Raw genomic sequence first — 121,896 nt, 5'->3', positions numbered from 1 at the left:
CATAAGCATCACACATTTGATATCTAATCAACAAACCAATATAAATTGTACGTACACACATTTAAAGTAATCATATTAAACCTGTCAAAAAAAAAGTAATCATATTAAAATAACCAGCTAATTAATCAACTTTTTATTAAGTCGACCTACTTTTCAACCTATATAATAAATTCTCCGCAGTTCTAATTATATCAAAAAATTAAAAATAAAAATCTTTTACGAAGTATATATCTACTTTATCTGCATTCTTCCACAATAATTTGTACATCTAAAATTCTTATTACCAAAGGCCTATTTTTTTCTTCAGAAAATACAGCAACATTAATGGGACATCCCAAAAATAACATGATAAGGGGGCAGTACTACTGTACTAGTAAATGGCAAAGTTGCACAACATTAACACCAACCATATTTTTGTGCTACCAAATTTATTGCCATCACTTAACTCAACTACCTCCCTCCCATTTTTCTCTTTGAATTTATGCATCTAATTTAATCTTGTTCACTCTCAATCTTCCATACTCCCCACTACTATTCTTATCTTAATTTTCTAAGGTCTATATTATTTCATTTTTCATCAAAATTATAACATTGTGATAATTTGTACATTATAAAAAAAAAAAAGGAAAAAATTGTTAAAATGGCGGTATACACGGAGAAGGTAGAGGAGGGGAGGGCAGCAACGGGGAATAGGCCATCGACCGGGGCGGTGTATCGTAACATTTATGCTGTGGATGCTCTCACTGGTGTGCCTGATGGAATTGAGTCTCCTTGGGATCTCTTTAGGTATATTTCATTTCTTCATCAACTTTACTATATGCTTATTTTCTCTTGGACGTAGTAGAATTGAAGTTACGTAGTAAATAGATCTAAGGAATGTCAATTAAATGTATGTATCGAGTTACTAATTTTTTTTATATGATGGAAAATTTATCACTCTAGATTATGTAGAGGCAGTGACTCGTGAAAGTCGTGATGTGACAATTAAATATGAAGGGAAATATTTATTGATGGGAATTGATATACCAATATGAATGAAAATTGTTTAGTATCGTAGTGGACTAGTGGTTGGTTTAGATATAATTTTAAAATTTGGGTTCGGTTCTTATTTTATCAATCAAATAGATTGAATTGTATTTTTTTCATTCTATTTGCCATAATTGAGGAGCATATATATAAATCTTTGTTGTAGTAAAATGACTCGAATAAGGGTTTATAAATTATAATATGAGTATTTGTAACCCTATGAAAATTTCATGATAAGCTAAAAAATTTCAAGAATAAAATATATTTCATCATAATTAAAAATAAAAAAAATTGGCCCATGCAGGGGTCGAACCTGCGACCTTGGCGTTATTAGCACCACGCTCTAACCAACTGAGCTAATGGGCCAGTTATTTGGAAAATTATTGTATTAATTACAATTAAATTGTAAAATTGACATTCAACAACAATCATTATTGTTCATAAAAAATGTTAATTTTTGGGTTTTAATGGTTTCAGCAAATCTGTGGAGAAATATCCCACCAATCATTTACTGGGTTCTCGCAAAATCGTTGATGGCAAGGTTAGTTTTTCTCTCTCTGGCTCTTTTAAAACTATAATCTGTAAATTGTAATTTTTAATTTTCATGTGTAATTAAATTGTACCTGTAATTTTAACAGGCGGGTCCATATGAATGGCTTACTTATAAAGAGGTGTATGATTCAGCTCTTCAAATTGGGTCTGCTATTAGGAAGTGTGGAGTTAATCCTGTAAGTTCAATTTTAGTTTCATTATGTATGAATATTGAGTTTGATTGATCAGTCCGAAATTAATAGTCACATTGATAGTGTAATTTGAACCGGCAATATGACAACTGAATTTGGATGGAGGGAGTACAATACAATTTTGTGGGATTAAAGCTGAAATGCTGAATTATGTGTCCTATTGGCTGTAAAGGTTATGTTACATACTGTATTAGTATGTCCTGCAATTGAACTGATAATGATAATTTTTCTGGCATAAATGTTTGATTTTAGGGTGGTCAATGTGGAATTTATGGGTCCAACTGTCCCAAATGGATCATCTCTATGCAGGTATGTTTCGCGACATTTGGATTGTTGGTACTTTAGTAGTTTTTGATGTTTGGCAATGTTGATCAATGTTGTACTTGTTGATACAATAGTAACTAGTTTTTTGATCAAATTTGACAAGTTATTAGGTTTAACTCTCTCAATGTCCGCGTTCATACTTCAACATATAAGAGGTTGTAATTATAATGAGTTTTAGGCTTACTCTTTTATAACATGATGATTCACATTTTACAAATAGGTAAATTTGTATAAGCTGTAAGTACCGAGTTTATACATATGGGATAGTGACTGAGAATTGATATGTTGATTTTTCAGGCTTGTAACGGTCAAGCCATATCCTATGTACCATTGTATGACACACTTGGTACGCTACCTTCACATTCTTAACATCTATCCTTTATAGCTAATAATATCTGTGTAAGGTTGGCATTTGCCACGAGCCTACAAGAACAAACATTCATGACTAACTGATAATGCTGTTATATGTTATGCAGGCCCCAATGCAGTGGAATTCATCATTAACCATGCTGAAGTCTCCTTAGTTTTTGTTCAAGAGAAAAAGATACCTGCTGTAAGTTGTTTGTTGTTGCACCAAATGTTCTAATCTTATAAAAGGTAGAGGTCTAATGTGAAAACTGTAAGTTTGATGTGCTGGTCTAACAAACTATATGGAAATATATCATAAGATATTTGTGTTTCATTGATTTATAACTAGCATAGATAAGTTGATTCTATGCCTCATACTTGATCAACCAATTCTATAATTATTTTTTGCATGAGTCAATGCTGGTGCACATTCGCTTGGATGATAAAGTTGTTCAATCTTTGATCCTGAATTAATGATGCTACTATTTTGATGCTTATGCAGATACTAGCATGCTTGTCAAAGTGTAACTACTTAAAAAGTAGGTTAACAGAGAGGATCTTTATAGTACATCTTTAAATTTTGGTTACTTAGTTTTCTTTTTATTTACTGAGTTACATTCAATTTTGACCCTCAGCCATTGTCAGCTTTGAGAACATCTCCAGCTCACAAAGAAAAGAAGCTGAGGATGCTGGAGTTTCTTGTTTCTCTTGGGATGAATTTTCTCAATTGGTAAGTGTCATAATTTATAGTCCAAGATCTTGCCTGCAGAATCATGGGAGTTATTTAAATTTACATAGCCTGCAGAACTCTTATCTCAGAATACTTATTCGAGAACACTGCTTGAGGGCTAATCTCTGAGGTTTTTCGTTGTTTTAGGGAACTATGGATTGTGAAATTCCTTTGAAACAAAAGACTGATGTCTGCACTGTAATGTACACAAGTGGCACAACGGGAGAGCCAAAGGGGGTGATTTTAAATAATGCAGCTTTTACAGCAGAGGTCTTTTCAGTAGACTACCTGTTCGAGAAGACAGATAAATCGGTAAAAGGCACTTCCTTGCTGTTTTTTCTACTTGATGCCATTAGTTTGATATAAATTGTATTAGGTTCACATTATTCGCTGTTCAGCAAATAAATATCAAGTTTCTCTGCTGAAATTATGTTAGTGGCATGAAAGTTGAGCTACTTTATACCCTTTCAATTTCAAAGTGATTATCCTAGTTCACTTTTCACATAAAACTGAGTATTGGATTTGTGACACAATTTTTCCAAAGAACAATCACTATGATATGCAAGACATTAGAAGTTACATGGCATTCTTGCAGTAGATTAACTTCCAGGTCTTTATTATTTCTCTATTCTCTGAATCACATCATTGTTGAACTAGTAAAATTAAACTGGAAAATTCTTTGTTACAGGCAAGTACAGAAGATGTATACTTCTCATTCCTTCCCTTGGCGCATATATTTGATCAGATAGTAGAAACATATTGCATTGCCAAAGGCACTTCAATTGGTTTCTGGCAGGGAGTAAGTTCATATGCTACAACTTAAAGTGCTCTTTACACTTTTTTCTGATCCTTCAGAACTTCAATCAACACCTTTATTCTGTATTTTGCTTACAGGATGTGAGATATCTGATCGAGGATCTCCATGAATTGAAGCCAACAATGTTCTGCGGGGTTCCCAGGGTTTTTGAACGTTTATACAATGGTATATATCTGATATTGATGCATTTATGTAACCCCCTAGCTGCCCCCCCCCCCCCCCCCTAATGATTTTCTTATTATGAGGAAATGACTCATTTATTTTCTGTCTGAAGGTATTGTGGATAAAGTTTCATCCAGTGGCGCTCTCAGGAAGAGCTTGTTTGACTATGCCTATAGCTAGTATGTTCAAGTTTTGGCCCTTGTGATTTTCTTTCAGTCTGTGAACTTGAATCTATTTGCTCGAACATTATATATAGCTGATCTGTAAGTGTCTAACAGTAAACTGCGGAATTTGGAGAAGGGATTGCGCCAAGATGAAGCCGCACCTCTTTTGGACAAGCTTGTTTTCAATAAAGTTGGTGGATTCTGTCCAAATAAACCTTCTGATTTTCCATTTCCTTGATTACCAATTATTTTTCCTTCGGTCCCTTTTGAGTTCCTGATAGTAAGGAGTAGTTTTGATTTGGTTCCATTACTCTGACCTGGACTAGATCAAACAAAGCTTTGGAGGAAGAGTCCGCATTATGATTTCTGGAGGAGCACCTTTGCCACGGCATGTTGAAGAATTTTTGAGGGTTACTTGTTGCTGTGTGGTGGTACAAGGATATGGTGAGTCATGAAGCTTTTCAAGTGATGTATTTTAGGTTAAGCTATCGTGGATGTTAATATGAAATCTCAACTGATCTTTGGACAATTGCATATATATATATATATATATATATATATATATATATATATATATATATATATATATATATATATATATATATATATTTTATTCAAATGTGGGGTAAAATAAATTATGATTCTCAGATTCAGACAATTATTTTCCCTTGTACATGTGAGAATGCTCATCCAACTTTGTTTGATCTGATTTTCTAACTGTTAACTCCACAACATAAGACATAGTTTATAGCTCTAAACTTTCAGCTCTGCAGTTTAGACAATATATTTCATTCCTGCTTTCAAGATTTGTTGTCCTAGTAGTTCCGGTGTTTTGTTTTCCTCTTTTGTCAATTTATAAAACATTTACTCCATTGATAGGTCTCACTGAAAGCTGTGGAGGATGCTTCACATCAATAGCCAATGTGTATTCAATGATAGGCACTGTGGGAATCCCCTCGCCTGCCATAGACGCAAGACTGGAGTCTGTTCCAGAGATGGAATATGATGCGCTTTCAACCACACCGCGTGGTGAAATATGTTTGAGGGGGAATATATTGTTTTCTGGTTATCACAAAAGGCAAGATTTAACTCAAGAAGTTCTTATAGATGGGTGGTTCCATACAGGTATATTCCTTGTGTAACAGCGGAATTTTGTTAGTGTGAATGGTATTGTTTCCACACTTTGAGGATCTGATTAGTACTTTTGTTCTCTGGAATGTATAATGCTATATATTTAAATTTTTTTAGGTGACATTGGCGAATGGCAGCCTGATGGATCCATGAAAGTCATTGATAGGAAGAAAAACATCTTTAAGTTGTCTCAAGGTGAATATGTAGCGGTGGAGAACCTTGAGAGCATATATTCGCGGTGTAACCTTATAACATCTGTAAGTTTTCCCGTAAATGGTGCATGTAGCTTTGATTATCACACCCAACGAAGTAAATGGTTGTTGATATGCTGTTGTCTTCTCAGATTTGGGTGTATGGCAATAGTTTCGAGTCATTTCTTGTGGCTGTTGTTGTTCCTGAGAGAAAGGCAATCGAGAACTGGGCAGCTAATAATAATGAGACTGGGGACTTCGAAACACTCTGCAAAAGTACCAAGGCTAGGAAATATTTCTTAGAAGAGCTCAACAGCACTGGTCAGAAACACAAAGTATGTGCTTGAACCTTATTGTTCTTTCTGCAGTTAACTAGCAGCACCTTGATTTTGCTTACTCAATTATTGTAATTTTGATCAGCTTCGAGGTTTTGAGATGCTAAAAGCAGTTTTCCTCGAGCCCATTCCTTTTGATATAGAGAGGGATTTGATGACTCCAACCTTCAAATTGAAAAGGCCCCAGCTGCTTAAATACTACAAGGTATGTTTTGCACACCTTATTAATGTAATGTCATGACTTGATGATCCCTGGAAAAGGCGGAAAAGTACTAAATTGCAAGGAAGTAGTTTTAGAAGATGATTTCTTCAAAAGACAGAACTTTTTGGTAGTCATGCTTTTGGTTGGGAATTTGAAGCAAACAGGAACCCTTTCAGTCAAATTTAGCTGCCATTGTACTATATTGAGTTACATTATCAACGTGACTATAAATTTTGGTTTGATCATATTACTACCTGTCACCAAGTTCAATTTGAGTATGGCATCGCCTTTCTGATGTATGGCTTTGTATGGAAATTGCAGGATACCATCAATGAGATGTACAATGAAGCAAAAGGGAAGAAGGCATGAGATGAGGAAACAACTTTGTTTAGAAATGAGGCATAAAATATGAAAGGAAAGTGATTTTTTAGCCTTCTAAAAGTTAATTTTGGCTCGACTATGATTTGTTCCTTCTTAGAGGGAGAAGTGCTAAAATCAAGCTTTGGATTGTTAAAAACAATTTCCAATACCAATATATGGGACTTCCTCAAACCCAAATATTATATATTTTGTATTTACTATATCAATATATCATATAGTCTTTATGTTAACGCGTTATAGCCGTTATTATCCTCTTGTACCTAGTTTATATATGCATCAGAAGAAGATCAAGTGTTCATCAATACAACAATACAAGATGTTTAGGTTACCATTTCCATAGAAAAATGTTTGGTCCTTGTTAATTAATTGTAGATTTGTAGGGTGGATTATCACTAAATAGCCCCCCCCCCCCCCCTTTTTTTTGGAAGAAAAATAGCCCTTAGTATACCACGAATCATGATGTAAAAGGGGTAAATTAATTTATTCAAGAACTTGACTCTGTATGATCATATTAACCACACTCATATTGTCTTAATGTGGTCATTGTAATGTTATTGTGGCACCAAAATTGATGATTAGAGCACATAGTTTTGTCAAAAGTTTTACATTATGAAAATATGCTCTTTTAATCCATTTTTGATACATTTATTTGGAATCCATGTACAAAATGATTTGGCCTCTTCATTTATACAATGCATACTCAATATATAAAATGGGAAATATTCTACAAAAATCAACAAGAAGATCAACACTAATGATACACCAAGGTTAGTGTTGAGCATCATTAGTTTGACGATTTGACCTAGGTCGAAAAAGTTAAAGGTTGGATAGTCCAAAAAGTACATTCATGAGCTTACACATTTTTTAAAAAGCATGGTTTTACTCAACACACCAATTACTATCTAATGATTTTAGCATGTACTTGTATGTTTTACAAAAATAAAAACCCTACTTTAACTAAATACTCCGTATAACACTACCCTCTCTCTCCTCCTTTCTCTCTCCAAAACCCTAGCCTCCATTGTTGAATTTTGAAGGGACTTCCATCGATTTTAATCGGTGGAAGGCCCCAATCCTTGTTTCTTTATTGTTTTTTTAGCTTTATAATAATGCTTCCTCCTTTTGAGAGGAACTTTTCTCCCTCGAAAGAAAGGGTTTCCGATCTCCTTCGAAAGAAAGGGTTTCCGATCTCCTTCGAAAGACAAGGGTTTTTCGACCTCATTCGAAAGACAAGGTTTATCTCCTCTTTTCGAGGGAGAAATTTCTTAGTTTTGAATCCATGGTAGCAGATCTAATGGATTGTCGTAAAATTATTTCGTTGGTGAAAAAGTTATTAAGTTTTCGAATACGAACAAATGAATCAGAAGGAACACATCCTCACGGCTACAAAGGATCGTTAGATTGTCTTTTCAACAAGGCTGTAATTTCAGCGATATAAGCGGGAGATGCTCCGCAATGCAAGATCTACTCGATGATCGTAGTTTTTATTAAGGAAAATTATATTTGATTCAATATCTTATGTATTTGTTAATGTCGAATCTTTATTGTAGATGTCGTATGACTTTTAATTAATGAAATACTTTTGCTATCAAAAAAAAAAAATGAAAGGCGCATTATGTTAAACCACAAACAAGATTATCAATCTTCCAAGTCCAAGGGCAATAAAATATGCCAATACAAAACGTTTAGTATCAAAGTATCTCCTCCTATCTCCCATGAGGCCATGAGTGATACTACAAATTATTTATGAGAGAATGAGTTGAATTGTATTGATGATCTTGGCTAATATATATTTATAGCCTACAAAAGATAACCTACACAATATAAACTCTATCATATAAATTTCCATAAATCTATCTTAGAATATCACTAAGATATATTATTATCTTAAATATAATATCATAAGATCTATATGAAAAATATATCACAATAATATATTTTCCTATATTCCTAATAGATACTCATCAACATTACAAACAAAAACATCAATTTTCTTATGTAAGTATTTCTAACTACTAACTACAAATATCTTAAATCTCAAAAATAAGTTGTACTTTATTACAAAGTACTACGTATATTCTATAGCATGCTAATTATTCTTGCAATGGAGTTTGTCACTTCATTTGTCCATGTCTTAGACTCTAAGCTATGTCAAGGAATGACCAACACCTAATGATATTTGATATGTGTCCAATATGTGAAATGCTACATAATTGGTGTGTCAATGCACGTGTGCATTTACTATAGTATATATGCCTCGTCTCTTTAAGTTGTGATAAATTGGTGAAATACTATATATATGAGCATTATTTAATATATGAGCTTTTTTTTTTTTCTCTCTCAAAATGGCATACTATATAATATTCTATCTCATAATTTAGAATTAGGGTCTGTTCTTTTACGTTGAAATTCAGTTCAGTACAGTTCAGCCCAGTTCAGTTCAGTTCAGTTTAGTTCAGCTCCGTTCAGTTCAGCTCATTTCATTTCAATTCAGCTGAGTTCAGTCAATGAGAACAGACCCTTAGATTGACAATGACTAAATTATGTTCAAATTGAAAAATAACTCCTTTATCATCATGATACATTGTTTGAAAAATATAATCAAGATTATATTTCAATCTTTCTCTAATAAACCATTCATTTTAGTTCAGCTCCAATTATTTCAGTTTAATTCAGTTATTTTCAGTAAATTGGACAAATCCTAATATTTTGATCGAAAGATCCACACACATCGAAAAAAGAAAATTCCACTAATAGAAATTTATTCACATGAGAATTGTGAAAATTAAGAAGATTACCTATACGTCACCAACTGCTATTTTTTTGGGTTCAAATAATTTCATTTTTTATAAATAAAGAAACGAAAAATCGTAAGCAAAAACGTGTAGCATTCATCCCAGCTTCAAGCAAACTCGTTAGGGTTTGCTCAATCTTCAACAAATTTTCTCTCTAATTTTTACCATCAATTGAATTCACAAAACACTTGATCGTATCAAATAATTGATTATCCCCATTTCAATTTGAAGATTTATTTCTGCATTTCCAACTTACTAAATCGATTAATTCTCAAGATTTTTTTCCCCATTTCTTGTTGATTTTATCAAGATGCCGAATTTCTTCTCAGTATTGAGAACAGTTGGGAAAAGCAGATTATTGCGACAAAACAACATTAAACCATTCATTCGACATCAGAATCGTACAATTGATGTTGGCGAGATTGGAAATTATGTTTCAGTTCGATGTTTGAGCAGCATTGCTGGAGTTGATCGATTTTGTTCTAGAGATTTGATTCATCGTTCGAATAAATTGTTAACTTCCAATTATAATTTGCAGAAAAGATGGTTTTTAGGGGTGGGAGATGGTGAAGAAGGAACTCTATCTAAGGTTCATGAGGAAAAACTTGTTCTTGGGTGAGCATTTCTTTACTTATTATTGCTTATAATTTTACTTAATTTAGATTAAATGATACATTAGGTTAATAATCGCAATGATACCATTATTTCCCAGGAATTAAGTTTATGTATTGAGTTAAGTTTAATTGTATTGCATTATGTAAAATATGTTGGATCTTTGTTGTGTTGCAATAGATTTGATGAATAATGGGGTTGAGTTGTACTGTTGTATATGATGATATTAGATGAGAAGAAGAAGAAATTTAAGTTGAGGAACAATCATGAAGTAAAATATAGAGTAGCGATGTTACTTGTACTTAGCAATAAATTTAGTATGTTTTGAGCAAACATGATAATTTAGTGTGTTGTGATGCAAACATGATATACATTGCTGATTGTTTTGTATGAAAAAATAATGCAATCAGAAGAAGGTTATTTGCTAAAGGCCTGTCTATAAGGGTAAAATGCTGACTGAAGATTAGTTGCAATTCTTGCAAATCACTGTATAATAAAGCCTTTCTCATCATAGTTAAGTTGCATCATTTCTTTGCATAGCTAATTATCTATGATGTTTTGTGGAATGAAGCATGAAATGAACAAAGATTATCTTTATAAACAGGTACTCCCCTGAGCAACTGTTTGCTGTCGTTGCAGCTGTAGATATGTATGAAGGTTTCTTACCTTGGTGCCAAAGATCAGAAATTATTCGACATCACCCTGATGGATCATTTGATGCTGAATTAGAAATTGGTTTCAAATTTTTAGTTGAGAGCTATGTTTCACATGTGGTTTTGGACAAGCCGAAATACATTAAGGTACATTTTTCATTACACCTAGTTCAAATTTTTCTACAGTAGCTGACTGAACATGGTCATCCTTTATGATATTCTTAGATTTTTGTTCTAGTATGATTTTGATACGATTGAGGATGTACGGTAGAAATGCAATTATACTGCACACAGAACACTCAATTTTAGACTTTTAGTTATGGATCTGTATTTGCGCTCCTATTCCTGCGTGCAATAGAATCCTAATTGATTTGAGTTTATTATTTATGATGAGACAATATGATGATGCATGACAAAAAGTTGAGTTTAAAGGCCACAAAGATTAGGTCCTTGGAACACTTCAATGCTTTAACTTGTATGAATTTTTGTCATGACTTTTCTCATAATTCAAAAGCAGTGTTTTAGTATCCTCGCTAGTGATAGCTGAGTCTGTAAGGATGCTGAATCCTTTTGAATTAAGGATCAGAATTTCAAATATGCAGAGGCATGAGTTAGTAAATATTGTGGATCTATAGGAGAGTATAGATGGGGAGAAGGGTTGTAGAGATATACTAATAATTAATTTCTTACGCAACTATTGTCTGAACCCCACCTCTTTCCCTTCCCCGAAGCTGTAAATCCACCTAATTAATTTTTGTTAGAAGAAGGGATCAACCGCATAATTTGGATAAAATTGCTTGTCAGACCTTCAAGAGCAATATTTATGGAGGGAGAAAATTTATTTGGCCCTTAATTATCAAGGGGGATTAGTACAGATAAATAGCCCTTGCTGAGTTATTTCTGTCATGGTAATAAAGCATTGTTCCTGCTTGAGTGATCATTTATCAATATATTCATTCATCTATAAATCTTTCTGTATCCCTTATGAGTGATCTATGCCTTTTTATGTTTAGAATCTTTTGGATTCAGATGGAAGTAATTGTAAAATGGTGTCTTTGAGTCTTTAACCCCCTTAATTTGATATGTGCTGATGTCGCTAATTTTGTTAATGGTAATGCCAGACCACTGCATCTGAAAGCAACCTTTTTGAACACTTAATCAACATATGGGAATTCAGGCCAGGTCCAACTCCAGGCACTTGTAATGTTTACTTCTTGGTCGATTTCAAGTTCCGTTCACCGCTTTACCGGCAGGTAATATTTAATTTTTTATTCTGCATGTATAACTAGTTTTGGACCCCTTTAGCTCCAACAAGAAGCTGAATTTTAAAATCCTTTCAATTTAGTTAGTATAGGAGACTACAATTTTGCTAAGTAATGATACACTTATATTTGATTGTGTTGGATACGTACTGCTTGCCTCGTAACAATGATGATGTCTTCTTCTGTATAGGTGGCATCAATGTTCTTTAGAGAGGTTGTCTCTCGATTGGTCAGTTCGTTTACTGACCGTTGCCGATTGATATACGGGCCAGGGGCAGCCATTGAGCAAAATGCGTAGGATTTTGGAGTTAACTCACCCTGATACATCAGCTCTAGGCCATCTCTAGAAATATAGTTGAATCAAGTGAAACATTTAGGAGGCTGTAACCTTGCATCTCATTCTTTAGATTTTTGTTAATCACAAAATTGTTTCTTGAAGTATTATTGAGATACTCTTGACAATTTGGGATCCCAAATCGAGCCTTGTTAGTTTTTCAATTCGTTTCTTTTGGCTGCTGGGACTTGCATGAAGACCCAATGGAGGCTTCTGATGTACATTCTTCCTAAAAGTAACGATTAAACAAAGCCACGAGGCCTGTGATCCTGTACAATAATACTTGGATATGTATAATGTTGAACATAATCAGGTTAGATTGTTTCGAAACAGGCCAAGCATGTAAACATAGCGACCATAATGAGTTGATAAAGCACCACAAAAATTGAGAACATTACAATTCACAGCTATTTACAAAATCACAAGAGAAGATGAAAAATGTGTTGAATTTTAGTGGATATTGTTAATATCAGTACATTTTTAATCTCCCTCTTGAACAGTTGTGATTTAATGATTTATGGTCTTGTTGACATTTACTATTTATTAAGATGTTGTTTTCATTACAAGACTTAATTTGTACTTCCTCCATTCCAAATGAATAGAATTTTAATCACGTTTGTTAATTCATTAATAAATTTATGGTAAAGAGATTTTGAAGAGCTTTTAGCCTATTGTGTCCTATTTGAGGTTTTTGGATGTTTCTTTTATACTCGTAGTTATTTTAGGTGTTTAGTAAATAACTTATTTTAAAGAGCTTTTTGGACTCAAAAACTCATTATAAGAGCTTTTTGAAACTAGTTTATTGAACATTAGTCTTTTGGCTATTAAATTCATTAAAATAGTTAACATTTAAAAATCAAATACCTAATACTTTTATTCAATCAGCTATCTATAACTAACTAGTCAAACCAATAACAAACATCTATAGCAATTGTATCAACTAAGTGCCTTAAATTAATAAAATGTCGATATTTTAAATTTACACATTAGGAGGATTCCAAAAATATGTCACAGGACTATTTAGCTCATCTCAACTCATTCAAAAAACCAAGATATAAGACTTAAAAAAAACCCAAACAAAACAACTTCATTCCGTACTTAGGGCCTGTTCTCATACACCGAAATTCAGTTCAATTCAGCTCAGCTCAGTTCAGCTCCTAATTTCCTTCTCTTATAAAATATTTATTTCAGTTCAGTTCAGTTCAGCTGAGTTAAGTCAATGAGAACAGGCCCTTAGGCTATGTTATTATCAGATTATTTTCAGTTCAATTCAGCTTTAATAAGCTCAGTTCAATTTAATTCAGCTCCTAATTTTCTTCTCTTATAAAATATTCAGTTCAGTCAATGACAAAAGATCCTTAAATCTATCAATTCCATTCAAAAGTTTATGATACAAACAAACATAAACATAACCTCTTAACAAAACTCTCTCTCCTCCATAACTTAAGCTTAAGCTTAACCTTAAATCCTTAATCCTCACTCATACACTCACACCACAACCCAACCAAACATCATGTAAAACACACATCTCCTCAAGGGGTTGGGTGAGATGAGGTGGACCCCACCACCTCAACTCACAAACTCAACACCCACCCCCACCTCTCCTTCCTCCGTCCTTGGCGGGCGTTTTTAACCCGCCCCACCCTCATCCGGATCCTCCCCCTTATAATCAACCCTACCCACAACCCACCCCCCTCTTTCTCTCTCCACCTCTACACTTTCTCTCTCCTCCATGGCTTCCTCCTCTCCGCCGCACCAACCACCTCCTTTCTCCGACTACCTCGACCCTCCTCTCGGCATCCCTCTCCTCCTCCCCGCACCACCAGCCCCACCTCCTTCCCGCCGCCTCCCTCCGCCGTGCTGGACCCCAGATGAAACCTCCGCTCTCATCGACGCTTACCGTGATAAATGGTACTCCCTCCGCCGTGGTAACCTCCGTGCTGCTCATTGGCAAGATGTTGCCGACACTATTCACCGTCTTTGCCCCCATGTTTCTCCCCCCAAAACCTCTGTTCAATGTCGCCATAAAATGGAGAAGCTCAGGAAACGTTATCGTTCTGAGCTTCAAAGGGCTAAGTCTATTCCTCATCATCGGTTCTCTTCTTCTTGGATTTACTTCTCTAAAATGGATTCCATGGAAAAGGGTATTTCTGGTTCTGGGAATGGTGGAGTCAATGGTGTTGGTGATGAAGAAGATGATGAAGATGGTGGTAATGGTGATGATGATGTAAATGATGAGGATTATAGGGTTGGTGGGTCTTTTGGGAAGGGGGTGAAGAATTATGGGAGAAATGGGTTGAAGATTCGAATTGCTGGGAATTCCAATTTCAATTCCAGGAAGAATTATGCAGGATTTCAGGAAAATTCTAACCCTAACCCTAACCCTAGGTTTGGATTTAATTCGTCAATTCAGTCTAGGTGTAATGAATTTGGGTCGCCTCCTAATCAATTTGATGTTAGAGCGAGGTATTTGGGTGGGTCTTCATCTGGGAATGGATTGGGGGTGATGAAGATGATCAAGAAGAAGAGGAGTGCGTTGGGGAAGAAAGAGAGGAGACGAGAGGCAGGGGATAATGTGGCGATGGCGATGGTGGAGGCGATACGAATGTTGGGAGAAGGGTATGTTAGGACTGAGATGACCAAGATGGAGATGATGAGAGACTCCGAGAAGGCGAGGATGGAGATTGAGATGAATCGAACTCGGATGATGCTTGAGTATCACCAAAGCATTGTTGACACTTTTGTTAGAGGAATGTCTGATCACATTGTTGACAATGATGATGATTACGACGATGATGACAGGAACAACGATGGAGGCGCCTCGCCTCCTAGATGCTAATTCTCATTAGATTTTAATCTAGTCTCTGGTGAGAAATGGGGAGCGTTTTTTTGGTGCTTGAATTGCATAGTATAGTATCAAGAAGAATTGAGAGTTAGAGTTGTATGTTTGGGGATTACATTTTGTACTAAAATGCTATCAAATGGTAGTTGTGAAGTTGTCGATTTAGTTAGGTTTTTGATTTGGAATTGCTATGTGTAGATTTGTATGGTTTAGTGTAGTAACTAAATTCTAATCTGTAACCAAAATTGTGAAATCAACTTTAGTTCTAATGTTCGTTGTTTCTTCAGCTTGGATTTCCTGCTAGTTTGTCTTTTGGAGAAACTGTGTGTAGCTTTGCATCATGTTTGATGTATGAAAAACAGCTTTCTTTTGATAGCATACAATTCTGAAAGAGCTTTCGATTAGTTGACAGGAAATTATAAATGAGCTTGAAAAGATCTGGTTTACAGTTTATGTTACTGATTGCTCCAGTGTTGTTTCTGCTCCTGTATTGGATGATTTGGATCTAGAGTGGCTTGTGCTAGCAATTTGAGCTCCAGTCGTCTAGTCTCATTGTGTGAGTTGAATGAAGCCTTGTAGATTGAGGAAGGCTGATGAGGCAATGAAGTCCGTGTTTAAACCTTTGAACAAGAAAAATGTAAGGCAAGAGTAGAGAGTCCAGTACTCCAGTATTTTTAACATCTATATTCAAAAATCACACAAATGACAAACAGTGCTGTTGCTAAAGCGTGGCTAAAGCTAATGACTCACTGTGGCTAAAGCTAATGACTCGCTGTGGCTAAGTACAATGTTATTGCGTTAAAGGCTTAAAGCTAACGACTGAAATTAGGCCTATCAAGTCTTCGAAGCTATCTTAGTAATGTATTGTAGTAGACCTATCAAATCTTCGAAGCTATCTTAGTAATGTCTTGTAGTAGACCTGTCAAGTCTTCGAAGCTGTCTTTGCCTGTGTGCAGTAGTTAATATAACTTTGTCATGAGCAGCTTGCCTGAGAAGTTGACTGCTTTTTACCATTGCACACCTCAACATCTGAATAATTCTGATGTACATAACCTTGTACAGTAGTTGATATACCTTTGTTCGATCATACCATGCTGTTGTTTTAGTAGTTGATATACCTTTGTTCGATCATACCATGCATAGCAAAAAAAAAATGGCCCATGCAGGGATCGAACCTGCGACCTTGGCGTTATTAGCACCACGCTCTAACCAGCTGAGCTAACGGGCCATGATGTTAATTAAAAAGATATATTATGAGTAATTACATACTATGTTTCCTCAAAACAAAAAATAAAAATAGAAAACTTAAAATGTGGCCCATGCAGGGGTCGAACCTGCGACCTTGGCGTTATTAGCACCACGCTCTAACCAACTGAGCTAATGGGCCAGTTAATTAGAAAAATAATGCATTGATTATACTTAAATTATGAAATTGACATTCAACAATACTGTTTTTTTTTTTTTTTTTTTTTTTTTTTTTTTTTAACCATACTGTATTCAAATTGTTGTATAATTCATGGTGTTTAACAAAAAATGTCGTAAAATTTTATATGATAATGTTCTAATTTAAATTTTGATACTTCCTCTATTTTTGTGTATACACAAAATGAATTATACGACAATCATAAAATTAATGGTGTATATAATATATACTAGTTTTGTGCCCCGTGCGATGTTCGGGTTGTTTATCGAAGTTTAAATAATTTTTTTTTTTTATCTAAAATACATTTGCTATTTGAATTTTTGTACTCATAGATTAATAATCACTTGTCCGTTTATGGTTATCAATGATGTACAAACAAAAAGAACGGTCATCTAAAGGCTAAAGTTGTGATCTCTTTTCATTTTCTCCAAATATCTAAGAAAAGGTCGGTTGCATGTTAAGACTTAATAGAATGATTATATGTAGAATATTGGTATTTTGTTGAAAATAAAATTCTATATCAAAAGTTTTATTGAAAATAAAACTCTAAAATAACTTTTTTATCCTACTAATCTATCCAAATTTTATTGAAAATAAAACTCTAAAAATAACTTGTTTATTCTACGGAATCTATCCAACTTTTTTTTTTAATCCTATTCTATAAACAATATATTCTAATAAATCCTACGCGTAATTTTAATACTCCCTCCATTTTTAAATACTTGCTCCATTTCTCCATGCGCGGAGTTTTAGGTGAAATTGGAAAAGTAATAAAATATGGAGATAGTGGGGTTGGTGGAAGAATAAAAAATTATAAAAAACCAAAAGTAGTGAAGAGATTTGAAGGAGAGAGAATATGAAATTAATATTGTTGGGTCCACTAGGTGAGAGGAATTAATTTAATATTGTCAAAGCTTTCCAAATAGGGAAATGGAGCAAGTATATAAAAACGGCCTCTAAGGGAAAGTGGAACAAGTATTTAAAAACGGAGTGAGTATTTAATTGTCGCCTACGTGGCGTGACACTTGGCGAAAAATTGAGACGCCAAGTGTCGATGTCTCGTATCCTGACTAAAAGTTTAGCTTTATATATTAGTTATATGATATATATTCTTGTATGAATTTTCTAAAGTTGAGTCTAAATTGATTCAAGAGATAACCTATCTCATATATTAGGAAACAATCCTAACACCTCATAAGTTCATTAAGATGATACCAAATATCCTAAAGATCACAAATAGTTGTATGCCACAATAATAATAATAATAATAATAATAATAATAATAATAATAATAATTTAAAATATCACAACTTTTCTCTCTCCTCTTTTCTTAGCTTCTTCTTTAAGCCAAACCACACATCACCAATAACCCTATCTACTCCACCCATTTTCTCTCTCCTCTTTTCTTAGCTTCTTCTTCAAGCCAAACCACATATCACCAACAACCATATCTCTATTCCACCATTTTTTTTCTCCTCTTTGCCAAATTACTGCAATTAAAGCCGAAATTGTAGAAATTGGGTGTCAAATTGTTGTGAAAAATTGTAATTAATTATCCTTAAGATCATCAACAACATTTGAAGTAGTTACTTGTAGGTTATTATTGGTTACTTGTATGAATTACTTATTCAATGGTTACTTGTATGAATTACTTATTCAATGGTTACTTGTTTTATTCTTGGAATCTTAGATCGAATATTCTACGTCAAAAATTTGAGCTCATTTTTCACGAGAACCAAAGAAATTGTAAGTAATACGTCAAATGGAAGATTCTAAGTCAAAAATTGTAAGTAATTCAAACGAGAACCAAAGAAATTTGAGCTCGTTTTCTTCTTGGAATCTTAGATCGAAGATTCTACGTCAAAAATTGTAGGGTGTTACTAGTTTGGTTAGGGGTTACTTTGTAAGGTGTTGGTGGTTTGGTCATGGGTTACATGTAGGGTGTTACTGGTTTGGTCAGGGGTTACTTATAGGGTGTTACTGTTTTAGTCAGGGGTTACTTCTAGGTTATTACTGGTTTGGTCAGGGGTTACTTGTAGGGTGTTACTAGTTTTGGTCAAGGGTTACTTGTAGGTTATTATTGGTTTGGTATGGGGCCTACAAGCAACCCTTGAATAAGTAACAAGTAACCATTGAATAAGTAATTCATACAAGTAACCTTTGAAGTAACTCATACAAGTAGCCGTTGAACAAGTAACTTATACAAGTAACCCTTTAATTAATCCATACAAGTAATCTCTGGAAAAAAAAAATACAAGTAACCCCTGAAAAAAAAAAACAAGTAACTCCTGAAAAAAAAAATACAAGTAACCTTTGAATAAGTAATTCATACAAGTAACACCTGGAAAAAAAAATACAAGTAACCCATGAAAAATACAAGTAACCCTGACAAAACCAGTAACCCCATTATGCGCGTGAATAGTAGAGCTGTCAATTCGGGTAAATGGGTCGGGTTTGGGTCGGGTAAGAGTGAGTTGGGTCAACTCGGGTCGGGTCAATTCAGATTAATTCCATAACCTACGCGGGTCGGGTTTGGGGTGGGTCATGCTTGAGTCGGGTCACGCCAGGTCATACTTCTTATCGGGTTTGGGTCGGGTTAATAAAAGGTCAGGTTACATTCGGGTCGTGTGAACAATAGGTCGGGTTTAATTCGGGTTTTCACGGGTTAAAACGGATTAGGGTAATTCTCGGGTTTGAGTCGGGTTCGGTTCAAGTCAATAATTTGCGGATTATTATCATATCGGGTAATTTTTAAGTCGGGTCATTCTTGGGTTCAAGTCGGGTTCGGTTCAAGTCAATAATTTGAGGGTTATAATCAGGTTGGGTCATTTCCAAGTCGGGTCATTCTCGGATTCAAGTCGGGTTATGTTCTAGTCAATAATTTGCAGGTTACAATTAGGTCGGGTCATTTCCAAGTCAAGTCATATTCGGGTTCAACTAACTATAAATAGATAATTATCATTTTTATCAAGCTAATTATTTCCTTTGACTATAATATATATGGCAATATACTAGGGAACTATAGTCTATAATTTAAGAAGATAATTATCTCCTTTGACCATACAACAAATATATACTACGTACTCCCTCCGTTTTTAAATACTTGCTCCATATCTCTTGGGCACGAATGCCGATGTTAATCTTTGATTAATAATATATTTAATTATCAATAAGTATAAATTTTAACAATTGAAATTTAATAATCTATTCATTGAGATGATTCCAACAAGTACCCACAAGACTATATTTTTTCTTATGTATAAATCACAAACATTAGTCAAAGTAGAACGAATGAATAGTGTAAAAAATAGAAATGGAGCAAGTATTTAAAAACGGATGGAGTATATTTAACTATTAAATTTGAGGATAATACTTCTTTCTTTTGCTGCCTGGACCGACTTGGTCTCCCAAGACAAAATGCTTTGATCAACAATAATAAGGTGGTCTAAATTGCATTTAAGGTGATTTGAAATCGGGTCAGGAACAATTTGGGTTGAATTTAAGTCGGGTCAATAACAAGTCGTATTAATTTCGAGTCGGGTTAGTTACAGATCGGGTTGAATTTTGAGTTGAGTAAGTAATAGGTATAGTAAATTCGAGTCGGGTCAATAACAAGTCGGGTTGAATTTGGGTTTGGTCAATAACAAGTCGGGTTGATTTCGGGTCGGGTTTGTAAGAGGTTGGGTTAAATTCGGGTCGGGTTAAGAACGGGTCGGGTTGAATTCAGGTCAGGTTAGTAACAAGTCGGGTTAAATTTGGGTTTTGACAGGTTAAAACGGGTTTGGGTCAATTTTGGTTCAAGTCAGGTTCGGTGCAAGTTGATTAAATTGACCGTTGTAAATCAGTAAATCGGTGCAAGTTGTAAACTGGTAAATTGGCCATTTAAAAGCAAATTAAATGGTTCCACACACTCAATTGGAATCTTGGAGGATATTAGGGACCATGGTAAACATTTCGGCAATTTTTATTTGCGGGCGAAAAAAGTAAAAAAAATTCCTAAATTGAAGGCTAATATCCATGCTTTTTGATAAATTTTGGAGGTTTCGGGGCCCGGTGTCGAAAAGTCTTGAAATTCTAGGGAATACATCTCCGGGTCATTTAATGCCGTTTGGAACCATATATGACCATTATTTGTTGTCATAAATGGTCGTGCAAGCTTAAATTAATGAAATCGGTGCAAGTTGTAAACCGGTAAATTGTTCTTTGAAAGGAAAATTTGTATGGTTCAACCAAACTAATTCGACTCCCGGAGGGTATTAGGGACCATGGGAAACATTACGGCAATTTTTATTTTCGGGCGTTAAAAAATCAAAAAATTTCAAAATTAAAGGCTAATATCCACGCTTTTTGAGAAATTTTGGAGGTTTCTGGACTCGGTGTAGAAAAGTGTTAATATTTAAACAGACACATCTCGGGGTCATATAATGCCGTTCGGAACCATATATGATCATTATATGATGTCATAAATGTTCGTAATAGGCTTGAGTTAATGAAGTCCGTGCAAGTTGTAAACCGGTAATTAAATTGGCCGTTTAAAGACAAATTGGATGGTTCCACCAACCCAATTGTACTCCAGGAGGGTATTAGGGATCATGGTAAACATTTTGGAAACTTTTATTTTCAGGCGAAAAAAAGTTCCAAAATTGAAGACTATCCACGCTTTTTGAGAAATTTTGGAGGTTTCGGGGCCTGATGTTGAAAAGTTTTGAAATTTTAGAGGATATCTCGGGGTCATATAATGCTGTTTGGAACCATATATGATCATTATTTATTTTTCATAAATGTTCGTGGTAGGCTTAAGTTAATGAAATCGGTTCAAGTTGTAAACCGGTAAATTGATCGTTTGAAGGAAATTTGGATAGTTCCATCCAGCCAATATGACTCCTGGACGGTATTAGGGACCATGGTAAACATTACGGAAATTTACATTCCCGGCCGAAAGAAAAAGTCAAAAATTTCAAAATTGAATGCTAATAATCCACGTTTATTGAGAAATTTTGGAGGATTCGGAGCCCGGTGTCAAAAAGTCTTGAAATTCTAAGGATTACATTTCGAGGTCATTTAATGCCATTTGGAACCATATATGACCATTATTGGTTGTCATAAATGGCCGTGCATGCTTAAACTGGTAAATTGGTTTTTGAAAGGCAAATTGGATGGTTCCACCAATCCAATTGGACTCCCACAGGGTATTAGGGCCCATGGTAAACATTTCGGAAATTTTTATTTCCGGGAGTTAAAAAATAAAAAAATTTAAAATTGAAGGCTAATATCCACGCTTTTTGAGAAATTTTGGAGGTTTCGAGGCTCGTTGTAAAAAAGTATTAATATTTTAACAGATACATCTCGAGGGTCATATAATGCCGTTTGGAATTATATATGATCATTATATGATGTCATAAATGTTCGTAGTAGACTTGAGTTAATGAAATCCGTGCAAGTTGTAAACCGGTAATTAAATTGGTCGTTTAAAGGCAAATTGGATGGTTCCACCAAACCAATTGTACTCCCAGAGGGTATTAGGGACCATGGTAAAAATTTTGACAATTTTTATTTGCGGACGAAGAAAAGTAAAAAAAAATTCCAAAATTGAAGGCCCGATGTAAAAAAAAATTCCAAAAATATCCACGTTTTTTGAGAAATTTTGGAGATTTCGGGGCCCGATGTCGAAAAGCCTTTAGATTTTAGGGGATACATCTCGGGGTCATATAATGTCGTTTGTAACCATAAATGATCATTATATGTTGTCATAAATGTTCATAGTAGGCTTGATTTAATGAAATCGGTGTAAGTTGTAAACCGGTAAATTGGCCGTTTAAAGGCAAATAAGATGTTTCCACCCACCAAATTGGACTCTTGGTGGGTATTAGGAACCATAGTTAACATTTCTGCAATTTTTATTTCCGGGCGTAAAAAAGTCAAAAAAATTCCAAAATTGAAGGCTAATATCCACGCTTTTTGAGAAATTTTAGAGGTTTCGGGGCCCAGTGTCGAAAAGCCTTGAGATTTTAGAGGACTGAACTCGAGCTCATATAATGCCGTTTGGAACCATATATGATCATCATATGTTGTCATAAATGTTCGTGATAGGCTTGAATTTATGATATCGGTGCAAGGTGTAAATCGGTAAATTGGCCGTTTAAAGGCAAATTGGATGGTTCCACCTAACCAATTGGACTCCCAGAGGATATTAGGGACCATGGTAAACATTTCGGAAATTTTTATTTTTGGATTAAAAAAAGTAAAAAATTCAAAAATTGAAGACTAATATCAACACTTTTTGCGAAATTTTAGTGGTTTCGGAGCCCGGTGTCGAAAAGTCTTGGAATTCTAGGGGATATATCTCGGGGTCATATAATGCCGTTTGGAACAATAAATGACCAGTATATGTTGTCATAAATGTTTGTGGTAGGCTTGAATTTGTGAAATCGATGTAAGTTGTAAACCGGTAAATTGGACGTTTAAAGGCAAATAAGATGTTTCCACCCACCCAATTGGACTCTTGGTGGTTATTAGGAACCATAGTAAACATTTTGGAAATTTTTATTTCCGGGCGTAGTAAAGTAAAAAAATTCCAAAATTGAAGGCTAATATCCACGCTTTTTGAGAAATTTTAGAGGTTTCGGGGCCCAGTGTCGAAAAGCCTTGAGATTTTAGAGGACTAAACTCGAGCTCATATAATGCCGTTTGGAACCATATATGATCATCATATGTTGTCATAAATGTTCGTGATAGGCTTGAATTTATGATATCGGTGCAAGGTGTAAATCGGTAAATTGGCCGTTTAAAGGCAAATTGGATGGTTCCACCTAACCAATTGGACTCCCAGAGGATATTAGGGACCATGGTAAACATTTCGGCAATTTTTATTTTTGGGTTAAAAAAAGTAAAAATATTCAAAAATTGAAGGCTAATATCAACACTTTTTGCGAAATTTTAGTGGTTTTGGAGCCCGGTGTCGAAAAGTCTTGGAATTCTAGGGGATATATCTCGGGGTCATATAATGCCGTTTGGAACAATAAATGATCAGTATCTGTTGTCATAAATGTTTGTGGTAGGCTTGAATTTGTGAAATCGATGTAAGTTGTAAACCGGCAAATTGGTCGTTTAAAGGCAAATAAGATGTTTCCACCCACCCAATTGGACTCTTGGTGGGTATTAGGAACCATAGTAAACATTTTGGCAATTTTTATTTCCGGGTGTAATAAAGCCAAAAAATTCCAAAATTGAAGGCTAATATCCACGCTTTTTGAGAAATTTTGGAGGTTTCGGGGCCCGGTGTCGTAAAGCCTTGAGATTTTAGGGGATAGATCTCGGGCTCATATAATGGCGTTTGGAACCATATATGATCATTATATGTTGTCATAAATGTTCGTGGTAGGCTTGAATTAATGATATCAGTGCAAGGTGTAAATCGGTAAATTGGTCGTTTATAGGCAAATTGGATGGTTCCACCTAACCAATTGGACTCCCAGAGGATATTAGGGATCATGGTAATCATTTCGGCAATTTTTATTTCCGGGCAAAAAAAAGTCAAAAAATTCCAAAATTGAAGGTTAATATCCACACTTTTTGAGAAATTTTAGAGGTTTCGGAGCCCGATGTCGAAAAGTTTTGAAATTCTAGGGGATATATCTCGGGATCATATAATGTCGTTTGGAACCATAAATGATCATTATTATATGCTTTCATAATTGTTCGTGGTAGGCTTGAGTTTATGAAATTGTTGGAAGTTGTAAACCAGTAAATTGGCCTTTTAACCGCAAATTGGTTGGTTCCACCACTAGTAGAAAATACGTAATGGGAAGCGGTTCAAATCCCCAAATGGGAAGCGGTTCTGAACCGCATGCCCTTAGGGGGCTTGCCAATTGGTCTTTATAATGGCAAGCGGTTCAGAACCGCTTGCCAATTGTATGGAAAGGGCAGCGGTTTTGGCGCCAAACCGCTGCCCACTAGGGGTATTAAAAATATTTTTTTATTTTTTTTTGGTTTTTTTTTCACTTAAATTGATACATAATCAAACCATATGTAAAAAATTAATATTTTATTAATTAATTGTTATAATATTACAATTTCTGATTTTCAATCACAAAAAAAATAAATTCACAAAAAAGTTGATAATAATTACAATTTCTGATAGCTCTTATGTCAAAAAAAAGATTACAATTTGATTTTCAACCACCAAACACCACCAGCCACCACCCTACACCACCAACCAACATCCACCAGCCACCATCCCACACCACCAGCACCAAGACCCCCAGCCACTCACCCACAAAGACCCCCCACCCAAACCACGACCCCCACCCACGACCCTAACCTAAACCACGACCACCACCCACCAAAAAACCCTCACCGAAACCACGATCCCACCTAACAAAACCAGATCCCCACCCAAACCACGACCTCCACCCACGACCCCCACCCCAAACCACGACCCCCACCCACCACGTCCCCCACCAAAAATCATATTAAAATAAAAAATAAAACTAAAATCGAAATAAAAATAAAAAAATCATCGATCTAACCCACCACGACCATCTAACCCACTGATTTTGGCTTCAAATTATGGTTTTAAAGGTCAAATTCGACCATGAAAACTCTAGATCTAGAGTTTTCATGGTCGAATTTGACCTAAAAAACTTGAACACCCACACACATGCACAAATTTGTTCGAAATTTGCTCGAAATTGTTCGAAATTTGCTTGAAATTTAACTTGGGTTTTTTTTCGATTTTGCTCGAAATTACCCAGTTTTGGTTCGAATTTAAGGAGATGAGAAAGAACAAAGAAAAAGAGAAAGTGAAAGAGAAGAAAGGGGCGAATTAGGGAAGAGAAGAGGAGAGAGAAGAAAAACGGGAGTAAAAATGAAATAGGAGAGAGAGGGAAAACGGCGAAAGTGAAAGAGGAGAGAGAGAGAGCTGAGTGAAGAAAGAGGAGAGAGAGAAATAAAAGAAGGGGTAGGGCGTGCGGATTTAAGTTTTTTTTTAAATGGCAAGCGGTTTGGGGTTGAATCGCTTGCCAATATATCTAATGGCAAGCGGTTCAACCCCAAACTGCTTGCCATATGAAATTACAGGGGTTTTTTTTTAAAAAAAAAGGTAAATGGCAAGCAGATTTTTAAAACCTGTAACACCCTAGAAATTCCTTTATTTTAAAATACCTGTTTTGCCCTGTATGAAAACTTTAAATAGGAATATCTAAGACATTACCGCCACCGTGAAAACGGTTAAGGCAAATATCAAAGATACACAGCGGAAGACTTAAAAACCAAAACTATTTAAATAACACAATTTAAAAACCAAACCAACGAAAATAAAGTTGAACCTCAACGAAACCAAAGTCAAATAAAACCCACCACAACTTGGAACCATTTAAGGCCCTTATTCAAAACAGAAACAACCAAACTTTTGTGTTAGTCCACAAAGTAATATAATAAAATATTCAATGCATAAAACAAATCATATCCTAATGGAAGCTAGCATGATTCCCTCTTCACTCATGCCCCGTCATGAACATGCTTCAATACCTGAAAGTGTGTCTCTACTTGCCCCCACTACTCTCCATTAAAATGGATCATCGTAGGGCCAAGATAAAAACATGGCCAGATACAAACAACACACACGATCAGCAAACTGAGTACATAAGCGTAACTAAACACACTAACATGCATTCTCCTATCATCACACACACTTACCTCACTGTACCTGTTTACAAGCACACCCAACAATCAACAAGACACAATGACTAGACAATAATTAATTCATTTTTTGCATTGATTACGCATCGAACGGGTTTCCACCTATTAACCTCCCCCAAATAAAATTTGAGGTTAACTGGCACGGGAGCTAACCGTGCCAGCGACAAACCACACAAAGGTGGCGGAATTCCTGCGCATAATAAATAATAAAAAGGAATGTACAACGTCCTGTACTCCATTGGAGGTTATGGTTAAATATAAAACCCCATAACCCCCCCATTGTTCATACTCAAGGTATATACGTTCCAAGAGTTTTGGTGCGTAATCTCTTTCACTTTACGTTACTTACATATTATTAGACTTGGTGATGACTCTCAAAGCGTAATAAATCAATCAACAATAATTATTCAATCAAGCAAACATACCAATTTAATTCTTAAATAATTAGTGACCGCATATTATTTAATGTTGAACCCTTTTTAATTCTACCTCAGTGTCAAAGACACCTTAAACGCATAATGTGCCACAAATCCTATCCCTCGGTGTTAAACACACCTTAAGTGCACAAAGGCACCGACACACAATTTATTCCTTGTGTACATAGACACTTATATAGCTCCTTCCTCATGCTTAAAGCATCAATAAAAATTATATGAACCATAATAAAATTTCTTTTCAATATTCCAGACATAATTAAACAATTAGTTTAATTAAACATGCTCTCTATCATGCCATAAATAAATATGTAGTCCATATAATCATGCCAAAATATAATTTTTCAATCCATAAACCATCACAAATAATTCATGCTTCACAATTCAATCACCAACACCAATAATTCACGATTCAATACATAAACCTTAGCATGATACTACTTGTAACTGATTGAAATTAAACCTAGCATGATTCTACATCATCAAAATATGCTAAGTACGCGAACGTACCTTGAATACGATCTTAAAATCGTCACGACTAGTAAAAATTGCTCACTTCGAAGTCTCCTACGCATTAAAATTATAATAGAGCATTAAAACCCACTCTAAACAAATTTCCAGCAATATATACTATCCTAAAATCCCTCTTAAAATAATTAGAATAAGCTGAAATTATATTTAAAACACTCTAATTAAGTCCCACTTAATGGGTAATTTAAATTTCCTTCAAAACATAATATTTAGGGTTCTACATAAAATTCCAGCACTTTATTTCTAATTAAAACTTGCTGTAATTTGGTCTCAAAGCACTTAAATTGAAGATCTAAACATTCATACATCATATACTTTCATAATTTCATAAATCAAGAACCTAGGGTTTCAAAAATTGGGGCTTTTTAAATTAAAACCAAAGCTGAAAATTAATTAGCATAATTACAACATTCAAACATCAAAATTTAATCCCAAAACTCATAATTTATAATTATATCTAAGCATAGATTAAATTAGAATAAGAAAGATTAATTTTTTTTTCGAGGAACACCAAGCAGCAGCCACCACGGCACGGCTGGGCTGCTGCCGCCTGTGCCGCCGCGGCTGCTGGCCGTGTGCTGGTGGCGCGCGGTGATGCGCGGTGGTGGTCCGGCCACGTGTGTGGTGGTGGTGGTGGTCGGCCGTGACAAAGGGGAAGGGAAAGAGGAAGAAAAAAAAGAAAGAAAAGTAAGGAGAAAAGGGGAGAAGCTTACCTTGGGTTTTCTCCACTCTGGGCAAAGTTTGATTTGCCTCATAAGTGGGATATTTATACCCCTTCTCTACCAACCCTTTACCCTAAACTTTCCTCTTTTAGTTTTTCCTAATCCCTTTCCTAAAAAAAACTTGTTAAAATTAAAATTTCTTTAAAATAAAATCCCCAACTTTTAAATAAAATAATTAAATAAACTTTCCTTTTATAATAATATTAATTAAAATACTTTAATTAAAATAATTACAACTATTTAAATACTTTATAAAATACATACTTTAAATAAAATACGTATAAAATACGGGGTATTACAAAACCGCTTGCCATTTGGGGCTTCCCATCACTTATTTTATACTAGTGCACCCACCCAATTTTATTCCCTGAGGATATTAGGGACCATGGTAAACATTTCGGTATTTTTTTTTTCCGGGCGAAAAAAGTCAAAAAATTCCAAAAATTGAAATCCACGTTTTTATTGTGAAATTTGGGATGTTTTGAGGCCTGGTGTCGAAAAGTTTTGAGATTTAAGAGGATACATCTCGGGGTCATATAATGTCCGAATGTCGTTTGGAACCATATATGATCCTTATATGTTGTGATAAATGTTCGTAGTAGGCTTGAGTTAATTTAATCGGCACAATTTGTAAAACGGTAAATTGGTCGTTTAAAGGAAAATATGATGGTTCCATCCACCCAATTGGACTCCCGGAGAGTATTAGGGACCATGGTAAACATTTTGACAATTTTTATTTGCGGACGAAGAAAAGTAAAAAAATTCCAAAATTGAAGGCTAATGTCCACGCTTTTTGAGAAATTTTGGAGGTTTCGGGGCCCGATGTCGAAAAGCCTTTAGATTTTAGGGGATACATCTCGGGATCATATAATGCCATTTGAAACCATAAATGATCATTATATGTTGTCATAAATGTTCATGGTAGGCTTGATTTAATGAAATCAGTGTAAGTTGTAAACCGGTAAATTGATCGTTTAAAGGCAAATTGGATGGTTCCACCCACCCAATTGGACTCCCGGAGGGTAATAGAGACCATGGTAAAAATTTCGGCAATTTTTATTTCTGGGCGAAAAAAAGTCAAAAAAATTCCAAAATTGAAGTCTAATATCCGCGCTTTTTGAGAAATTTTGGAGGTTTCGGGGCCCAGTGTCGAAAAGCCTTGAGATTTTAGAGGATTGAACTTGGGCTCATATAATGCCGTTTGGAACCATATATGATCATTATATGTTGTCATAAATGTTCGTGGTAGGCTTGAATTTATGATATCGGTGCAGGGTGTAAATCGATAAATTGGTCGTTTATAGGCAAATTGGATGATTTCACCTAACCAATTGGAATCCCAGAGGATATTAGGGACCATGGTAAACATTTCGGCAATTTATATTTTTGGGCAAAAAAAAAGTAAAAAAAATTCCAAAATTAAAGACTAATATCAACACTTTTTGCGAAATTTTAGAGGTTTCGGAGCATGGTGTCGAAAACTCTTGGAATTCTAGGGGGTATATCTCGGGGTCATATAATGCCGTTTGGAACAATAAATGATCAGTATATGTTGTCATAAATGTTCGTGGTATGCTTTAATTTATGAAATCGGTGCAAGTTGTAAACCGGTAAATTGGTCGTTTAAAGGCGAATAAGATGTTTCCACCCACCAAATTGGACTCTTGGTGGGTATTAGGAACCATAGTTAACATTTCTGCAATTTTTATTTCCGGGCGTAAAAAAGTCAAAAAAAATTCCAAAATTGAAGGCTAATATCCACGCTTTTTGAGAAATTTTGGAGGTTTCGGGGCCCAGTGTCGAAAAGCCTTGAGATTTTAGAGACTGAACTCGAGCTCATATAATGCCGTTTGGAACCATATATGATCATCATATGTTGTCATAAATGTTCGTGATAGGCTTGAATTTATGATATCGATGCAAGGTGTAAATCGGTAAATTGGCCGTTTAAAGGAAAAATTGGATGGTTCCACCTAACCAATTGGACTCCCAGAGGATATTAGGCACCATGGTAAAGATTTCGACAATTTTTATTTTTGGGTTAAAAAAAGTAAAAAATTCAAAAATTGAAGGCTAATATCAACACTTTTTGCGAAATTTTAGTGGTTTCGGAGCCCGGTGTCGAAAAGTTTTGGAATTCTAGGGGATATATCTCGGGGTCATATAATGCCGTTTGGAACAATAAATGATCAGTATATGTTGTCATAAATGTTTGTGGTAGGCTTGAATTTGTGAAATCGATGTAAGTTGTAAACCGGTAAATTGGCCATTTAAAGGCAAATAAGATGTTTCCACCCACCCAATTGGACTCTTGGTGGGTATTAGGAACCATAGTAAACATTTTGGCAATTTTTATTTCTGGGCGTAATAAAGTCAAAAAATTCCAAAATTGAAGGCTAATATCCACGTTTTTTGAGAAATTTTGGAGGTTTCGGGGCCCGATGTCGAAATTTTTTGAGATTTTAGGGGATACATCTCGGGGTTATATAATGCCGTTTGAAACCATAAATGATCATTATATGTTGTCATGAATGTTCATGGTAGGCTTGATTTAATGAAATCGGTGTAAGTTGTAAATCGGTAAATAGACCGTTTAAAGGCAAATTGGTTGGTTCCACCCACCTAATTGGACTCCTGAAGGGTAATAGAGACAATGGTAAAAATTTCGGCAATTTTTATTTCCGGGCGAAAAAAAGTTAAAAAATTCAAAAATTGAAGGCTATTATCCACGCTTTTTGAGAATTTTGGAGTCTTTGGGGCCCGGTGTCGAAAAGTATTTAAATTCTAGGGAATACGTCTCGGGGTCATATATTGTCGTTTTTAACCATATATGATCATTATTTGTTGTCATAAATGTTCTTGGTAGGCTTGAATTAAGGAAATCGGTGTAAGTTGTAAACCGGTAAATTGGTCGTTTAAAGGCAAATTGGATGGTTTCACCCACCCAACTGGACTCCCGGAGGGTATTTGTGACTATAGTAAACATTTCGGAAATTTTCATATCCGGGCGAAAAAAAGTAAAAAAATTTCAAAATTGAAGGCTAATATCCACGCTTTTTTAGAAATTTTGAATGGTTCGGGGCCCGGTGTTGAAAAGCATTGAGATTTTAGGGGATATATCTCGGGTTCATATAATGCTGTTTGGATCCATATATGATCATTATGTGTTGTCATAAATGTGCGTGGTAAGTTAAAGTTAATGAAATCGGTGCAAGTTGTAAACCGATAAATTGGTCGTTTAAAGGCCAATTGGATGGTTCCACCCAGCCAATTGGACTCTTGGAGAATATTAGGGACCATGGTAAACATTTCGGCAAATTTTTTTTTCGGGTTTAAAAAAGTCAAAAAATTCCAAAATTGAAGGCTAATATCCACGCTTTTTGAGAAATTTTGGAGGTTTCGGGTAGAGCTGTCTATTCGGGTAAACGGGTTGGGTTTGGGTCGGTAAGAGTGGGTCGGTTCATCTCGGGTCGGGTTAATTCGGATTAAATCCATAACCTATGCGAGTTAGGTTTGGGTTGGGTCATGCTTAAGTCGGGTCATGTCGGGTCATATTTCTTATCGGGTTTTGGTCGGGTTAATAACAGGTTGGGTTACATTCGGGTCGTATGAACAATAGGTTAGGATTAATTCGGGTTTTCACGGATTAAAACGGGTTAAGGTAATTCTCGGGTTCGAGTTGGGTTCGGTTTAAGTCAATAATTTGCGGGTTAGAATCAGGTCAGGTCATTATCGGGTTTGAATCGGGTTCGTTTCAAGTCAATAATTTGTGTGTTATAATCAGGTCGGGTAATTTTCAAGTCGGGTCATTCTCGGGTTCAACTCGGGTTCGGTTCAAGTCAATAATTTGCGGGTTATAATCAGGTTGGGTCATTTCCAAGTCGGGTCATTCTCGGATTCAAGTCGGGTTATGTTTAAGTCAATAATTTGCAGGTTACAAGTAGGTCGGGTCATTTCCATGTCAGGTCATATTCGGGTTCAACTTACTATAAATAGATTATTACCATTTTTATCAAGCTAATTATTTCCTTTGACTATAATATATATGGCAATATACTAGGGAAGTATAGTCTATAATTTAAGAAGATAATTATCTCCTTTGACCATACAACAAATATATATACTATATCTAACTCTTAAATTTGAGGATGATGCTCCTTTCTTTTGCTGCCTGGACCGACTTGGTCTCCCTAGACAAGATGCTTTGATCAACAATAATAGGGTGGTCTAAATTGCATTTAAGGTGATTTGAAATCTGGTTAGGAACAATTTAGGTTGAATTTAGCTTGGGTCAATAACAAGTCGTGTTGATTTCGAGTCGGGTTAGTAACAGATTGGGTTGAATTATTGGGTCGGGTTAGTAATAGGTCTGTTAAAATTCGGGTCGGGTAAATAACAAGTCGGGTTGATTTTGGGTCGAGTTAGTAACAAGTTGGGTTAAATTCGGGTCGGGTTAGGAACGGGTAGGGTTGAATTCAGGTCAGGTTAGTAACAAGTCGGGTTAAATTCGGGTTTTGACGGTTAAAACGGGTTTGGGTCAATTTCGGTTCAAGTCAGGTTCGGTTCAGGTCAATAATTTACGAGTTACATTCGGATCGAGTCATCTCTAGGTCAGTTCATGTTCGGGTTCGAGTCTCATATACTCGGGTCAACTCGGGTCTAGGGTTAGTTTCAGGTCAGGTCAGGCCGAGTTTGAGTCACCATTTTTTCGGGTTCAGATGGGTCGATTAATAATCGGGTTTGAGTCGGTATTTCGGGTCGGGTCAACTTTTGACAGCTCTAGTGAATAGTAACCCCGTTATGCGCGCATCTGAATCCGTTATTTTTATTGACTTGGCAGCAGGTCACACGGTGTGGGCTGCTGCACCAAAAAAGCTTTACCTAAAGATATTATTCATCAAATCATATCTTAACATGATATTGTCATCACCAACAAAGTTCTTATTTGATTTTTCTTGATTTGTATTTTTTTTTTCAATTCTTCAATCTTAATTGTTACAGATGGATCTATACAGATATGATTAACTCCAATCTGAAGTTCTAAAAATAAAATGAATAAAAACATAGTCTAAATAGTTTTGTTTTACTGATAAATATTTGTTTAGGAATTTTGCTTGTCATTTTTAGTCAAACAATCAAAATCTGTTCACAATTATCTGCAATCGTTTCATGCTAGGTAGGTTGGTTGGTTTTTTGCTTGACAAAAGAAGAAAGCAATATATTGATGTGACAAAAGCTTAAGAATCCACATAAATTTTATTTGACTCTTAAAAATTAGGTACAAACAAATGAAATTAAAGCATGTTCAGCACAAAAATTTAAATGCAGTAACAAACAATGATAAGATACTAAGCCTTGCACATGAAAAAACAGCCAACAAATGTACAAGCCACAGAAGAATTCAAGCAGATTAGAGAATGTTGACTATCAGGAACCAAACTGGATAGACCAGCAAAAGGATTATGCCTACGGTGTTTGATACGCCGTTAGCCCTTGTGAAGGAGTTCCTAAACCCTCCTGATGCTCGAATGTGTTCTTGCAGCAAGTAACACCCAATCGCCAAACAAATTCCTGCGCCAATCCAACCACCACGGACATAGGATGCTAACAAACTCGGAGCTACCACTATGATGAGAATGACAGAACCTGGCAGCTCCAGCCAATCTGCAACAACAAAGATGTGAAGGTGTTTTAGCTAGGGATCATGTTGGATATCCACATAAGCAAAGTAGAACTCGCAGTTCATGCTTCAATCAGCTCAATTAAAAGCTAAATAACAAACAGGACACTGATGGTACAAGCAGCACTGCCAAACTATTTATTAACGAGGGAGTAAACATCTTCAGCCAGTAACCATCAAGTTCCTACATAACTACTTGGATTTAGCGGTTTTCCACTACTTGATTACATTGCATCCTGATCTATGTCCATTTTGCTTCCTAGAAGAGCGCTCTATTTCTCTTCAAAAACTACCAGTTCTGAAATGGCTCTAGCAAAAAAGGTGAAAGCAGATGCCAAACAAGTAGGAAAATAAAAATGCAGAATACAGCAACATAAACTTCAGATCCTATCTACATGTAGCCGAATGCAATGAGAAAAATATTCTCAAATCTAACACAAGTGAATGTCTACAAGGAGATGTGGAGGAAAGGCAAATTTTAGATACTAGTCATGTCCCCGAAACTAATTATTTATCCGAATAAGCAATGTAGACTCTCTGAGGCCACCAGGTATCAAGGAGGTAGTGTAAACATAAGAGTAAAATTCTTTCTAACAATGCTGAGACTTTCCAACAAACTTTAATAAAGGTCTAACGAGCATGGCTTGTAAGGACTTTGTTATGATTTGGTAGCTGTCTTTGAGGAACCTTTCCAAAGTTTTATTTGAGATTATCTACGGACTTTACGAAGGCCAAAAGTTTGCCGGCCATCCAAGAATTCGATAGTATAAATTCTTAGCTTGAAGGTACTCCTTAACAGTTATCTTTTTAATCAACAAAACAAATAGGAAAATCTGATGTCAAACTAACACAATCAAGTAGATGCATACCAGGGAAGCGTTGTGGAAAGAAAACACGCAATATGACAGTGACGAAAGCAATCCACATTCCAATCTCTCCCCTGCATTGTCAATCAAATTGGTGAAAAAGAGATCAAAAGATAGAGACAGCCTTTTAATACTAGGCTACTGTCCATAAAACTACCTCAGAAAGTTGAACAAAATCCCAGGGAGACTGAAGAAAATGTAAGGCACTAAGAGTCCGGTTAGGATCTCAGTCTTCCAGTTCGTGCGGTCCAAAACCAACAAATAACTGCAACAAGAAATAGAGGGAAAATATCAACTAATGGACACTAGAATGACAAAAACTGCATATAGGATAGTAAAACGAGTTGCAGACAGTAGTTTCAATTCGAGCATTAGTTTGATTGCAATTCACAAATACCAGACAAACAAGTATATGTAGAAAGACCAGCACTTGCTTGCAATAGAGTCACACGATTATAATAATCAATTCAATCCACAGGACTGATTAAAAAACCCAGAGAGCTATTAAAATCTATTGTGGAACGCATCAAGCGCATATTACTCTTGTGTTGTCATTGATCATGGATGATTATGCCATCTGAACTTAGCTTACTCTAACTTCACCTCATAATCTCATATACAAGCCTTAACCTCTTAAGAGCAATGATGTAATGATGTGCAATTCTAAATTGCCTCTCATTTTTCTTTCAAATACAACTATGCAAAAGCTGATAAATTGCTCAAATACTAGACAAACAAGTATATGCAGCTAATTTTTCCCTCAAATGCCAATATACTATTCTGATGGTATGGTAAAACATCAAATTACTGGTTATGAACTTGAAAGGAACTAAAAGGGAAAATATCAACAACTTGGCCATGATAAAATTTCACAGGCATGAAATTTGACGTTTTACCATCCATACAGATTTGGCTTCTCACTGTGCACCCAAAAAATGTGATCACGGGTTCAAATTTATGGAAGATTACCCAATATTAATTTACCCCAAAATTAAGAGTATAATTTTCACTAACATCAATCAACAATCCAATATACTTTTTTTTAAATAAAAAAATAAAAAAAAAAAAATTCAACAATTTGAAAAACAATAGATCAATTAGATGAGCAAAAATGACTACTTCAAATCATCAGATGAAAAAAACCCAGATGAAAATTCATCAGTTCAAACAAACCCATTAATTCAATACAACAGTTTTGCATCAAAAATTGCAACAATTCTAGAGAGAGAAAGAAAGAGTTATACATGGCAGAGAAGGAAGCAATCCATTGAAGAAAAGAGGTGCCAAAACCCAAACCACCAAGCTTGATAACATCAGAAGCAAGCTTTTTAGCAGCATTATGCACCTCCTTCAAATCTGAACTCAGTTGATTACTTGGAAATTCATCCTCTGTCTTCATCTTCAAATAATCCATTTGCTTCATTTTTCCTGAAATTCCAAAAAAATTGGGGGAAAAGAATAAAACAATTATTAGGGTAATTAAATTTTAAACTACTAAAATTTTGAGATTTTATACAAGAAAAAAAAGGGGGAATTTAAATTGTTGCCGACCTGATTGTAGTTGGAAAAAATATGTTGATGTTAAGTCAAAAGAGAAGAATGGGTAGATATAGACAGATGTAATTTTACCCAAAATAATTTTTATAGTAAGCTATTTATCTGCATGAAGACAAGGTTTACTGTAACTTTTTTCATTTTTTTTTTTATTACAGAAAATAATGGTTCTAATTGGACTGGGACACAATCATGAATGATCCAATTATCCAACTACCCTTGTAGTAAAAGATTTATTCTATTTTGTTGCATTCTGCTTGTATGATTGAACAATCCTATTTTCGGTAGTAATAAGAATAGCCTGCCGACCTGCTCGCTAGTAGGCATGTGATATGTCAAATAGATCGGTCGAGTTTGATTCGGGTTAGATAGATTGGGTTAGATTATTCGGTTCAGAAAGACAAAGTACTTCGGCCCTGTTTTCATCAGATTATTTTTAGTTCAGTTCACTTTAGCTCCCTATTTCTTTCCCTCATCAAATATTCAATTCAGCTCTAATAAGTTCAGTTCAGTTCAGTTCTGTTTAACTCACTTCAGTCAATGAGAACAGACCCTTCGTATATTTGTAACCTATTTATTTATTTTTTATTTATTATTTATTTTTTATTTTTTTAATTTTTTTTGCGGATTGTATTAATGTCTATTATGAGTAGTTTGAGATTTTGTATTGTTTGGACCTATTTTTCTTCGTGTGAGTAAAGACTCACAACTTCATTCAAAACTTACAAATCACAAACTAGCCCAAAAATTTACCATTACATGTCGTATTTCAATCAATAATTGGCGATGTTTGCACATTTGATGATTATCAAATACAAGGATTTTCCTATGCTTCAATAATTATAGTCGGTGATGACCATTAAAGTCAAAATTTACTCTTTAATGAGATGAGGACGAAATAAGAATTGAGACAACAGATAAATTCGTGAGTAAAACTGTTCAAAAAAGAGTTGAGACGAGCATGTGAGAATAATTTGCATAATTTTAGGATAAGTATTTGAAAATCTCAGAAAATCTTGTTCGATCGTTGGGTCTCACAAGAATTGGATGGATTTTTGGACAAATTGACTTACAAATTACAATATAATAGTATGATTGACATGGTAACGTGATCGAGTATCTTGTTTAATACGGTGACATTAAGCATTGATAACTAGGTTTGAATATTTGATGGCAAATAATTAATTAGACGAATAGATAAGAATTAAGAAAGGAATGATTATTAATTTATATACAATGACATAAGTGATAGTAATACCAAGCTAAGTGGTGTAATGACAGACAATAGAGTTGCTGGCAATGTGATCCTACACTCATTCATTTCTTTCTAGCACTTTCATTGTCTTTCTACCAATTTGATTGCGACACGTGTCCTCTGCCTTGTGGAATTGCGGGCACGTATCTAAAATTATGACTCAGCCACTCTTCAATGGATCTTTATCAATGTATCTTGAAGTTGATGTTGATATTTTATTTTGTTTATCACTTTAAGAAGAGTTTGTAGTGACGATGGAAGTGGGACGTGTTGGACCCCACGTATCTTGTGTTTGGAATTTGGATAGGCCACTGTGGCCGAGCCTACTCACTCGACCTGAAATATTTTCAGATTTAGATTTTAATTTGTATAGACATAATAATTAAACATGACTCAAGTTTCTCGATCTTATCAAATTTGATCCGGAAATCTGAATAGACACCCCTACGTGTCATGCTAATTGAAGTTTTTAAATGGGCGATCCAAATACAACCCAAATAGAGATTGCAATGGGGCGGGTCAAATGTGGAAGGTGGTACCTCTATATCCATCCCTGCCTAAAAATCTTTTACCCATCTTCGCCCAACCACCCATGGGTTGTGGTTTGTACAATACCCATATCCACACCCATCCCGTCAGGTACAAGCTAATATTCATCCCCGCCCACTCCACAACCCATTTAGATATCCATACCCACCTTAGACCGGCTCCAAACCCGCTACCATAATGCCATATTATATCGCAATAATATGAAGAATTATCTTTTCTAACAAACCCCTTTTTATATCTTCTTTGGCAAAATTCATATAGCGGTAATGTAATTAATTTAATATTTTATTTTTATTATATTATTTTAGTATCTAAATTTTAGACTCTTCCAAGTTTATTTCAACCTTTGCAAAAAGTATAAGGTGGGTTACTCTAATTTAATATGAGATAGGGGATGGGGCGGGTTACTCTAAAATTCATATCCACTCCATCATTCGTAACGGTTACACTTTTTATACCCATCCCTGTCCAATCACCAGACAAATCCATTTAACCTGACCCACTGTCATCCTTAGACCCAAGACAACATGCCTTTGTGTTGGGTTGTATTGCACTGTGATTGTGTGATCAAGCGAGAAGTAATGACTTGACAGTAAGAGTGTTTAGTATATAAATATCATTTGTCAAAATATATATGGTTCATTGTACCCAAAAAAAAAAAAAAAAAAAAATCAAATTACACGGTACAATTTATAATTTTTTTATGATGGACACACGGGACAATTTTCCTACTTCATCCGTTTTTATTTACTAAAATAAAGAGAACTCATATGATAGGAGAGAGATAAAAAATACCTTTTTTTTTCTGGAGGAAATAAAAAAAATACCTTATTAAAAGTGATGCATCTAATTAAAACTTTCATTTATAAAAAGGGATGCATCTAATTTCTTATGTTGACCTTTTCTCCTTCTTAAAAAAAAAAAAAAATAATAATAAAAAAAGTAGAACATAGGCAGCCCAGCCCAGTCAAAAATTGCTCTGGTTTGGGTTAGATTTTTTGGGCCTGACTTCGAGTGGTGCTGTATTATTTTGAAAAAAAAAAAAACAAAACTACATATTCTATTGTTGGGGTTTGTAGCCTTGATTCCATTCCCAAACACCTTTTTCAATAGGTCGAATGAAGCATCAACTATCTTCAGCAAGTTTATTTTTATTGTACGTATTATGTAGTTATGAGCTTATGAATACATTAGTTTTTCACTTCCTCTCTTAGCAAGTCTTATTCTTAAATTTAAACATGTTACATGTCGATCTACATTATTTATTGGCTTATGAGTTATGCCCTTATTTTGCATGACATGGTAATCTATGAATCACACATAACTTCACATTGACGATTATCAAACCATAAAATGTATCCATAATATGTTTAAGTAATACAATATCGACTCTCCCCAATATCAAGCGCTTGTCGTGGCTTTCTTCAAGGACAAAAATGTCACGGTGGTGTCCGACAACAAGGTGCCAATTTCAACTGAAAATGTGTCATATCGCAAGAAGAATTCCACTAAAAAAAACCTAGACAAGAGCTCCACCAAATTCTTACTAGGGCATTGCTTATTATCCATTGTCGGATCATCGATTCCCCTCCCATTCGACCATAACACATACTTCAACAATTTTTCTCCTTTCTCCCCGACAAATCTATTCCCTATAAATTTATCGGGGTTGTGAAATATCTTCGGATCTTTGGTAGCAAAGGGTTGATATCCAAAGATCATCTCCCCTTTCTTAATCTTGAACGAAGCGTCATGGCTATGAATCATCAAATCATCCTTAGCCAAACCATATTGGTACGGCACAGGAGGTTCAATCCTTAGAGCCTCATAGACCACTGACTTGGTCAAGGCCATCTTGTTGATGGCATTCAAAGTGACTCCACCCTCGCATCTTACAGCAGCTCTGATCTCCTTAGCCAGCTCGCGGTGTAGGGTCTCCCCTCCAGATGCAACCCATTTGATGAATAACGGAAACCACCTTAAAAACCCACCAAATGCATTAAATCCAGCTATGAAAACCAGGTTATGGCATGCTTCTTCTCTACTTATACCAAAACTTTCTGCTTTGTCCAAGAATGATGTCGCCGAGGAGTGAAATGCATCATACAACCTTTTGTAATCACCTTTCACCAAGAAAAATGGCAATCTAATAGAATGTAGTATGAAATCATCAATAGGGATTAACAACTTGGATAAGCCCAATGTTTTCAAGGGTGCTAATTGGCAAATTAACCACTTTTTGAACATGCTAGGTCCCTTGGACTCCAGCTTGGTATCCAAAGGGCTCTTGCCATCACAAAACAATCTAAAAACAAACTCAAGCGATACAACATCGTTTAGCGGCCCAAACTCTGCCCGGCCTTTGCCCCTCAATTGATCCTCTAGCTCATCGAACATGCCTTTTAGACAACTTTTAAAGAGAGGGACGATCTCCTCATGCTTTGAGGTGAGGAAAGAAAGTAACAAGGACTTAAGAGAGGCATGCGCTGGCTCACTTGGGTCCAAGTAGGCGCACACGCGATAACCTCCAGTGAAGGAGGTGGAAGGCATGTAGGTTCCTGTCAACACATCGCGTTTTTCAACCTTAGAGGTATCAAAGAGGACAGGGAAACTGTTGCCATCTAGAAGAACAATAACTCGCGAGTCATGAGAGACCCAAGGACCAGGAGGCATGTTAACTCTAAAGACCGTGGAGTTGTATTTTTCCATTCGAGACCTAAAGAATTGGTCTTCTCCTTGGACATAAAAGTAGTCCCACCGATCCTTAATGGCTCCAAAGAAGGGCAGACCATAACTTCCAGGGATTTCACGAAGAGGAAGGTCCGACAATAATGGTGGTGATGAGAGCTTGTCGTTGCTCTTATTTTTTAGATGTGATGAGGAAACACAAGGAGAAGACATTGTTGAGATGCTGAGGAGGGTGCTAGGTATGTTCAAATATAGTCATCTCCAGTATAATATAGAATACAACACATTTAAGCTAATTAGTTGCCAGTATACATAGTCTTAATGCATAATATCGTTCAAATCACATTGAAGGGACAATAAAACGATTACATTGCTTAAAGGAAGAACTATATGAAGTGTAAGGTGACAAGTGTTTCCGTAAGACATAAAATCAGAAACTTGCTACCTACCTTTAAAGAAAATTAAAAGTTTTCAACAAGTATCATTTATGTATGTAGAAAATGCAAGTGTTTAATTAAGTTGTATTATGTGACAGGTGCTTGTTGATCATGGTTTAGGCTCCATATATGAGTACATGACCCTCTTTAATTATTTCGACGGAGCATAATTTTGTTTCCTAATTCCTGTTTCCTAATTCCTGAAGAATTCGGTTTCTGATTGTGTAATTGCTCAAATGTTAAACCTATATTTACTTTTCAAATAATCCGAGCTGAATAATATAATTTGTGAATTTGGGTGAATCCAAGTGTATGATTTTGTTTATAAGAAAGTTATCAACTTAATAAATGGGTGCATCTAAGTCTAGATGTAGTCGGGTGTATGATAGAGGGTTTAATTAATTCTTCTTGAATTAAAAAAAAATAAAAAAAAAATTAAATAAATAAAAATGTTGAATGGAAAACTAAAAAGAGAATTACAATTGATTAGTATGTAATTGTGTATGAGCTACCCTCTTAATTCTCAAAGTTCAAGTTTATAAACGGTGTATAGCTAGTATAAAGATACATTAAGAAGACGTACCTAAAAACGAACCTCACATCATCATTAAATCAACCATCAACTTCAAACACCTATCAAAACGCGGGAAACGTTACATGATAAATCAAACAAAATCAACCACAACTCAAGCAGAACTGATATCCACCATTAGAGAGCATCCCTATCTACAAGGACAACTTGTGGATCAACTCACCTATAATTCATACCAAACCCTTGAAAAGTGGAGAGGAAGGACAAGGGAAGGACGAGTCTAGGACATAGACATAACTCCATATTAATAGAAAATAGTACCATTTCATTTCATTTCATAATTATTCAACCAAATCTGAATCACAAACAGAAAAATTATCAAACAGAAAAAGCACCCTTTATTATTTCATAATTATAAAATATTACTTTACTTCTTGTGCACACAAATTCATAGATTTTTATAGGCAAAATGTAGTAAACTATCCATACAACTTCACGTAAACAGAACATAATAAATAAATAAAATAAAATAAAATAAAATAAATTTGACAGAACAAAATAAACTACTCGTATAATAAGACATCTTAGTTTTTCTCGAATATCAAGTGCTGGTTGCTTTCTTCAAGGACAAGAAAGTCAGAGTGGTTTTAGAAGTATCAACGGAAAATGTATCATACTGCAAGAAAAATTCCACCAGGAAAACTTTGGACATAAGCTCCACCAGATTCTTACCAGGACACTGCTTATCATCTACCGTCGGATCATCAGTCCCTTTTCCATTTGACCATAACACGTACTTCAACAGTTTTTCTCCCTCCTCCCCTACGAATCTATTCGCTACAAACTTCTCAGGATCATCAAAGATCTTTGGATCTTTTGTAGCAAACGGCTGGAACCCAAAGATCATCTCCCCTTTCTTAACTTTAAATGAAGCGTCATGGCTTTGGATCACCAGATCATCCTTAGCCCGCCCGTACTGGTATGGTACAGGAGGTTCAATCCTTAGACCCTCGTAAACCACAGACTTGGTCAATGCCATCTTGTTGATGGCATTCAGAGTGACCCCACCCTCAGACTTCACAATGGTCCTGATCTCCTTAGCTAGCTGGCGATGTAGGCTCTCCCCAGCTGATGCAACCCATTTCATCATTGACGGAAACCATATTGTAAACCCCCCGAATGAATTAAAAACCAGCGACGAAAACTAAGTTATTACATGCCTCCTCTCTACTCAAACCAAAGCTTTCTGCTTTGTTTAAGAATGATATTGCTGAGGAGTAAAATGCATCATACAGCTTTCTATAATCACCTTTCACCAACAGAAAAGGTAGTCCAACAGAATGCATTATGAAATCATCGATTGGATCTAATAACTTGGGCAATCCCAATGAACCCACAGGTCCTATTTGGCCAAGTAGCCACTTCTTGAGCATAATAGGCCCATTGGACTCTAATTTGGTGTCTGAAGGACTTTTGCCATCACAAAACAGCTTGAAAACAAACTCAAGAGATAGTACATCATTGAGCTGCTCAAACTCGGCCCGGCCTGTGTCTCTCAGCTGATCCTCAAGACCAGAGAACAGGCCTTTCATACAGCTCTGAAAGAGAGGGATGAACTTATCATGTTTAGAGCCAAGGAAAGAGAATAGCAGGGCCTTAAGAGATCCATGATCAGGTTCACTTGGGTCCAAATAGGGGCATACACGATAACCCCCAGTGTAGGAGGTGGAAGGCATGTAAGTTCCAGTAAAAACATCCCGTTTTTCAACCTTGGAATTATCAAAGAGAACTAAGAAGCTTTTGGCATCCAGAAGAACAATAACACGTGGATCGGGGGATATCCAAGGACCAGGAGGCATGTTAGCTCGAAAAACTGTGGACTTGTAATTATCCATGCGAGACCTGAAAAATTGGTCTCGCCCTTGGAGGTAAAAAAAGTCCCACCGATCTTTAATGGCTCCAAAGAAGGGCGGACCGTAACTTCCAGGGATCTCACGTAGAGGAAGATCCGAGGATGGTGATGATGAGAGGACAGAAGGGGAAACAAAAGGAGATGACATTGTGACAGAAGGGACAAGTTGATACAATTGTAGCAATAGCACATCTATTATATAGCATACATTGGGGATGACCATAATATATGTTTACCATGCACATTGACAATCTTTCTAACCGCTTCAGTACTTTTCTAGGGGATGACCATAATATAAGTTTACCTAATTCACTGGATAGTAATTCCAAATTGGCCAACTACTTGTTGTAACCTTTACCACAATAAAGCACAGAAATTTTATCAAGTTGAAAAGTATTAAAGCCAAGAATGGGTGAGAATGAACCGAAAAGCTGCTAGCAAATGCAACGTAGCTTTCATAGTAGCAAACATGTTAACTACGCATACTTATCTAACACAGAAAATTCTAAATTTGTAGTTAAGGCCTTCTTCAAACCGTCGCATGTATCAAGACTCTAAGAGCTACTGTAGTTGATATTGACAGTATTTAAAACCTAAAATTAAATATTGAAAACGACATAGTTTGAAGAATTCAACAAACATTTATAAACTGTAATTTATATTTTTCCGATCTTTTTATTTTAGTTAAAGGACCTTATAGGAAGTTAATTGGGGAGCAAGAGTAGCAAAGTACGGCGTGGTCTAAGATGTTTAGAAATGGTCCCCAACTCCCCATATAATCATATGTACAATGATGCATAGATTAGTCACATGTACTAGAAGGCAATGTCCCAACAACGTTAAATGTCCAGTATTCACATAATGCCACAATCAATGCATGATCAGGATTTTGTAAGCAAATCTTAATAGAAACCTAAATAAACCAAATGAAATCAACTCCGCAACCCACAGTATATTAATGGAATAAGAAAAACAAAAATAAAATAAAATTATGCATACTATGTTACTTATCAAAAGCAATACATAATTAAACAGAAGCAGAACTGTAATTAAGGACTAATACTGTACCATACAATTCCAGTTCAACGGTGATTAAGGAAGAGTACCTAAAGAAACAAACTCAGCCGCAGAAGCTTCATATTTTGTGGTCAATTCAACTCCTTCACAGCTGGGATCTTCTGAGTTCTTTCATGTACTTGGATTTGTAAACTAATGAACATAGAGTTCAACATGTATTTGATGTCCTATATTTTCCAACTTCAATCAGCCTAGAACATCCACATATCTGCAGGTGGTCCATACACGCTCTTTCATGAAAATGGAGTGATCCATCCGCTATCTTCACCAGCTGAATACAACAAATAGAGAGTAACGTTTACAAAAACAATGAGCACGTGGTTCGATAAAACATAAGCTTTACCAGTCAAAAATAGCAAAAAGATCGGTTTTGAAACACTTGCAGCTAAATTTTTACCACATATGGAAACTAGCAATAATGAGTTACGAATATTAGTGGTTTATTTTAGAGAAATATAGCAAGTAGATATGTTTTAGGTTCTAATAGTCAAGGTGAACAATACATTGATATTAATGTCATGGTGCTAATAGAGAGTCAGAGGAGGAAGTATATATTACGAGGGCATTCACTTCATGTTGTTCAAACTTAATGAAAACCCAAGTCTATTATTTGGCATTTGATTTATTAAATTATCTTTCAGTTCTGTTTCTAACCAACCCCACTCTCCCCCAAATGCAAACCCTACTCCACGGTTAGAAGTCCTACTTGAGTAGTATGAAAATTCATGATTTTTAGGCCACAGACCATTGACACCAGCAAAACCCACTGCCATGTCACCAGGAGCATCACATAGGCAGCTCTACAGGTGCACTACCTCCAGTGCTGCCGGCCTATCACATCCATCATCATTGATATCCAAATATGTGCACTCATCTCACTATCATCACCATCGCCGTCCATGTAAACCTGGCAATTTCACCCTAACCCAACGGACATCCGATCCACCCGACCCGATTTAATGGACGAAAATCCGAAAAAACGCGGATGTTAAACGGGTGGCGGGTGGGTCGGGTGGTGGATCGGGTCGGATTCGGGTTGAGCTTCATCCAACCCACCACCCGACCCACCACCCGACCCATCCATCCATCCATCTAATATATATATATATGTTTTTTTTCCTTATATTTCTAAAAAATTAAGGTTATTTTTGTAATTTTAATTTATTAAACCCTAAGTAAACTACCCAAACCCAAGTACCCATTACCCAACTACTCATCTCAATTCCCAAATCTGAATTTGCAAAGCCCTCAAGGCCTCAACCCCTCATTTCTTCTCTCTCTCGCTGCTCACTGCCTTCACTGGAGGTCTGGAGTCACTGCCCTGCTGCGACGCCTGCTGCCCTGCACTGCCCTGCTGCGACGGACCTCCGCGACACCGGCGACCAGGCTGCTCCAGTGCTCCTCCGGCGACCAGCAGCGATTTCCTGAGGTATTTTTTTTTTTTTTTTTTGCTGTAAATCAGAAATTTTTGCGATTTCCTCTTGTTCTTTAGGATTGTTTGTTGAATATTGATATAAATTACTTGTTTTAGTAGATTAATTGTTCTTATGACTTGTAAATTTCTAATCTCATATTACTTAGGGTTTTAGGGTTTTTTATATGAACAATTAATAGCTTGTTTCAAAGTGATTATTTCACTTATTTGAATGAGTATGAGTTTATGACTGTAATATGTATAATTATTCTTGATTTACTGTTTTTTGTCATTGTAAATGAATTATTTGAATGAAAATTAATGTTTGTTGTTCTATGAGGTTTGATTCTCTGATTAATCTATAAAAAATAAGTTACTTGTTACTTTAATTTGATATTTTTAATCTAATTCATTAACAAATTAACAATATAGGGTTTATATCAAAATTGTTTATTTGTAGCATGAAACTGTTACAGTGTTAGTGTGTTACTTGTTACTTTATGTATTTTTTATTTTTATCAAAATTTATGTTAATGTGTTAATTACTTAAATTGTTTTAGAAATGGAATAATGGATGGAGCAAGTAGTGCCGGATCTAAGTCATGCTCTTTCTCACCATCTCCCATTACTCCTGAAAATTCAACTCCTAATGATCAAACCAATGCTAATGTCCATGAACATGAGGGAGATATGCCTCCACCTCCACCACATCCTCCACGATCTACTAGACGAATGAAGTCGGAAGTGTGGAATCACTTTGAAAAGTTGACTATTAATGGTGAGCAAAAGGCCAAGTGTCTACATTGTAGTCATCTTTTTTCTGGCAATAGCAAGAATGGGACCTCTCATTTGAAAGACCATTTGGAACTTAGGTGCACTAAGAAGAATGTCAAAATTGATGTTCGTCAACAATTGTTGTCTTTTAATCGCAAACAAGATTCAAGTACAAGGTTGGAGAATTATAACTTTAGTCAAGAGGTGTCTCGTAAAGAGCTATCAAACATGGTTATTCTTCATGAGTATCCATTGTCCATAGTTGAACATATTGGATTTCGGACATTTGTTAATAGTTTGAATCCAAACTTCAAGATTATGAGTCGCAACACTTTAAAGAGTGACATATTGAGAATGTTTGCGAGTGAGAAGGTGAATTTGAAGAAATTGTTTGATGATCATGTTGGAAGGGTAGCAATTACTACGGACATGTGGACGGCAACTCATCAAAAGAAGGGGTATATGGCTATCACATCACACTTCATTGATGAATATTGGGTTTTACGAAACAAAACCTTAAGGTAATATTTTTCTTAAACACTTTATTTGTGTTAGTAGCTAACTTCAATTGCTTGAATGTTTGTTTAATTTATTACATTTTGCATTCTTAATAGGTTTGTTTATGTTCCACATCCTCACACCGCAATAATGCTAGCTCAAGTACTTGTGGATACCATGAACATGTATAATATTGCGGAGAAAATTTCTTCAGTTGTTCTTGATAATTGTTCTACAAATGATGCCATGGTTGAAATTTTGCAAGATAAATTTGATTATGATGCATTGTTGTGTTCTGGTGAATTTTTTCATGTTCGTTGTTGTGCTCACATATTGAATTTAATAGTACAAGATGGTTTAGATGTGATTGGTCCCGGGATTGAGAGAATTCGGAATTGTATTGCATTTTGGTGTGGAAGTGCAAAAAGAATTGAAAAATTTGAGGATAAGGCTAGGGCATCTAAGGTTGATTGTTCTAAGAAGTTGTCTCTTGATTGTAAGACGAGATGGAATTCCACTTTTTTAATGTTACAAAGTGCTTTACCTTATAAGAATGTGTTTGCTAGTTTGAAAACTCAAAATCCAAAGTTCAAGTTTGTGCTTCCAAATCAACGTGATTGGGAATTAGCTGAAATGATATGTGAAAAGTTAGTGAAATTTCATGAGGCAACTGAATTATTTTCTGGTAGAAAGTACCCTACTGCTAACTTATTCTTTCGTCAAGTTTGTGAGATAAAATTGGCTTTGTTAGAGTGGGAGAAAGATGTGGAACAAGTTATTAGGGATATGGCAACAACAATGATGGAAAAAATTGACAAATATTGGTCAAATATTAATGGAATTCTAGCCGTTGCTGCAATATTGGATCCTAGGGATAAGTTGGAATGTGTGGAATTTTATTTTAGTGAAATATATGGTGAAAGATGTCATGTTGAGGTGGATAGGATAAAGGGATTGTTGTATGATTTGTTGAACGAATACCATGATAAATCTGGAAAAGATGGCTCAACCTTTGCTTCTACTTCTACTACTTCTACTTATATTGGTACTACTCTTGGGAAACGAACTTCTTCTTCTTCTTCTTCTACCGGTACTGATAAATGGAGTCAGATGAAAAAGACTAAGAAAAGAAAAGCAAATGTAAGGTGTGAGTTTGATCACTACCTTGAGGACGAGACACTTCCCGAGAGTAGTGAGTTTGATGTCCTTAACTTTTGGAAAACGGATTTAAAATATCCAACATTGAGAAAAATTGCAAAGGATATTTTAGCTATCCCTGCTTCAACGGTAGCTTCCGAGAGTGCTTTTAGCATAGGTGGTAGGGTTGTGAGTCCACAACGATCAAGCCTTCATGCCAACACAATTGAAGCACTTATGTGTATGCAAAATTGGATTCTTGGAGAATATTCAGGTAATAGTGTAATATATACTCTCATTAAATTTTTATTTGTAGTTCAATATTTATTTAAATATATGTTAATTAATGATTTATATTGTTTTCTATTTTTTAAAGAAAATTCTTTGAAAAACTCTCAAGCTTGTGCAACTATCCTAGAAGATGTTGACGTGGGAGATGAAGGGAATGGGACTACTTCTACAAGTGAAGTAATTGATGTTAATTCGGTAATCCCATACTAATATTTCTATGTTTCATATTATGTACTTTCATAAAATAATATATTAACTCTTACATTTTCATATATTGTAGGATGGAGAAGACATGGAGATATGATGTTCTCTACTTAATGGAGATGACTTGATGGATGTTGTATTGCTGTGTACTTTGTTATGTTTCATACTTGTATTTCATATTTGTACTTTGTTTGGAGTTTGAAGTTTGAACTATTGAGTTTTTTATGTATGAACTTTGAGTTTTTTACGTTTAAACTTTAATTTTGAGACAAGCTTTGAACTTGCTCAACATCATTATGTAATATTATGTAAACTTTTAGGCTTTCAAGTTGCCCTTTTTGGACTTTGGCCATTGGCCATTTCTTTCATTTAGTTTAGGCATGATTGGGCGACGGCTTGTACGAGTATTGAATGGCTTATAATAGTCACAAACAATATCGTTTTATCGTATGAATATTTGAGTTGTACAAAGTTGCTTTTCATGTGAAAATCCATACAAATTATGATGCAATCCGCTAAAAATCCGATCCATCCGCTTCACCCGCGGATGACGGATGGATCGGATCTGGATGACGGATTTGACGGATGACGGATGGGTCGGGTGATGGGTGGAGTGCTAATGGATGGAGGCGGATTGAGCTCCATCCGATCCATCTCCGATCCATTGCCAGGTCTACGTCCATGTGGGGTCAACCGGTCAAGCCAGCGATGAGGGAGAGAGAGAGGAGATATTGATAGCATTCCAACAAAACTTAAATCACAATTTTCTTGAATAGACAAGGGACTGTATGGTGTGCATGCCACTCCTAATAAAATTAGGAATTCAATATGCCACTACCCCTCTTGATAGATCTTAATGATATGCCTATCATTTTTGTACAAATTATCAGTCGAACTCTAAATTTACAAATAAGTAATTTGGCTGAAGAATTGGGAAACAAATAACTGGGAGGTCTGGGTGACTGGAACAGAACTTTGCTCTTGACATAATATCCGGTCATCATCAATGAACCTAGTACAAAGAATTCTATTCAAATTCTGAAAATAATAATTTGGCAGAAGAATTCAGGTGAGGATTAAAGTGAAACAAGACTTTAGTCTGACATTATATTCCAGCTTATGCTGGGAACCTGATACAAAGAGTTCCTTTCATATCCTCAACTGGAAGGGAGCAAACCTAAACAGAATAAATACAGCTTCCTACAAAAATATTTGAACCATCAAACTGACTTCCACTGCGCAACATGAACGGATGTTTCATTATTACCAACATGATAGCAAACTTTGCATATACCTTTAGTTGCATTGTTATGCAGTCAATTAAGTTCAGGAAAGAGAACGATTTTAGGGTTTGGGTAGTTGGCCAAAATAGGATAATATCTATGTCTAGAGATGAATGCTTGAGCTCCTCACTCCAAAGAAGATGATTACCTAAGAGGAACATTTGATTGGTGATTTGGCGCCAACAATTTGGAAAATCAGTCGCAGAGAAAATAAATTCTAGGAGTATGCAAATAGCATCTATGCAAAGCTAAAGATGAAAAAGGGGCAGAGTAGAAAGGATTGGATGTTCCGGAAGAACAAAAGCCATATGCTTCAATTATCAACTTATCAAGAAGTTAGTAGCTTGCCAGTCAAGCTTAATATGTTCGCTAACTACTCTGGTAATACACAGAAAGCACTTAACAAAGTATTACATAATAATGTGAATCGTCTTACCGTGGCAATCACTAGGGCGCAGCCCAATAATTTTTGCATGCAGCCTCAGTGAGATTACAGAAATCGCATATGTTATCTCCTTCAGAACAGTAACAGAGCTAGCAAGTCACCTTCAAACCTGACCAGATAAAAAGAGGCAACTTGTAGCTCATGGCACAGTAAGCAAAATATTTTAGTATCTTGTATAAAATAAAAGCACAAAATCTAGTTTATATTTGCAACATAAAAGTTTTTTGTGTGTAATACACAGTTTCAAAGGAAAACACACAGAATAAATATAAGCTATGGAGCAACATCGAATTACGAACTTCTGCAAACTACTATTCCCAAAACCTAGCCTTGCAATATAAATTCATAAAGTTCTTGCATAACCTTCACCTAAAGGCAAAAGGATTCACAAATGTACCTTTAAACAAGAAAATAGTGCAGCAAAGGAGAACTGGCATGATAATCTTCTTTTTCTTGATCATCATCAAAAGGAACCGAATTTTCCTCGACGACATTCCCCTCAGCAACTGTGCTAAAATACTGCCACCGCCCTTGAAAAGAAGTATACTCTTGCAGTCGTTTCCATCCAAGCTTTTCACAATCATAATCAGTTCCGCCTGCATTGGTGCTTGAGTGGTAATGTATAGGCATTCCACTGAAAAATTACCAAAATAAATCAAGTTACATGCTTCCCCTCGCTCCCGTATTCCACAACATTCATATCAAGGCAAAATGGCCAGCTGAACTATTCAGAATTATTCAGAGTAATTCAGGCACTAGCTCAAAAATTAAGCAGAGAAAGCTACATGGTTGTTAAAAGTTGTTTGGAACTTTGATTGTAATTCATGACAGCTGAGCCTATATCCTCTTACTTTGATTACAACTTTACAAGTTAAAAACCTAAAAAGAAAGGCTAAGATACAATGACATATCGAAATTTTTCCACCGCAAAAAGTCCAAGTTAGAAAGCACAATAACATGCTTCATTCCAGCAGCAACGGCAAAATCAGCCAAATTTTGGGCAACTTGAACCATCATCCCCAACCAAACTAATCCAATCCATGAATGCTGGAATATTACTGAAAGTAATTTGTTGGAGATAACTGAAATAAAGATTCTTGCTCACTCTCTACTAAAAGACTAATTGTCCTAATTAATCAAACTTACTGACTGTCCTCAAAAAGACTAATCGCCCTAATTAGATTACATGTTTGAACTTCTTAAGATTATCAAATTGAAGCTCAACCACTTCCCTAACAACACAAACACACTATAATAACATTCAAAATCAGGATATAGCATGTAAAAGATATATAATTTTACCTTAACAATTGGATATCTTTGTTAGACAAAAGACAATTTACTCGAAACTGAATCATACACTGCACAAGAATATCATCCTTAGATAATTCCGAATTCGATCAAGTATAACAAATTCGGATACTAACTCCTTATGAAGGGAAGAAAAGCAAGACGGGAAACGGCCCTACCCGTGATATAGTTCCGAATTTGATCAAGTATAACAAACAGTTCCGAACAAGCTAGTATATCATCAAATTGACATTCTAGTATCTATAACATTGATTACAACATTACCATAAAACTTCTAAAAAGGGCCTAATTTTTGCTAATTTGATGATTTAATATTAACAATTTAAACCCATTACCAACACAAAGAGGGATATTCGGATTATCCAAAAACCCGATTTTCTATGTACCAGTTGATGATATCAATAAATCTACTGCTAATTGTCCCGCATTTCCTATTGATAAAGCCGGGCAATACAATTCGACCCAGAAATTACCAAAAGAAACGAAATCAAAATAAGCATAATTGGTTAACCTAAAACTACGGAGTACTAATCAAAATGACCAAATAATCTAGAAATTAATGAAAATGTAGAGTAATTAAGTATAATTGAGCTTACCAGTATTAAAGTGGAGCAGTGAGAGTGAGATTTCTTGCTTTGTTCTACAACAAACTCCATTGTTTTTTTCAAGAAATTTGGGGAAGAAGAAGAGCAATACGCTGGGTGTATACTGTATACGAGAGAGAAAACAAGGCACCAACTTTATACGCAATAGCGCAAGTGCCTGTAGGAATGGCAATTCTAAATGGATATCCGCAAATCCGATCCACCCGAAATAAATGGACGAAAATCCGCATTAAATGGATGAAGGGCGGGTGACGGATCGGGTCGGTTTCGGGTGGGGCTCCGTTTCATCCGTCACCCGATCCGTCATCCGTTTATCACCCGATCCGCAATCCATCCATTATATATATAAAAAAAAATCTCAATTTTCTTATATACTAGTATACTACAATATGTATGTACTGTATATTTCTAAAAAAAAAAAAAAAAATTCTAAAATTTTTTTAATTTTATTTTAAAAAATATAAAACCTCCCTCAATTCCTAATTATGTAGTACCGAAATAAATTCATGATTCCGTTAAAAAAAAAAAAAGTAAGTTCATGATTATTTTTATTGCTATAGTTTGGAATAAAAATTTAATTAATGGTTTACTTTTTAAGTTTAAAATTGGCTAAAAGCTTTTTTTTTTTTATTCTAAAGTATTAGATTTTATAGTTAGAGTAGGATTATAATTATCACCCGTTAAGCATCCGATCCACCTGTTTCATCCGCGGATGAGGATGGATCGGATGCGGGTGATGGGTTTTGCGGGTGACGGGTGGATCGGGTGGAGCGGATGATTAATTCGGGTGGATGCGGGTGGAGCTCCATCCGACCCGAATCCGATCCGTTGCCATTCCTAAGTGCCTGAGGCCGTGACTAACCAAATTGTTACCTGAACATAGTGTTATAAAGTTATCATTGGCCATAGATTGATATAAAAGTTAGCCAGTTGCGATAGATTGATATAAAAGTTAACATGTGATTTTTTTTTTGGTATAAAAGTTGACAAGGTAGCGACGATCTTTAATCCTTTTTCTTGTTTGAATAATAAGAGTACATTGTACATACGATTATACTTATTCTTGTTGGAGAATTAAGAGTATTTAGTAGATTATTATTCATGTTATGTTAAGTTACAATCATTTGGTTAAAATGTCATGATTTAGACAACATATGATTATGGTAGTACTCTGTAGTATACAAGAAAGTGGCTTATTCGCTACTAATTACTACATAAGATTTCGGATTTGATCTCTTGTATTAGAATGACAGTTACTTTATGCATTATAAGTTTATAACTTCATGTATTAATTGATGACTAACTGCATTGTTCAATGCATGTCTTAATACATTGTTTGAGACATGTCTAAATAGGTGGGTAATTTATGACAATATTTCCTTATTTTAATTTTCTATTCCACATAAATTTGGTTTCCAATGGTGCAATTAATCCTAGTTCTAGGTGGTTGAGTTATACCAAGTGTATTATTTTTGCTCGATATATATTTTTGTTCTGGGTGGTTGAGTTATACCTCTCCTTATTACTCCGTAGAACATGATGACTTTTTACAACGCCGAAGCGAGGGGGGGTTTACAAAGTAAGAAACGCAATGAATCAACGAGGTGCAAGTCGATCATGCTCTAGGTCCTCCAAATTCAAGTTTATAATATTATCATTAAATCAACCATCAACTTCAAACATCGACTAAAACGTGGAAAATATTATACTATAAATTGAACAAAATCTGTCACAACTCAAGTAGCAGAATAGATCGATATTCACCATTAGACAACATCTACTGGTGCAAGGACCACCAGTGGATTAACTCAGCCAAAATTGCATATCAAAACCCTTGGAGGAGGAGAACGACAAGGGAAATCTGTCACATACTTCGTGTTACAGATTCTTATTTGAAAAGTGTACATATTTGAAAAAAGCACAATTACATTTCATGATTATTTACTTCTTGCTCTGCTAGCAAATTCATAGACTTTTTTATGCAAAATACAGTAAACTAATAATCCATGCATAACTTAAAAAAATAAAAAAAAAGAAAAATGATTGAAAAAGAAAAATGATTATAAGATATAGATATTATTGTTGTTTTTCTAAAACATCAAGTGCTGGTGGCTTTCTTCAAGGACAAGAAAGTCAGAGTGGTTTTAGAAGTATCAACAGAAAATGTATCATACTGCAAGAAGAATTCCACCAGGAAAACTTTGGACATAAGCTCCACCAGATTCTTACCAGGACACTGCTTATCATCTACCGTCGGATCATCAGTCCCTTTTCCATTTGACCATAACACGTACTTCAACAGTTTTTCTCCCTCCTCCCCTACGAATCTATTCGCTACAAACTTCTCAGGATCATCAAAGATCTTTGGATCTTTTGTAGCAAACGGCTGGAACCCAAAGATCATCTCCCCTTTCTTAACTTTAAATGAAGCGTCATGGCTTTGGATCACCAGATCATCCTTAGCCCGCCCGTACTGGTATGGTACAGGAGGTTCAATCCTTAGAGCTTCATAAACCACTGACTTGGTCAAGGCCATCTTGTTGATGGCATTCAGAGTGACTCCACCCTCAGACTTCACAATAGTCCTGATCTCCTTAGCTAGCTCGCGATGTAGGCTCTCCCCAGCGGATGCAACCCATTTCATCATTGACGGAAACACCTTTGTAAACCCCCCAAATGAATTGAATCCAGCAACGAAAACTAAGTTATGACATGCCTCCTCTTTACTTAAACCAAAACTTTCTGCTTTGTTTAAAAATGATATTGTTGCTGAGTAAAATGCATCATACACCTTTCTATAATCACCTTTCACCAAGAGAAAAGGTATTCCAACAGAATGCAGTATAAAATCTTCGATTGGATAAAATAACTTGGGCAATCCCAATGAGCTCACAGGTCCTATTTGGCCAAGTAACCACTTCTTGAGCATGGTCGGCCCACTGGACTTTAATTTGGTGTCTGAAGGGCTCTTGCCATCACAAAACAGCTTGAAAACAAACTCAAGAGATAATACATCATTGAGTTGTTCAAAATCGGCCTGGCCTTTGTCTCTCAGCTGATCCTCAAGACCAGAGAACAGGCCTTTCATACAGCTCTGAAAGAGAGGGATGAACTCCTCATGCTTAGAGGCAAGGAAAGAGAGCAGCAGGGCCTTAAGAGAGCCATGCTCAGGCTCACTTGGGTCCAAATAGGAGCATACACGATAACCCCCAGTGTAGGAGGTGGAAGGCATGTAAGTTCCAGTAAAAAGATTACGTTTTTCAACCTTGGAATTATCAAATAGAACTAAAAAGCTTTTGGCATCCAGAAGAACAATAACGCGTGGATCAGGGGATATCCAAGGACCAGGAGGCATGTTAGCTCGAAAAACTGTGGACTTGTAATTCTCCATGCGAGACCTGAAAAATTGATCTCGACCTTGGAGGTAAAAAAAGTCCCACCGATCTTTAATGGCTCCAAAGAAGGGCAGACCGTAACTTCCAGGGATCTTACGTCGAGGAAGATCCGAGGATGGTGACGAGGAGAGGACAGAAGAGACAAATGGAAATGACATTGTGAGGGAAGGGGCAATTTACTACAATGGTAGGATTAGCACATACATCTATTATATAGCATACATTGGTAATGAGTAATGACCATAATATATGTTTACCATGCATTATTGACAATCTTTCTAACCGCTTCAGTACTTTCCAACTACTTGTTGTCACCTTTTCCAAAATAAAGTACATAAATTTTATCTACGAATAAGGCAAGAAGGGGTGAGAATGTACGAATAAGGTGCTAGGAAATGCAAAGGTAGCTTTCATAGTAGCTTACATGTTAACTACGCATACTATCTAACACAGACAATTCTGAACTTGTAGTAAAGACCTTGTACGTTCAAATCGTCGCATGCACTAAGAGCAAGTTGATTGACAGTACTATACTATGTTTAGTGTCAAACCTAAACATAAATAATAATGAAAACGACATAGTTTGAAGAATTCGACAAACATCAATATACTATGGTTTTTACTTTAATTTAGTTAAAGGACCTTATTGTTATAGAAGTTAATTGAGGAGCAAGAGTAACAAAGCACTGCGTGGTCTAAGAGGTTTATAAATGGTCTCCATAAAATCATATATATACAACATTGCATTGATTAGTCACATGTACTAGAAGAAAATGCCCCAACAATGTTAAAGTCCAATTCACATAATGCCACAATCTATGCTATTTGCCTACTATGTTGATAATCAAAAGTGATACATGATAGAACAGTAATTAAGGACTAATACTGTACCATACAATTCCAATTCACATGGTGATTAAGGAAGAGTACCTTAAGAAACAACCTCAGTCCTCGGCCGCAGAAGCTCTGTATTTTGTTGTCAATTCAACTCCTTCACAGCTGGGATCTTCTGAGTTCTGAGTCATATATATACACACACTATAGTTTGCGTGTAGGTAATTGCCTTTGTTTGTGTACTTTCTTTTCCAAGACGCGAATTTTTTTTTCTTCTTTTTTTTCACTTTTGACTAGAGAATTCTCGCGGCTAAGAAACTGAAGCATAGACAAACTAAGGCAATTCCTAGCACATATATTGAATCGAAATTGCTGGGTTTTTTTTTTTTGCCAACTTTAACCTCAAATAAGATTATTAAGGCCCAAAATGACCCCCATATAACATTAATCAAGGAAAATTTGCAGCTCAAAAATATAACGCAAAATCAAGGCATTGCTTGCTCACAAATCAAGGTGTACATTGTCGTTTATCACCAATTTTTACTTCAAATTATATCCATAAAGGGCCAAAATGACCCTAAATTTTAACCGAGCAATTTCTGTGTTTTCAAAAAAAATTCTTTATATTTTAACTCTTAAGATTTAAATTTAGTATTAAAAAAAAGGACAATTAACACTCCAGTTTGCAAAGGTTAGTTTTCTTCTTTCTGTGATCAGCTTCTTTTTCTTTTTCAAACCACGTGTGCGTGCCTACCCATTTCGTCCACATGACTGTATGTGCTGATGCAATTAAAGGGTTCTTAATTTGTATGATTATGAAAATGGAAGAGGTGAAGACTAATTGTTTCTTCCATTAATAGAATAATATAGCAACACTTTTTTTTTTCATCTGTTTTATAAACAATTGTAACACTACTTTATTTAGTATAAGGACCCACTACCATTTTTTTCCATCTGTTTTATAACATTCACATTCTAGTATCTATTTCCTCCGTCCCAGAATATAGTTCCTGTTTTCCTATTCTAAATTGTTGTTCATGTTTCTATTTTTGGATAGTATGTAAAGACCGTTATACCCTCACTTTTTTAACTTTATTCATTATACTTCTTAATTTATTCTAGAATTTTGCACTTGCCTCGTACTATTTTCTATTTTCTCACGATTGTACTTTTCACTTTTATTATTTTATTCACTTTCTCCTCCTATTTCTTTAACCGTAAAATAAGACAAACAAGAAGTATATTATGGGATGAAGTATAACATAACCCTAAAACCTCTAAAAACGGCCCTGACCGTGACATAGATAGGGGTCAAATGTACGCAACCTTATCCTCAATGATTCAATATAGAAATCCATAAAAACTCATAAAACAAACAAACAATGTACAACCTTTGCATGAAAGAAAAAGTTAGGAATTAGGAAGAGAGAGAAAGCAAAGGACCTTCAAGGGGGAGAGCAGGATCTCCATGAGGAAGAGGGCCAAAAGCGACATTACCAACGCAAGGAAGGATATTCGGATCATCCAAATACCCGATTTTCTGAGTACCAGTTGATGATATCAACAAATCTACTGCTAATTGTAAATTGTCCCACATTTCCTATTGATAAAGCTGGCTAATACAATTCAACCCAGAAATTGCCAACAAACACAAATAATAAACGTAAGAAATTGGAATTGGGGAAAACCAACAAAAGCAAATTCAGCAAAATTGGTTAACCTAATACTAATTGCTAATTAAATAGACGAATTAATCAAGAAATTAATGTAAATTTAGGAGTAGGAAAGTTCAATTGAGCTTACCAGTATTAAAGTGGAGCATTCAGGGTGAGATTTCTTGTCATGTTCGAGTACAAACTCCATAGTTTTCTTGCCATGTTCGAGTAATAAGTTTGGGGGACAAAGAAGAGGAAAACGCTGGGCCTGAGTGCCTTAGTAATATGACTATCCAAATTGTTACCCTGATAATCAACAAAAACCACACCTGTTGCCTGTTGGGCTGTTGTACCAAACTCTTGACGGACCGAGTCATTAAAATTAAGGGTATTCAAAACCACCCCCAACCTTACCCGATTCGAAACCGACTCAAAAAATGTACGATACAGATTTCGACTCGCGTGGACATAATAATTAAATATGACTCGACTTTAAAAATTGATCCATCCAACCTTATTAGACCCGATCCGAACATCCGAATTGACACCTCTAATTCGGATTGCAACTGAATTTCAATTCGAATTATTAATTCGAATAAGTTTCTAATTTTAAAATTAGTGTGTAGCTCGAGCTTTGCACACTGGGTTGCTAATTTATAAACCTTGTGACGGTATGTATTTGATATTTTTGGTGTTTTTTTTTTTCCTTTTTTAATTAGACCTTCTGATTTGCAATTATGGTCCTTCTTATAAGAGGTTGAGGGTTCAAATAATATGAAGTTCATCATTTAGGGTTTTAAATTGTAATTGGAAAATTTCTTTAGTTATTAATTTACAAATTTGGGGCTAATTAGCACCAATTTCATGTATTATGTCTTTGACTAGTATAAAATTTGACACTATTGTTAAGTAATTATCACTAATTATTGTTATGAAGAAATAGGTTTATATGACATTTTGGGGTTTTCATAATTTCCATTATTTTTTTCTAAATTATGAGTTACTTCTATTATCATAAGTTGAGCATATATATTCAATATGAAGTTAATCAATGTAAAATTACACTTAAGTTAGAAACCTTAATTTCAAAAATTTCCCGAATATGGGATAAACCATCAGGAAAGAACAACAAATTATAATTGATACATAGTTTAATGACTTACCTTGATTATCTTTGTGTGAACTTAAATTATATTAAATCTACTACCAAATGTTTTTCCCTAGCCCAATTTCAATGCTTGTTTAAAAAAAAATGCAATTAAACATGAGGATCGAAGGAGAAGAAGGCACAATGACGTCATATAGAAGGGTTTGGGCAATTTGGTAGGAAAATTTAATGTTTTAAAAAATAATTGGTGGTAAAACAAAAACCATTATAAATGGTAATTCTAAAACGAAAACAATAGTAGATGGTTGTTGTCAAATTTACATATTTTTAAGCAACAAAGCCCCTCTAATGACTTAATGAGTCTAATCCCACTATATTTCCTCTTATCATTTTGAAAATATATATGTATGTAGTAAAAAACTCATTGAAAACCATGGAATTCAAAGCATAAAGAAATTTTTTTGGAGAGATAGAGAGAAGATATAGTTATACTTGTAACTTTGTAAGTACATTACTTTTTCACTTGTAACTTTGTAAGTATATTCAAACCATGGAATTCAAAGCATAAAGAAATTTTTTTGGAGAGATAGAATAGAGAGAAGATATAGTTATACTTGTAACTTTGTAAGTATATTCAAATTCAATCAGGCTATACATTTATTGCCTTATGCCCTTTATTTTTACATAAAATGGTAATTGGCAATCACACATAACTTTACATTAATCATCACACCATAAATCACATCCATAATATGTTTTAGTAAGGTTATCCGTTTATCACTATATCAAGGGCTTCTCTTGGCTTTCTTCAAGGACAAGAAGGACACGGTGGTATTCGACAACAAGGTGCCGATTTCAACTGAAAATGTATCATACCGTAAGAAGAATTCCGCCAAGAAAACTCTAGGCAAGAGCTCCACCAAGTTCTTACCAGGGCATTGCTTATTATGCATAGTTGGTTCATCGATTCCCCTTCCATTCGACCATAACACGTACTTCAACAATGTTTCTCCTTTCTCTCCGACAAATCTACTCCCTATAAACTTCTCAGGATCATTAAATATCTTTGGATCTTTTGTAGCATAGGGTTGATATCCAAATATCATCTCCCCTTTCTTGATCTTAAACATAGCATCATGAGTTTGAATCACCAAATCATCCTTAGCTCGCCCATATTGGTATGGTACAGGAGGCTCAATCCTTAGAGCCTCATAGACCACTGATTTGGTTAACGCCATCTTGTTGATGGCATTCAAGGTGACTCCACCCTCACACTTCACAGCAGCCCTGATTTCCTTAGCTAGCTCGCGATGTAGGGTCTCTCCTCCGGATGCAACCCATTTGATCAAAGATGGAAAACACTTAATAAACCCCCCAAATGCATTAAATCCAGCCATAAAAATTAAATTATGGCAGGCCTCTTCTCTACTCATACCAAAGCTTTCAGCTTTGTCTAGAAATGATGTTGCAGAGGAGTAAAACGCGTCATAAAACTTTTTATAATCACCTTTTACTAGAAAGAAAGGTAGCCTAATAGAATGCAATATGAAATCTTCAATCGGGGCTAACAACTTGGGTAAACCCAATGTGTTCAAGGGTGCTAATTGGAAAGTTATCCACTTTCTAAACATGCTAGGTCCCTTGGACTCCAACTTGGTATCCGAAGGGTTCTTACCCTCACAAAACAATCTAAAAACAAACTCAAGCGATAAAGCATCATTCAATGGCCCAAACTCTGCCCGGCCTTTGCCCCTCAATTGATCCTCTAGCTCTTCGAACATGCCTTTTAGATTACTTTGATAAAGGGGGACAATCTCCTCATGCTTTGAGGTGAGGAAAGAAAGTAATAAGGACTTAAGAGAGCCATGTGCAGGCTCACTTGGGTCCAAGTAGGAGCACACACGATAACCTCCGGTGAAGGAGGTGGAAGACATGTAGGTTCCTGTAAACACATCGCGTTTTTCAACCTTAGAAGTATCAAATAGGATAGGGAAACTCTTGCCATCCAGAAGAGCAATAACTCGCGAGTCATGGGATATCCAAGGACCGGGAGGCATGTTAACTCTAAACACCGTGGAGTTGTATTTTTCCATTCGAGACCTAAAGAATTGGTCTTCTCCTTGGACATAAAAGTAGTCCCACCGATCCTTAATAGCTCCAAAGAAGGGCACACCATAACTCCCAGGGATTTCACGAAGGGGAAGGTCCGGCAATGGTGACACTAAAAGCTCATCGCTCTCATTTTTAAGATGAGAAGAATACACATATGGAGATGACATTGTTGAGAACTTGAGGAGGGTGGTAGGAAAATTCAAAAATAGCTAATATATAGCACAAATATCATATGAAGAATAGAGCACATCAGAGCCAGCTAGTTGCTAATATAGTCTTAACAACTTACTGTATCATACAAATCCGTTGAAGGGACAATATAAAGATTACATTGCTTAAAGGAAGAACAACGAGAAGTGTAAAATCAGAAAATTTTACGCAGAAAAACTTACCACCTACCATCCAAGATATTACTGTTTTCAGCTAATATCATTATACGAAGTATGTATTAAGATTTGGGTGCACCTAGCTTTAGATGTAGTCAAGTGAATAATAGAGGTTCCAATAAATTTCGCGTGTTTTAATCCTCTTCCTGATGCACTTAATGTTAGAATCACCCAACTGTGTATCAAAGGTCCAGTCATTCCACGGTCGGCTAACCAACTGTTGTCCAGCCATAACCTCTCCCTACTCCGTACAATATGTGAGTTTATATAATGTTGAAGGGAAAGAGAGAAGGGGGGGGGGGGGGGGGGGTGGGGGAATGCAATGAATCAGACGTCCTCCAAATTCAAGTTTGTAACATTGTATACAGGCAATACAACTAGTAGGAAGACATCAAGAAGACGTACCTAAAAACCTCCCATCATTAAATAAAGGAAATTTTGTGAAAAACTACCTATTATAATCTAGAATTTGCGAGAAACTACCTATTAAAAAAAATGTTGTAATTGACTACCTAAATTTTTTAAAATGTTGTAATTTACTACCTTTACGCCGGATTATGAAGGAGTTTAACCAAAATTCTCCGACATTGACTTGGTCACGTGACACTTGTGAAAGAAAAGGGTCATTAAGTGTCACGTGATGGTCACGTGACCAAGTCAACACCGGAGAACTTTGGTCAAACTCCTTCATAATCCGGCGTAAGGTAGTAAATTACAACATTTTTCGAAAATTAGGTAGTCAATTACAACATTTTTTTTAATAGGTAGTTTCTCGCAAATTCTGGAGTATAATAGGTAGTTTTTCACAAAATTTCCTTAAATAAACCATCAACTTAAAACACCAACGGAAACTTGGAAAATGTTACGATAAATAGAACAAAATCTGTCAAAACTCAAGCAGAAGAACAGATATCCACCATTAGACAACATCTAATGGTGCAAGGACCACTTGCGGATTAACTCAACCAAAATTGCATACAAAACCCTTGGAGGTGGAGAGGAAGGACAAGGGAAAGCCACCACCTAGACGAGTCTAGCTTTGACATACTTTGTATTACAGATTCTTATTTGAAAAGTGTACACTGTATACTTGTATGATTAGAGAACCATTTCATTAAAAATTATTCATAAGCAAATCAAACTTACAAACTTACAAGATCTCGGAAACATGTAAGATAACCTATTTGGAAAAAAAAAAAAAGCGCACAATTGCATTTCATGATTATTTACTTGTTCTGCTAGCAAATTCATAGACATTTTTTATGCAAAATGTCGTGAACTAATCCATGCATAACTTCAAATAAAAAAAGAAAAGCAAAAACAAAAACAAAAACAAACAAAAAAATGATTATAAGATATCATTGTTGTTTTTCTCAAACATCAAGTGCTGGTGGCTTTCTTCAAGGACAAGAAAGTCAGAGTGGTTTTAGAAGCATCAACAGAAAATGTATCATACTGCAAGAAGAATTCCACCAGGAAAACTTTAGACAAAAGTTCCACAAGATTCTTACCTGCGCACTGCTTGTCATCTACCGTCGGATCATCAATCCCTCTTCCATTTGACCATATCACGTACTTCAGCAGCCTTACTCCTTCCTCCCCTACAAATCTATTCGCTACAAACTTCTCAGGATCATCAAAGATCTTTGGATCTTTTGTAGCAAACGGCTGGAACCCAAAGATCATTTCCCCTTTCTTGATCTTATATGAAGCATCATGGCTTTGAACCACCAAATCATCCTTAGCCCGCCCATACTGGTATGGGACAGGAGGTTCAATCCTTAGAGCCTCGTAAACCACTGACTTGGTCAAGGCCATCTTGCTGATGGCATTTAGAGTGACTCCACCCTCAGACTTCACAGTGGTCCTAATCTCATCAGCCAGCTCACGATGCAGGCTCTCCCCAGCGGATGCAACCCATTTCATCATTAACGGAAACCATATTGTAAATCCCCCAAATGAATTAAATCCAGCTATGAAAACTAAGTTATGGCATGCCTCCTCTCTACTTAAACCAAAACCCTCGGCTTTGTCCAAGAATGATTTTGCTGAGGAGTAAAATGCATCATACAGCTTTCTATAATCACCTTTCACCAACAGAAAAGGTAGTCTAACTGAATGCATTAAAAAATCTTCGATTGGAAATAATAACTTGGGTAATCCCAATGAAGCCACAGGTCCTATTTGGCCAATTAGCCACTTCTTGATCGTGATCGGCCCATTGGACTCTAATTTGGTGTCTGAAGGACTCTTGCCATCACAAAACAGCCTGAAAACAAACTCAAGAGATAGTACATCATTGAGCTGCTCGAACTTGACCCGGCCTGTATCTCTCAGCTGATCCTCAAGACCATTGAACAGACCTTTCATACAGCTCTGAAAGAGTGGGATAAACTCTTCATGCTTTGAGGCAAGGAAAGAGAACAACAGGGCCTTGAGGGATCCATGCTCAGGCTCACTTGGATCCAAATAGGGGCATACACGATAACCCCCAGTGTAGGAGGTGGAAGGCATGTAAGTTCCAGTAAAAACATCTCGTTTTTCAACCTTGGAATTATCAAAGAGAACTGAAAAGCTGTTGGCATCTAGAAGAACAATGACCCGTGGGTCAGGGGATATCCAAGGACCAGGAGGCATGTTAGCTCGAAAAATTGTGGAATTGTAACTCTCCATGCGAGACCTGAAAAATTGGTCTCGCCCTTGGAGGTAAAAAAAGTCCCACCGGTCTTTAATGGCTCCAAAGAAGGGCAGACCATAACTTCCAGGGATCTCACATAGAGGAAGATCCGAAGATGGTGATGATGAGAGGAGAGAAGAGGAGACTGATACAGATGACATTGTGAGAGAAGGGGCAAGTTAATACAATTGTAACATTAGCACACCTATTATATAGCATATGTTGGGGCTGACCATACACATATTAAGCCCTGTATAATTTCTTTAACACAGAACATTCTGAACTAGTGGTTAAGGCCTTGATTGAATCGTGGGTTGCATGTACTAACAAGTAAGAACAAATTGGTATTATTAACAGTAGAGTCAATATTAAAAAATGATAAGTCAATATTAAAAAAGAAAGTCCTCTTAAAAGCTTAAAATAAATATTGAAACATAGTTTGAAGAATTTAATTAACATTTATATATTGCTTTTGAACTTTTCCACTCTTTTTATTTAATTAGCATAATTCAAGGACCTTAAAGTCTTATACACAATGCTGCATTACCCCAACAATGTTATTTTATAATTCTCCACAACCATTGCTATTGTTTGTTAACATTAAGTCCAGTATTCACATAATGCTACAAAAAATGCATGATCAGGACTATAAGCAAAGCACAAAAGAAACCTGAATAAACCAAACGAAATCAACTCTACAACCCAGAAAGTATACTAATGGATTGAGAAGAAACAAAGAAATATGCCTACTATGTTAACAATCAAAACCGATACATAAAGAGCAGAGGCAGAGCTGTAAACTGTAATTAAGGACTAATACTGTACCATACAATTCCAATTCACATGGTGATTAAGGAAGAGTACCTAATGAAACAACCTCAGCCACAGAAGCTTTGTTGTAAATTCAACTCCTTCGCAGCTGGATCTTCTGACTCATGTTTTCTTGTACTTGGATTTGTAAACTAATAAACATAGGGTTCAACATGTATTAAATGTCCTACGCTTTCCAGCTTCAATCAGCCTAGAACATCTCCATATCTGGAGGTGGTCCATACACACTCTTCCATGAAAGTGGGGTGATCCACCCTCTATCTTCACCCGCTGTATACAACAAAAAGAGAAAAAGGTTTACAAATCAATAAGCACGTGGTTCGACAAAGATTCCAAGCCACATTGGGTAGCAACATTGGCCAGGCCAAAATGAATTATAATCTTAACTGGTCAGAAGTAGAGAAGAGATTGGTTTTGAACCACTTGCAGCAACATTTTACCACATAAGGATAGTACATAGTAGTAATAATGAGTAACTAATATTAGTGGTTTTTTTGTAAAGATAGAGCAAGTGAAAATGTTTCAAGTTCTAGTAGTCAAGGTGAATATTACATTGATGTAATGGCGTTAACATTTAATAGAGAATCAGAGAAGAACATAGATTTACATATTACAAGCCTATTATTTAACCCCCAGTCTATTATTTAACTTTTGATTGAATAAATTATCTTTCAGTTTTGTTACTAATAACCCAACCCCACTCTCTCCCAAATGCAGACCCTACTCCATGGGTTAAAATTCCTTGAGTAGTAACAAAATTCATAATTTCCAGGCCATAGACCATCGACATCAACAAAACCCACTGCTATGTCACCAGAAGCATCACACAGCCACATAGGCAGCTCTACCAGTGCTGCCACCCACTAGCCTGTCATACTCATCATCATTACAACCCAAGAATGTGCACTTATCTAACCATCATCACCATCGGCTGTCCATCAGCTAGTACCATTGAAAAAATTACAGTAAAGCGTGAATGGCAGAGAGAGCAGCGGCAGCACAGTAAATATTTCATCACTGTTCTGCCACAGTCAGCAAGAAAAAACAAAAAAGTGCCATGTTCAACACAACCATGGCCAGATTTAGCTACAGTTAAGTTGAACAGAGCCACCATGTGTAACTCAGAGAGAGAGAGAGAGAGAGAGAGAGAGAGAGAGAGAGAGAGGATGTGTGAAAAATAAAAAGTTTGTGTTAATTAGCGACGGCAATGTAAACCACACTTTTCTTCAATAGAAAAATATAACTTGTAGAATGAGGTGAGTTCCCCACAAAATATCAATACCTCAGATAGACAAGGGACTGTATAGCATTTACCACTCTTACTGACAGATCTTAATCATATGGCTATCATTTGTTTAAATTATCAGTCGAACTCTTGATTTGTAATTTGGCCAACGAATTAGAAAAAGAACTGGGAGGTCTGGGATAGAGCTTTATTCTGACATTATATCCCAGCATCATCAAGGAACCGAATACAAATAATTCTGTTCATATTCTGAGAATAGTAATTTGGCAGAAGAATTCAGGTGAGAAGTAAAGTTGAACAAGACTTTATTCTGACATTTTATAAAGCTTCAGCTAGAGACCTGATACAAAGAGTTCCATTCCTATCCTCAACCGGAACTCCAAAAGGGGGCAAACTTAGACAGAACAAATACAGCTTCCTACAAAAATATTTGCAACTTTAAACTGTCTTCCACTGTGCAACACAACACAAGTAGCGGATAGATATTTCATTACCAACACAATAGCAGACTTTGCGTATACCTTAGTCGAATTGTGCAATAATACAGCTAGTCAAATGCAATCTAAGCTCAGGAAAGAGAAGGACTATAGGGCTTGCCGGCTTTAGTAGTTGATCAAGATAGGATAATATCTACAACTAGATATGAATGCTTGAGCTCCTCAGTCCTCACTCCAAAGGAGATAATTCTCTAAACAGAACATTTGATTGGTGCTAACACTTGGAAATAGTCGCAGAGAAAAAAAATATCTACAAGTATGCAAAAAGTATCTATGCAAAACTAAGATGAAAAAGGGCAGAGTAGAAAGGATAAGGATGTACCGGAAGGACAAAAGCCATATGCTCCACCAACTTACCACTTGACATTAGTAGCTTACCATTCACACTAAACATGTTCACTAACTACTCTGGTAATTCACAGAAAGCAATTAAGAAATTACTACAAAGTAATGTGAAACATCTTACAGTGGCAATCACTAGGGCGCAGTCCTGAAATTTTGCATGCAGCCTCAGCAAGATTAAAGGAATCGCATATGTTATCTCCTTCAGAACAGTAACAGAGCAAGCAAGTCACTTTCAAACCTCTCGCCTGACCAGAAAAAAAAGAGGCAACTTGTAGATCAGTAATAATTGGGTTCCACGGCACAGTAAGAAAAATATTATAGTATCTCCTATAAAATAAAAATACAAATTCTAGTTTATATTTGCAAATTGCAACATCACAGATTTTGCATGTAATACACAGTTCCAAACGAAAACACACAATAGATATAAGCAATGAAGCAGCATTGAGTTGCGAACATCTACAAAAACTGTTCTCTGAAGCTAGCCTTGCTATATAAATGTCTTGCATAACCTTTACCTTAAAGCAAGAAAATAGTGCTGCGAAAGGCAAACTGGCATAATAATCTTCATCTTTTTCTAGATCATCATCAAAAGGAACAGAATTTTCCTCAACGATATTGCCTTCAGCAACTGTGCTAAGATACTGCCATCGCCCTTGAGAAGGAGTGTACTCTTGCAGTCGTTTCCATCCAAGCTTTTCACAATCATCATCACTTCCATCCGCATTGGTGCTTGAGAGGTAATGAATAGGCATTCCACTGAAGAATCAACAAAATAAATCAAGTTAAATGCTACTGTTCACTCCCGCATTCCACATAATTTATTTCAATAACAAAAGGAAAAATGGCCAGCTGAACTATTCAGAATGCTTCAGACACTTGTTAAAAAACTACGCAGAGAAAACTACATGGTTGATTAAAGTTGGTTGGAACTTTGATTGCAATTCATGATAGCTGAACCTATATCCTCTTTGAATGCAAGTTAAAGACCTAAGAACAAAGGCTAAGATACCTGGACATATCGACCTTTTTCCACCGCCCAAAGTCCAAGCTAGAAAGTACAATAACATGGTTCATTCCAGCAGCAACGGCAAAATCAGCCAAATTTTGGGCAAATTGAATTATCATCCCCTAAAAGACAAAATATATCAGAATAACAGAATTTTTCTATAAGAAAATAAGCTTACCAACCACCAAGGAATCCTACACAAAATTAGACACTTGCCAATCTAGGAGTCAAGGATGACTGTATTGGTAAAAACTATTTGATCTCATGACACCCAAAAGTAATTAGAAAGTAGAAAGCCAAAGAATATCTTGTAAAATTAACTACTTCGACATTACAAAACGACAGGTGATCCTAAGTTGGGCAACAATGAGTCAGGTTGGGAGCAAGAAAAGCCCCCACCCCCCCCCCCCCCCCCCCAATCCACGAATGCTGGAACATTATTGACAATAATTTATTGAACATAACAGGAACAAAGATTCTTGCATCAACTACTTCACTTGCGCACTATTCAGTATACTAGTAATCAAACTTACTGATTTTCGTTTAAAATACTAGTCAACCTAATCAATTAGATTACATGTTTAGACTTTTTAAGATCATCAAATTGAAGCATATAACATTCAGAATCATGGTATAGCATATACAAGATTTATAATTTTACCTTAACTACTGGAGATCTTTGTTGAACATAAGTCAATTTACTCGAAACTGAATCATACACTGCAAACAAGAATATCATCATTAGATAGTTCCGAATTCGATCGAGTATAACAAACTAGAATATGATCACATTGACACTCTAGCATCTACAACATGGATTTCAACATTACCCTTAATTTATAGAATCGGCCCTGCCCGTGATATAGTAACTGGTACTCCCTTCGTTCCACAATGATATTCTTGTTTGGAATATTTGACTTTTCTAAAAAAGATAGAATCTTCTATATTTCTCTTAATCTATAAGAACAAATATAGTCATGTGGGATCTAGTTTGATTCGTCAGTAGAGTATTAATATCCAACTTTTATAATTTTTGCTAGTATGAGATTAAATATATTTGTGGTCAAGGATGGGTAAAAATTTTCATCAATTTACGAAACAGGAACATCATTTTGAAACGGAGTGAGTATTAGTCTATTAGATGTGCGCAACCTTACCTCAACTAACTTAATGAGTCAATATTAGAAATCCATAACAATTAAAAACCCATAAACAAACAATGTACAATACTTTCATGAAAGAAAAGGTTAGGAATTAGAAAGAGAGAGACCTTCAAGGGGAAGAGCAAGGTCTCCATGAGGAAGAGGGCCAAAAGCGTCATTACCAACACAGGGAAGGATATTGGGATCATCCAAATACCCGATTTTCTGAGTACCAGTTGATGATATCAACAAATCCACTGCTAATTGTCCCACATTTCCTATTGATAAAGCTGGCTAATACAGTTCAACCCAGAATTACCAACAAAACAGAAAAATTAAACGTAAGAATTGGGGAAAATCAACAATTTCAATTTCAGCAAAATTGGTTAACCTAATACTAATTACTAATTAGAATGATGAATTAATCAAGAAATTAATGTGAATTGAGGAGTATTAAAGTTGAATTGAGCTTACCAGTATTAAAGTGGAGCAATCAGAGTGAGATTTCTTGCCTTCTTCTAGTACAAACTCCATAGTTTTCTCTCTCTACTTTCTCTCTCTTAGCAGAACTTTTCAGAAAGTTTGGGGAACAAGAAGAACAAGACTTTGGGCCTAACTTTCTTGGGTAATGGGTAAAGCTTTTTTTAGAGCTACAACTTTGGGCCTCTTAGAAGTGGGCCAATCCAATTTGTATAGAGTTCTTTGCACTTGTTGAGCTATGTCTTAGGCAAGGATGAAAATATAAGGATTAAGGAGACCAACATCAACATTCATTTCATCCTAGCTACCTACTTTCCCTTGCCTCATTGACGAGATAGTCTCACTACTCACCACATGTAAATATGTGGTAATCCAAATAAGTATTGTGTGATAATAGAGATAGTCTATTCATGTGCTAAATGAGCCGGCAATTGGAAAATTCTCTGTTTCACATATTGAGAAACGAAATTTGTTTCTCATGGGGGCATTTTCATGAATAAATCAACGACTTATTCATATTATGGGCTCCACAATAGAATAAAGTTGTTCGTTTATTTACGAAAAAGCCATGTGAGAAACAAATTTTGTTATTCAGTATGAGAAACTGGGGCATCCCTATGACAAGTCGATAAATGATAACATGGATAGTCTATTCATTTTACTCGTCTGCTAAATGAGCCCTTACTAAAAAGGGCCACCATCCAAGCCAACCTGAAATTTCGGATATAATATAGTAAGTGTTTAACATCATTACATGATATGTTGAACCTAACTATCTCAATCATTTTAATATTCAAAGGTTGGGAAAGGATTACAAAATTGTCATCTAGTACAACCGTTGTCTGTGGGGAAGAAAAATATTTTGTACACCTAAACTAAGATACATTTCGGACTTTTTCGAGTTATCCTTAATCGTTATCCCATGTGCAAGTCAAGCTCCAACATCGTATTGCTACATGCTCTCAAAGCCAATCGTACAATAAGTGAGCAAAAGAAGTATCAATTTAATGGTTCATATAGTTTGATCAAATCTCTAAAAGATGGTGTTTCACCTAATTTAGGTTGATTATGAATGTGCTGCATCTAAATAAAGAATAAATAAATACAACTTCAACATAGTTTTCTAATCAAGCAATATATATGTATACTTTTTTTTAGCATGCAATTTCAAGCTAAGAACAAGAAAATTCAGTACATCGAACTAACTAATACAGTTGCACATGCATATAGTATGACTTATACGGAGCTTATAACATTAAGAAGATATGATATGATCGTGACAATTACCAAGATTCGTTGACAATTTTGGATATTGTTGGCGGCATTAAATGCAAGATCGCTAAGTACACCACTATAACTGCTATGTTGATGTTTATTGATCCATGATAAAGCTTGTACGTCTAAAAGTCAAACTTGTAATCTTGACTTCTGGATGATCCTCTACGTATTACTCTCTCCGTTTCAATATACAGTGGTTACATCCTTTGAAGATTGTCAAATATAATATTTAAATATATTTATTTCCTGACGTATAAATCATAAATAATAATTGAATATAATTGACATTCGTGAATAGCTAGTTTCATAATTCAAAAATAAAATGTAGCCATTTAAGTTTATTGAAACGAAAGAAGTATAACGCAGGTTGGTCTCTTTGATGTAGATAGATATCTCAAGAATCACAAAAATATCTCATGATTCATGAAGTAATATGTAATAATTATCTAAAAAAAACATGGTGATGGTACGTGGTACGTATTCAAGATTGTGACTTAGGCAGCAGGCAACAGCTATAAAAGAAGACCAGACTATTAATGGCAAGTCTATGCATTTGAATTGATGATTACTATTTACTTAGTACAAAAAAATTGACAGATTTGTACAATTGTATGTAGAGTTATAAGCAACTTAGCTTGCTAGCCGGCTAGCCGCTTAGTATTTATTATGCATAAGTAATATCGATTGATGATAATTACATTATTAGGTTTAACTTTGCCTAGCTGATCGAGAACTATATATATGTAATTATGTATAGATCTATAGTACTACGTACCCTACTACCCTAGTTCCAAAAAAAAACTAATGATCGATCTTGATCTCCTATTTCTCCTATGAGAGTTAAGGTTTTTTTTTTTAGGATGATTGTATATAATGATTGTTAACTTTGAGATGGACTTTTTATTATCAAGAGTGATCACAAGTTCACAACTTAAGCAAATGACTAATGTGCAAGTGCGACATGAAAATGTTTATCTTTCTTTTTTAAATCCTCTTTAAAATGCTATTCAAATATTTTAAATTCTACTATGGAGGAGAATAACTATCCATTATTTCTATAAATAACATTATGTACGCTTTAATTTCTAAAATCGAGCTATCCAGTCCTTTTTTTGAGCTCAATATTAGATAAAAAAGTGAAAGTTTTATTTGAAGATGTCAAAAACACATCAAACATTAGAATATTATATCAGTTTAGTTTAAGACTTCAAATTGTACCCTTCATATCGATCAGATAATTAGCTATTTGATACATGGTTTAATTATGATCCAGTCAAACTTGTCGTATCTATTGTCAATAACTATAATATTCATCCAAAAAATGATCATTAACAATATTAATTCAGTTTGAAATACAAGTACATAGGATAATAAGGTACATTAATTTGAGTCCAATTTTTTAGGGCTAGACTAGTTTTACCATGAATAATATCTTGATCAGAATGAACACAAACCAAGCACTACAAAAAAAAAAAAAAAAAAAAAAAAAAAAAAAAAAAAAAAAAAACAAGTTTAATTTATTTCAATACAAAAATTAGTCCGTACTGCCTAAAGAGAAGCATGTATATATTCATATCTAAATCAATCTTTAGATGATCGCGACAACATTATTGACACTAGTTAGCATCGACAAAGTTACCCAAACCCGATATCCCAACAATACTAGGGCAACTTACCTTGCATGGACCATATCGACATATTGTGGTCTTGTGGGCGTAACCGAAGGATTGCTAGCTGGTATAGTTGGACACCACCCATTCACCCAATCAACGACTTGGGTCATCACTCATCAGTCATCTGAAAAACTAGTTAGTGATTCTCATAATAATTTGCAGATAGATATATAGCACTTACTGTGGTCTAACTATTGCCATATGTACGTATACTATAATTAGAAAAGTACTTCCATTTTTTTTAATCTATCTCTTTTTTCTATCCTCTAAAATCTTCCAGTAATTCACCATCTTATATTATTTGTGATATTTAAATCATCCAGCATGTATACTTATGCATGATGAGGAGACAATGTGCCAATTAGAGAGACCCACTTGGCATTTCATTTATATGATAATGTAACATGCATGCATGCGTGGAGTTGTCATGATAACCAACACAACGCTTTTTATCTGATTGATTGTGATTTTATATAATTGTATGTCATTTGTATGTATGTATGATTATGCAAGTATTAACAAAATCTTAAATTGATGGCTTTGAATTTCACATGTTCGAGCTTCATCATCTACATGTTTTTGAAGAGTCGGAATTTTCTTATAATTAGACTATGTTAATCAATAATGTAGCTAGAGAGGCCGACTCGTGAGATGTTGACTCATCGGCAGAGTACTTCTCTTTGATACCAGAAATTAAATGTATGTACGTGTATGTATATATATCATGTGTGGAACATGTTAGATTGTTAGACAAGTTAAACTACCAATTGATACGTTGGTGATGTGGTGAATGAGCTGAGATGCACTTGGTAGGGATATGATGACCGCGTATGTATTATTTGATCCCCGTAACAACAATTAGGAGGAGATTTGAATCTAATCACCTAAAATGAACTGAACCCTAAATATGAATTAGCCCAAAAGGTGAAATGGTTGGAAGACCCAAAAATAAAATTGTTAGACATACTATTTAATTTGAGGACAAAAATATCTATCAAATTAAGTGATAATGATTAAAACTATCAAATATCTAGGGCCATGTTTGCGCATATAAGCCATATATTAAATCTATCTTATCTTCATAGAATCATAGGTTTGATATGAGGTCCGATCCATCATTATTACAGCACTGTTTCTTGAACATTCATCTATGATGGATGATAGAATATAAATGACATAACCAATTATTAGGTTTAGCATGTACTTCATTCTATATGATTTGTACTACTAATATTAGGTTAAGTACTTAGCTTCATAGTTCTTTATGAACTGTACTTTTAGGCATATTATTACATCATTGTATATCAATATATCATTTATTGCATCAAATATAATTTACGATCAAAATAGAAAATAAATTATATACTATGATGTGGTAGTATTTTGGTGTAGAAATCATGTACGAAGTATCTAAGCTACGACTTGAAGTAATTTAATATATATAGTGTGTTTGGCTGAGAGAATTTGAGGAGAAGGGGAAAGGTTAAGAAGGCCAGGAGAGATAAATATTTATACGAAGTATATAAAAGGATTGAAAAGGAAAAATAGATTGAAATAGGAAAGATTCATTATTTATCCTATCCATTTTCGAGTATGTATTCACCTGATTTTCACTTATCTGATTTTATCTGAAATTAACTAAACTTAATTATATGAACTTATCGATTTGAACCTAACTAAACTTATATAGTTATATGAACTTATCGATTTGAACTTAACTGAACTTATTAAAACTTATTTTAACTGTAATTTGAACTTATTAACCCTTATCATAACTTATTTTACCTGAACTAAACTTATTAGACCTGAAATAAATAAAATAAATGTGAACAAATTATACCCTTAATACTCACTTACATAACAATCCTCTTAGCTTTTGGCATAATTGGAAAGAAAAATGCTACTAGAGCAAACGGAGCACATAATTTGCTTTAATTTCCTTGCACGTTTCGTAGGTATATTAATTTTAAGGTTCAACTTTGTTGTATGTAATCCCTCTGTTTTCATTAATCTTCCTATGATTGAAGGCGATTTTTCTCACAATCTAGGCGGATCATCTTCATAGGAAACAGCATACTCTCTAGCTCCATGTACTATATGCATACATGCGTACACAATTACGTAGTATATATATGCCATTATATGCATATGCTATGTATGGACATACCTATTAATTACTTTCATAGTTTCATCTATTTTTAGGGCATGTTCTCTTCATATTATTTTCAGTTCAATTCAGTTCAGCTCCAATAAGTTCAGTTCAGTTCAGTTCTTAATTTCCTTCTCTCATAAAATATTCAGTTTAGTTCAGTTCAGCTCCAATAAGTTCAGTTCAGTTCATTTCAACTCAATTCAGTCAATCAGAACAAACCCTTAATCGATCAAAGTTCTGATGTACAAAATATTTAAAAAAAAAAAAAAAAAAACCAAAAATGTGACCTTTTTATATATTGTCTAATTAACTTTTCAACACCATAAATATATTAATGAAATGATGGGAAGATAATCAACATCACGTACTCAACCATATTATATACTGTATAATTTTTATAAACAACATTAATAAATAAACATAGCTAGCTTCTATATTTGGTGAAGCTAGCCATTATTATTAGACGAGTTAAAGGGCTAATGTATGGTATTATTTGCATATCTAGTTGGACACTTTATGTACGAAAAAAAATATCTAAATCCACCAATATTAATATATCGTGCATTGGTGTTCATTTTTATACCAAGTAGAGAGAAGTGAAGTGAAGAGTTAAAGCAAGTAGAGTTAAAGCAAATAAGAGGCTATAAAAATTTGGTACACTGAATCTTAACATGAAAAAAAGGAATAAATAGAAAGGCAATAATCATGACGTCCAAAATTAAAAAATCAACTTTATTTGGAAAGTAATATGGTGCACAAAACTAGAATTGCATAACAACAAACAGAAAGTATCAAAAAACAAGTTTGTTTTAAAATTTGTGGTGTTTTTTTTAGTCATCACTATTTATTGATCACTCCATCTACGAACCCTGCAAAGTTTAAGTGGGTGGTGAGATAACAGAATTATGGGGTTATCTTTTTATGTTTGTTGACGTGAAAATGGGGTTGCTTGTCTATGAATTGAATAACATTGAGAATGATACTTATGTTTGTTTCTAGAATTTTCTTCATCATGCACTATGCAAGTGTTCTTAAGCCTTGCAATAGTGGGAGATAGTAGTTATTCCACTGTTCACACGGCAACTCGGCCACTAAACACTCTTATCGACTGGCCCTAATCTCTTCGAATCCCCTTCGAATCTTCTATCCCTTTAGCCCTCCAATTGTAGTTACAATGTTATTATCAGACGGATTTAAACACATGTATTTTGAATTTAATTAAACAGTCATGTAGATAACTACGTTTCATATCGTAGAACTGAGAAGTAGAAATATTATTTATAATTCGTGATGTGTTTTAGGTGAAGATACTCCACAAATTAAAGCAAGAATAATGTTCAACCATTCGTCTGAAAATATTGCATATCAAATTAATTATTGGGGGTACGGTACGTTACATTGTACATAGCTATACTCATATCAATGTATCCGCTAGAAGTAGTTTGTATAGCACAATGCATGAATGCGGCGCTTTCCGTTGAGAATTTGTGCTAGGCCGAGTGTACGGCATTGCTTGCTCGTGTAACTCTAGTATTTTGTTTTTGCTACATTTTTAAATTGTTACATGTTGTATATGATTCTTGATCAAGCTAATTTAAGGAAGAATCCAGAATATTTCTCTACTTTTAGTACTTAGAATAAGGATTATTACTTTTTCTATTTAATTGAACTTACAAATAATAATTGTCATCAATTGATAAGGCATGCACAACGTATACAAGGTGGTTTTAATTTTTCTCCTTATAAGGCCTAAGGGATGGGGTATATTTATTCATGCATATCGTGTTGTTATTATTTATACTATATAAATATGTTTCATGCATAGGAATATTATTTATCTTATTTTGAACATTAAATCATGTTTCCCATTTAGAGAAATAAAATATGTTGCTCAAAGGAGTAAAGTTGTAATGTAATACGCAAAACCACATACCACTTCAATTCACCCCCAATTTACTATTTACAATTTTGTCAGATGAGAAACTATGAATTTCTAGTCAAATCTCTAGTATATATATAAGTCTAACGCTTTAGAAGTTTATTTGGTGGCCACGACCTTAAAGACCTAAAAATGATCGTCAATTTTAAATATTTTGTATACTTTAAGAATGGCCGGTTATTGTACATTTGTACTTGTAACTATTTTCAAATATTAGTACACACCATTAGGAAATAACAAATGTTTTACTGCAAACATAAAATTTGGTCTACTGTGATTTAAATATAAATATAACTAAAAAAATACATTAATTATGAAATACAAAATCATTAAAATGTGGGTTTCTACAATGGTCGTTTGAAATATGACTATCTTATTATTTTAATGATAAACAATATGAGCGATCCATTTTTTCACACTATAAATTGGATACAATTAGTATTCTAATTTCTACAATGCACATATAATTTATGAAAATTTTAATCCAACATAAAATAAATAATTTTCAAGAAACTATAGAATAAGAGTAAAAATTACATAAATAAAACTAAAAATTTGATAATAAAAAAATGTTGATGATAATATTTTATAGCAAAAATAGAGTAATATATATAATTATTACTCGGATAAAAATACATTTATGAACTATATAATATTAAAATATTATGATAGTCGTATTTCAAACGACCATTATAGAATTTTTACATTAAAATATTATGCTAGTCATATTTCAAATGATGAGTATAAAATGTTCGCTTATTCCAATAAGAATAACTAATACAAGTATCTATTTTACCGAATTATTACGAAAACAACATAAGTAATAACCTATCCCACCTTGCACTATAAGTCTATGCTACTAAGCTAGCTAGCTAGCTAAATCCAACAATGCATGCACTATAAAATCCTTAATCAATTTTTTAATCTTCCTTAAAATCTTGGATAAAACCCCCCTTTAATTTAATCACATAACATAAATTCCAAAATCCAAATCCACGTTACAAAGTCTGATAAGGTTAGATCACTTCTCACTTCAACTCATAAGATTTTGTCAAATCAACTACTATATCACTTTGAAAATTAAATTATTATTAAAACCAAATTAATGTCTAAATCATAACCACATTAGCTGCAAAGTACACTTAATCTTGATTAATTTTTTTGTCTTCTTCTTATATTATCCAATTATATTTAATGGACTTTCCTGATTCGCAGCATCCTAAAAATCTTCATTAAACATAAAATATTATCATCCTATATTGCATGTTTGTGTCTAGGGGTACTGTTTGTAACCACGCTAACAGGAGATTACCTTAATACATTACTAACTATATAAAATTAATCTAATTATTGCCATCTGTATAGTTTTGTGATACTTTATTAAATTATCTACTTAGTTTAATTATGGACACCTGGCTTTTAGAATTATGTAGGTTTCAATCGCTCTCAATTTAAAGACCCTTTAATTTAATTGAAAACTTTTGAATTGATCGAAATTGCTCTTTGATATGATCTCGTCATGCAATTTATGAATTTTTAATCATTGGTTTAGCTATTCGTAATCGTAAAGGTTATATTTAAGCACTTACAGATTAAAACTAATATACAAGTATATACTAAAACAAACATTAAAAATGACATATGTTAGAGAGTTAGGGATAGCTCAAGTGGTTAGAGCTTTCCTGGCCTCTCGGCTCCAAGAGATCCGATCTTAGGATCGATTCTCATCATTTTCTATACATTACATGCATCATCAGTTGTAACTATAATTAATGTATCAGTTATTCAGTTTCACCTCTATTTCTATTCAAAAAAAAAAAAAAAAGTTTCACCTCTATTTCCAGTAATTAGTACTGCCAAAAATAGCCGCAGATATTCATTTTAATCGGACGCACTTTATATGTAGTTGGACTAAAATAGGTGTAGAGGGAAATGACAACATTGACAAGCTATAAATTTGAAGATAGATTATATTAAGACTAATTAAGTTGGTGAACCATAATTTTCAAGAAATGTTAATTAATTGAAGTAAAATGAATATGATGAGACACGTGTACGGTGATGGCGCACGTAGCACGTGATGTAGCATGTTGGCAAAATCATAAATATTAGACTCTTGCTGAATTAATACTGTGCTAAGTAGTTTATTATATCATAATACTATTTATGATAATGTTGCTAAAGTGATAAATTATGATGTATTATGTTGGATAACATATGTCAAGCCCCTATTATAACAAACAATAAAAGACAGCAGACAGTTGCTGGTCAATCAATATAATCAAGCTAATAATAAGGGATGTTCATGTTTAAGTGGAACTAGTATGATTAGTGTTTTTATTTTTTAGCAACTAACATAAGAACTTTGAGGTGTATTCTAGTTCTAGATTACAACTACACCACTTTTAATTATTGAGCTACCATTGATATTATTAGCTTGGCCAATATGACAAGATAGTTATTAATATCTTGATACCATCATATTTCGGATTAGAACAAGTACACTATTGACATGTGTATTACTCCGCAATATATGTCTTTTATTTTTATCTTTTAAAATTACGCTGATTTGGTTATTGAGCAACCATTAACATTAAGTGTTCTATATAATTATGAATTCATCATCAAATTCATTAGAGTTGGTCTAATGTTGGAATTTGACAAAAATGAAAAATAAGAAATTAAATAATTGTTAATTATCCCCAATAGTATGGCCTATGCTCCTATATAAATATTGGTATACGAGTATGATGCAGGCATGTGTCTGATATCAGCATTTGGTTAATTACTTTATTTACAACATTCTACTTTCATTTTAATGGTAACACTTGGCTTGTTTATCGAAATAAATTACTCTCACTTTCTTTGCTAACACCAACCAAATTTCTTATACGCAACTATAATTTGTTTAGTATCTCCAAAGTAGATTTTGTCAACCTAATTTTGAGGACTAATAACAACTTATCAAGCTTATATAGGCCAATTGACCAATTTGGTAAAAAAAAAAACACCTTATGCGACAAATTGGTAAAAAAAAAACATCAGGCGACAATTTGGTAAATAAAAAGCACCCCGACGACAATTAAGCCAATAATTTGATCGGAGTATCATTTAGTCAACGCGTGTTACACACACTACATACTTGAATTTATACTACTACCAATTTTCTTATATTCTTCTCGATTTTCCCTCTCATTAATGCTCTCAACTTTAACCCTCAACTTCCCAGTTCATCTTCCAAAATATTTAAAAAAAAAAAAAAAAAAAAAAAAAAACACTCACATTTCTTTAATGGTTGTCCCTTTCCCTTCCATCCCGTATACTACAGCTTGTTTTGATACCTTTCCATATGTCCTTTACCCATCTAAATTGAAGTGATGACAAGAAAAAGCAATTCAATTTCTTAAAGAAAGAGCACCAAGTCAACAAATTGAAGACCCATAAACTTTTACTTACAGTGAAGAAAGGTGAGTCCTTGTAATTGACATAAATTACTTGAGTAATTTAATTGATAGGTATAATTAATTAAATAATTAGAGAGTAATTTGCAATTTAGGTTGTGCAATTAGAAATATATGATATTTGACTTTGTTTTTAGGGCTTTTGTTAAATGTTAATTTTTTTGATGTTGCTAAGGTTAAGGCATCACATAAATATTTAACTAATAATATCTTAGATTCTCAAAAGCTAAAATATAAAAGAAGCCAAGAGAGGAGTGGTACAGGAAACCGAGTAGTTGGGGAATTAAGTAAAGGAAATTAATTAAGAGGGAAAAAAGAGAAAAAATATATGATAAGAAGGGTATGAGACGCTTAAAACAAGTGTGTATAACACGCGTTGACTAAATGATACTCCGATCAAACTATTGGCTTAATTGTCGTCGGGGTGCTTTTTATTTACCAAATTGTCGCCTGATGTTTTTTTTTACCAATTTGTCGCATAAGGTGTTTTTTTTTTTACCAAATTGGTCAAGTACATATCTTTTTACCTTTTTATTTATCTTAACTTGTAACCAAGCAATATGTTTTATGAATTAATTAATAGTGATTACAAGGATTTTAAAAAGAGAGGGTAATCTAGCTCGTACTATGCTAAAACTTATTAATTAGCTTATGAGTGTTTGTTTATACTCATATTGATGCTCTTTTAGTCATTTTTCCATCCATTTGGATAGTACAATACTTACATACTCAATGCGTTAATTAATTTGATAATTAATGGTCTTGTTTGGTAATTGGTAGTAAGTTTATTGGGGGTATGTATATTAGCTTATTTGACTAACTTTAGCTGATTGACTAGTCAAACAAGCTAATATAAGTGTTTGGTAGAAAGCTTATTGAAAGAGCTTATTCCACTAAATAAGCTCTTTTTGAAAAAGCTCATTTTAGGAGCTTTTTCAATTAACTTATTCATTAATTATTGTGAAATGACACTTATAACCTCATTTAATTTAAAATCCTATCTAAACTACCTACCCCACAATTAGCTTATTGGTCATTTCACATACTCAATCACCTTTAAGCTATCATCTATTTACCAAACACTTTTATATATATAACCAGTTAATACAATAAGTTAGTCAAATCAGTTAATAAAATCAGCTAGTCAAAATCAGCTAACTCAATCAGCTTCAGCTTTCAGCTTTCTACCAAACAGGGCCAATATCTATATTTATTAAAGTTATTATAAAAAAGTAGAGTACGTGATCTAACAATTGTGTTACATAGCAACATTTTCTGTAAATACTAATGAGAATACTTAGTTAAAGTTAAGTTAGCATAAAAATAAAATTGTTTTAAAAATGTACGGATTGATTAGTTATTTATGACTAAATTCAGATTATCCTTTTGTAATTTTAACCTAAATACTCCATATTAAACATGTACGTAATTGGCTAATAATAGAATTAATTACACCTGTAGCCATTTTTCATTTGGAGGAATAATGAAAATGATGAGCCAAATGTATGATAATGACACACTTATTATGAGATGATGTATGTTGCTCGTATCATAGAATCATGAATTAATAAGAGTGAGGGATAGCTCAAGTGCTTGAAGTTTATTTCCCGATTCCAGAAGATCCTGGAATCGATTCTCACCTCCGCCCTTGTGGCTCTCTAAAAAAACACACACACAAAAAAAAATAAAAAAAAATAAAATAAAATAAAATAATTAATGGCTAATAATGCGCGTAATTTATAAGTGATATTATCTAATTAGGATAGATATTGTTGTAATTTTGTATATACTTTGTCTCATTACATTTAAGAGGCCCCTAAAAATATAAACGTATTCGTATTAGACAATTGATTGACTCACGGGACCTATTGTTGTTCTAGCAATTTACGATAATATTCGGATGATCCAGTGCAACAATTGGTAGCAGTCTCACACCTGTACTCTGCTAAGTAATGATACAATTTTTATTTTATTTTTTATTAAAACGTTGCAATATCTAGATAATTTAGCAACCCCTAAATCGCAAATGATCATTTCTTGAAGAATTAGCAATAAATGATTTAGTTGTCACAGTTTTGCAATTAAAAAAAAAAAAGTGAGAATAAAGGTTAGGATCGAAACTGTTTTCACGATAAATCCTAAAAAGGGCAACCAATATAATGTGTTATAATTACAAAGTATCTTGTAACAAAAAATAAAAAAATTTCCCCTATATTTTTAGTTGACACCATAATTTGACTTTTACATTATTCATAAAAATTTGTTTGACTTATGTTGGAACCCAATGTGTATCACTTGTGAGTGTCCCACATTGGAGAAAGAGGAGAGGTGGTTCCACTTTATAAGGTAGAGGAGTAACTCCTACTATTGTCAATTGGTTTTAGTATGGAATCTCCAAAGCCTTGTTTGTGGCCCAAACTCTCCTCCTCCTTGTTCGGGTTGCCCAGACCATTTTATATTGTTTCGAAATTTAACATCAATTAGTATTATGTGCACCATGGTGCACCTAGAAATAGGTGCACCTGGCCCAATATGTGCCCAATAGAGGAAGCCTAGATAAAAGAAGCCCACAAAATTTAGTTTTTTTTTTAATTTTTTATTTATTTTTTTTTTTTTTTAGTTTCTCCTCTCTCCAACAATCATATCTATATAAGTTCAAAAAAAAAAAAAACTGTCATATCTATTTTTTTTTATTTCATTTTAAAAATTTTCTCTCTCTTCTCATAAATTAAAAACCTTCTTTAATTAATTTTTTTGTATTTTCTCTCTCCTCTCACCATTTTGCTCTCTTAAAAACCTGCAATCTAACATGACAAAAGACAAAAAACACACAAAAACACCTTCAAAAAGATAAACATCACGTAAACTTCTTTGATTTTCCTATATTTATGTTAAATTTGCTAATATAATTCAACAAATTGTAAAATTTAAACTATATTCTCCTACATAATTGTCTTTTTGACTTATTTTTATTTTTATTTGTAGAAAATCAAGATTATATGCTCCTATTGAAGAGGGTGAAGATGTGTAAGTAATTTATTGTTTAAATTTGCAATTTGATTTTTAATTTTTAGAATTGAATACTATCTTGAACCCTAAATTTTTTGAGCAGTACAATTAGTTAAATGTCCAGCGTCAGAACACCAAAAAAGAAAAGAAATTAGATATGTATTTAAGAAAAATCAATTGTTAAAAACTTCTGAACCCCAATTACAAACCACTGAACACCTTACAAAAACATTTGAACCCCTATAAAACTTTTGAACCCCAACCACAAAGCATTGAACACCCTTCAAAAACTTCTGAACCCTTACAAAAACCTCTAAACCCCAACCATAAACTACTGAACACCCTACAAAAACCTCTGAACCCTCTACAAAAAATTCTGAGCCACAACCACAAACCACTGATCACCCTACAAAAACCTCTGAACCCCCTACAAAAACTTTTGAACTACAACCACAAACCACTGAACACCCTACAAAAACCTTTGAACCCCCTGTAAAAACTTCTGAACCCCAACAACAAACCACTGAACACCCTTCAAAAACCTCTGAACTCCCCAAAACTTCTGAAGCCCAATCACAAACCACTGAACACCCTACAAAAACCTCTAAACCCCCTACAAAACTTCTGAAGTCCAATCACAAACCACTGAACACACTTCAAAAACTTTTGAACCCTTACAAAAACCTCTGAACCCCGATCATAAACCATTGAACACCCTACAAAAACCTCTAAACCCCTTACAAAAACTTCTGAACCCCAACCACAAACCACTGAACACCCTAAAAAACCTCTGAACCCCCTACAAAAAGTTCTGAACCCCAACCAAAAACCACTGAACACCCTTCAAAAACTTCTGCACTTGAAGACACTGCTCAGAATGCCAAATGTGCAGATTTATAAACTATGAAGTAGAGAATGCCAAATTTTTTAATAAAATTAAAAATACATAGATCTAAAACAAAAATAAGTTCTTTAGTAATGTATCACATGTTTAGAATTATAATAAAGATGTTCGTAATTCCAAAAATACATGTTATGTATTTACAAAAAACGCATCATACGTTCATATTTTTAACTTAAAATGTTCAAAAATACTAAAATATAATCAAATATAGAACTGTTCATAACAAAATACACAATTATCACTAAAAAAATCAAAAGAATATGAAAGCTACATATTCCGAAATTCAAACCTAGGCATGGTGATTTAGATAATGAAATCTCATCGGAAAATAATCACACCATTGCTTAACCACCTTCTCCTCGACGACGACGCCATTTTTAGCTTTACTACTTCATTGTAAAAACTCCATTAACAAAGCTTCAAATTGAAGGTTGAGAAAACAAAATTTGAATTTAATCTACTATAATGAAGGAATTCATTGCATGGAGATCAACAATATGAATGAATTCAATTAAAAGGATGATGAACGAATTCAAGAGAATGAAAAATAAAATAGAGAGATAAATAGAGGAGAGAGAAAATAGAGGGGAGAGAAAATAAAAGAGAAAAAAAATCAGAAATTAGGAAAGTAGAGGAGGAAAGAGAAGAGAGAGTATATTTTAATTGGGTGGTTCACATAGAATTATATGCACCATGGTGCATCTTATAATTTGCCATTTAACATGGTATCAGAGCCCAGGTTTGTTGGGCCGTTTATAACTGGACATTTGTCAAGCCACTGGTTAAGGGGCCTCTATTGGATGTTCATTCCCAAAGAGGATTTATATTGTACCTTCTGGTGTGCTCTAATTCTAAGGACACTCACAAGTGAGGGGGAGTGTTGGAACCCAATGTGTATCACTTGTGAGTGTCCCACATTGGAGAAAGAGGAGAGGTAGTTCCACTTTATAAGGTAGAGGAGTAACTCCTACTATTGCCAATTGGTGGCTCAAACTCTCCTCCTCCTTGTTCGGGTTGCCCAGACCATTTTATATTGTTTCGAAATTTAACAACTTATAACTATGATAAAACATAATCAAGTAGAATCTTGTTTGAATTGTCTCGATATATATTTTATTAATATCCACTTTTTATAATTTCGCAATGTCAAGAATTAGAGATATTAATCGTTAAAATAGTGTGTTATTATGAAGCGTGATAAGAGAATGTTGTTGTTTTGGAGAAAGAAAGTCTTAAGTGAACTAACACTAAACTTAATTAGATATATAGAGTATTAGTCATTAGAGGTGGAAAAAACAAAAAAAAAAATCCAGATTGATTAATTGACCCAATTGTATGCTTAGTTTCTAGATAGAGACCATAAAAATGACATGATGTATCAGCATTTTGTTTTTATGTTTAATATTAAATTAAACATTGGCTTTAAATTTTATGTTAACACTTGGCTCAAATAATGAAATAAATTAACCTCACTTTTTATGCTTACACCAACTAGATTTCATATACGCAAGCATAAAAATATGATAAAATCTCCAAAAACACGATTTTATCATAAATTATTCATCAAATCTTACATACGTGAACGTAGAAATTAATTTAGTAACACGTTCAATACATATTGATTTATTAATATTATTTTCTGTACAATCAGTGTATTATCTCAACGTATAGTATATTAGTATATGTATGCCTCAATTATAAGGTACAACGTATAGTTTTGTATTATTATATTTTAATTTATACAAACAAATATCTTATGTGTCACATAATTTTAAGACAAGCAGGTAGCCGATAATTTGAATTATGTGGACTTGATGGTATAAGTTAGTTGTATAGGATAAGTATATGTGGCAGTTGGTACCATATGACAAGTGTATACTTTAAAACTTTTCGTTATCATTCGAGTTCATTCCTTTATGTTACTCCTAATGCAGAAATATCTACGTAAACAAACTAAACGTACTCTATAGGGTATTCTTTATGTGTACTCAGCCGAGAAATATAATGATACGTGATACGTAATTGATAGAGTATAAAATATAGTCCTAGGTCTCAATCATCAATTTAATTTTTTGGTTGAGTTGGTCATATAATATTGTATCATATTCAACGTGACACAAATAAAAGTCAAAGGTTCATATGTCATCCACCCCTCATTTTCAATAATAAGTTCAGTAAAAGAAAAATAAGTTTTAACAAGCTAGGTTTATCCAAATTTAAATTACAACTGAATAGGTAAAATTTATAAAATTTAGATAAGTTATTGTTACTAAAGAAAAAAAAAAAATCAAATCAAATATTCAGATAAGTTAAGATAAGTACTCGTAGCACGGAATATTATATATATGTATGTTTCATAAACCATGCAAATTAAAGCCAAACGTGACCAGCACTTAACTTGAAATAAATGAACAAATTTGCATAAGGAGAGTATAAACTTATAGGCCTTGTTTGGCAAATGGTTGTTGGCGGTTGGCTGTTGGCTGTTTCACTTGGCTTGTACTATTTGACTAGCTGGAATGTTTGGTTGTTTATAATGCCTTTTGAAATTGGTTGTTTAAGCTGGCTGTTTATAAAAGTGTTTGGTAAATTAATTGTTAGTTATTGGCTGTTTATTAGATAATTTGTGGGTCAACAAGCCAAAAGCCAACAAAAAAGCTACTCAAAGCAGCTTTTTCATTTTGGCTTAAAAGCTAGCTTTTTCGCTGACTACAAAGCCAATTACCAAACACATTTTTTGGCTGTTTGTCCACCTAAAAAAGCCAAAAGCCAAAAGCTAACCAAAAAGTCATTCAAAAGCCAATTACCAAACATGGCCATACAGTTACACAGTGTATATCAAAGGAATAAAGTCATTAGAATTCACACATTGTTGTGAATATGAATATGGTAAAAATAGCAGCTCGCAAGTGTGGTTATTTTTGTTTTTTCTAGCCACCTTATTGCATGTAGTTCGGTAGTTCGTTACCGTCCATGAGATGTGTCACAAACTCACAACTCACATGTATAGTGTAATATTAGTATGTGTACTTCAATTTGTTTCTAAATTTTCTTCATTTATTACTAATTTTTACATTCTTTAATTTATTTTACTTAAATTTAATTGCTACGGAGTATTATTTCTATTTATGTATACCATAAATCTATCATATATTATTTGAACATTAATATCTTAATTATGTATACAGATTGTCACAGTCGTATAAATCTTAAATTAAAATATCAAATTTAGATAAATAATCACCAAATATAGTAGTACTCCATAGTACATAATAGAAATGCTTGAGCAATGGCATGCTAAATTTGGAAAATAGAATTGTGGATAGGTGCAAAAGGTGAGAATATCTAGTTGTTTTTGTCAAATAAAATGTTGTCAAAATAATAGAGCTTTACTATTATGGAGCAGTATTTTAGCTTGTCTTCCTTTTATGTGTGGTTGACCAAAAACAATTATTAAAGCACAACCAAATGGTACGAAAATCGTTTTTTGAAAAATAAAGGCTTGGTAAACTATTAAGGCATATTATGTTGTGAATTTGTGATGGCCTAAACAATAAATAAATAAATAAATTTACTTGTACTCAAAATCAATGCTAATATTACTATATACCAAGTATATTTTTTTCAAACCTTTTAAATTTCAATTTTTCTTTTATGATTAGTGAACCATTGGTATAGTAATTCATCAATTGGTCCGAGTATGAGATATGAGGCTCAAATTTTTATGGCTATAGATGCTTCAATTCACCGTTGTATCACTTGTATGTATAACCTAGCATATAATTAGGAGATGGTATTCATTCTGATTTCTAATTTATAGAATAATGTTGACATGTGTAACTAATCTAGATCTCTTTGTCAAAAATTACATTATTAAAATCACTTGTCAAAACAGAATTCAACTTTCACTTTCAATATACAAAGCATGTAAATTATCTAGAAAAATGGTCTATTCTCATTTACTGAACTGAACTGAAGTGAATTGAACTTATTGGAGCTGAACTACACTGAACTGAATATTTTATAAAATAATGAAATTAAGTACTGAACTAAACTGAAAATAATTCGAAAAGAACAGGCCCGAAAATTTATTTAAAACTATGTATATTAAAATAAATTAAGCACATATATATCTTAGGTGCTACTCCCTAACATTTGTTTTTGTATATCAAAAAAATTATAGTCACATATGGAGGTGTGTCAATAGTGAAAATAATGTCCAGAATAATAGGGAGTATATAATATAAATAGCGTGCTAAAGACTTTGGCGCGTAAGGCAAAATGAGAAAAGAAAAAGATCCTACGAAGGAGATTTAATAAAGTAGCAATTTTTCATTTTTAAATAGAGGTGAAATACGTGGCAGACCGGCCTCGCTATAAAGAGAAGAGCGAAGTCTTGGAATAGAAGAAACGATAACGTGGCGGCTGATGATAAATAAATAGGGTGATAGAAGGTTTTAAATACGTACGTAAATCCTATAACTAGAAGCCATGGACCGTTGACGTTTCACACCTTTATTTTTTAGTCAACATTTTCTTATATCTATAGTGTGAAACATATAATAGAGTTTGTCACTTCAATTTTCAAACATGATTGTTGCATTATGAAATATTGATGCTCCATTATTATTATGCTCATTTTTGTTAATTACATACATTTTAGGAAACCTTTCTCTTTTTAGTTAATTAAGAGAATAATTATTATCATTTGGTGTTAATCATATATTCATATTACATCATCTAAAATTATAGAATACTAACGGCTATATATATAATTAGTAACTCAACACAATTAGTTCGTTGCTTCATTAACCTCATCATAATTAGTTTACATTGAGTTTAATTAGTGTTTGACATTGTGTAACTTTAATTATCAATAACTTTAATTATCTAAAGGTAAAATTTGTTAAAATAAGACTTGTTAATTCTATAACGTCCATTCACCTTATTTCCACATATTTCTCGAACTATGTATATTCAGATAAGATAATTTCAGAAAAAAATATATTTTGATAAGAGTTACTCAAGAATAAGTTATACTTACAATAAACCTACTGCGTAATAATTAAGTTTTAATAAGTTCAATTAAGTTATGATGATTTAGATAGAATAAATTAAGTTCAAATAAATGAATATTAAGGGTCTGTTCTCATTGACTGAACTCAGCTGAATTGAACTGAACTGAATATTTTATAAGAGAAGGAAATTAGGAGTTGAACTAAACTGAGCTGAATTAAACTGAACTGAACTTCAACGTAAGAGAACAGACCCTAAGTGAATTACTCCGTAGTTTACACCATACATAACATCGATACCTTCATGCGAATTGAAGTTTATTTTAAGTGCATATATACATTAAGCATAGTATAATAATATATTTTGAAAATTAAACAGTTATATATTATTAGTTTATTGCCGTTGTTGTCATGGTCACTATACTAGAGTAACTTAGTGAGGCGTGACCTAAAAATTCTTGGTCTGAAAATGGTTTTATACTGCAACTATTTCACCAAGTTGTTAACCAACTTCTTATACGCAGTCTTTGTGCCCTGAACTTACAAATAACTTCAGCTTCAATTTTCTCATTGAATGGAAAAATTGCACCCTTAGCCTCCTTTATTTGGTAGTTCGTACTACATTTCAGTTTATACATTGAGTTATGTGATCCAAAATGTCAACCATTTTGCACATTTTTCTCACTAACTTATTTTTTGGAATATTTTTTAATATTGGCTACTTGCCTACTACTACTAATTTTAAACCTTATCTAATATAGTGAAATTCTAATCTTGTTTTTTATTAAAAAAAATACAAATATGTTAAGATAATAATTTTTATAGCACATGCCAATATTAGAAAATAAAATATACAAAGTATATACTACATTACTACGTACTATAAATAATTTATTTTTTTTAAAAAAAAAAAAAAAAGGTTTTGCTTTGGTCCAATTGTTTATTTGTATTTTTATTATTATATTTACAACTTATATCACGATTGGATAAGGGAGGATGACAGAGAAAAATTCTACACGAAGTTATTTGCCAAATTTGTCAAAAGTAAAACTGACGGAGTAAAAAAGTAGTAGCACCCTAAATGGTAAACGAAAAGATGGAAAACGCAAAAGAAATGGCAATAGTGCTAATATAATTTACCTTTAAGCTTCTAGTACTGTATTAGAAAACAATATTCACATGCAAAATTTTTTATTCAAAGAGTCAAAATTATGAATAATACTTGTGCTAATACTATTATACTACGTAATAAGCGTGACATCATTTAGAAGTTTTTAATGAGTCGAACTTATGAAAGGAAGTGTGGTCGTATTACACTATTAGCTGGCTTAATTAAATGCTTCCCAATTGAGTTGAAATCTTGAATTATATTCATGATAAATACAAATTCGGTCACTTGGGAAATTTTTGGCAACCGAATGAAATTAGACGAGTATTAATAATCACGTCACCATTAGGTATTTAGGTTTTTGGTCCATTTTTCTTGTAAATTATGTGTAATTAATTAAAACCTTTAATTCATTATTAATCCATATTTAGAAAATAATGTAATTCGAATATTTCTCTTACATTATCTAGTAGATAACATTTCTCTTTGGAGTTGCTATTAATTTATCCACTTTCTAAATTAAAAAAGCTAAGTTAAACTTACAGTATAATGTAATTTGTATATATATCCTAATCAATGACAATTTTAAGAAAAGAATTACTCGGTACATTGTGTGATGATGCATGCATGAAGATGCAAAAAACTCAACTTGCATATGATGGAACAAAAATTGATTGCGAAATTTGATAATGATCTCCTCTAATCAATTATATATGAGTATGAGACATTATTTGAACTTGAGAGATGACTTAGGAATACAAAGGTGACAAATTATATAATTGCTATTTTTTATTGCAATTGCAATAAAGATAAACTCTTGTTCGTTCGATCTAAATATACTATGATGGGTAAGCGTTGTATGTGGCTAGGTACATGGTGTGGCCATATTAGTTTATAAGAGTAATTTTCATTTATATGTATGGGTAACCTCAATTTTTCATAAGAGTGACCTTATATTGTCCATAAAAGTAACTCAAAATCATTATATGAGTGAATTCGGATACTTTAGAAATAAGTTACTCCATATGTTCATTCGATAGCCACATATAAGACTTTGTGTACTAGGATACGAGGTTGAAACTTCGTGACAATCAAATTAAAGCTAATATTTTGTAAACCAAAAACAACTCAATTAAGCTAGGTTAATTTCAAATATTAGTAAGTAAATTTTTTTTTTTTTTTTTTTTAGGGAAATTCTCAATGGTAGCCTCATATTTTTGCTTTTTCTCAATGGTAGCCAACATTTTTTTGGATTCTCAATGGTAGCCTCCAACTATTTAAAAGCTGCAACCGTAACCTTAATCATGGTTTTCCGTTAAATTTCTGTTAAAACTAACTTTATTATAAATATTTTTTTTATATTTATTTTTATTATAAATATAAACCAAGGTTAACTTTATTTTTATTATATAAAAAAAACGAAGGTTAACTTTTTTAAAAAAATATATAATAAAAAAACCACCCCGGCCTCCTCACACCACCGTCTCCCCCTCCCTTACCGTATGCTGGTGCCTGGCCAAACCTAGCCCGCTAGCGGCCGTCCAACCCTCACCGAAAATTCTGTCCCAACACCACAACAACCACCACCCCGAGACCCCACCCATCCCTTCCACGGTTCCACCCCTTTCCCCAAAACCTGAACTGTCTCTCCCATTTCTCCCAAACTTGATCAAAAACTAGGGAGAGAGCCTCAGATTCGAGAAATTGAACGTCTTAATTTGAATTTACAATCCTTTTTCAATTTCGAAATTAGTATTAAGATTTCCAAATTAATGAGTGCGCGACTTGTGGTGGGTGAAGGGGGAAGGGGGTCGGGCCGTCGAGGCTCATAGTTTGGGGAAATGAAGGGTGGCAGGTTGGCAGCCATGAAGGGAAGGAGAGAGCGAGAAACGGGTTTATTGATCTTGAAGTTGCCGGAGATTTTGTGGCGAGGTAGCGACGGTGTATAGCTAACCTTAGAAATGGGGTTGCAGATCTCGAAGTTGAAGGGATGGAAATGGGTCTGTTGGTGAGTTTCCAATGGTAGAAAGGGGTTTGGAGGAAGAGAATTGTGTGGGTGTGGCATGTGGCTGCCATGACCATCTCCTCAAAGGAGATACAGTGAGAAGGAGGGGGAGAGGGTGGCTGGGATGGTGGGTATTTGGGGGAAAGATCGTGACAGCCATGAAGTGAAGGAGAGAGAAAAAAATTGAACATAGTTAAATGATTTTTTTTTTAATTTTTGTTTTTTTTTAAAGAAAACATGGTTAAATGCTCTAACTCTAGTTACATTTAACAGTTACTTAACCTTTTTAAGTTAATAAGGTTACGGTTGCAACTTTTAAAAAGTTGAGGGCTACCATTGAGAACCAAAAAAAAAGTTGGCTACCATTGAGAAAAAGCAAAAACATGAGGCTACCATTGAGAATTTCCCTTTTTTTTATTAACATAATAACTTTCTAAAAGTTTTAAAGTGAACACAAAATGACTAGCACAAGTAAAAGTCATAATTCCAACCTTCTAAAAAAAGAAGGAAAATAAATAAATAAAAAAAAGTCTCAGAAAATATAAAATAAAGTGATAAACTAATAATATAACCGCCAGGTCATATAGGCAAGATTTTCGAAAATACTCCTTATAATAAAAATCATTTAAAAAACAATCACGATTGATAAATATCCCACGTGTCCCCTTATCCCCACCCACCTTGAATCTACCTCTACCCCCACTACCCCTTTCCCTATTTAAACACCATTCTCCTCTTCCTTTACCCCAATTTAATTCTCTCCATTTTTCATTCTTCTCTTTTTAGCTCATCAACGACAACAATCACAAACATTCTCTCTCACAAATTAACAAACCTTTCTCTATTTCTTTGTACCTTCAAAAAAAAATAATAAACTCAAATAGATTGTACTATTGGTGCAACAATAATAATGTCTCCACTAATCGAAACGAGATTAGTTGATCATTATAACAATCGTAGTAGCAGCAACTCCCCTCGCCGAAGAGTGAACTTCAGGCAATTGTTACAACACTCTTCCGAGGAGGAGACGGAGGATAGCCGCCACTCGTATTCGAGCAGCGCAAGGCAAAGTAATGCTTCTGCTGAGACATTCTCAAGCAGTAGCAATAGTCCGAGATTGAGTAGTTTTAACTACACGGATGAGAATTTTTCATCAACGACTACAAATTCATCATCACCGTATAATAACATCATCATGTCATCTCCTTCGCCGTTGATTCATCAATCATCTCCTTATTTGAAATCGCCTTGGATAAAACTATCCCCTCTTCAGATAAACCCTGCAACCCCCAGTCATTCGTCGACCGATGAAACGTATTTTTCTCGAGGGAGGAAGTGTTTGATTGGTTCACTTCTTCGCGAGGAAGGACACGTGTACTCATTAGCGGTCAAGGATGGGATGCTGTACACAGGGTCCGAATCAAAGAATATTCGAGTTTGGAAGAATTTCCATGACGCGGGCGGGTTCAAGTCGGGTAGCGGGCTGGTGAAGGCGATCGTCATTTCGAAAGACGAGCAGGTTTTTACGGGTCATCAAGATGGGAAGATCCGGATATGGAACCCGAAAGGAAAACGGGTGGGTACGCTTCCGAAGATGGGGGATTTTATCAAAAGCTCAATGAACCCTAAGAATTACGTGGAAGTAAGGAGGAATCATAAGGTGCCGAAGATTAAACATTATGACGCGGTTTCGTGCATGAGTTTGAACGAAGAGTTTGGACTTTTGTACTCGGGGTCGTGGGATAAGACCATCAAGGTGTGGAGAATATCCGACGGAAAATGCTTAGAGTCATTCGAGGCGCATGATGATGCAATCAACTCGATCGTAGTGGGATACGATGGACTAGTCTTTTCGGGTTCCGCGGACGGGACCGTCAAGGTGTGGAGGCGAGAGTTGGATGGGAATACTGTTAGACACATCCATGTGAGGACGTTGTTAAAACAAGAGAATGCTGTTACCGCGTTAGCGGTAGCAGCAGACGAGGAGAGTGGCGGGTGGGTGTTATACGCCGGGTCATCCGACGGGCTGGTGAATTTTTGGGAGAGGGATGAGGAGGAAGGGGTGGTGTTTGGAGGGGTGTTGAGAGGGCATAAGTTGGCCGTGTTGTGTTTGGGTACGGCTGGGAGTTTGGTGTTCAGTGGGTCCGCGGATAAGACTATTTGTGTTTGGAAGAGGGAAGGTGATGGGGACCACTCTTGCTTAGCTGTCTTGTCGGGCCATAGCGGGCCCGTCAAGTGTCTAGCCGTTGAGCAAGACAAAGACGACGACGACGACAACGGTGGTGGTGGTGATGATCAACGACGGGAGTGGATTGTGTATAGTGGTAGCTTGGATAAGTCAGTCAAAATATGGCGCGTGTCCGAAGACGCGTTCGAGGATAAAACTACGTACTAATGTTATGTTCAAGTTGAACCGTAATTTAATTGATTGCGTGTTTAAAACTTTTTTCACACTGTGTATATGTATGTGGTGGTACGTGTTAGAAGTGTGAATTGAACCTTGTGGCTAAGTAAGTAGTCTAGCCTAGACTAGCCGCCGTAGCTGCCACCGGGTATGGTTGTACATAAATTAATGATCCATTGATTGATGACACGTGAAAAAAGTGGAATTCACGCGCGGCTGCCGCCGAGGGGAATGGGTGATGACAGTGTTGTTGGTACATGAAAATAGAAAGTGACCGGCTAGCGACCGACCCCTTTGGAAAATAGAAGTGCGGAGCACGCTGGGAATCCTGGAGAGCCAAAGGAAAAATATATGGTTATTGGTCCCCTGTAGCAACGTTACAAAACTTTGTATTTAATTTTTGATAGAGATTTGGAAAGTTGCAACATTAAATGTATAGTAATAAAAACACACCGTATTAAGGATTTCCTGCCGAATCTTTCGATGTTAAGAATCGCTTTCTGAGTGTTACTCTTGCCATAAACGAGAAGAAAAGGCATGTATATGGTGTGTCATTTAACTTGTATTTTTGAATTCTAGTATCATCAGTCTATTCTATTGTTAGTTTGTAACCAAATATTCTTTTCTTTGTTAATCAAGATGAATGACTCGACTAAGCCTGATCTGTCGACCATTCATTTGTTGGTTCACGAATTGTATAGGTGCAATTTCTTTCTTTCTTTCATAACTTTGTTAGTCATTACTATTATGATGTACTGTATGTAACATGCATATATGAAAGTGTAAAGCAAATTTGGCAAATTTTAAAATTTAGTATGAACTGTATTTAAGGTTTGATTCTTGGCTATGGTTGAAAGTTAAGATTGCTTAATAGTAAATGACTGTAAAGCGGATTTGGTCAAAAAGGCAGCACCTAATTGTGCAATATCAGGGAGTATTTTATAAGGATATGGTAATAATATAAGTGTTGGAAAATTAACAATGTCACCTTTTTGCCTGCCTCCTTTTGGTTTAGGAGTCGGCGGTTTGTGTTCGCTATAGCAGAGACCAAAACATGCGAATACATGAAAAACTATATACTAATATTAATTTTTCAACGGATATAAGCACACAATATTTGGTCCGTTTATACTCCATAACAAGTGAATTCAAGTTAAGTTTCATTAAAGCTTATTGCTTTATATTGTTTTGAATTTGACTCGAAAATTATTTGAGTCAGGTTGAAATTTTCAATTGAGCTATACAAGTTCAATTCAAACTTGATTAAAGTTGTTAATTTAAGGGCAAGATATAACATATTTTCTCTCCAACTTTTAATTAATTTCAATCAAATTGTCATTAGAATTAGTTGATAAGTTTCAAAATGGCATAACTTAAGTTCATTTGGATATAATGTATTAATTAAGTTTGAGCTCTTGCTCTAATATGCAACTATGCTGAATGGTTAGGAGAAAGCAAATCCAATATCGGAACATCCATCTCTAAGCTAAGACCATTGATATCAATCAATCAACCTTGAGATCGCTCCATATTTATTGTAAGTAATAGAAAATGTAGGAACAAATGTATTTTAATTAGAGAAAAGTGGAATAATGGAAAGAGTTAAAGGAGACTTAAAGGTATGTTCTCTTTAGCTTAATTTCAGTTCAGTTCCTAATTTTCTTATCTCATAAACAATTCAGTTTAGCTCAGTTCAGTTCAGCTCCAATCAGTTCAGTTCAGTAAATCAGAACAGACCCTTAGCTTGGTTTATATTAGCCCAAAACTATATTTACAAAAGCTAGACTAAATAGCGGTTTAACAATTTCAAGCGTTATAAGACTTATAACCTTGTTCATCGATGGATTATTCTTACTTTTTTGTATGTTACCTTGGAGATTCGTATTAGTTTTTTGGTATAGTATAGACAGAGGCGAATAGCTAGATAGATGACGAGATTTGATCCATCCCTTATTTTGCGTGCCACGTTCTATAAGGGGGTTGGGGGGGGGGGGGGGGGGAGGAGCTAGTAGGAGCATAACTGCCCTACAAACATGCATGATGGAAGCGGTCTCAAACATTCAAATTACAATAATTCAAGAGTGTCAAATTACTCACAATGCCAATGGTTGTAATCAATTTGTAAGTTATTCTACAATTCCAATGGCAATAACTAACTCACAAGTCACAAGCACAACTTGATCCTAAAACTAATCTACAAGTTTTGCATTAGTAAGTCCAAATCAATTGCACTTAAATCATCAAAACTGAGCTACATTAAAACTTTATTAGATTAGACTAATATAATACAATAGCCTCCCAAAATCTTTAAAGTTAAGATGCATATGATACAATAGTAAAGAACATATTGATATAATTACTTTTTAGTCGTTGACATAATTATCATCAACAACCTAATAAGCATGTTCTATCAAATAAAATAATACAAACAAAATAAATATAGCGGAAAACTCACATGCATGATGCATAAATAGATAGATAATTTGATGATGATGCGTGTTGTTTTATAAGGTACGTTAATGGTGCGCCCATAAATTAATATATGGTCCCATATTATACAGTATGACTTTTGTAATTTAACAACAACAAATACAATGATTATGACCGTTAGCGGCTAATGAAGTTCTTGCCATTCAATTCGTTTTATGTTGAGACTTTACAACCACTCAAACACAAAAACAAAAAAAGTTAACCTATTTTGTAAATAATTTGATGTTATTTGTTGTTTTGTACACGAATATAAATTGTATTAACTCTATTTACTTTCGGTACGTTCCTTGGAAACTTAGCCTCTACATCAAGATTTGATTTGTTCATTTTTAAGTCCGTAAAGCGCCTTTTCGGATTTGTAAAACTCGTAACTTGATTAAGAAAATTTCATTGGAGTGTATGAAGGATGTTTTTTAATCTAAAAATGTGTCTTCTTTTTGCCTACCTTTGAGGTTTAATGTTGGCCGTGAATGTAGATCTATGATAGGAGTAATATAGCATGAAAGTATGAATGAGTTTCAAGCTCAAAAAGGGTTTAAGCTATGTTTTGCTTTCTAGCCTTTTTTTACCTTTCTTTAGTTTGTAACATTATTGGTGTGAGATTTAATTTGGCTTGATTTGCTGACTTCAAGTATCCTAACAACTTAATGGTCCTAAGTGAGGTATAGTAGACCTCAAGTTCAATGTTCATCACCCCTATCGACGCAGGCTATTTTATAGTCTTTGTAGCCTACAAATCACTCCGACTCGTTCTTGACCTAATACTCAACTGACAAATGTATTTTTAAGCCTGTATATTATATGAAAAATAATTAATGTACCATAATGTTTAAAATTAAAAAAGTAAATGTACAAGGTTAAGAAACATACACGCGAATAAATCATAATGCATTAATATTTTATACTAACATGATTAGATACGGATAATATAATGTCATGTGAAACCAAGGAAGCTAGTGTAGTATATCATTGACTTTTAGTACCTTGTCTATCAAATAAAAAAGGTTTAGTGGTTCTAAATTGCTACTTTGGTAATTTTTGCATCTGGTTTGTATAGCCTATTCATGTGATTTACCAAACACATTGTAGTATAACAATAAATATCAAATTAAACCTTAGCTTTTTTGTAAAAAGTTGTACATTTTTTTTTTCCTTCTTCTGAGAAGTAAACTCTAATCAACTATGGACTTCTTTTGTAGGACGGTGAAAGTATATTACATGCAGTTCTTTCTAATGTAAGCTAATTTTAGGATTTGAGTATTTGTACATACTTTGCTTCTTGTAAGGTGAACATCTAAATAAGAGGAAAATACTTGATCGATGTATACTTGTATAGTCATCATATAGAGTCTAGCATGAACTTGCTTCGAATAATTTACTGTGTGTTTTGTTTTAAAAGTAGAGGACGGGTAAGACACAAAGGAGAAGTTGGATAATTGATTAAATGTTTCACACTTTGAACGATAGTCTTAAGCCTAAGTGATCATTGAGTCATGATTTGAGTTGGAAATAAATCTGCCTAAATCTAATGTACAAAGTGAATGGCCATATTAGCCAATTACGAAAATGATCTAACTGGGCTTAATGTGACATTGACCTGACAATAGATAAGTTAGACTGGACCCATATATGTGGGCTGGGCTTTAAGGCTGTGATGGTTCATTCTAAGTTAAAATTAATAAAAAAAAAAATAAATAAATAATGGGCTAGGTACCCATTGCCCACCTAACCACCTTAACCTCTATTTGATTCTTAATGTTGGAGTGTACTTTCAAAAAAAAAAAAAAAATGTTTTGAGTGTACAATGGTAAAAGGGATGGAGAATATGTTACTTCCTCCGTTCTTTTTTACTTGGCCCGCTTTAACTTTTACATTATTCAATACTCTTCTTTTGACCATTTTTTTTGTGAATAATATGTATGGAAAAACATATTCACGTGGGATTAGTTTGAATTCGTCTCAATAAATACTATCATAATATATCATTTTTATAATTTTTACTTATGGAGAATTAAAGTTGTTAATCGTTAAAATTTTGCATTGGAAGTCGTGATAAAAGAAACAGGTCAAGTGAAAAAAGAACAAAGGAAATACAAAAGAATATGATTCACAATATGCTTTCGATTAATACTCCATATTGTTTTTACTTTGTATTATGCCTATACTTTCTCAGTTTTAGTTCATTACTCCCTCCACCCATTAATTAGATTCATACTTCTCTCAAGTATGTGAGGAATAAATACTAGAAGTAGGAATCTAATTAAGGGACAAAGGGAGTATTATACATTTTTACGTTTAGGTTCCTTAATCTTGTATAGTTCTTCGTACATTTTTTTTTTTTTTTGAATTAAAATGAGAAATATTATGTTATTGGGTGTAGGATCTCATTTATCAATCTCATTGCATGAATCTCATTGCATGAATCATATGAGAAAAGTATTTAACTTTTAGTCAAACGTGATGTAGTGTACTCAAAGGTTTTTCAAAATAAAATATTATCGGAAATGAAAGTAGACTTTGTTTATTTGATAAAAGCTAAGTGAGGAGAGTTGCAACAAGCTATTTTGACAAATTTAGGCAAAATCTTTGTCAAAAAAAAAAAAAAAAAGAAAAAAAAAAAAAGAAAAAGAAAGCTAAATAGTTAAAAATGTGACCATGTCCAATATAGTGCTAAAAAGAAAAGTATACGTCAATAGTCAATACAGTCTCAAAATCAAAATATTCAATACAGTGACAAATTTTAGCCTTTTATTGAGAAAATTCTATATAAGATAACATTCTCTTGTTTTTAATCTATATATTTGTTACTCTACTATAGTAAGATTAGTAACGTTCTAACATACTACTAATGGTGTGAAATTGTGACATGATTAAAGTTATTCTTATTCTCTCCCTTTACTCTCGAGTGTGATGTGTATAGCTGACCTACCTGGCCTATGAGAGATATTGTTTTTGTTAGTGGACCAACTCAACTAAAAGCTTAAGCTGATGGTTGAGACCTAAGAATATATTTTTATACTCTATCAGTTTTAGTAAAATCCTATATGAATGTGTGTTAAAAAAAGAAGGAAAAAAAAAATATTATAGTTCAAACTGCTAATCAGGCATCGTCCTATCAAATGTACTCGATTTGTACGTAACTGTAATTTTAGCAAAGATTAAAATTAACGATGTAGGAGTATGAATCTTATATCAGTTATATGCAAGATGCAACAATGGTTATTCCGTACTTGTCAAGTACGTCTGTTGGGAAATGCTTCCAAACAAAAGAAAAGCCAAAGACAAATTCAATTATAAATTAAAGCTTCATAATTTCTACGTAGAATGAGTCAAAATTCATACAATCTTGCTTGCATAATTCAATCACTTGTCAAATTGAAGGTTGAAAGCTTTTTAATTCTTGACGTGTTCTAAATGGTCATCTTTTCACTCTAATTGACCATATCAACGTTACTATTCACACACAAGATTTCAAGGTATACACTAATAACACAACTACACAAGATAAACCTCTTTGTATTGGACTCAAATTTGTCATGGAAAATAGTGAACATAATGTAGTCTAAGTTATGGCAAGATAAGTCTAGTCCCAGTCTAAGTTATGGCAAGATAAGTCTAGTCCAAAAAAAAAAAAAAAACCCTTAAAGATTTGCTGTCATTAACTTAATAAAATAGTTTTTGGAAATAATAGCAAAACTAAGCTAACTTTCACAAAAATTCAGTAGGAATAAAATGACTTGGACAAATAAGTTAAAACTATTTTTAAAAATATGTTCATTTTTTTTAAATATGATAAATTTATTATTATTATTTTTTTTTACAAGAAGAAAAGGATTTCATTAATGAAAGATAGTCAAACAGCACTTACAAACAATTCCGATGAAATCTAAAGTTCCAACACAAATACAATTCACCTTAAAACTAATTACATCGCAGATTCGAGCAACGATCGCCTTTATAAAATTATTCATCCGAAGCAATACAATTTGTGAGTTAGCACTAATTCGGCTTGAGATCCACAGATGAATAGTTGTTCGGGTGAAAAAAATCATATGACATTCTAGATACTTTTAGAGATTGTGAAACCCTAAATCTTCAATCTTTGGCTGACGAACAAAAAAAAAAGGGTTTTTCTACATGGTACCCCTGAGTTATTGGGTTTTTTACATTGTACCCTTCTAAATCCTAAGTTCTACAAGGTGCCCTTGAGTTTTTGGGTTTTTCTACATGGTACCCTTGAGTTGTAAATTAAATGACTCTAACTTAATTTGACTCAAACCGACACCATCTAAATGATCTATTTACCACTTCTATATTTATATTAGATGGAGGAATCACCAATCTTCATTATTCGCTATTTAGTGGAACTTTTGTATGATCATTTGAGATGGAAGGTAAGAACATTTTTTTGCTCATACTTTAACTAAAAGAGCTTGTTTTAGAGGGACTCAAGTTGTTAGGTTTTTTATTTTATTTTATTTATTTATTTATTTTATTATTATTATTTTTTTTACAATAAACATGTTAGTTGTGTATTTGATGGTGCTAAATAAGTCGTTTAGGTGGTGTGGGTTTGAGTCAAATTAATTTAGAGCCATTTATATTACTACTCAAGGGTACCATATAGAACAATCTAAAAACTCAAGAGTATAATGTAAAATAAACTAATAACTCAAGGTCACCTTGTAGAAATCTGAATTTAGAAGGGTACAAGGTAGAAAACTCACAAATTCAAGGATACCATGTAGAAAAACCCAAAAAAAAATTAAATTAAACCTAAAAGAATAAACACCACCATACAGATGTGATCCTTTATTGAAAGCAATTAAAAAAAAAAAAAAAGGGGCTTACAACCGGTAAAAGCACCGGTGGAAGCCCCTACAAAAGTTTACAATTGAGATCAGAAGAAAAAAGATGGAAGAGAAAGAGAGAAAAGGAGAAGATTGAAGGAAAACCTTCAAAAAAAGTAGACCAAATCTAGCAATGGCTAGGGAAACCCTTCAAGGGAGAAACCCTAGAGGGAACCAAAAAACCCTCCCAAAGAGAAAACCCGAGGAACTATTAGGTTTTTTTTTTTAGTAAAAGAGAGAATAGGGCTTTTATTAGTAAAATTAAAGTAAGCTCACAAAAATAAGTCAAGCTCAACCAAACAAATTCTTATGAGGTATGATCGATGGCTTCTATGAAGTTGTGAGGAAGCTTCATCTTCCATAACTAACCATAAAATGGATGGTGTTGCTTACTTAAGTTTCATTAAGTAACTCAAACTTTCCTTTAATTAATATCCATTACTCCGTGTTTAATAATTAATGCTCTACTTGCTTACTTAAAGGCCATACCTTAATACTATCTACAAACTTCATTTTCGCAACTGTTTGTGATTTATTATACGTTAAAAAAAAAATGGTTTTGTTGGATATTAAATGTCTTAAAATATAATTTTAAAAATTGATTTCTAATAAGTTTTACAAAAACATAATTAGGTATATAAATGATCAAAGTATGAAAAGTAAATTGTAACATGAAAAGTAACTTGTAACAACAAACACCCAATTATTATAAACCTAAAACAACAAAGACAGGGTTTTTCTTCTTCTTTAGGAAGATTTGGCTTCTTCGAAAGACCGGGTTTTTCTTCTCTCTTTTGAGGGAGGATTTGCTTTTTTATTTTATGGATTACTATAGAGTTGTTTCATGGGTAAAATTTTGTGTGAGATCGAAAAAGAGGTTAATATGTCGATTACAATCTAGCGAATCAGACGGAAATTTTCTGCAGGGCTACAACAGATCGATAGACCCCCTCGCCAATGAAGGCGGTAAATCACAGCGATATGAAAGAGGGTATGAAAAATGTACGATTTGCAACAACGATCGTAGCTTTGCTTATGGAATGTTTTTATTTGATTCAATTATTATGTATTCATTAGATCTAAATTTCTTTGTAGATGTCGTATGACTTTATTTATGAACCAATTTTATTTCAAAAAAACAAACACACAATTAGGTATGTAATAGTTCAAAGTATGAAAGGTTAATGGTAACAATTATATTGAAAGGGGTGGAAATTCCTTAATTTCACTCTAATGGTTATACTTTAAGAATTATACTTTACCTACATATTCACAAGATAGTGATTGAAACTTAGGAGAGAAAAGTGGGAAATTGTTTTTTAAAAAAATAAAAAATTAATATAGCTAGTAAGAGGCATTTTAAAAAAATTAATAATAAACAAATAAAGTAAGTAGTAGTGAAGTATGAGTTATGAAAAAAATGCAAAAAAGTTACTACTGTTTTAAGTGTAAAAATTATGTCCTCTTCTCTAAATATTACTAATAATTAGTCATACTATATCATTGCAGATATAGTATGACTAATTATTAGTAATATTGTTTTTCTTCCTAAAAAAATTATATACAGAGTGCAAGTATAAGCCATGAAACATTGCTTAAAATGAACCATGAATAACAGTTAATAAAATAATGCCCAAGTTAAATTAGTGATAATATTTGAACTTGTGCTTATAGACTTTATAGTTCATTTTAACGTCCACTAAAACAAACATATTTTAAATCGGATCAACTTTAACCAGCTCTATCAGAGTATCGACTTTCCCCCGGTCATGAGGACAAATAAAAAAAATCATTAATTTAGCGCCCCGAATACAAATTCAATCGCTTTCTCTCTCCTCCACTCTTGACTCTCAAGTCCTCCCTCAACTTCCAAGCAGCTTCAACTTACGCGTAGTTGAATTTAAGAACCCCTCTCACCTTCCTTTTTTCATGTAAACTAGACTGAACTTACTCAGAATCAAACAACCAAATTTGTATTCTACCTCCTAAATTTGTGTTTTTATTCATTCAGTTCTTATCAATTTTTTATAAATTCATTTCAAAGACGATTTTTTACAATTCATTCATACCCTTTTCCAAATTCCCATGAATTAAACCAAAAAAAGAAAGAAAGATTGAATCTTTGATGATATTGTTTGTGGGTTTTGATTGGATAATTTGAAATTTTGGTAGGAAAAGCAAGGGTTTTGGCTATGGCGGGGATTATGAAGAAGATCATGCCAGTCTCAAAATCAATGTCTGGTACAGAATTTTTTGATTATAATACTGATATTTCAATTGCTATGGAATATACAGGTTCTCCTATTACTACTAGTATGATTCTTAAAGTTTTACCTGTTGATATTGATAGTATTCCAACTGCTAAGATTGCTGCTTCACCTGCTAATTTGTATAATTTATCATTGCCTGTAGTTGAACCTATTAGGAAAAATATTAGGGGTTTTAATGAGGTTAAATTAGGTTCTAGGGTTGATAATTCGAAGATTCAGGTAATTTCTTCAAAGGATAGGTTTAATGATGATGTTTCTTATAATGGGTTGATGGGAAATGGGGAATTGGAAGATGGGGTTGAGAGTTCGGGTACTTTAGGGTTTTCAGGTAGTTCCCGGGATCATTCACATGGATTGTCTGAGAGTTCAGATATGTTGGAAACACCAATTGATGATTGTAATGAAATTGAGGGTTTTGAGGAGTGTATGGGTTCGGAGAGGTGGAATAATAATAACTCAATTGAGCCTGATTCGACGACATCTCAGCGTTTTGGTGGGATTTTTTGTGAGGAAGAGGAGGCTTCTGATGGGGAACGTCTTGAGTGTAGGAGGAAGAAGAAGGGAGGTGTTACTTTTGGTGATCATGAGTCTAATGTTGTGGTTGTTGAGGAGTCTTCGATGTATACGGAAGAGAGTTATAGTGTGTGGGACGCCGAAAGGCCAGTGCCTGAAAAGCCTCCTAAGAAGGGTATGTGTTATCATTGTCATAGAGGGAATCGTTTTACTGAGAAAGAAGCTTGTCTTGTTTGTGATGCCAAATATTGTTGCCATTGCATTCGAAAAGCAATGGGATCAATGCCACAAGGCAGAAAATGCCTTACCTGTATCGGTTACCCTATTGATGACTCAAAAAGGAAGATGCTTGGAAAGAGCTCGCGGTTTCTGAGGGGATGGTTAAAGAAGGAGGAAGTGAGACAGATTATGGAGGCTGAGCTATCTTGTCCTGACAACCAGCTATCTCCAAAGTGCATTTCGGTGAATGGTCGCTCACTATGCTTAAATGAGCTGATGTTGTTGCTTAGATGCCCCAATCCACCAAGGAATCTAAAACCAGGATCCTATTGGTATGATAGAGTCTCCGGTTTCTGGGGAAAGGTATACGTAGTTTTTTTTGTTTCTTTTTAAATGCGAGGAAAGTTAACTTGACTTTGTAGTATAACTTGAAGCAGCATATAATCTTATAGCCGTGGCTTGATGAAACAGGAAGGGGATAAGCCTTGCCAGATTATTACTCCAGATCTTGCCGTTGGACATCTGCAGATGATGCAAAAAGCTAGCAATGGGAACACAAATGTGCTGATCAATGGCCGGGAGATTACTTATGCAGAGCAGTTGATGCTGAAGGTTGTTCTCCTTGAAACTTAACAAAAAAGATGGAATTTTGATTCAAATGATTGTCTAATTTTCAAATCTAACATCTTACACTAAATGTTTGCAGTCCTCCGGTATTATGTGTGAAGGGTGTTTTGATCTTTGGCTGTCGGCAGATGGAACCATAGTTGAACTGGGAATGCAAGTGGAAAAAGGAAATATCTGGGCCAGGGTATTGCCTCCATTTACTTATTTTATAAGTCTTAAATTGTCCATATATTTCCTTTGGCTTTGGACTAAAAGGTGCTTATTTTGCAGAAAAGGACTAAGCTTTATTGTGCTTTCTTGTCATTGCCTACTCCTGAATCGCCAAACTCTAGAGGAATATTAAACCATGCTGATGAAGGAGCATTTTCTAACTACCTAGAACAAAGAGTGTTATGTAAACTGCTTCTATTTGGCCTAAATTGTTCCGGAACAAGTGCCATTTTTAAGCAGGTTAGTATGTGCCTGTGCCTGTCTACTTGAACTTTTTTCTTCTTAGAGTTGTTTTTATTATTAGTTGTTTAGATTGTATTATTTGTATAGTAAAGGATAGGGCACATAAAACTTTCTGAGCTGATAAAATTTACTACTTTGTGATGTGATTAAATGTAGCAACTGCGTGTTAATCTCTTAGAAAACAAATGTCACTCACTGGCTGTTGTGCATTGATATTTTTCTTAATAGGCTAGGGTTCTATATGATGTACCTTTCTTGGACGAGGAGCGTAAAAAAATCAAGTCCATGATACAGAGTAATCTTTATGGGTATCTTGGTAGACTACTTGAGGGACGTGAAATATTTGAAGAAGAATGTTTGTTGGAACTGAGGAAGAGGCAGTCTGCTGATCCTGGTCCATCAGGTAACACATGGCTTGCATCCTATTATCTCTCACGATACTGTGGATTTTTTCCCGCATATTTTTTTTTTTTGTTCATAGGCATGAGATGTACCTTTTTTGTTTTCTTGGGGTGGGGTGGGGGGGTCCCCTGGACATCGTCCTTTAGGCAGTGGCCGTTTAGTCTCCGCAGAGTCTTCCAAAAGGGATCAGCCTTTTATAAGGACTCCGAGAAAGAAATTGTCCATAAAGAATTTTGTAGAATTAACTTAGCTTAGACATCAGTAATGGCAGAACCGCAGAATTTAAGGGAAGAAAAGATGATTGATTAAAATTATGGAAATCGCAGAGAATTTAAATGATATTCAAGCTTTCAAGATGTTTGATTCTCTCCCACTTAGCAGTATAAAAGCTTATTATAACTCTCATCAATATTCAACATCACTTCTGCCTCTCATTTCTTCTGTTTATAGAGCTTCTATCCTAACTACCTATCATCTCCTTCAAGTCACTAACAAGTAACAACTTAAGTATAATTCTACTCCCTAAAGTACCCTACCCTGCATATTGATACTGAGCACTTTTATAGTTTTATTTTTATTAATCAGTGGATGAAGTTTCAATATGTACTCATATTTGTTAAAGACCTCTCTATATGTGTGTTAGACTCCTCTGAGTTCAACTTTGGCCTGCAGATTCTATAAGTGAACAAAAATGTACGACTGAGTATACTTTTGGGTTGAAATTGAAGAAGTTTTCTGATTGGCTCATCGATGTCATGGTGTCAAACAACCTGGACTTGGTTTTCCCAGCATCTACCCGAGAGTATGCCCCATGTGTTGAAGAGTTGTGGAATGATGCAGCCTTTCAAGCCACATACAGAAGAAGAGATGAATTAGATCTACCCAGGGTTGCTAATTATTTCTTAGATAGGGTAAGACCCCTGCTTGTCCTCTTACACATTCCTAGGCAGGTGTTTTGATCTTTTAATTATATGTTCTGCTATTGGTGTACTTGATGCATGCAATGGCCACAAATTATAACTGTGATGAAGTTCCTTTATAAATTTACAGTAATATGAAAAGAAGTTAAAGCATAAGCAATGCATAATTAGTTGACGGGGATTTATCAGCCTTCTGAAATATTTGCTCTTCCCTGTTGCAAGTTATCCCACTGGTACAGGACGAAGTTGATATCCAATAATAATTTTAAGGAGAAAAAAATCATTTCAATGTTAAAATGGCGTTATGAATGTTGGAGGGCTCAAATTAATTACTTTAATTATGTTCCTTTGAGAATAATTATTTGGTGTAACACATTACAGAAGTAATTTCATGACTCTAAATGCTAATAACTTGAGTGAAGTTTCTTGTATTGTAATAATTTTGTTTGCATATTACCTTTTGCTTTTCTTTGTAGTTTTTGTTGTTGTTAGGTGAGTTTCACAATATGTATGATAGAGAGAATACCATTGCATCAATCAAAACTGAAAACCTGTTAAAATTCATCTATTAAACATTATCCTACCGCCCAGTGTTAAATTTGGAAATCATGCCTTTGGTTGTGACCCTATCTTACAGTTCCTGCCTTGCTGGAATATAATTTTTTTTCTCAGTCTACTACTCATTCATTGTAATATATTTCAAAGGTTTTTAGAAATATCTTATACGTAGAATAAGCAATATCTGTGCCCCTAATTAAAATGGATTTAGCCTTCTGCTTTGACAATCGGAATGTATTATGTATTACTAATTTACTTAGTATGTAGGCTATAGTATCATGATTGGGTGATTGATATGTGTTTGTTGTAAACTTAACCTTTTCAGGCAGTCGAGATTGCCCAAAAGGATTATGAGCCCTCTGATACTGACATCATATACGCAGAGGGCATAACGTCATCCAATGGTCTCACTTCTATGGAATTCTCCTTCCCTCAGCCACCAGATAATGGCTGCGAGGATCCAGCTGGCCAACCAGCTGACCTTATTACACGGTAATTCTTTTATCTGAGCAAATGTTGAAAGGACTGTGAATGTAGAATGATTACCATCTTCTCCTGTTTTAGTATCAGTTATATCTCAATTACTTTTCTCACTTTTGCTCTATGGTCTTGAGAATTTACTTGAACACTTAATCATGTTTATGTCTACTAGATTGTAATTGGCAAATCTTATGGTACTGTTTACTCATAAGTCATAAGCTACAATATCTGTTCAACTATGTCAGGAATAAATTACTGTGAGGCTTTTATTTAAATTTGCTTGTAGTACTCAATAGAGGCTAATTGCCTGAGAGACAATAATCAGAGGGGAAAAAGCTATCATGGCCTTATTCCTCTCCTATCAACACTATATTGGTAAACTTGGAGGAATATACTCTCATTAATAATCACCCTTAAAATACAGTCAAGATGGTTGTGCATGAGTAGAGTAGTCGAGAATAGAGTATTAGAGATGTGGTAATTCAAGCGATATAACTGATGGTATGTTCAGGAATAATAACAAGAATGCATGTCGTCATATTGGATCGCCATGGTATAGAACGATAGAACTTTCAGAGGCAAGATAGGACATTTGCTCCATTGTTTATAACCTTTCTTTTTTAATCTTTCCCTGTTGGATTTGGAGCCTGTTATGAAGTTTTGGAAGGTTAAAAAGATTAGTTATGGCATAAGCAGGTTCATTGGCAAAGGTGGTGTTTGAAGCAGAGTGGCATGTTTGCCTCTTTTTGTTTTTTTTTGTTTCCCATGTATTTGCCAGTTGCAGCTCAATTTTGCTCGTGTTTGCTTTCTCATATGGCATGTGTTTGCTTTCTCATATGCTTATTTCTGAGTTGCTATTGTTTACTTAAGAGCTCAATCAGTATGCCCCTTGATCAATAATCCCTCCCCTTGGTCTAATTCTGTAAAATGCTGTCGAATTCAAGAATCATATGTTCTTACTCTTGTTTATTAATGTATTGCATTGCAGATACGAACTAATTAGAGTGCCCGCAAAAAGCCTAGGGGAGAACTGCAAGTGGTTGGAGATGTTTGAAGATGTTAACATCGTCCTATTTTGTGTGTCCCTGATAGATTACGATGAATATGAGGTCGACAGGAGTGGAAAACTTACAAACAAGATGTTGCTGAGCAAGAGACTCTTTGAGAGCATCATTAGTCACCCAACATACAAGGATATGAATTTCCTGTTGATCCTCAACAAGTTTGATCTCTTGGAGGAAAAGATCGAGCAAGTACCCCTCACACAATGCGAGTGGTTTCAGGACTTCAATCCGGTGTTCAGCCGTCACCAGAGCACCAGGCGCAGTGGTAACAACGTAGCACCTCTGGCTCAACGCGCATGCCACTACATTGGGGCGCAATTCAAGAGGCTATTCAAGTCATTAACCGGAAGAAAGTTGTATGTTTGTCCAGTTACTGCTCTGGAGCCTGATACTGTTGATAATGCTCTGAAATATGCGAGAGAGATTCTTAGATGGGAGGATGATAAGTTGAACTTCAGTAGCATACATGATATTTCGTCAGAGAGTATTGAAAACAGCTCTTATTCAAACTTTGCTGAAGGTGAACACCAAATGTAGGTTTATCCTCATATAGTAACATTCTTTTGTCTGATGTTTATGTACATATATGTATAATTGTATATGTACAATCACAAGCTTTAGTGTGCGTTTCTTGAGCATCGAGAATTGAACATAGAGATAGGTATATGAACGGAAAGACTGTACTGTGTTGTAATTGACCTTTGGAGAGGTGATTGTATAATTTTTTGATATCCAATATACTATAGCGTTTTAGGAAAATAATTTTTTCTTTCATTTGTAAACAAATATAACAGTTTTCTTAACTCTCATTTGTATTTCTTATAGCATCACTTCATTACAGAAATTGGAGGAAGTAGAAATTTAGCGAATTTTGTAAGAGTTGTGACAATTTTTTTCGACGTCTCATAGTATATGCCTATACATAGTGATTATTGTTTTTTTTTTTTTTTTTTTTTTTTTTTGAAACAGTGATTATTGTTTTATGGATGGGTATGGAATTGTGAATTTGAATAAGTATTTCATCAAGTGTCTACTTTGTTCTTGGTACTAAGAAAGATACTCAACCAAGCATTATAGATTTATAGGTATGTTTGTGGAACAACAAAGTGAGATTCAAGTAAAGGCAAGTGTATGCCATAAGTGACAATATATGGGGCTTTATAGAATAATGGTTATTTGATTCATTACTCTAATAAGAAATACAATTGGTATAGATGAAATTCTAGAAAAACTAAAGATGTTATTTTGTAATGAATAAATACTGAAATAGATTGAAATTCATACCTCAAACCCCTATGATATGGAATTTAGATATCTAGCAGGGGGAGATGAGTTTGGCTCATAGTAATACTTTTAGCTTTTTAAGTATCAAATAAAAGAATGAAACTTTAATTTTATAATAAAAAAAAAAAACATATTGTATTAAGAATAAGTTCGAAACCTGATTCCAACCCATAACAATTTGCAAACCAAAAGCCCATAGAGTTCAATCAGCACATATTCTTAGGTGCACACTCATGCACCTAGAAATAGGTGTAACAACAACACAATATGAACATTAGCTTTTCATAAAGTGAACATTAGGTTTCTTCTCCTTTATTTTTCTCCTTCATTTTTTATTTTCTCTCTCCTCTGTTTTTTTAATTTTCCCCCCTTTTACACTTTTTTTATTGAATTTGTTTCTTACAACATGAAAGTAGTTATTAAGTATGAAATTTTGTTTGAATTTCGATTTTGTGCTTTAATTTTGATTGATTAAGGTATATATGAATCTTTGAATTCACAAATTATACTCTATTTTTTCTCCTTCCTTCTTTAATTCCTTTTTCCTTTTTTTTTCCTATTTTTCTCGTTTTTTCGATTTAACGATTGAATATGTTACTTACAATATGGAATTGGTTGTTTATTTGATTTTTTGAAATCATATGAATTGATTTTTTTTTTTTTTTGGCTTCGATCAATTTCATTTGTGTATGAATTTCATTTGATTTTCTGCATTTTTTTTTTTATCAATGAACATAATCATGCAAAATATGAACATATGCATAGGTTCCCTTAAATGTGAACATTAGCTTTTCAGAAAGTGAACATAAACATAAAACATATGAACATATGCATTTCAGAAAGTAAACATAACAATTCAAAATATGAACGTAAGCATTGGTTTCCTTAAAGTGAATATAACAAATTAAAAGGTGAACATATGCTTAAAAAATATGATCATATGCATTTAAGAGAGAGAAGATATGCATAAATAGACTTATTTAAAACAACAAATATTTACTGTGAATATTTACATTATGAACATATAAAATATTATTATGAATTTAAGGCATTTTATTATGAACATAAAAAATTGAAGAAATAAAAATAATATGATTATGAAACATATGCATCATAATTCATAAGTATTAAAAATATGAACATATGAATTCAAAATATGAGCATATGCATTGGTTCATTTTTGAATGCGTATGTACATAATTAAGCATTTCAGAAGGTGAACACATACATAAAAAAATATGAACATATAAATTTAGAAAGTGAATATAAGCATTTCAGAAAGTTTACAAACGGATTCAAAATATAAGAATTCAAAATATAAACATATGCATTTCGAAATGTGAACATAAAATATCCGTTTGATTTCACTAATTTTTTTGACAATTCTAATAATAAATTTCGAACAATATTCAAACAAAATTAAGTGATAATCATATAATTCAAACAAAATTAAGTGAAATTTATATAAAATTGCCTTTTTGGGGAGGATCCTCTTGATTTTGCATCTCTTTCCTAATGCCCATTGAAGTTGTTGCATTTTTTTTAGTGAAAGAATGAAATAGAGGAGAGAGAAAGTGAAAAGGAGGAGAGAGAAAATCATATAGAAGAAGAAGATTTTTGAGTTTGGAAATGACGTTATATTTATTGGGTGTGGGTGGATGTATTGGGTATGGGTGGGTGTATTGCACTTTCCGTGTTTTTTAGTTTTAGGGCTTTTTTAATTGGATTGTGTGTAATTAGGCTTTTGGCCTACGTTGTTACACCTATTTAAGGTGCACAAGGGTGCACCTTAGACTAATTGTTCAATCAGTTCCTACTACATACAGAGTAGAGGATTGAGCCACAAGTCCACAACTGTATCAAAAGTTGATATGTTTCGGTCCAATACTTCCAATTAGGCCTTATGATATTGTGGATTGACAAGGTGAGCCCAAGCCCGATAACACGTGTCAAATACCACAAAAGGCTTGAAATTATTTGCTAAGCCATACTTAATACGAGTACTCCACTTTTTTAATTAAATTACAACACAACATTTTTCTTTCTTTATTTTTTTAAAGGAAATACAACACTATTTTTGGATACATCATTTAGGAAGAGATTAGAAAAAATTAATCAAAAGCGGGAAAAGGAAAGAATTTGACACTTTCTTCACTACGTATTTAATTAATTTACTTCATTTACCTATACTAATACTATATCCTTTTTAAAATGTGTGAAAGCAATGTGCTGTAACTTGCGAGTTACGAGAAACGAGGAAGTGGTAATTAGATCTAGTTCAAATATACCTCATTAAACAAATGTGATACATCTAGAATGATTGTAACTAAGCTAAACTTGGTCTAATGGGAAAGGTTGCACCTTTCAACCTTGAGGAGTTAAGGTTAGGGGAAGGTGGGGATTCCTTACCCTCCCCCTCATTGCCTAATTGGCTGATCAGCAAATATTAGTCTAAAAAAAACGTGAGAGTTAAGGTATTAGGGTCATTCTCCTTATCTTAAAAAAAATCTTGAATGATTGTAAATTGCAATAGTTGAGGAGACTTGGGAGTAATAAATCTTGCTAGCATTTATCTATGGATCATTACTCAATTTAATTAGACAAGTTTGCTAGGAAAATGATGCTCCAAAAGCTCTCATGAGTTTCACAAAAGGTGTAGACCTACAATTTCTAACAAATTAGCTTGATTTTTTTAGAGCATATTGGGAAAGGGGGAAAATTATCAAAGCCAAAACACAATTACATAATAACTATTAGCTAGATTTTGAGATATGACATTGTTTTCAATTACTTTAATATTTTAAGACGGATCCAATGATGATTGATCTATCTATTACAGTAGTTTAACCCGTTATAAACCGATTTAACCCAAAACCAAATTAAATGATTCATTACTTAAATACGACTCAAACTGAATTGACCTAAATTGAAACTGAACCATAATCCCACCTCTAATTGCACAACCATATATTGTAAGCAAAATGTAAAGCAATTCTTGAAACAATCACACTCGTAACAAAAATGCAAATTACATACAATAATATTTACCAATCTAAAACAAATCTTACATAAACCAACAAGCTAATTTAAGGATCCTTCTTTATACAATTCATATACTGCAACAACATAAATAAGCACAATTAATTAGTTGATACTAATTACCAACTAATCTTACTTAAATAATCCTGATTAATGATCATCAACTAACATGGCACAAAGCGATCAAGAAGCAAACACATAGTAGATTCAGAGAGAGTAGATGTCTCCTGAAATGAAAAATTTGTAGAAGAATCTTGCTCTAATTTCTTGGATAATTCTTTCTGCTCTTTTTTTGCAACCTTATTTCCTGCCTTGTTTGGATTTTTAGCTCTTTCTCTCAATTTTGTTAGCTCATCCACCCATGCTCCTAGCATTTCTCCTGCCATTTTTTTTTCTTTCACTAAAATTTCACTCAATAAAAAATCTTTTTATTATTTTAGCTTTTTTTTTCTTCTCTATATTATTTGTTTGGACTAGTTTATGATTGGGGGTTGGGAAAGAATAGAGAGGACATTTTATAGAGGCAATAAACAAGTGGCTTTAAAGAAACAGACAAACAAGTGACATACAAATATACAATTATTAAAAGGTTTTTTCTATTTTTCGATTAAAAATAATTGTATGTCTTTAGTTATTTTTCATCACTTGCACCATTTATAAGTTAACACATGTTAACGCATGACTTAAATTATACTTACAACATTTTTCTTACTACCTCCGGTCCAAATTACTCGCAACTTTGGGGTATTATTTGTGAGATATAAAATATTCCAAAGTTACAACTAATTTGAACCAGAGATAGTAATTAAAAATGTCACATTACATGCAATACTTTATTTTATTGTTTTGATTTTGTATTTCTAATTTGTGGAAGTTGGACTTTACGTTCATTTAAAGCTTGTCACTCACTTCATTATACTCTTTATAGTCCTATAAATATCATTTTATTTAAGTGTGTTAAATTATATAAGACCCCTTTTTGTAAAATATTGCAAAAAACAGTAGTGTTGCAAGCTTGCAACTATTTAAAAACTGATAAAGTATGTCTTTAATTGTTTTCTGATGATAAATTATAAAAGGTTGTTAGTTTTTTTTTTTTTTTGAATAGAAAAGGTTGTTAGTTTGAAAGTATATATACTTCTATTAAGATTAAGATCCCTAATAATTTCTTCGGAATTTAATTAATGTAAAAGTATATGCCAAAAAAAAAAATGTAAAAGTATAAATACTTAAATAGTGCAATTATTGAATATGAAGGAGGTAGAAGAAAGGGATAGGGAAAAAAGGGAAAATAAAAAATCAGAAGGTTCTCAAAAGAGTTTTAAATATTTGGGATATTCTATAAAAGGTGTGATGATACTTTTCAATAGGAAAAGTTCCCCGAAATTCAATTTGATGGAATATTACAATGTGGTGCCATTTGTTTGGTGATTTAGATCAAAACGTGTGACCTTTAGTTTGGTTTTATTAGACTACTAGGACAATGATGGTCCATACATACAATGTAAATTGAGCAAAATTCGAAAAAAATGAAGAACTTTTGGTTTGACTATAGATATTTTTTTGAGAATATAAGATTGAAATTTGATTCTCACTTCACAAGGAAAAGAGGTTTAAATTTGATTCTTATGCTCTAACAATTTGGCTAGAGAAGTTAAAGAGAATTCTATGTGATGTTTTCTTAAAACAAAGCTAAAACTCCAATACTCCATAATTGTTAAATAATTAATGGGGCGATAACTAGAATGAGCTAGCTTATGTTGATCTCATAAATAAATCTGTATAAATGAATGCTATATTACTCTGTATATTTTAAGAACTTCGTATAATTTTCAATGTAAGTAACAATATGTTAAAAAAACCAACTTAACTAAAAGTCAATATTTAAATTAATTGAGTACTCCGTAATTAATTATTAGGTGCCCTTTTAAATAATTGATCGCGTCGAAATAACTGGCTTGAGTGCGATGGGGGATGGGAAACCACTAGATTCAATCAAACTATGTATAGACAAAATTTGGAGCAATTGCATAGCATTGCATTATTGAAGGAGCCTATTTTTTTTTTTTTTTTTTTTTTTACTTCTAAATTGGAGTAGATAACACGCCAGTAGGATTGATAATAGATAGAAGGTGTTGGTGTTCGTTTAGTCATAATTTGGGGCATTAGTACGTAAACTTCTTTTTAGAAAAAAAAAATGAGATTTAGTATGGTTATTTCAATAATTAACCTTAAAAAAATACTTTGTCAACGTTAAAAGTCTTGTAACTTGGTATTTTGGTTAGCTTAACCTAATCAAAGTAATACGAAGTACTAGATTATTAAAAAGGCAACATTATCCTCACCTTTTTATTGACGATTTAGCGTATGATATGACATGGCAACTAACCATGTGATGATATGGAATATGGATAAGGATTTCAGTACATATCCTTAAGCTGATGAGATTTACTTTCTAATGCTAGTCAAGAACTCAAGATTCCCCCTATCGATTGGTATTGGATTGGATAACTTATAATTTTAGGTTCAACATTTGTGTAGCTAGTCACACCTCACACCATATGGAGGGATTGCTTATATGTATTACTTAGGATCTATTCATATTTATTGAAGTGAGATAAATTGAATATAACCAAACTGAACTGTTTGGAGCTGAACTGAACTGAACTGAATAGAGATGAAATGAATATTTTATGGGAGAAGAAAATTAAAAGCTGAACTGAACTGAACTGAAGCTGAAGTGAACAGGCCCTTATTCAGGGATTATATGTAGGGGTTACTTACTAAGAGGTTACTTATAGGGGTTACTTACCTAGTTGATTAGTGCATTTTCAGTGTGAGAGTAACCTCTTATATGTAATTTAACCCTAGTCAAAAGGATATGTAACCCCTGAATAAGAAATCCTTGAACAAACGAGTAACCTCTGAATAAGTAACCCCTGACCTAACGCCTAACGCTTCCACAGTGTGAGGGTTACTAAACTGAAAAAACTTCCGAATAAAGGAAACTAAACATGAGGAAGAGGGATCACCGAAGAAGATCCTTCTCCTTCCCTTTTTTTCGGAAGAAAAGAAGGATCGGAACAAAATCAAATGAATGAAATGGGAAAGATCTGAGTGAATGGAAAGGACATAACAAGTGATGAAATTCACTTGCACTTAAATAGCCAACTTCTTATTATGAAAATCAAGGTATTTCAAAGTTCGAAATACTTATAGAAGAAAATAAGATCCTATTTTGGAGGTTTCAAGGCCCGGTGACGAAAAGCCTTAAAATTTTAGAAGATACATCTCGGAGTCATATAATGCTGTTTGGAACCATTTATGATCATTATATGTTGTCATAAATGTTCGTGGTAGGCATGATTTAATGAAATCGGTGCAAGTTGTAAACTGATAAATTGGCCGTTTAAAAGCAAATTGGATGGATACACCCACCCAATTGGACACCCGAAGGGTATTAGGGACCATGAGAAAAATTTCGGCGATTTTTATTTTCGGACGAAAAAAAGTAAAAAAAAAATCCAAAATTGACGACTTAATTATATCCACATTTTTCTAGAAATTTTTGATGTTGGTACGGTGTCAAAAAACCTTGAGATTATAGAGAATACATCTCGAGGTCATGTAATGCCGTTTGGAACCTTATAGGATCATTATATGTTGTCATAAATGTTCGTGGTATGTTTGAGTTAATGAAATCGGTGCAAGTTAAAAATCGGTAAATTGGCCGTTTAAAGGCAAACTCTCGAGTGGTATTAGTGACCATGGTAAACATTTCAAAAAAATTTATTTCCGGGCGAAAAAAAGTTAAAAAAAATCGAAAATTGAAGGTTAATATCCACGCTTTTTGAGAAATTTTGGAGGTTTCGGAGCCCGATGTCGAAAAGTCTTGAAATTTTAGGAAATACATTTTGGGGTCATATAATGTCGTTTGGAACCATATATGATCATTTTGTTTGTCATAAATGTATGTGGTAGGCTTGAGTTAATGAAATCGGTGCAAGTTGTAAACCGGTATATCGGCTATTTAAAAGCAAATTGGATGGTTCCCAGCCAGGTGTACTCCCGAAGGGTATTAAAGAAAATTGTAAACTTTACGACAATTTTAATTTCGGGAAAATAAAAGTCAAAAAATTCAAAAGTTGAAGTCTAATATCCACACATTTTGCTAAATTTTGGAGGTTTCGGGGCCCGGTGTCGAAAAGTATTGAAATTCTAGGGAATACATCTTGGGGTCATATAATGCCGTTTGGAACCATATATGATCATTATATGTTGTCATAAATGTTCGTGGTAGGCTTGATTTAATGAATATTAGTGCAAGTTATAAACTGGTAAATTGACCGTTTAAAGGCAAATTGGATAGTTCCACCCACCCAATTGGACGCTCGGAGGGTATTAGGGACCATGGTAAACATTTCGGAAATTTTTTATTTATGGGTGAAAAAAAAATTTCAAAATTGAAGGCTAATATATCCAAGCTTTTTGAGTAATTTTGGAGGTTTCGGGGATCGGTGTCAAAAAGGCTTAAGAATCAGGGGATACATCTCGGCGTCATATTATGCCGTTTGGAACCGTATATGATCATTATATGTTGTCATAAATGTTTGTGGTAGGCTTGAATTAATGAAATAGGTGCAAGTTGTAAATCGGTAAATTGGCCGTTTAAAGGCAAATTGGATGGTTCCACCCATCCAATTGGCCTCCCGAAGGGTATTAGGGACCATGGTAAACATTTTGGCAATTTTAATTTCCAGGCAAAAAAAAAGTCAAAAAATTCCAAAATTAAAGTCATAAATGTTCGTGGTAAGCTTGAGTTAATAAAATCTATATATCGGTGCAAGTTGTAAATTGGTAAATAGGCCCTTTAATGACAAATTGGATGGTTCCACCCACATAATTGGACTCCTGGAGGATATTAGGGACCATGGTAAACATTTCGGCAATTTTTATTTCTGGGCGAAAAAAGTCAAAAAAATTCCAAAATTGTAGGCTAATATCCACACGTTTTTTGAAATTTTGGAGGTTTTGGGGCCCGGTGTCTAAAAGTCTCGAAATTCTATGGAATACATCTCGGGGTCATATAATGTCGTTTGGAACTATATGTAATCATTATTTGTTGTCATAAATGTTCGTTATAGGCTTGAGTTAATGAAATCGGTGCAAGTTGTAAACCGGTAAAATTGAACATTTAAAGGCAAATTGGATGGTTCCACCCACCTAATTGGACCCCTAGAGGGTATTAGGGACCATGGTAAACATTTAGACAATTTTTATTTCTGGGCGAAAAAAAGTCAAAAAAATCCTAAATTGAAGGCTAATCTTTTTGAGAAATTTCAAAGGTTTTGGAGCTAGGTGTCGAAAAGAAATGAGATTTTATAAGATACATCTCGGGGTCATATAATGATGTTTGAAACTATAAATGACCATTATTTGTTGCATAAATGTTCGTGGCAGGCTTGAGTTAATGAAATAAGTGCAAGTTGTAAACCAGTAAGTTGGCCGTTTAAATGCAAATTGGATGGTTCCACCCGCCTAATTGGACTATTGGAGGTTATTAGGAACCATGGTAAAAATTTCGGCAATTTTTATTTTTGGGCGAAAATAAGACAAAAAATTCCAAAATTGAAGGCTAATATCCACGTTTTTTGAGAAATTTTTGAGGTTTCGGAGCGCATTGTCGAAAAGCTTTGAGGTTTTAGGGGATACATCTCGGGGTCATATAATACTGTTTTAAACCATAAATGATTATTATATGTTGTCATAAACGTTCGTGGTAGGCTTAAGTTAATGAAATCGGTGCAAGTTATAAACTGGTAAATTAACCATTTAAATGCAAATTGATGGTTCCACCCTCCTAATTGGACTCTCGAAGGGTATTAGGGTAGATGGTAAACATTTCGGCAATTTTTATTTACGGGCGAAAAAAATAGTCAAAAAATTCCAAAATTTAAGGCTAATATCCATACTTTTTGAGAATTTTTTGAAGTTTAGAGGCCCGATGTCAAAATTTTTTGAGATTTTAGGGGGATACATCTTGGGGTCATATAATGCCGTTTGGAACCATACATGATCATTATATGTTGTCATAAATGATCGTGGTAGGCTTGAGTTAATGAAATCGGTGCAAGTTGTAAACTGGTAAATAGGCCGTTTTGAGGCAAATTGGTGATTCCACCTACCCAATTGGCTACCGAAAGGTGTTAGGGATTATGATAAACATTTCGGAAATTTTAATTTTCAGACGAAAAAAAGTTAAAAAATTCCAAAATTGAAGGCTAATATCCACGCGTTTTGAGAAATTTTTTAGGTTTCAGGGCCCGGTGTCGAAAAGTTTTGAGATTTTAGGTGATACAACTCGGGATTTTAGGGGATACATCTCGGGATCATATAATGTCGTTTGGAACCATATATGATCATTATATGTTGTCATAAATGTTCGTAGTAGACTTGAATTAATGAAATCGGTGCAAGTTGTAAATCGGTAAATTGGTCGTTCAAAGGCAAATTGGATAGTTCTACCTACCCAATTGAAATCCAAGAGGGTATTATGGACCATGATAAACATTTCGGCAATTTTTATTTACGGGCGAAAAAAATTCAAAAATTGAAGGCTAATATCCATGTTTTTTTAGAAATTTCGAAGGTTTCGGGGCCCGATGTCGAAAAAAAAGAGATTTTAGAGGATATATCTCGGGCTCATATCACTAGTAGAAAATATGTAATGGCAAGCGGTTCAAACCCCCTAATGGGAAGCGGTTCTGAACCGCATGCTTTTAGGGAGCTTGCCATTAGCCTTTTACATGGCAAGCGGTTCAGAACCGCTTGCCATTTGTAGTGAATGGGCAGCGGTTTTGGTGCCAAACCGCTGCCCATTATGGCTATAAAAAATAATTTTTTTTTTTTTTTTTTTTTTTTTTTTTGGTGTTTTTCACTAAAATTGATACACGAACAAACTATATGTAAAACCAATAATATTTAGATAAATTAATTGATTGTTGTAACTTGTAAGTATTACATTTCATAAAAAAAAATTATTAATACAAGTAATAAAAATAATACAACAGCTTGATTAAAAAAAAAAAAAAACAACAACAACAGCTCTTGTTCACTTGCTCCACCACCACCACCGTCCACATGCACCACCACCAATATCGTCCACGCACGCGCACCACCACCATCCACCAAATCCCAGCCATTTTCGCCTAAAACGACCCCCACCATCCATCAGATCCCAGCCCATTCGCCCACCAAGACCCCCACCAAAACCCCCACCAACACCAGATCCCAACCCACTTCGCCCACCACGACCCCCACCAAAACCCCCACCAACACCAGATTGGCCTGAAACAAATCAATTCAACCACACATCAACATAAAATAAAATAAAAAAACTTTAAAAAAAACCATGAATTCCACCGCATAACCTCGAAATTGGCTTGAAATTTGGGTTTTAAGGGTCAAATTCGACCAAGAAAACTCTAGATCTAGAGTTTTATGGTCGAATTTGACCTAAAAAACTCGAAAATTATGGTCTAAACTCGAATTTGCTCGAAAATATGGTCGTGGGTCGAATTTTTCGATGGTCGCACCACCACCGGACTGAGAAGCGATGAAATTAAACCTCATGGAGATGGAGAACGGAGATGAGAGAAGAAAGAGAAGGAGATGGAGGAGGAGGAGAGC

At 34.2% G+C, this 121,896-nt stretch overlaps 10 protein-coding genes, 3 non-coding genes and 2 pseudogenes across 14 annotated transcripts; 5 read left to right on the top strand and 10 right to left on the bottom strand.

Annotated features, from left to right (window-relative positions):
* The first annotated feature begins 508 nt into the window (after nt 1–508).
* Nucleotides 509–6,784, top strand: LOC145558807 (putative CoA ligase CCL6). Its single transcript, XM_081620143.1, has 19 exons — nt 509–786; nt 1,504–1,567; nt 1,665–1,754; nt 2,022–2,078; nt 2,391–2,439; nt 2,570–2,646; nt 2,944–2,980; nt 3,077–3,171; nt 3,319–3,483; nt 3,860–3,970; nt 4,066–4,153; nt 4,263–4,329; nt 4,429–4,504; nt 4,641–4,758; nt 5,194–5,439; nt 5,563–5,702; nt 5,789–5,971; nt 6,057–6,176; nt 6,495–6,784. Exons 1-19 carry the CDS (start codon nt 641–643, stop codon nt 6,540–6,542), a joined length of 1,977 nt encoding a protein of 658 aa, XP_081476269.1. The 5' UTR covers nt 509–640; the 3' UTR covers nt 6,543–6,784.
* On the bottom strand, nt 1,319–1,392 carry TRNAI-AAU (transfer RNA isoleucine (anticodon AAU)). Its single transcript has one exon. It is a non-coding gene; the product is annotated as a tRNA-Ile (tRNA).
* A 2,611-nt stretch (nt 6,785–9,395) lies between the features above and the next one.
* Nucleotides 9,396–12,374, top strand: LOC145560200 (uncharacterized). Its single transcript, XM_081621459.1, has 4 exons — nt 9,396–9,964; nt 10,566–10,761; nt 11,736–11,867; nt 12,067–12,374. Exons 1-4 carry the CDS (start codon nt 9,660–9,662, stop codon nt 12,172–12,174), a joined length of 741 nt encoding a protein of 246 aa, XP_081477585.1. The 5' UTR covers nt 9,396–9,659; the 3' UTR covers nt 12,175–12,374.
* A 1,568-nt stretch (nt 12,375–13,942) lies between these two features.
* Nucleotides 13,943–15,049, top strand: LOC145557984 (uncharacterized). Its single transcript, XM_081619145.1, has 2 exons — nt 13,943–14,389; nt 14,480–15,049. Exons 1-2 carry the CDS (start codon nt 13,943–13,945, stop codon nt 15,047–15,049), a joined length of 1,017 nt encoding a protein of 338 aa, XP_081475271.1.
* Nucleotides 15,050–16,206: 1,157 nt separating this feature from the next.
* TRNAI-AAU (transfer RNA isoleucine (anticodon AAU)) lies at nt 16,207–16,280 on the bottom strand. Its single transcript has one exon. It is a non-coding gene; the product is annotated as a tRNA-Ile (tRNA).
* Nucleotides 16,281–16,365: 85 nt separating this feature from the next.
* TRNAI-AAU (transfer RNA isoleucine (anticodon AAU)) lies at nt 16,366–16,439 on the bottom strand. The gene has a single exon. It is a non-coding gene; the product is annotated as a tRNA-Ile (tRNA).
* A 16,649-nt stretch (nt 16,440–33,088) lies between these two features.
* Nucleotides 33,089–36,112, bottom strand: LOC145558806 (cold-regulated 413 plasma membrane protein 2-like). The gene is made up of 5 exons (XM_081620142.1): nt 35,959–36,112; nt 35,652–35,835; nt 34,565–34,672; nt 34,411–34,481; nt 33,089–33,525 (listed from the first exon to the last, which is right to left on the bottom strand). The coding sequence occupies exons 2-5, from the start codon at nt 35,828–35,830 to the stop codon at nt 33,272–33,274; spliced, it is 612 nt and encodes a 203-aa protein (XP_081476268.1). The 5' UTR covers nt 35,831–35,835; nt 35,959–36,112; the 3' UTR covers nt 33,089–33,271.
* A 3,054-nt stretch (nt 36,113–39,166) lies between these two features.
* On the bottom strand, nt 39,167–40,666 carry LOC145557983 (allene oxide synthase 2-like). Its single transcript, XM_081619144.1, has one exon. The coding sequence runs from the start codon at nt 40,664–40,666 to the stop codon at nt 39,167–39,169; it is 1,500 nt and encodes a 499-aa protein (XP_081475270.1).
* A 939-nt stretch (nt 40,667–41,605) lies between these two features.
* Nucleotides 41,606–52,544, bottom strand: LOC145558804 (allene oxide synthase 2-like; annotated as a pseudogene). Its single transcript, XR_014092612.1, has 4 exons — nt 52,365–52,544; nt 50,855–51,091; nt 50,449–50,566; nt 41,606–44,682 (listed from the first exon to the last, which is right to left on the bottom strand). The product of XR_014092612.1 is annotated as an allene oxide synthase 2-like (transcript).
* Nucleotides 52,545–54,416: 1,872 nt separating this feature from the next.
* LOC145558805 (allene oxide synthase 3-like) lies at nt 54,417–56,981 on the bottom strand. The gene has a single exon (XM_081620141.1). It carries the CDS (start codon nt 55,924–55,926, stop codon nt 54,472–54,474), a length of 1,455 nt encoding a protein of 484 aa, XP_081476267.1. The 5' UTR covers nt 55,927–56,981; the 3' UTR covers nt 54,417–54,471.
* Nucleotides 56,982–60,040: 3,059 nt separating this feature from the next.
* Nucleotides 60,041–61,726, bottom strand: LOC145560199 (allene oxide synthase 3-like). The gene has a single exon (XM_081621458.1). It carries the CDS (start codon nt 61,642–61,644, stop codon nt 60,151–60,153), a length of 1,494 nt encoding a protein of 497 aa, XP_081477584.1. The 5' UTR covers nt 61,645–61,726; the 3' UTR covers nt 60,041–60,150.
* Nucleotides 61,727–63,140: 1,414 nt separating this feature from the next.
* On the bottom strand, nt 63,141–64,829 carry LOC145560198 (allene oxide synthase 3-like). The gene has a single exon (XM_081621457.1). It carries the CDS (start codon nt 64,699–64,701, stop codon nt 63,244–63,246), a length of 1,458 nt encoding a protein of 485 aa, XP_081477583.1. The 5' UTR covers nt 64,702–64,829; the 3' UTR covers nt 63,141–63,243.
* A 400-nt stretch (nt 64,830–65,229) lies between these two features.
* Nucleotides 65,230–70,215, bottom strand: LOC145560197 (uncharacterized). Its single transcript, XM_081621456.1, has 7 exons — nt 70,085–70,215; nt 69,739–69,904; nt 69,130–69,188; nt 68,472–68,590; nt 67,978–68,218; nt 67,581–67,704; nt 65,230–65,641 (listed from the first exon to the last, which is right to left on the bottom strand). The coding sequence occupies exons 1-7, from the start codon at nt 70,142–70,144 to the stop codon at nt 65,562–65,564; spliced, it is 849 nt and encodes a 282-aa protein (XP_081477582.1). The 5' UTR covers nt 70,145–70,215; the 3' UTR covers nt 65,230–65,561.
* A 23,161-nt stretch (nt 70,216–93,376) lies between these two features.
* Nucleotides 93,377–95,727, top strand: LOC145558803 (protein JINGUBANG pseudogene; annotated as a pseudogene).
* Nucleotides 95,728–104,208: 8,481 nt separating this feature from the next.
* LOC145558802 (extra-large guanine nucleotide-binding protein 1-like) lies at nt 104,209–110,753 on the top strand. Its single transcript, XM_081620138.1, has 8 exons — nt 104,209–105,743; nt 105,852–105,992; nt 106,087–106,191; nt 106,278–106,457; nt 106,689–106,863; nt 107,535–107,773; nt 108,666–108,832; nt 109,809–110,753. Exons 1-8 carry the CDS (start codon nt 104,571–104,573, stop codon nt 110,419–110,421), a joined length of 2,793 nt encoding a protein of 930 aa, XP_081476264.1. The 5' UTR covers nt 104,209–104,570; the 3' UTR covers nt 110,422–110,753.
* Nucleotides 110,754–121,896: the final 11,143 nt, after the last annotated feature.

The sequence above is a fragment of the Chenopodium album genome, chromosome 9 (assembly GCF_948465745.1).
Source record: "Chenopodium album chromosome 9, dcCheAlbu1.1, whole genome shotgun sequence".
In the NCBI taxonomy this organism is placed as follows: domain Eukaryota; kingdom Viridiplantae; phylum Streptophyta; class Magnoliopsida; order Caryophyllales; family Amaranthaceae; genus Chenopodium; species Chenopodium album.
The sequence above is the reverse complement of the archived record's forward strand: the minus strand, read 5'-3'. Positions and strand labels throughout refer to the sequence as shown.

Excerpts from the sequence above, each read along its gene's own strand:
- LOC145557984 (XM_081619145.1), top strand. The coding sequence starts at position 13,943 with ATGGCTTCCTCCTCTCCGCCGCACCAACCACCTCCTTTCTCCGACTAC. Across the intron at positions 14,390-14,479 it reads GGAATGGTGGAGTCAATGGT|GGGGTGAAGAATTATGGGAG; the intron begins GTTGGTGATGAA and ends TCTTTTGGGAAG.
- LOC145558805 (XM_081620141.1), bottom strand. The coding sequence starts at position 55,926 with ATGTCATTTCCATTTGTCTCTTCTGTCCTCTCCTCGTCACCATCCTCG.
- LOC145560199 (XM_081621458.1), bottom strand. The coding sequence starts at position 61,644 with ATGTCATCTCCATATGTGTATTCTTCTCATCTTAAAAATGAGAGCGAT.
- LOC145560198 (XM_081621457.1), bottom strand. The coding sequence starts at position 64,701 with ATGTCATCTGTATCAGTCTCCTCTTCTCTCCTCTCATCATCACCATCT.
- LOC145558802 (XM_081620138.1), top strand. The coding sequence starts at position 104,571 with ATGGCGGGGATTATGAAGAAGATCATGCCAGTCTCAAAATCAATGTCT. Across the intron at positions 106,458-106,688 it reads CAAGTGCCATTTTTAAGCAG|GCTAGGGTTCTATATGATGT; the intron begins GTTAGTATGTGC and ends TTTTCTTAATAG. Across the intron at positions 108,833-109,808 it reads CCAGCTGACCTTATTACACG|ATACGAACTAATTAGAGTGC; the intron begins GTAATTCTTTTA and ends ATTGCATTGCAG.
- LOC145560197 (XM_081621456.1), bottom strand. The coding sequence starts at position 70,144 with ATGGAGTTTGTACTAGAAGAAGGCAAGAAATCTCACTCTGATTGCTCC. Across the intron at positions 67,705-67,977 it reads CACTATTTTCTTGCTTTAAG|GCGAGAGGTTTGAAAGTGAC; the intron begins GTAAAGGTTATG and ends TTTTCTGGTCAG. Across the intron at positions 65,642-67,580 it reads GCGCCCTAGTGATTGCCACT|CGGGTGAAGATAGAGGGTGG; the intron begins GTAAGATGTTTC and ends TGTTGTATACAG.
- LOC145558806 (XM_081620142.1), bottom strand. The coding sequence starts at position 35,830 with ATGAAGCAAATGGATTATTTGAAGATGAAGACAGAGGATGAATTTCCA. Across the intron at positions 34,673-35,651 it reads ATTGCTTCCTTCTCTGCCAT|TTATTTGTTGGTTTTGGACC; the intron begins GTATAACTCTTT and ends TTCTTGTTGCAG. Across the intron at positions 33,526-34,410 it reads CTTTCCACAACGCTTCCCTG|ATTGGCTGGAGCTGCCAGGT; the intron begins GTATGCATCTAC and ends TTGTTGTTGCAG.
- LOC145557983 (XM_081619144.1), bottom strand. The coding sequence starts at position 40,666 with ATGTCTTCTCCTTGTGTTTCCTCATCACATCTAAAAAATAAGAGCAAC.
- LOC145558807 (XM_081620143.1), top strand. The coding sequence starts at position 641 with ATGGCGGTATACACGGAGAAGGTAGAGGAGGGGAGGGCAGCAACGGGG. Across the intron at positions 787-1,503 it reads TCTCCTTGGGATCTCTTTAG|CAAATCTGTGGAGAAATATC; the intron begins GTATATTTCATT and ends TAATGGTTTCAG. Across the intron at positions 5,440-5,562 it reads AGATGGGTGGTTCCATACAG|GTGACATTGGCGAATGGCAG; the intron begins GTATATTCCTTG and ends AAATTTTTTTAG.
- LOC145560200 (XM_081621459.1), top strand. The coding sequence starts at position 9,660 with ATGCCGAATTTCTTCTCAGTATTGAGAACAGTTGGGAAAAGCAGATTA. Across the intron at positions 10,762-11,735 it reads ACAAGCCGAAATACATTAAG|ACCACTGCATCTGAAAGCAA; the intron begins GTACATTTTTCA and ends TGGTAATGCCAG. Across the intron at positions 11,868-12,066 it reads GTTCACCGCTTTACCGGCAG|GTGGCATCAATGTTCTTTAG; the intron begins GTAATATTTAAT and ends TCTTCTGTATAG.